The sequence below is a fragment of the Ahaetulla prasina genome, chromosome 7, assembly GCF_028640845.1.
Source record: "Ahaetulla prasina isolate Xishuangbanna chromosome 7, ASM2864084v1, whole genome shotgun sequence".
Classification (NCBI taxonomy): Eukaryota; Metazoa; Chordata; class Lepidosauria; order Squamata; family Colubridae; genus Ahaetulla; species Ahaetulla prasina.
In genome coordinates this window covers 68783723-68927901 of record NC_080545.1, presented here as the reverse complement: position 1 = coordinate 68927901, position 144179 = coordinate 68783723, and the positions used below count along the sequence as shown (strand labels likewise).

The 144179-nt window shown below is 40.1% G+C and overlaps 6 protein-coding genes across 8 annotated transcripts; 4 read left to right on the top strand and 2 right to left on the bottom strand.

Annotated features, from left to right (window-relative positions):
* The first annotated feature begins 22708 nt into the window (after nt 1-22708).
* On the top strand, nt 22709-34496 carry LGALS1 (galectin 1). The gene is made up of 4 exons (XM_058189914.1): nt 22709-22787; nt 28869-28948; nt 33008-33179; nt 34272-34496. Exons 1-4 carry the CDS (start codon nt 22782-22784, stop codon nt 34416-34418), a joined length of 405 nt encoding a protein of 134 aa, XP_058045897.1. The 5' UTR covers nt 22709-22781; the 3' UTR covers nt 34419-34496.
* Nucleotides 34497-40741: 6245 nt separating this feature from the next.
* Nucleotides 40742-43672, bottom strand: LOC131201745 (urotensin-2 receptor-like). The gene has a single exon (XM_058189911.1). It carries the CDS (start codon nt 42841-42843, stop codon nt 41737-41739), a length of 1107 nt encoding a protein of 368 aa, XP_058045894.1. The 5' UTR covers nt 42844-43672; the 3' UTR covers nt 40742-41736.
* A 183-nt stretch (nt 43673-43855) lies between these two features.
* Nucleotides 43856-63872, bottom strand: LOC131201744 (arf-GAP with dual PH domain-containing protein 1-like). 2 transcript variants are annotated; one of them, XM_058189909.1, is made up of 11 exons: nt 63539-63872; nt 61964-62094; nt 58447-58538; nt 58262-58344; nt 54979-55091; nt 54557-54703; nt 53611-53694; nt 53302-53364; nt 50944-51015; nt 47212-47443; nt 44803-45339 (listed from the first exon to the last, which is right to left on the bottom strand). In XM_058189909.1, exons 1-11 carry the CDS (start codon nt 63627-63629, stop codon nt 45311-45313), a joined length of 1137 nt encoding a protein of 378 aa, XP_058045892.1. In that variant the 5' UTR covers nt 63630-63872; the 3' UTR covers nt 44803-45310. The 2 variants fall into 2 exon arrangements, with proteins under 2 accessions (XP_058045893.1, XP_058045892.1); XM_058189910.1 differs by lacking the exon at nt 61964-62094 and having other exon boundaries at nt 43856-45339.
* A 1176-nt stretch (nt 63873-65048) lies between these two features.
* Nucleotides 65049-73302, top strand: NOL12 (nucleolar protein 12). 2 transcript variants are annotated; one of them, XM_058189912.1, is made up of 6 exons: nt 65049-65197; nt 67398-67503; nt 68132-68180; nt 69205-69341; nt 70991-71076; nt 72419-73301. In XM_058189912.1, exons 1-6 carry the CDS (start codon nt 65118-65120, stop codon nt 72588-72590), a joined length of 630 nt encoding a protein of 209 aa, XP_058045895.1. In that variant the 5' UTR covers nt 65049-65117; the 3' UTR covers nt 72591-73301. The 2 variants fall into 2 exon arrangements, with proteins under 2 accessions (XP_058045895.1, XP_058045896.1); XM_058189913.1 differs by lacking the exon at nt 65049-65197 and adding an exon at nt 65253-65275 and having other exon boundaries at nt 72419-73302.
* A 5369-nt stretch (nt 73303-78671) lies between these two features.
* On the top strand, nt 78672-103146 carry LOC131202564 (uncharacterized). The gene is made up of 9 exons (XM_058191669.1): nt 78672-78923; nt 86160-86305; nt 88064-88190; nt 89523-89697; nt 94068-94458; nt 97725-97857; nt 100122-101504; nt 102485-102571; nt 103090-103146. Exons 1-9 carry the CDS (start codon nt 78810-78812, stop codon nt 103144-103146), a joined length of 2613 nt encoding a protein of 870 aa, XP_058047652.1. The 5' UTR covers nt 78672-78809.
* A 4826-nt stretch (nt 103147-107972) lies between these two features.
* On the top strand, nt 107973-143669 carry TRIOBP (TRIO and F-actin binding protein). Its single transcript, XM_058189614.1, has 14 exons — nt 107973-108163; nt 124721-124777; nt 125259-125327; nt 125652-125741; nt 126868-126977; nt 128124-128670; nt 130016-130111; nt 135387-135534; nt 138142-138253; nt 139266-139425; nt 140088-140198; nt 140773-140859; nt 142279-142432; nt 142937-143669. The coding sequence occupies exons 1-14, from the start codon at nt 108158-108160 to the stop codon at nt 142939-142941; spliced, it is 1752 nt and encodes a 583-aa protein (XP_058045597.1). The 5' UTR covers nt 107973-108157; the 3' UTR covers nt 142942-143669.
* Nucleotides 143670-144179: the final 510 nt, after the last annotated feature.

Genomic DNA, 144179 nt, shown 5'->3' with positions numbered 1-144179 from the left:
TCTCTCCGCCCTAGGAAGGAGGCAATGATAAACCATTTCGGAAAAACCATGCCAAGAAAACTGCAGGGACTTACCGAGGTAGTCTTTGAGAGTCAGACATTATTGAAGGAAAGAAAAAAAAAGGTAACAGATAGTGAGTTCTATTAAATATTCAATCATTGTCATTTTTTTTTTTAAAAAAAAAAGCCAGACATCCAGTGACGCCATTGAAATAATGCAGGTGACAAGCAGTGATGCAATTCTTAGTTATCTTTTATTATTGCTACATTCAGACCACAATAATTCCTTGTTGGCAGATAGCTGCCAAACAAGCTTTCAAATACAGGTATCTTTTCCCTACTATCTGCCCAAAATGAGACTAGGTTTGTGTCTCACAATAAAGAGGTAAATATTTCCCACACTTTTCACACTTCCAGCAACTTTTCAGCCACAGTTCTAAAATCCTGCTCCAATGGAAGCCAACTTTGAGTAGAAGGAAAACTTTGTGATTCACAATACAGGTAGTTCTCGACTTACAACTATTCATTTAGTGACCATTTGAGGTTACAATGCACTGAAAAAAGTGACTTATAACAACTTTTCACACTTACGACTTTGAATTTTAGTGCACAGGGATGGATATATATTTGGAAGCCAAAGGCTACATCTAATGGGCCTTTAATGGGTCTAATGGGTGCACAACTTGGGCGTCCTCCTGGATGAACGGCTGTCTTTGGGAGGTCATTTGGCAGCCGTCTCCAGGAGAGCTTTTTACCAGGTTCGCCTGGGGCGCCAGTTGCGCCTTTCTGAACCGGGATGCCCTATGCACGGTCACTCACGCCCTCGTGACGTCTCGCCTGGATTACTGCAATGCTCTCTACATGGGGCTCCCCTTGAAGGGCATCCGGAGGCTGCAGTTAGTTCAGAATGCGGCTGCGCGGGTTATAGAGGAGCCCTCGTGGCTCCGTATGACACCTATCCTCGCAGACTGCACTGGCTACCTGTGGCCTTCGGGTGCGCTTCAAGGTGTTGGTAACCACCTTTAAAGCGCTCCATGGCATAGGGCCGGGTTATCTCTGGGACCGCCTACTGCTACGAATACCTCTCACCGACCTGTGCGCTCTCACAGAGAGGGACTCCTCAGGGTGCCGTCAGCTAGACAGTGTCGTCTGGCGGCGCCCAGGAAGGGCCTTCTCTGTGGGGCTCCCACCCTCTGGAGCGAACTCCCCAGGACTCCGTCAACTTCCGGACCTCCGAACCTTCCGTCATGAGCTTAAGACGCATTTATTCATCTGTGCAGGACTGGCTTAGATTTTAGATTTTAAATTTAGATTTTAAATTTATAGATTTTTAAATTTACAGGGGTTTAAATTTGGTTTTAAGATTTATATTTATATTTTTTAATATTTGGCATTAGAATAAGTTTTTTAATAGTTATTTTAATTGTATATAAATGTTTTATGTGCCTGTGAACCGCCCTGAGTCCTTCGGAGATAGGGCGGTATACAAATTTGAATAAATAATAATAATAATAATAATAATAATAATAATAAATAATGATTATTTCCAGTGTAGCCCACTCACATGAGTAACAGGCACAATTCAGCCAATTTCCTGTATGGCTTGCCCTGTGTGTGTGCCTTTTGGAATTCCAGTTGTGTGACACTGCCATAAGCTTGAGAAAAATCTGCTACTTGAGTTCCAGTGAAGATGGAATCAGGAGTGGTGTAGTGCAGCAGATGAAAGCCGATTTGGTGTAGCAGTTAAGCCATCAGGCTAGAAACCAGGAAATCAGGAATTCTAGTCCCACATTAGTCACAAAGCCAGCTGTGTGACCTTTAACTATTCACTTTCTCTCCGCCCTAGGAAGGAGGCAATGATAAACCATTTCGGAAAAACCATGCCAAGAAAACTGCAGGGACTTACCGAGGTAGTCTTTGAGAGTCAGACATTATTGAAGGAAAGAAAAAAAAAGGTAACAGATAGTGAGTTCTATTAAATATTCAATCATTGTCATTTTTTTTAAAAAAAAAAAGCCAGATATCCAGTGACGCCATTGAAATAATGCAGGTGACAAGCAGTGATGCAATTCTTAGTTATCTTTTATTATTGCTACATTCAGACCACAATAATTCCTTGTTGGCAGGTAGCTGCCAAACAAGCTTTCAAATACAGGTATCTTTTCCCTACTATCTGCCCAAAATGAGACTAGGTTTGTGTCTCACAATAAAGAGGTGTGGTAGTAAATATTTCCCACACTTTTCACACTTCCAGCAACTTTTCAGCCACAGTTCTAAAATCCTGCTCCAATGGAAGCCAACTTTGAGTAGAAGGAAAACTTTGTGATTCACAATACAGGTAGTTCTCGACTTACAACTATTCATTTAGTGACCATTTGAGGTTACAATGCACTGAAAAAAGTGACTTATAACAACTTTTCACACTTACGACTATTGCAACTTCCCCATGGTCACATGATCAAAAGTCGGGCATTTGGCAAATGCCCTGTGTTTACGTCAGTTGAACCATCCCAGGGTTACATTTTGACCATTTGTAAACTACCCAGCTGGCTTCCAACAAGCAAAGTCAATGGGGGAAGCCAGATTCATTTAACGACCACATGATTCACTTAACAACCGTGACAAAAAAGGTTTAAAATAGGGCGCAACTCACTTAACAACTGTCTTGCTTAGCAATGGATATTTCGGGCTCAGTTGTGGTTGTAAGTTGAGGATAGCCTATATTTAACTCCTTTAACTGAGAAGATAATGGATCTTTAGACCCAACCTTCAGTGTAGGGAGGTTAAAAGAAACATCCAGAAACCCAATCCTTTGCTCTTGAGTCTATAAAAGAGCAGGAAAATTTCACTTCCAGATTGCTTTTTCTCTGTATTTGTGTGTGTGTGTGTGTGTGTGTGTGTGTGTGTGTGTGTAAACCATATTAGCATGGATTGAATTGATTTATGATTTATTTTATAAAATTACAGTAAGTTAGAATGCAGCTCTGCAAGACTGTTAATCCCCAAGCTCTTTTCCAATGGCAGGATTTCACATGCTTCTCAACTAAACAACAAAGCCAGAATTCAGAGAGCTGTATCAGGTGCCTAAACATGTGGGAGTCTTCATGTATTTTGATCAGCAGATTCTTGGGTCAGAATCACAAGCTATTATGAGAAATCCCCTTGGTTTCAAAAACAGTTGCATTTCATAACAACCACATTGTGGGCAAGAAACTAAGTATGATTCCATTATAGATTTTGATAAAATGTTTATGATGATGGCAATTTAAATTTAGGAAGGAAGGAAGGAAGGAAGGAAGGAAGGAAGGAAGGAAGGAAGGAAGGAAGGAAATGTATATAGAATTATTTTCTGTATCATTATTTTTATTATTAGCTAACCCAACTTTTGGTGAGCCGGTTCAGCCTCTATGCATGTGAAATCAGATTCTTTTTATGGCCCAATGTGCACTGATTTTCATTTGATTCCATTGGACCATAATTGCTATTTAATGCATGTCCCTGCAGATCTTTTCAAACTTCTTAGTATCACTTTTTGTTTTAAATGCTACCTTAAATAAAGAAATGGCTTCAGTGTATATATATCTGCACTTTATTGCTCCAGATCATTTAGGAACAACCTAAAACATTGCCCATTACAAATTCTTTGTGGCATCTTGTTATTTATATCCATCTATTGTGACCTGAGAATAACTTATTCAATAAGTTATTAGGTCATTCAATTGGCATCCTCCAATACCTTTCTACCTCTGTGATGTCCTCTTCAAATGGAACAAAAACTGTGTATAATACAATGTTTCAGATTTTCTGTACGCATGTCCCTTGGTTGGTCACAGTTTATTTCCTAATATTTGGAAGCATTGAATTTTTTTTTACTGTTGCTTCATATTCTGAGTAACTAGGTATGGCTTTTTGTAGCAATTCTGCCCTTTTCAGAAAATGTCCTATTTATGTTCTTGTAGAACTAATGTTGCATTAAAAAAAATATTTCCAAATACATATGCACAACAACCCCAGCCTTAAGGTTTATCTCGAAAGGGAGCAGAGAAGCAAAAGAATTTCTCATACATAGCTAGCAGTTCTCATGTAGGTGGAAATATGTCTAGAGCAGGAGTGTCAAACTCAAGTCCCACAGGCCACATCCAGCTCACAAGGTGCTTAGATCTGGCCCATGGGGTCACCCTGGAAACAGTGAAGGACCACCCCACAGTGCCTCTGCCAGCAACAACGGGCTCATTTTTGCTGGCAGAGCACTCAGGCTGCCACAGGCACCCCTGATATGAGTGACATCAAGCAGGCCACACCCACTCTGGCCACACCCACCCTGCCCTCCCAGGTCAAACACAACCCTGATGCGGCCCTCAATGGAATCAAGTTTGACACCCCTGGTCCAGAGGAGGGATTCAAAATGTTTTACTACCAGTTCTGTGGGTGTGGCTTGGTGCACGTGGCATGGCTTGGTGGGTGTGGCAGGAGAAGGATACTGTAAAATCTCCATTCCCACCCCATTCCAGGGGAAGGTTACTGCAAAATTCCCATTTCCTCCCGATCAGCTGGGATTCAGGAGGCAGAGAATAGATATGGGTGGGGTGGTCAGTCAAAGGTGGTATCAAACAGTTCTCCGAACTACTCAGAATTTCCGCTACCAATTCTCCAGAACTGGTCAGAACCTGCTGAAACCCACCTCTGCCCTGGTCTAGAGAGTACAGATTATAGAGCAGGGTAAAGATTTAGGGTGCCCAGACTGAGTCCAATGATATTTTAAATAGAAGCAGGAGACACTGTTTTATGCCTGAGAAATCACCTTTACTCCTTCATTCATATTACTGGAGGATGAAGGGAGCTCAGCTGATTATTTGAAACACTGTGGTTTACCCACCATTTCTTCCATCTTTTGTCCTTACCACAAGAATGAGAAACACAGATGGAAGAGAGCTTTCCCACTGCAAGAATCCATGACAAACAATCTCTGACAAAAGGCCATCCAGCTGCCTCTGAAACAGATCCAGTGGCAGGAACAGATTAACAGAGTTGGAAACTCACTACATCACTGGGTAATTGGTTCCACTGTTGAAATGGAGGGAGAATGTGTATTTTAAAGAGGCACGAAAGGGGGAAGGACTGCTGAGCGGAGGGCTAGGAATGATTTGCCTGCTGCCACTCTGGAAGGCTGTTTTCAGAGGCCTCCTTATAAACTGTATAAAATGCTCAGCCTGATTATTGGTTCATGCATCCTTTTTTATGTTAAGATTCAAAGCAGTATTCAAGTAATAAACTAGAACCTTATTTTTTAGTATCTTCTCACCACAAAAAAGCCTGCATATGATAATCTCCTTTCACTTACTTCTTTCCTAGGAAAGAGTCTCTTTCTAAATTAAATGAAAATTATTTCCAAACACAATCAACCTTTGCTACAGAACATGCTCCAGGATTACACTGAAAGAATGCAATGTCTCAGTAGTGGTAATTATAAATGTTTCCTTACTCTAGGATACACTTTGTTGCATCGAACTGAATAAAAAAAATGTAAAGATCTTGTAAGAAAATACAAAAAACATTTAAATCCATTGCTATATCCTACTGGCTGTAGAAATACTGCTGCTTAATTATGGAATCCACTGCTACAAAGTGTAGTAGTGTCCTTTAATGTAGATGGCATTAAAGGAAATTAGAGGAATTATGGAGGATAGACTATAGTAACTGTAGTGGCTATACGGTAGCTTCATCGGAGGTGAGTACATTTTGGTCTTGTAGATATTGCTGAATTATCATTCTTAGAAGCACAGACAATGGTGAGGAATATTGAGAAAAGTCAATAGTTAGAGACAGTGGTGAAATTCAAATTTTTTTACTACGGGTTCTGTGGGCATGGCTTGGTGGGTGTGGCGTGGCGTGGCGTGGCGTGGCGTGGCGTGGCGTGGTGGGCATGGCGTGGTGGGCATGGCAGGGGAAGGATAATGCAAAATCTCCATTCCCACCACACTCCAGGGGAAAGATATTGCAAAATCTCCATTCCCACACCACTCTGGGGCCAGCCAGAGGTGGCATTTGCCAGTTCTTTGAACTACTCAAAATTTCCGCTACCAGTTCTCCAGAACCTGTCAGAACTTGCTGGATTTCACCCCTGGTTAGAGAGCTTGCTTATTCCTTCTGAACTCCTGTTTCTGAAGGACAGCAGCAAGTAAATACCTCCAGGTCCAGTCTTTGACAGACTGGTTGACAGACTGATAAGCTGCTTCAATATAAAATAATTTGGTAGGATACCTAGACTAGATACCTACACTAGAAGAATGCTTCTCTGTTTTAGTACAGACATGAATAAGAAATTGGAACAGGTGATGGAGAAGTTGCATCTCTTGTCCCTTATCATTGAACTTAGCACCAGACATGGCATCATGGTGGCCATTGTTGGTGAATAAACAAAAGCCATTAACATACGTGCATAGTAAAAGTACAAAGATGGCAGAGAGGGTAGTAGGTGTGCAGCATTTACATGCTTAGTATTTCTCTTGTATGCAAACTAGGGATGAAATGCTCCCGGTTCAGACTGGCTCTCTCAATCCGGTAGCAACGGCGGCTGGTGGTTCAGAGAACCAGTAGCAAAAATCCCTGGCCCCACCCCCTGCCCCAGCTGAGTTGCGCCATCATCAGAGGTTCCGGTTTTTTTACTTTTAAAAGCATCTTTTCTTCAGCTGAAAAAAGACTTTTAAAAGTAAAAAAAAAAGCCTTTGATGATCACGCAGCTCAGCTGGGATCATCAGAACCCTTAAAAAGTTTTTTTTAACAACCTCTTCAGCTGAAGAGATTGCAAAAACAAAAGGTTTTAAAAGGCTCCTCTGGCGATCCCAGCTGAGTTGCCTGATCACCAGAACCTTTAAAAAACCTCAGCCAAAGAGATTGTTAAAACAATCCTTTTAAGAGGCTCTGGGCTGCGATCAGGCAACTTCAGCTGGGAAAGTCAGAGGAGCTTTTAAAATCTTTTTTTTCCTCTGGCGATCCCAGATGAGTTGCCTGATAATCACAGGCTTTTAAAATCATTTTTAACAACCTCTTACAACAGCCCACCCCCCATGCCCACCCAATCACCCCATCCCTCACTTACCTAATTACTGCTCCTTGCTTTGCTTCGCTGCTGCAATCAGTTGCATCAGCTAGCAACTGAATCTGCCTGCCTGCAATTGGTTAAGTAAATGGGAGGAGCTTTAAAAAATATTTAATTGGGTTTTTTTAAGGAGTTGGGTTTTTTTAGACAGCAATTTAAAGTTAAGGAAGTTTTAAATTTAGCTGCTTTTATCTAAAACCGGGGTCTCCAACCTTAGTAACTTTAAAGCTTGTGGATTTCAACTCCCAGAACAAAGCTGGCTGAGGAACTCTGGGAGTTGAAGTCCACAAACCTTAAATTTACTAAGGTTGGAGACACCAATCTAAAAAATATAAATAAAATAAAATAATAAAATAAAATATTTGTGCAGCTTTCTGAGATTTGGTGTGTTTCTGTAGTGTTTCACTCTAACTACACAAACACACAATCTCTCACAAAGCTGTATGTGGCATTTTGTGTGTTTGAGTCTGCTGTGTTGTGTTGTGTGTGTGTAAAGTGTGAAAGTTGGTTTTTGGTACCTCTTATTGTTTTGTATACTTTGTTTATTATTTTTATTATTTATTGTTATTGGCCATGCCCACCCAGTCATCTGACCACCAAGTCAGGCCCACCAATTAAGCCATGCCCACAGAACCGGTAGGGAAAATTTTTAGATTTCACCCCTGATGCAAACAGGTTGGAAGGTAGGTCCAGTAGGATCTTCAGTGTGGAAGCTTGAGAATCTAGAGTCTGTGTGGATTTGCCAAATCATAGGCAAGACAATCACAAGCACATCAACTTGGGAGATGATGGGGCCTTCCATGTTACATTGGACTGATAGCATCAGTCATTACGTAGCAATAAAAAGCATAGCCTGTTACTCTGAGAATGTTTCACTGTTAAAGACAGAAATAGTACTTTTTATACATCAGCATGGATATGTGATGATGGATTCTCCTGGACAGAGCCATGGAGGCATTTTCCGGTTGAACCTTCTAGTGAATGCAACAAATAGAATAGAATAGAATAGAATTTTTTATTGGCCAAGTGTGATTGGACACACAAGGAATTTGTCTTGGTGCATATGCTCTCAGTGTACATAAAAAAAAAGATACGTTCATCAAGGTACAACATTTACAACACAATTGATGATCAATATATCAATATAAATCATAAGGATTGCCAGCAACAAGTTATAGTCATACAGTCATAAGTGGAAAGAGATTGGCGATGGGAACTATGAAACGATTAATAGTAGTGCAGATTTAGTAAATAGTCTGACAGTGTTGAGGGAATTATTTGTTTAGCAGAGTGATGGCCTTCGGGAAAAAACTGTTCTTGTGTCTAGTTGTTCTGGTGTGCAGTGCTCTATAGCGTCGTTTTGAGGGTAGGAGTTGAAACAGTTTATGTGCAAATATTTTCACGGCCCTCTTCTTGATTCGTGCAGTATACAGGTCCTCAATGGAAGGCAAGTTGGTAGCAATTATTTTTTCTGCAGTTCTAATTATCCTCTGAAGTCTGTGTTTTTCTTGTTGGGTTGCAGAACCGAACCAGTCAGTTATAGAGGTGCAAATGACAGACTCAATAATTCCTCTGTAGAACTGAATCACCTGACATCTCTTTCTGAGCTATTAGGCAGCAGAATTTCCTTACCCCGATTCCAGAATGACCTCACACTGTCATTTATTAACTTATTGTTAATACTGTACTTATTTCCCCAGTCTGGTACCCTCCCCATATGTTGGGATTTCAGCTTCACAATGCTCAGGCAGCACTGGCCAGCTAATCTATTTACCCACTCCTGTCCACATTTTTTCCCCCTTTTCTTACTTGGAGAGGTGTAACTTCCTGCTAGCTCTGATTGTTTTTTTTTACTAAAAATACAAACCTCCATGAACATTGATGTTTTTGAACATCTAGGAGAAAAAATAAGAAACATTTACTTGGTGTCAAAGGAGTCATAATATAGATAGTCCTCGGCTTACGACCACAGCTAAGCACCAAATTTCTGTTGCTAAGCAAAACAGTTGTTAAATTAGTTTTGCTCCATTTTACGACCTTTTTGCCACAGTTGTTAAATAAATCACTGAAGTTAAGTTAGTAACACGGTTGTTAAGTGAAGCTGGCTTCCTTATTGACTTTGCTTGCCAGAAGATTGCAAAAGGTGATCACATGACCCTGGGACACTGCAACCCTCATAAATATGAGTCAGTTACCAATCACCTATATAAAGGAAAGAGTTCAAACTAAGCTTCGGTAGTTTAGTAAATATATTGAGGTAGTTTGCCAATGCCTTCTCCTGGAATGATTTTTCAGCTTCCTAATTTAGTTTACAAACATATTTATCTGTAGACTTTCAATACAGTTAATAACTAGGCTGCCTACTCAACTTTAACAAAGTCAGGAATTGCCATCCATTGAGACTCATGTTAATATCACCACTTTGAATTGGGTCAGAAAACAAACTGGCAGCCAGATCAGATAATAGGGAGGAGTTAGCTGATGTAGTCCCTTTCTCACAATATCCTGCCTTACCTGGGAGTAGGGTTATCATACGGGGAGAGAACCACTTTTGGCAGAAGTTTAATTCTACAATTATTTTTTTACATTCAGAGCAGGAAGGGTTAACTTGTAGTTCTAAGTACATAGGCAGACTTCATTTTAATTTCCGAGATCCGTGCTCTTCAGTTCAAAAGCCCTATACTGTGCAAGTGATCGATTCAATATCTAATAAAAGTTATTTTTCTCTTCTCTGGCAGCCTTCACCCGGTAGCTGTTGGGGGGTGGTGGTGGAAAGTGATAGAAAAGCAAAGGAGAATTCTGGGTTTTGATTTCATCAGCAGTCTTTATGTAGCCCTCTGCAAATTCTCCTGACGGGGTAATTTGGTCATAGTCCACCAGAGCCAAAGTATTGATCTTGGGTTGCATTGAGGAAACCAAAATGCGGCTTTTTTGTATTTCTCATAATGGTGCCTTTGCCAATAATTCTGTCAACGTGCATGGCTACTACAAATTTATTGATAATTTCCATATATGAATGGTCTATACCAGGCCTGTTTGCACAGATAGCAGAGATTATTCAAGGTGCAGCTGGACTCATTTTATACTTTGTGGGATGGGGGTGGAGGGAAGTGGAGTAGTGCAGCTAGGTTCTGTGCAGTTGAGAATATGGGGTTTAATTAAAAAAAATGTGGAAATATGTGAGCAAAAATCAACAAAATGGAAATGTCATATTGTCAGACTTGCCAGCCTTAAATAGAAATGATCCTTGGATCCCTTTATAGAGAAAAGTATAATTTTATTTGAAATCAAGTATATTGCAGTAATGCATAACCAGAACTGAGAATTGCACATCAAAATCCCTAGGTTCAACTTTTCCCTCCCTTAACTTCCTCCCATCACTAATCTCTCATGACCAATCAGGTTCAAGCAAGATGTTTTCAGATCGGATACTTCAAAAGTAGATTGGTATGCAGTTGTCTTCTTCTCCCAGCAGGGTGACCTTGAAGCAGCATCCAGGTCCAGAAATTCTTTCACTTTTCCCCAAGCATCCCCCCTTCCATCCCCAGACTTCATGACAGGATATCACCACATGGTAACAAAGCACATATGCAAGTGTAAGGAGGCAGCTGACACATATTTTCTAATTCATTATCAGTTTAATATCTCATTGTTATGCATTTTTAATTAGAAAATATTTGGAAGGTGATTGTGGACTATACAGTGAATGGCAGTCAACTTTATTAACAGTATAGACTTGCTAATATATTCCTTTTTCAGAAAAGAGCCTGATATTGCCAGATGCTTTAGGACCAATTTATACAGATGAATCATCCAAGGAGTGGCAGCCTGCAGGCTAACTAGCACCAGATTCTAGTACATTTGCAATCTGATACAATTTCCACTATAGGCAAAATTTATTTATTTATTTTATTTATTTATTTATTGATCACATTTGTATACCGCCCTATCTCCCGAGGGACTCAGGGCGGTTAACAGGCATATAAAAAGGACATATAAATACAGATTAAAACACTAATAAAAAACTTATTCTAACCAGCCTGATTACCAAAACCAATTAAAATCAATATAAAATTTAAAATTTCAAAAATTTAAAAATCTAAAAAACCTAGTCCAGTCCTGCGCACCTAAATAAGTGTGTTTTAAGCTCACGACGGAAGGTTCTAAGGTCCGAGAGTTGGCGAAGTCCTGGGGAGCTCGTTCCAGAGGCGGGAGCCCCACAGAAGGCCCTTCCTGGGCGTCGCCAGGCAGCACTGCCTAGCTGACGGCACCCTGAGGAGTCCCTCTCTGTGAGGCGCGGGTCGGTGAGAGGTATTCGGTAGCAGAAGGCGGTCCGTAAATAGCCCGGCCCTATGCCATGGGCGCTTTAAAGGTGGTCACCAACACCTTGAAGCGCACCGGAAGGCCACAGGTAGCCAGTGCAGTCTGCGCAGGATAGGTGTCACCGGGAGCCACGAGGGCTCCTTCTATCACCAGCGCAGCCGCATTCTGGACTAACTGCAGTCTCGGATGCCCTTCAAGGGAGCCCCATGTAGAAACATTGCAGTAATCCAGGCGAGGCGTCACGGGCGTGGTGACCGTGCATAGGGCATCCCGGTCCAGAAAGGCGCAACTGGCGTACCAGGCGAACCTGGTAAAAGCTCTCCTGGAGCGGCCGCCAAATGATCTTCAAAGGACAGCCGTTCATCCAGGAGGGCGCCCAAGTTCGCACCCTCTCCGTCGGGGCCAATGACTCGCCCCAACAGTCAGCAGCGGTTGCAGCTGACTGTACCGGGATGCCGGCATCCACAGCCACTCTGTCTTGGAGGATTGAGCTTGAGCCTGTTTCTCCCCATCCAGACCCGTCGGCTTCCAGACACGGGACAGCACTTCAATAGCTTCATTGGGGTGGCCGGTGTGGAAAAGTACAGCTGGGTGTCATCAGCGTACAGCTGGTACCTCACACGAAGCCACTGATGATCTCACCCAGCGGCTTCATATAGATGTTGAACAAAGGCGAGAGAATCGGCCCTGCGGCACCCACAAGTGAGGCGCCTCGGGCCGACCTCTGCCCCCGTCAACACCGTCTGCGACCGATCGGAGAGATGGGAGGAGAACCACCGATAACGGTGCCTCCACTCCCAATCCCTCCAACCGGCGCAGCAGGATACCATGGTCGATGGTATCAAAAGCCGCTGAGAGGTCTAATAGGACCAGGGCAGAGGAACACCCCTATCCCTGGCCCTCAGAGATCATCCACCAACGCGACCAAAGCCGTCTCCGTGCTGTAACCGGGCGGAAACCGGACTGGAGCAGGTCTAGATAGACAGTTTCATCCAGGTGTAAGGAAACTGATATGCCACCATACTCTCTACAACCTTCGCGAGCGGGTTGGAGACCGACGATAATTACCTAAAACAGCTGGGTCCAAGGCAGGCTTCTTGAGGAGGGTCTCACCACCGCCTCTTTCAAGGCGGCCGGAAGACTCCCTCCACCAAGGCGCTCGTAATTGCCTGGAGCCAGCCTCGTGTCACCTCCTGGGTGGCCAGCACCAGCCAGGAGGGCACGGGTCCAATAAACATGTGGTGGCATTCAACCTACCCAACAACCTGTCCATGTCCTCGGAGCCACAGGGTCAAACTCATCCCATAAAATATCACCAAGACCACCCTCGGGCGCCTCCCTGGGCCACTGCAATTTTGGTCCAAACCGTCCCGAAGCTGAGCGATTTTATCGTATAGATAACGTTAAACTCCTCAGCACGTCCTGCAGCGGGTCATCCCGCTCCCCTGATGAAGGAGGGGCAGTCACCCGAAACAGGGCGGCTGGGCGGTTATCTGCCGACGCAATGAGGGAGGAGGCGTAGCAACGCCTCGCTTCCACTCAGTGCCACTAGGTAAGTCCTAGTATAGGACTTCACTAGTGTCCGATCAGCCTCGGAGCGGCTGGACCTCCAAGAACTCTCCAGGCGTCTTCTCCGGCGCTTCATCCCCCTCAGCTCCTCGGAGAACCAAGGAGCCGTTTGGGACCTGCGCCGGGTCAGAGGCCGCAAAGGCACGACACGATCTAAGGCCCCCGCCGCGGCCCGTTCCCAGGCCGCAACCAGTTCCTCAGCCGTGTCGTGAGCCAGACCCTCAGGAAATGGCCCAAGCTCCGTCCGGAACCTCTCAGGGTCCATCAGGCGCCTGGGACGGAACCAACGTACTGGCTCCGTCTCCCTGCGGTGTTGAGTGGCGGTCAGAAAGTCCAGGCGAAGAAGAGAGTGATCTGACAGAGGTTCAATAACTAGTTCCTTCAAATCCAGATCTCTCAGCCACTGACCAGAGATAAAAATCAGATCCAGAGTGCCACCCCCAATGTGAGTAGGGCCATCAACTACTTGAGTCAGGTCCAAGGCCGTCATGGAAGCCGTGAACTCCCGAGCAGCTGGCGATGGCGAGCGGAAGATGGCAAGTTAAAGTCCCCATGACTAAAAGTCTGGGGTCTCAACTACCACCCCAGCAAGCACCTCCAGGAGCTCAGGCAGGGCAGCTGTCACGCAGCAAGGAGCCAGGTACACGACCAGCAAGCCCATCTGACATCTATGACCCCATCTCACAAAAGGATTCACACCCGGCAATCTGAGGCACAGTGGTCTCCCTCGGCTCTAGACTCTCTCTAATCACAACCGCCACCCCACCACCCCTACCCTGGCCCCTCGGCTGATGGAATGCTCGGAAACCCGGCGGGCACATTTGAACAAGGGGCACGCCCCCTTCTGGGCCCAGCCAGGTCTCCGTAACGCCCATAAGGTCCGCGGCACCCCCCTGAATAAGATCGTGAATTAGGGGGGCCTTATTGGCCACGGACCGTGCGTTGGACAACATCAGCGAAGGCCAGGGCCCTGAGGGTCCTGACCATCCGGAAGCGGGAGAAGTTTGAGGGCTCGGGCGCGCGATCGCCTGCAGACATCGGCGCGCCCCCTAACACGATGTGAGCCCCCACTTCCGCCATATCTGCCCCTCCCCCTAACCCTGGAAATGTCACCACCCTCAACCAATGGAGCACCAACCCCCCCCATGACCCTCGGACCCACCAACCCCCCGCCACGAGCATGCGCAGGAACTGGACTCCCACCGGCGGGTTTCCCCAACACCCGCCCTTAAATCCCTCCCACCACCCCAACCCAAACCTATCGATTTCCCTCCCCTTAAAAACCCCTTTAACACCCTCCTTAAAAACCCGACAGGTTCTTCCCCTACCTGACACTACCCTCCCCTTTAAAAACCCTTATTAAAAACCTATCTACAAAACCCCACAGGTTCTTTTTTCGCATGCCACCTCTGTGGGTCCCAAAACCCGTCATAGAGGCCGGCCCTCGATAATGTGGAGGCCATTTCTGCGGCGGGGCACCTCGCAGCTGCAAGAGTTCATCAGAAGAATAGCGTCGTAATAGAAGATAAGATCGTGAAAGGGTCCAAACTCGAGGATAAAAAGATGGCAAAGATTAAAATGTTATCCAAATAGAGATTGAAATAGGCCTAAAATGATGATAAATGATGATAATACTAAACCAGCATGCTGGTAATCCCAATAAGGGCAGACCCAGAGTAAAACCACAAACAGTCCAGATGGTAGTCTGTCGAAGGTCTGAGACCAAACATCCTGGGATAGAAAAGGTGGAGAGGGGGTTACTCCAGTCATAGGCAATATCGGCTGCTGTTAAGTCTCCTGCATCTTCCAATAGGCCTAAAGGGCCAGCGACCGCCAAGGATACCAATAAGGCCAGAAAAGGCGTAGCAGATGTTAACCGTCCAACGAGGGTCTCCAGGCAGGCAAATCCATCGCACCTCCATCGCCTTCCCGCTATCCTCCAACCACCACCACCTCCAATCCAGGATAGAACACACAATCCAGGGGTCCCTTCAAATCCAGCACCCCCTAGTGCATCCTCACCCGGTGCAGAGGCCCGGACGCTCCAAACCTCTCCTACCGAGGGGCCCAACCTCTCCCACAGGTTGAGCCTCTCCGAGAGGCTGGAGGATAGGAGAGACGCCATGGTCACAATCTGGCGGCAGGGAAAAGGCACAGACGACTTGGGCGGAAACAGATGGAACTTCTCAGTCGCTGTTGCCATCGTCCAGGTCGGAACAAAGGTCCGAACCCGAACGGCACAGCGCCACCAAGCCGATGAGATGTAAAAGTCAGATGAAAATATAGAGGTCAGATGTGGAAAACGGGAGGCAGACTAGCTATGAAAAGCCAGGCCAAGCCAGCCAAGACCGACGCCAACCGCAGGAGCCAGCTGAAAAATTAAAAAATCGGCCGGAAAAAAAAACGGCCGAGGAAACGCCGAATCAACGTCCCCGCCCTCAGGCCCGAAAAAACATGGCCGCCGTAACTTCGCCGACTGCTTACCCGACCCCGTTCTCAGCAGCCGTGGGCTCAAAAGAGACCAAAAGCCTCTCTCCACGGCTGCCGCTCTGATGACAATCCAGGTCGGGGCAGCAGGCGGCTAGACCGGCGGTTTGGATAAAGCCATCCTCGGAGGGCCCCACAAACGCCGGAGCCGGATCTTCAATGCTGCGCCATCTTGCGCATGCGCAGAACCAGATAATTTCTTTGTGGAATGGAACTAATTACTATTTGTGCCAAGGAATAAGTTTTAATCTTAATTTTAGTTCTTGCTCAGTTTCTCCCTGTTTCTAACTAGGTGAATCCCACAATTTCTTGCCTGTTAAATCCAGCCTTGGTGGAACTGAGGACAAGAATAGTTTATAGCAATGTGCAACTCTAAGAGTGTCTCTTGGTCCCAAACAGTTATATATGCAGCTTCATTGTCAGAACAGATATCTGTTATTTATTTAGACTATGGCTAAATATAGTAGTATGATGTAGTTTGAGATTACCAACCAACAAATCAGTGCTTTGCTGTAGAGATCTGACTTTCTGTATCCTAGTTGTTTAACTAAATCAAAAGCCCTTTCTCTCCATTCCTAAATTATGGTGTCAAACTGGAAGAAAGCTTTGAATGAAAAACAGGAGTGCTTTTTATAAGTGCCTGAACTGTAAGTGAGTTCTGGTATGGGAATACAGTCTCATCTGAATGAGAGTTCAGAGGCATAGTCATTCCTCAGTGGTAAGGGCAAGATTTCTTTGTGTTTTCTCAAGCCAATATTTTGTACCTGATTTTTGTGGTTAAAGGGAAAAAAAACGGAATTATACCCTGCAGGTTTGGAGTCTCTGCATCCCAACCCCAAGTTTTTGCCTTACCTAGTCTCCCTACCTTTCCATCTACTGGGCTAATTGATTTAATAGTTCATAATTCTAGTTCTTTGGCAAGATATTTCTTGAGTCTTCTCATTTTAAACTAATTGGAGTTTCCAGCCTGGTTCTTCCATATATCCTAAGTCTGCAGCTCCCAGAATTCTCCATCCAGCGTGAGGGGACTTCAACTCCCAGAATTCTCCATCCAGCGTGAGGGGACTTCAACTCCCAGAATTCTCCATCCAGCGTGAGGGGACTTCAACTCCCAGAATTCTCCATCCAGCGTGAGGGGACTTCAACTCCCAGAATTCTCCATCCAGCGTGAGGGGACTTCAACTCCCAGAATTCTCCATCCAGCGTGAGGGGACTTCAACTCCCAGAATTCTCCATCCAGCGTGAGGGGACTTCAACTCCCAGAATTCTCCATCCAGCGTGAGGGGACTTCAACTCCCAGAATTCTCCATCCAGCGTGAGGGGACTTCAACTCCCAGAATTCTCCATCCAGCGTGAGGGACTTCAACTCCCAGAATTCTCCAGCCAGCGAGAGGGGACTTCAACTCCCAGAATTCTCCATCCAGCGTGAGGGGACCTCAACTCCCAGAATTCTCCATCCAGCGAGAGGGGACTTCAACTCCCAGAATTCTCCATCCAGCGTGAGGGGACCTCAACTCCCAGAATTCTCCAGCCAGCGAGAGGGGACTTCAACTCCCAGAATTCTCCATCCAGCGTGAGGGGACCTCAACTCCCAGAATTCTCCATCCAGCGTGAGGGGACTTCAACTCCCAGAATTCTCCATCCAGCGTGAGGGGACTTCAACTCCCAGAATTCTCCATCCAGCGTGAGGGGACTTCAACTCCCAGAATTCTCCATCCAGCGTGAGGGGACTTCAACTCCCAGAATTCTCCATCCAGCGTGAGGGACTTCAACTCCCAGAATTCTCCATCCAGCGTGAGGGGACTTCAACTCCCAGAATTCTCCATCCAGCGTGAGGGGACTTCAACTCCCAGAATTCTCCATCCAGCGTGAGGGGACTTCAACTCCCAAAATTCTCCATCCAGCGTGAGGGGACTTCAACTCCCAGAATTCTCCATCCAGCGTGAGGGACTTCAACTCCCAGAATTCTCCATCCAGCGTGAGGGGACTTCAACTCCCAGAATTCTCCATCCAGCGTGAGGGGACTTCAACTCCCAGAATTCTCCATCCAGCGTGAGGGGACTTCAACTCCCAGAATTCTCCATCCAGCGTGAGGGGACTTCAACTCCCAGAATTCTCCATCCAGCGTGAGGGGACTTCAACTCCCAGAATTCTCCATCCAGCGTGAGGGACTTCAACTCCCAGAATTCTCCATCCAGCGTGAGGGGACTTCAACTCCCAGAATTCTCCATCCAGCGTGAGGGGACTTCAACTCCCAGAATTCTCCATTCAGCGAGACGGAACTTCAACTCCCAGAATTCTCCATCCAGCGTGAGGGGACTTCAACTCCCAAAATTCTCCATCCAGCGTGAGGGGACTTCAACTCCCAGAATACTCCATTCAGCGTGAGGGGACCAACTCCCAGAATTCTCCAGCCAGTGCGAGGGGACTTCAACTCCCAGTATTCTCCATTCAGCGTGAGGGGACCAACTCCCAGAATTCTCCATCCAGCGTGAGGGACTTCAACTCCCAGAATTCTCCATCCAGCGTGAGGGGACTTCAACTCCCAAAATTCTCCATCCAGCGTGAGGGGACTTCAACTCCCAGAATACTCCATTCAGCGTGAGGGGACTTCAACTCCCAGAATTCTCCATCCAGCGTGAGGGGACTTCAACTCCCAGAATCCTCCAGCCAGCGTGAGGGGACTTCAACTCCCAGAATTCTCCATCCAGCGTGAGGGGACTTCAACTCCCAGAATTCTCCATTCAGCGTGAGGGGACCAACTCCCAGAATTCTCCAGCCAGTGCGAGGGGACTTCAACTCCCAGTATTCTCCATTCAGCGTGAGGGGACCAACTCCCAGAATTCTCCATTCAGCGTGAGGGGACTTCAACTCCCAGAATTCTCCATCCAGCGTGAGGGGACTTCAACTCCCAGAATTCTCCATCCAGCGTGAGGGGACTTCAACTCCCAGAATTCTCCATTCAGCGTGAGGGGACTTCAACTCCCAGAATTCTCCATTCAGCGTGAGGGGACTTCAACTCCCAGAATTCTCCATCCAGCGTGAGGGGACTTCAACTCCCAGAATTCTCCAGCATAGATGTTCCTGTGGGTATTCCAGAACAGATAAGGGAAATAACACAAAATTGCTGCTCATGCTTGGCTATGACCTACTGATCCCTCCAAAATATTTATATCATCTTTCTACCACTATAAATGGTGTGTAGGAGAGAAAAGTTGGTTAAATCAGGAAACTTTTACTTTCCTTCGCTTAATTCATGGGTAGGCATAGTTTTTGCCTGGGGAACTGTGTTGATTGATGGTAGCATTGCTAGAGGGCATCCAGACTCAATTTTCAAGTCTGAGAGATAGGAATTAGGATTGCTTAAAAAGAAACAAAAAACTAAAACAAGTTTATTGAAAAGTTAACGCCCCTCTTTTCCTGTACGTTTGCACCCGAGGGGAGAAGGGGAAAAAGGGAGAACATTAAAATTATGTCTGGTGAGTTTGAAGGACTACAGAAAAGCATGTTGATTCTTCTCTGAAGATGGGGTAATTACTACTGGAGTAATTAAACATCTGCAAGGAAACAACCAAGTTTAGAGAGCACTAAGGATGCCACAGGACTACAGAAAAGTAGCTATCCGAGCTCTAAAGTATAGGAAACAAAGACCAGCAGCTATCTACCTTTCCATCGTACATTATATTTATAAGGCTAGGTCAGGATTAATACCCTGGAAATGGATAAGTGTTTTTGTTGCTGAAAAGTGCTTGAGAGAGAAGATATCCCCCTAGTTCCAGCATTTACCCTCTGCAACTGTCTCTTATGCACTTATTATATCATTAATGCATTAAATTCCGGAGTTCCATGCGAATACTAATATGGGATCCATTAATACTATAATAAGCAAGCATAAGCTAGTACAGTAGAACAAAGGAGAACCGTTTGTTCTGAAACTCTTGGAAGGACTTCAGCTGCCTTGAGATGAAAATACAAGCAAAACCACAAACCACAGAAGTAGACGTTGTGCCTCTGGCTTTCTTTTTTCTTTACTCTGCAGATTTAATTCTTCAGAGAACTTATTCTCCCCACCCCATATCCTCCACTTGAAAAAGTTCTTTTTCAGTGCCATGACTCACAATTGGCATGATACACCAAAACTTGGTTGTTCTCAAGTTCTGCAGAAATTGCTGAAAAGTCTTTGCCTCTGTACTAAATTCTTCTCTTAACTCCATCTGAAACCAGTTCAATTATCATCAAGCCACACCCACCTAAGGGATTAGATTGGATCTGAAAGTTGGCCACTTGCCTAAACAATTCAAGGCATCTCAATTTAATGAGCTTCCCACCTGGCCTTTGGGCAGCATTGGACCAAACCTGAGCTCTTATCAGGTGACTTTACAGTGGAACAATTTTTTTTTTTAAAGTTGTAGGAACCAGGATGATCTACTAAAGCCAACACAATGATTTTACTCACTGCTGGATAATATGGCTTGTTTGAAAAGAAGAGAATATTTGTAGCTCAGGATTAAACTATAGAGAGCTTGTTGTTCTCTTAGATGGGTTATTTGTTTGCAGGCTTTTTATTACCAAACTACGTTACAGCCTTAGTGTGAATGAGTGTGGGTTTACTGCTTGTTTTAATTTGTTTTTTATGCTACATAATATATCCTCCTTCTTTTTTTGTGGGCTGTATGTTATATTGTACCTCTTTCAATGTGAACATCCATTCATGGCTCCCTCGCCCTCTGGCTTTCATAAACCATTAGCCACGGTGGTGTAGTGGTTAGAATGCAGTACTGCAGGCTACTTCTGCTGACTGCCGGCTGCCTGTAATTTGGCAGTTCGAATCTCACCAGGTTCAAGGTTGAACTCAGCCTTCCATCCTTCTGAGGTGGGTAAAATGAGGATCCAAATTGTTGGGGGCAATAGGCTGACTCTGTAAATCGCTTAGAGAGGGCTGTGAAGCATTGTGAAGCGATATATCAGTCTAAGTGCTATTAAGTGTTGATGAAAAGTTTCAATGCTCATTTTGTCACGGTGATGCCTAGAACATCCTTACAGCTTGCAAAGATGGGAGCGATGTTATGAAGTGCTGGCAGTTAATGTCCTGGAGAAAGAAAAATAGAGGTCTAAATAAAGGAGTCTAGGTACAGTACTTAATTCTAACCCAGGAATGTCAAACTCAAGGCCCCCGGGCTGCATCCGGCCCATGATGTAGACAGATCTGGCCCATAGAGCCATCCTGGAAAATGTAAGGGGCCGTCCTTCATTGCTTTGGCCCAGTCTACCCAGTAGAAGAGGAAACATGCCAGCAGTTTGGGGAGTGGTGTCAAGCTGGCCATGTCCACCCAGTTGGCTACTCCCACCCACTCGGCCATGCCCCCCCGCCCCTCCTGAGGTCAACCACAGCTCTGCTGCAGCCCTCAATGAAATTGAGTTTGACACCCCTGCTCTAACCTGATGTTCTTCAAAAATAATGAATTTGCAACTTTCAGAATTTTCAACTAGCATGTTGCAGTTTCACAGCCTCAGTCTGTGAACCTCCTTTTGATCCTTCCCAATGTTAGAGTTTCTGGTATAACAAAGATGTGGTTTTGAAATTTTGCAGAAGGATTTTTCAGTACCCAATTCCCCATTCTTCCTCCAGCCTCAGAGGGAAAATGCAAAATATCTTATGATCCCTGGTAAGCCCTCCCACAGATCATAAGATTGCAGGCTAGTCATATTAACTGTTGATGGTTATGTTCTCTTTTCATGGGAAGAATGACCTGAAGGACCCAGAAAATAACCCCAAAATATTCTAAAATAGAATCATTCTGGTTAAGGAAAAACACACCGCAATCCTTTCTGAGGTCAAAATCAACTATATTTGAATATGAATGAATGAATATTTTAATTTGTACACCGCCCTTCTCCCGAAGGACTCAGGGCGGTGAACAGGCAGATAAAATACAGATATACACAATAGTTAAAACATCCCTTAAAAAACTAATTTAAATGTGCCCAAATATTAAAATAACATACACCCCCATAGGATTACAAAACTTTAAAAACCCATCAAATTCAATTAAAATTTAAAGGTAAAAATCAAGCTAGTCCAGCCATACGAAATAAATAAGTTTTAAGTTCGCGGCGAAAGGTCCTAAGGTCAGGTAGTTGTCGAAGTCCGAGGGGAAGTTCGTTCCACAGGATCGGAGCCCCCACAGAGAAGGCCCTCCCCCTGGGGGCCGCCAGTCGACATTGTTTGGCTGACGGCACCCTGAGGAGTCCCTCTCTGTGAGAACGCACCGGACGATGGGAGATAGAGGCCGGCAGTAGACGGTCCCGTAGATAAGCCATGGAGCGCTTTAAAGGTGGTAACCAATACCTTGAAGCGCACCCGGAAAACAACAGGTAGCCAGTGCAGTCTGCGCAGGATATTTCTCTCTCACCCTGGAGATATGACAGGTAAGAGTAAAACATTGCCCTGTTTCCCCAAAAATAAGACATCTCTTGATTATAAGCACAATCGGGCTTTTGAGTACATATGCTAAAATACCACCACCCCTGAAAATAAGCCCTCCCCCAAAATATTTAAATGCATGCCATTTCCTCTGGTTAGGGTTAGGGAGACAGAGCTGGAAATCAGGTAAGACGGCAAGAGGAGCCCCATCTTGCTCCACACACCCCAAAATAATAAGACCTCCCCAAAATAAGGCCAAGCGCTTATTTTTGGGTTCAAAAAATATAAGACAGGGTCTTATTTTCGGGGAAACACGGTAGGATAAAATCTCTGTTTGGAAGGAAGTCAGATAACAAAACAATCTAATATGTGGCCATCGCTGTTCTTGGACGCAAATTAGATATCTTCAGTTAGATATAAGAGTCATGCCTTAACAATAGATTAATTCAGCACTTCTCATTTAAGCTTCCCCCGCTTCTTTTTTTAAATCAAACCGTTTATTCAAATATCTCTGAATCTTTTGGCTTCGGTCTCTATAAGCTTTTACAATAAGCAGGCCTAGAAAGTGCCTGCCAAGTACTCAATTTAAATTGGGGAGGGAGAGATCTTGGACTATAATAAAACCCTCTCATTATAAAAGTATTTTCCATTGGCCTCAATGCATAATGAAAAAAAAAGAACTATGCCACATTGCCACATCCCCCACAAACAACTGCCTTGATAATCCTTCCAGCCATCATTCACTGCTGCTTTTCTATTGGTTGGTAGCATCTGTAATTCCTCAGCTGCAGAGTATTTAAAAGCAAGGGAGTGGCATCATAGTTCCCTTCATCTCTGTGTAGGATCTTCTCCGTGAGCTGCAGGAACAAGGAACAGAGCCATGGCTGTGAGTTTATGGGACATTGATGTATGATGCTTAAGGATGCTAGCTATTGCTGAAGCCAGGCATTCACATTAGATTAGAGTATCTTGCCTTCTTGCTATTGCAAACAGAGGTGAGATACTCTAATCTACCCTGATCTTCCTGGAGAGGGGACCTTGATTTTGAGCTGGCCGATTAATTTTTCCTAAAAGTTATCACTGTAGTAATACCAGAGTGAAAGGTGAAATTGGCTACTACAAATGTTAAATAGAATGGGTGGTCTCTTAACAGGCTTCTACCTAGCACTGGGTTTCTGAAGTATTGAATAGCTATGAGATTATTGTCATTTTCTCATTTGTTTGGGAAACGTATGTGGAAGTATATCTGGGGAAGAGAAGTTTGGCTTACATTTGCTTCAGCTTAACAATTTTTTTGTCCCTATTCTCACCCTATCCGCTTTCGTCCAATTTTGCAGTAGCTGCAGAAAACTGCTAGAAAAACTGCTGATGGAAGCCCAGTTTGGCAGACTCTGTAATCTCATTATTATAATATAAGTCTTGCATGATTTTAAATCCACAGTTTTGAAGGAATTGGAAACATCTGTTGGGGAGGAATAAATAACAGGAATGTTCAAAGTCTTGGGGCAACTTGGTGTGGCTCAGGCTGGCATAGACTTGCAGGTTGCCCTATTAGGCCTTTCCTCACCTTATCTATCATTTTCTCTCTTTTGTGGGGAACTTAACTTTTACAACAGAAAAAAAATTAAATGAATCTTTTCTCATTTTTTTTTTAGCTTAATGGCAGGAAGGAATATTGCTTGCTTGAGTTCTGTTTTCGCTGCTTTATTAAAAAAACAAACTGTAGGCATCAGAAAAACTAGGATTTCTTTTGCCTCTTTATAAAACATACTTTGCCAGTTTTAATCTCTTAAACATACCACAAAGGCTTTGTAACCATTTCTCTGAGAAGATGGGGATTGAAAATGAAGAAAATCACATCAGGCATTCAAGAGCAATATGATAGGAGTTGAACTTAGCCTTCTTCCCATAAAGGAAAGGACTGGAAACTTTCATGTTGCCATCTTTTACTTCTGAGATTTTCCACAAGCTTCCAGTTATGAATTAGTGTGGAGAAGTTAACTATCAGATGGTGATGTCAGAACACCTCTTCCCCTCTCCCATATCCCTGGCATAGACAGTCAAATGGGCAGGAGCTGCCCCTCCCTTGCAGAAGATGGCTATATGGGTTTGAGGCATTTCTCTGCTACTCTCACCCAGCCTTTCCAATAGTGAAACTCAGCATGCAGCAAGAGAAAGGGCGGCTGGCATCATCATGACTCAGCCCAGTTCTTGTCTCTCTCCTCTTAGGTCTGTTAGGTTTTGCAGGATAGAAAAAAACAGGATGAGGCTGCAGTAGTCACGGTCTGGGGGGCAAAAGAATGCCAGCTCAAAGAGAGCAGGATAAAAATGCCAGATGAGGTTCTTTCTGTTGTTTCATGGTTGCCTTAATGCAGCAGTCTAGAACCACACAGTGACAAATGCTGGAGCATTTGGTCACCAAGTTATGGCCACTCTTATGTTTAACATAAAGGGAAGGAGGAGGATTTTTGTTTTGCCTGTCAATAGCAACAAATAATCTAACTGCATGATTATCATTTCATTCTCAGCAGAACTGCCTACTTAAAAGATAACATCTTAATGTGCTAATACGGAATAATTTCCTGGGGTTTTCTGTAAACACAATGCACATTATAAGTCTGCCATCTAATAATATAAAATGTTGTGAGAAATAACCAAGTATGCTATCCCTTCTGATTTATGCAGAAATATCATTCCTATTTTTTTTCTGGCCAAACATTATTTGGATTAGCAGAGAAGTATCAAATATAAATTTGTGTTTGGATAGTGGACCACTTTGCTATGTGACAGTATCCTAACCTGGGAACAAAACAGATATCCAGATGCATTATGGAGGCAATTCATGAACATACTTTATTTCTGCTAATCCAATTAATTTTGGACCAGTTTTATTTGCTTAGACACCTTTTCTCAACCCAGTTAACCTCTAGAGATATTACAGGTTTGATTCCATTGTTGTTGGCTGAGGTGATATATTGCAATCATTTCTAGAATGATTCTTTGAACTGGGTAAAATCTACTTGGATTTTTTTAAAATTTGTACATTTGATTTTTTTTTTAAATAATCCAAACAAAAGAACATGGTAGCGAGAGACGACTTCCGGTATCCAGTGGCAACGGACGTCTGGAAGGTTTCTCCTGCCTCCAGCGCCCGAATCCGGCCGCCGCCGAGGCCCTCAGGGGCCAGGTGTTCCGAAAAGGACACCTGCCGTACGGACGGCTCGCCAGGGGTCTCCCAGCCGACATACAGGACTGTGGGGACCGATGCTGGCGCGTCCTAGGCTTGGCGGGGTTCGGAGGCCACAGGCGCGGCCATTATTTTGGTCGTCGCCTGGGCGCTGTGCCCGTGACACGGGGCATTGGATTTATAACTGCAGCAGCCTGGTGGTGAACAGGGCACGGAGAAGAATTGAGGAGGAGAAGGGAAGGAATATTGCTTGCTTGAGTTCTGTTTTCGCTGCTTTATTAAAAAAACAAACTGTAGGCATCAGAAAAACTAGGATTTCTTTTGCCTCTTTATAAAACATACTTTGCCAGTTTTAATCTCTTAAACATACCACAAAGGCTTTGTAACCATTTCTCTGAGAAGATGGGGATTGAAAATGGTTTTCCTGAAGAAAATCACATCAGGCATTCAAGAGCAATATGATAGGAGTTGAACTTAGCCTTCTTCCCATAAAGGAAAGGACTGGAAACTTTCATGTTGCCATCTTTTACTTCTGAGATTTTCCACAAGCTTCCAGTTATGAATTAGTGTGGAGAAGTTAACTATCAGATGGTGATGTCAGAACACCTCTTCCCCTCTCCCATATCCCTGGCATAGACAGTCAAATGGGCAGGAGCTGCCCCTCCCTTGCAGAAGATGGCTATATGGGTTTGAAGCATTTCTCTGCTACTCTCACCCAGCCTTTCCAATAGTGAAACTCAGCATGCAGCAAGAGAAAGGGCGGCTGGCATCATCATGACTCAGCCCAGTTCTTGTCTCTCTCCTCTTAGGTCTGTTAGGTTTTGCAGGATAGAAAAAAACAGGATGAGGCTGCAGTAGTCACGGTCTGGGGGGCAAAAGAATGCCAGCTCAAAGAGAGTAGGATAAAAATGCCAGATGAGGTTCTTTCTGTTGTTTCATGGTTGCCTTAATGCAGCAGTCTAGAACCACACAGTGACAAATGCTGGAGCATTTGGTCACCAAGTTATGGCCACTCTTATGTTTAACATAAAGGGAAGGAGGAGGATTTTTGTTTTGCCTGTCAATAGCAACAAATAATCTAACTGCATGATTATCATTTCATTCTCAGCAGAACTGCCTACTTAAAAGATAACATCTTAATGTGCTAATACGGAATAATTTCCTGGGGTTTTTTAAAATTTGTACATTTGATTTTTTTTTTTTAAATAATCCAAACACAAGAACATGGTAGCAACTTCAATGCAGGCTAAAAAAAATGAATTACTCCATATTTAAGAGGACTTTAGTTTAGGAAAGGATAGAATCTTTCTTGCCAATCCCTTCCTGTGATAAAATAATTAGACTTTAAAAGGTTTTGAATTAATTTGAATATTTATCGGTTTTGAAGTTAAAGGACCCCAAATACTACATGATCATATTTCCCTGCCACCTGGTACAATATACGTTTTATCAATGCAGCATGTTGTTGGCTGAGGTGATATATTGCAATCATTTCTAGAATGATTCTTTGAACTGGGAAAAATCTACTTGGATTTTTTTAAAATTTGTACATTTGATTTTTTTTTTTTAAATAATCCAAACAAAAGAACATGGTAGCAACTTCAATGCAGGCTAAAAAAAATGAATTACTCCATATTTAAGAGGACTTTAGTTTAGGAAAGGATAGAATCTTTCTTGCCAATCCCTTCCTGTGATAAAATAATTAGACTTTAAAAGGTTTTGAATTAATTTGAATATTTATCGGTTTTGAAGTTAAAGGACCCCAAATACTACATGATCATATTTCCTGCCACCTGGTACAATATACGTTTTATCAATGCAGCATGTTGTTGGCTGAGGTGATATATTGCAATCATTTCTAGAATGATTCTTTGAACTGGGTAAAATCTACTTGGATTTTTTAAAATTTGTACATTTGATTTTTTTTTAAATAATCCAAACAAAAGAACATGGTAGCAACTTCAATGCAGGCTAAGAAAAATGAATTACTCCATATTTAAGAGGACTTTAGTTTAGGAAAGGATAGAATCTTTCTTGCCAATCCCTTGCTGTGATAAAATAATTAGACTTTAAAAGGTTTTGAATTAATTTGAATATTTATCGGTTTTGAAGTTAAAGGACCCCAAATACTACATGATCATATTTCCCTGCCACCTGGTACAATATACGTTTTATCAATGCAGCATGTTGTTGGCTGAGGTGATATATTGCAATCATTTCTAGAATGATTCTTTGAACTGGGTAAAATCTACTTGGATTTTTTTAAAATTTGTACATTTGATTTTTTTTTTTTAAATAATCCAAACAAAAGAACATGGTAGCAACTTCAATGCAGGCTAAAAAAAATGAATTACTCCATATTTAAGAGGACTTTAGTTTAGGAAAGGATAGAATCTTTCTTGCCAATCCCTTCCTGTGATAAAATAATTAGACTTTAAAAGGTTTTGAATTAATTTGAATATTTATCGGTTTTGAAGTTAAAGGACCCCAAATACTACATGATCATATTTCCTGCCACCTGGTACAATATACGTTTTATCAATGCAGCATGTTGTTGGCTGAGGTGATATATTGCAATCATTTCTAGAATGATTCTTTGAACTGGGTAAAATCTACTTGGATTTTTTAAAATTTGTACATTTGATTTTTTTTTAAATAATCCAAACAAAAGAACATGGTAGCAACTTCAATGCAGGCTAAAAAAAATGAATTACTCCATATTTAAGAGGACTTTAGTTTAGGAAAGGATAGAATCTTTCTTGCCAATCCCTTCCTGTGATAAAATAATTAGACTTTAAAAGGTTTTGAATTAATTTGAATATTTATCGGTTTTGAAGTTAAAGGACCCCAAATACTACATGATCATATTTCCTGCCACCTGGTACAATATACGTTTTATCAATGCAGCATGTTGTTGGCTGAGGTGATATATTGCAATCATTTCTAGAATGATTCTTTGAACTGGGTAAAATCTACTTGGATTTTTTTAAAATTTGTACATTTGATTTTTTTTTTTTAAATAATCCAAACAAAAGAACATGGTAGCAACTTCAATGCAGGCTAAAAAAAAATGAATTCCTCCATATTTAAGAGGACTTTAGTTTAGGAAAGGATAGAATCTTTCTTGCCAATCCCTTCCTGTGATAAAATAATTAGACTTTAAAAGGTTTTGAATTAATTTGAATATTTATCGGTTTTGAAGTTAAAGGACCCCAAATACTACATGATCATATTTCCCTGCCACCTGGTACAATATACGTTTTATCAATGCAGCATGTTGTTGGCTGAGGTGATATATTGCAATCATTTCTAGAATGATTCTTTGAACTGGGTAAAATCTACTTGGATTTTTTTAAAATTTGTACATTTGATTTTTTTTTTTTAAATAATCCAAACAAAAGAACATGGTAGCAACTTCAATGCAGGCTAAAAAAAAATGAATTCCTCCATATTTAAGAGGACTTTAGTTTAGGAAAGGATAGAATCTTTCTTGCCAATCCCTTCCTGTGATAAAATAATTAGACTTTAAAAGGTTTTGAATTAATTTGAATATTTATCGGTTTTGAAGTTAAAGGACCCCAAATACTACATGATCATATTTCCCTGCCACCTGGTACAATATACGTTTTATCAATGCAGCATGTTGTTGGCTTCAAATAACCCAACAGCAGTTGTTCATAATAGATATAGATCCCAATTTACAGGGGTTTTTTTCCCCTGCAAGGGGTGGGGGGGGCTACAGGAGGAATTCACTAAATGCTTTTGGAATTCCTTTTCTAGGGAATTGTTTGTACTAAACTGAACGTTAAACCTGGCCAGAAGATAACAGTGAAAGGTGATATTCTACCAGGATGTAAGAGGTAAGTTGGCATCACTAATAAAATAATTTGGAACGTACTGAGAATCATGTATAGTGGAATCTTGTATTGGTTCATAGAAGCTTTCCCCACTAGGTGATGACCAGATGTACACAGTAAGAGTTGATATCTAACACATCTGGAAGATGCCAGATTGTTAAAATTAATCATAATGGTTTCCCCCAAAATGCATGGGAACTATTGTTAAGTAACATAAAGAAATTTCTTTTTACCTGTCCAATTGACAATTCGATCAGGAGGCCAGACCAGAAAATCAACTCCACATTAAATTAGAACTGTACTTTATTGAAATAGGATATAATACCAGAATATTGAGCACCTGGTGTGATTTACTTCCTTCCTTCCTTCTTGTATCCCAGTGAATCAGGGATGAGATTGCCTGAGTTACTTCCGGATACTACCTTGCTTTCTGAGACTTAAAATAGTTTTTCAGCCCTCTTTGTTTATATAATGATTCTTGCATATTTCTATCAAGATCTTGACTCTCTACACTGATATATTCTCCAGTGAAATACAGTACAATATAGTCTGGGCCTATGCAAGTAGGACAGTGGTTCTTAACCTTTAATAATAATAATAATAATAATAATAATAATAATAATAATAATAATAATAATAATAATAATAATAATAATAATAATAATAATAATAATAATAATAATAATAATAATTTTTATACCGCCCTTCTCCCGAAGGACTCAGGGCGGTGAACAGGCAGATAAAATAATACAATATATTACAATAAAAACACTCTAAAAAACTTATTCAATATGGCCTAAAATTTAAAATACAATACAAAATATAAAATAAACCCCAATAAAATCCATATTTAAAAACCCTATTTTAAGCCAGTCCTGCTCGGAAGAATAGATACGTCTTCAGCTCGCGGCGAAAGGTCTGGAGGTCAGGAAGTTGTCAAAGTCCTGGGGGAAGCTCATTCCAGAGGGTAGGTGCCCCCACAGAGAAGGCTCTCCCCCTGGGGGTCGCCAGCCTACACTGTTTGGCTGACGGCACCCTGAGAAGACCCTCTCTATGGGAGCGTACCGGCCGGTGGGAGGCATGTGGTAACAGAAGGCGGTCCCGAAGATAGTGCTGCGACCCCTTTAATACAATTCCCCACGATGTGGCAACTCCAACCGTAAAATTATTTTCGTTCATATTGATTTCATCGTGGTGATAGGCAGCGATCTCAGCACGCCTCAGCAGCCACAGAAGGGGGGAAAAAGCGGCAAACTGTTTTTTTGGATTTATCGCGCCTGAAGCCGTATTGGCTAGCGATCTGAACTGCTTGCGATTGCCTTGAGGACGGAGGCATTAAAACGGAGACTCCTCCCCTATTAAGTTTATCGCGCCTGAAGCCAGTTTAGGCTAGCGATTGGAAGTGATTGCAGCTGGCTTGAGAGGGAGACACCAGAGCAAAGATTTCTCTCTTTTTTAATTCATCGCACCTGAAGCCGAATTCGGCTAGCGATTTGAAGAGCCTGCAGCTGGCTTGTGGAGTCAACCATTGGAGCGCGATTCTTCAACTCACAAGTATACTTCCCATATTTCCGATGGTCTTAGGCGACCCCTAGCAAATCGTCATTCGACCCCCAATGGGGTCGCGACCCACAGGTTGAGAACCGCTGAAGTAGGAGATAGAACTTTGTAGTTCTCACTAACGAAACGTAAGAATCCTGTTGCTTCTTCCCTCCTCTTACTCTAAAAGATCCCAAAGTTGTTGTTTTTTTCCAAAAGGCAAAACATCTTTTGGGGGAAAACATCGATGGGACAACCATATCCTGGATGATTGAGAATCTCCATGGACAATTTGCTAGAAAAGGGTTAATGCCACTGTAACATTTTCCAGTGACTCATATCTGAACACATCCCCCCTGCTCTCTGCTACTCCTGCCAAGAAACTAAATAAAACCAGCTGTTGGGCAGCGGCTTCCTTCTCTCTCCTTTTGGAACATGTCTCTATTCACTGTACACAGTGACCTGCATTTGGTGGTCTTCTAGAAAGAATGAGCATGAGGATTTGAAAACTGTACATAAGTTCTTCTGACTGTGGTTTCCAATTTGAGTCTCCATTTTTAGAGACACACGTTTTTCCACTTGTTGACTCACACTGTGGCGTTCCTCAACCAAGTGTCCTCCAAATGTGTTGGATCACAGCTCAACAGCTCAAGCCAGCAAGTTCAAATGTCATTCAGGCTAGGAATTGTGGGAGATGCCTAAAGACTTTTCTCATAAAGTTTAGAAAAATGATTTTTTTCAAAGCCTGGCATTTGACTCTTGGTGATTTTTTTTTTTTTGCAGAAATGGATATTTGTCTACTACATATGACTCATTTTTTCCCCTCTTCTATTAAATCATGTCTGATTCTCAGAGACTGTCTGAACCAGTCTCTGCAGTTTTCTTGACAAGGTTTTTTAGAAGTGGTTTGCTATTGCTTCCTTCCTAGGGCTGAGAAAAAATGACTAACACAAGGATACTTAGCTGGCTTTGTGCCCAAGATGGAATTAGAACTCACAACCTTCCAGTTGCTAGCCTGATGCTTTAGCCACATCAGCAACAGCTCTCACCTGTGATTCTAAACAGTTTTAAAACTGTATGCGTGCTCTTCCAGTTCTCATCAATATCAGGAAAGGAACTGGAGACTTTTTTCTTAGAAAAAGCTGCACAATCAGCACCATTTAGTGCTTTAATCAGTCCTTAATATTTGGCTTGGCATGAAAGCAAAAGTGATTGATGGATCTATAGAGGAGGAACAGGTCTGGGCAAGAAAATATTTTAGAAATCACTCCAAATGGATAAACAGTGAAGCATTCCCCCTTAAAATATATTGAAGTACCAATTATAGCAGTAAAATCTACATTGAAGGTTATTTAAGAAACAAAGGAATTCACATGGCACAAAGATACAATTTGAAAGAGAAAAGTTGCAGGATATTATGAAAATGATGCTATTCTGTCTACACAATGGATTTACCCAAGCGGGTGACTTTCACATGTTCTGCTTTTAAGCACCCATCACTCCTAGTTAAAGGGAATTGTAACACTTTCTAACACGCACCAATGATGTTGGTTGGGAGTGTATTAGGCATCTGTACAAAGTTTTGAGGGAGTCTATTTTGTCATTGAGACAGATATTCTGAGGATCAACATGCCCCAACTCTTCCCTTACTGGTAATAAAATCATCCCCATTATTTGGCTTAGACATCTCCCACTTGCACCCCAAAGGCAGGGAAGAGCCTTGGAAGAGACAGATGATACTAATACTAATGAAAGCCAAGAGAACTGAGCTTCTTGAGCAAGAACATTGTTGTGTGACTGCTTCAGCTTGCCTTAGGGGAAGGTGAGGCAGCTGCCAGGCTGTAAATTGGGATGGGAGAAGCTTGGAATTGGCAGTGGATGCCTTTTCCCCATTACCATGTTGCAGAGCTGCCACCCCACCCTGAAGTTGGTGCAAAATTACCAGCATGAAATTTTCCATTCCCATTGATGATCCCCATCCTGCCTCGTGCATGATTATTCTTCTCTTCATTCATTGCTCTTTATCAGAGTAGAAAAGTGGGAAGTGGGAAACATTTGTATGAGTGAGAGAGAACACCTGAACTTGCTCCAGATGACAATGTGAAAGGGGGAAGCTACCACAATAATTCTCAGTGGCTGCATTTGTGGAGCGTACTGCAAACCAGCCAAGCACACTTCAGCCTATTTCATTGTGTCTTGTTGAGCCAAAACAATTAGGTTAATAAAGTATGAATAAATAAGGGTGCCGGGCAAATACTTCATGTACATATTGCCACTATTTTTCACATCACATTAAAATGCTGCTTGCTAATCTAAACTGATAAATTCATAAAGCTTAAATGCAGGACACTGTATTAAATACTGCTGGGAGTAATTTGTTTTATGCTCTAGTAAATTGCCCTGGAAATATTTTGGTTTCAGTAATTTCGGAATTAATTTTGGATATAAATGCCACAAATCAATCTATTGCTGTTGTTCTTCCTGCACAAGGATCTTACCATATTTTTTCTCCACCCTTCACAGTTTTACTTTAAATCTTGGCAAAGATGTAGATAATCTTCTAATACACTTGAATGCACGTTTCGATGCTCATGGAGACGCAAGAACCATCGTGTGCAATTCCAAGAACAAAGGGCAATGGGGGAAAGAACTCCGGGAGACCAACTTTCCTTTCCAGGAGGGTGGAAGTACTGAGGTGAGAATTGAAAGGACACAAGAAGAGACAAAATGTGTGTGTGCATGCTTGGCAATTAAGGAGCAGCTTTCCTCAACATTTATTCTGCACATGTTTGATAAAAATGGCCATTCTCCCAGCCAGTAGTTTATCAGCATTCTATTCCAATACACCTAGAGAATAATTTAGACATTATTCATCTAGTAGTCCTTTGTTATTGTTAGTCGCGAAGTCATGTCCGACTCATTGCGACCCCATGGACAATGTTCCTCCAGGCCTTCCTGTCCTCTACCCTCCCCCAAAATCCATTTAAACTCACACCAACTGCTTCAGTGACTCCATCCAGCCACCTCATTCTCTGTCGTCCCCTTCTTCTTTTGCCCTCAATCTTTCCCAGCATTAGGCTCTTCTCCATTGAGTCCTTCCTTCTCATTAGGTGCCCAAAGTATTTGAGTTTCATCTTCAGGATCTGGCCTTCTAAAGAGCAGTCAGGGTTGATCTCCTCTGGGACTGACTGATTTGATTGTCTTGCAGTCCAAGGGACTCGCAAGAGTCTTCTCCAGCACCAGAGTTCAAAGGCCTCAATTCTTTGGTCCAACTTTCACACTCCTCTACTAGTCCCTTTAATTACTCCTCTGAAAGTTTCAACTGATGCTCTTGAAGGTTTTGTGATGGGTAGCTCTTGTTCAACTTGTCATTGGAGAGTTCCTAGCTCTTTCTAGTGACAATATTTTTTTTAAGAATGATGGAAAGTCTTTCACATATGAATATCTCAAATTATGTAAGTCTGTTGTAGATAACAAAAAGGAAATTAAGAACATGTGCCCTTTCCAGCATTCTTGATCACTAGCTATATTGGGTGAGATTAATGGGAACTGGATTCTGTAACATTTGGAAGACTATATATTCTCCAACCTTGTACATTTATCCACCACATAATTAAAGGCTCAAAAGCTTTATGAAATTACCAATGTCAGATGTTCTTTGGCAAGGTGAAAGAATTGCCAACTTACGATTATTATTAGTCTAATTAAATGGATCCTGACTCTTCTGTTGAACTCTACTTTATATTTCACTCCATTGTGTGTGTGTGTGTGTGTTTTTACTTTTTAGCTGTCCTTCATACATGACAAAAAAGAAGTGACTATTACATTGCCTGGAAATTATCAGTTCAAGTTTCCCAATGAGACTGGTTTGGAAACCATTGAATTTATCTGCACAGAAGGGGAGCTGAATTTCAAAACCATCTCACTAGTTTAAACAACCTCCTGGCCTGTTTATCTTTTTTCTTTTTTTTTTTGCTTAATAAGGCAACAAAATAAATGCAACTGAATTCTGGTCTTCTGTTGATGTGTCTTTTCAATTCTTGCCTTTGCAGTTCAGGATTTCTCAAACCAAGCATCTCTATATACCTCGAGGGTGGCTGACTGGGCATATGGCTGCTTGGTTGAGGGATAAAAGCTGTATACATAAAAAATGTAAAAATAATCACGATTCACTTAACAACTGAAGTGATTTGCTTAGCTGTGGCAGAAAAGGTTGTAAAATCCAATGCAACTCACTTACCAGCCACCTTGTTTAGCAATGGAAATTCTGGTCCTAATTGTGATCAGAAGTCAAGGAATACCTGTATACCTGAACCAGTTTAGCATCCTGAGTAAAGGCACTGAGCAATGCCTGTGGATTGCCAATTTTATAAAAGACAAGCTTTAGGGTTAATCTGCTCTTCACTATGCTGCCTGTTATCCACCAGGGGTGCTGTGGGGGCTCAGCTTCAAAATGGGCTCAGCATGTGAAATGGGCTCAGCATGTGAAATTGATATATGCCACAAGGAACCACTTTCCTGATTATCCCATTTTATCTAATTTGCTTTGAATGTTACAAAGAAGGCAGTCTGCCATCTGGTGGTGAAGAAAGAGTCATGCAGACTACAACCTTCTAAGTGGCATGCAGACTTCCACTTGGCTGAAGATGGAAGTGGTAAAACCAAAACTCTATCAATGTCCAATTCCTTTTAACATTTTTGTTTGGATCTTGCCCTTCCCATTCATGGAAGCTGGCTGGCCCCTTTGTAGGCAAGTCCACCAGATTTACCTTCTGCTTCTAGGGATTATACTATTTAACTCTCAGGGACTTTTCGCAGGCAATCCCACAAAAAAAGCAGCATTAATTGGCATATTTGCATTTTGCTGTTTTGAAATGTATGACCATATCTTCCTGACAGGTAGCTGCCTGATTTGCTTTATATTATGCATGTCTAATTTTCTATGCCAAGGTTCAACACAGTTGCTCCCTTTACCTTGCTTTGATAGCTTCACAACCCCAGCAGTTTTGCTGTTGTTATCAGAACTCTCTAAGGCAGGGGTGCCAAATTCACGATTACGTTGTCATCATGTGACGTATTGTGACTTCCCCCCTTCATTAAAATGGGGGTGAGCATGGCCAGCGTGCGACGCATCCAGCCCGCAGGCCATGAGTTTGACACCCCTGCTCTAAGGAATCCATTCTGAAAAGTCCAGACTCTAATGTTTTTCTTTTAAACAATAGGGGCTCACCCTCTGTTTTTTACAGCCTCCCCAATCCCTTGAAAACTTATTTGCCTTCATTTGCTACAAGTAGGGATGGGCTGCTGGGGGTTCGCAGGGATATGGGAGACCTCTAGCTAAGATTCTGTGCAGTTCGAAGAACCCCCAAATCCCAAACCTGGGTGGCCCCGCCCACCCCACCCTGCACCTCCCAGGAGTCTGCACACGACCGGCTTTGGATGCAGGTAAGTGCAGGGTGTGCGTGGCCGCTCAGGGTGAGCGAAAAAGGGCCTACTGGAACTTCGGGAAGGCTAGAAACGGGCCCGTTTCCAGCCTTCAGGGCCTGCAAAGACCATTTTTGCTTTCCCGGAGGGTCAAGGAAAGCCTCCGGAGCCTGGGGAGGGCAAAAATGTCCCCCCTGCTGTGGTGCAAGAGGCCAACTAGGCCATGGCAACCATGGCCATGCTCACCCAGCAACCAGATAGAGAACCAGTGGTGGGTTGCCCCCGGTTCAGACCAGTTCGCAAGAACTGGTAGTAAAACCAGTGGGAGGCTCCACCCACTGACCTGGACGTCATCAGGAAGCTTCTGCGCAAAAGCCTGCGTGCACGCATGACTCCATTGCGAACCGGTAGTAAAGGTAAGTAGAACCCACCAATTGGTGGGTTTCAAAATTTTTTACTACCGTTCCGTGGGTGTGGCTTGGTGGGCGTGGCAGGGGAAGGATACTGTAAAATCTCCATTCCCTCCCCAATCCAGGGGAAGGTTACTGCAAAATCCCCATTTCCTCCCGATCAGCTGGACTTGGGAGGCAGAGAATAGATGGGGGTGGGGCCAATCACAATTTTTACTACCGATTCTCTGAACTAATCAAAATTTCCACTACCAGTTCTCCAGAACTGGTCAGAACCTGCTGAAACCCACCTCTGAACCCACCCCTGCAGAGAAACCCTTGCTAAAAAATTTTGAAGCCCACCCCTGGCTATAAGGATATGTTCTTTATAAGTTCAGGGTCAAGAAATCATCAATATCCACACAGATTCAAAGAACAAGGTTAAAAACGCAGCAAGAATTGTTCAGTTAGTCAGAAAAGATGCTATGAGAGCTTTTTCTGTCATCTAAACACAGAGATTCACTTAACTAACCATAGACAAGCTGCAAAATAGGCCCAAGGGCAGCATGTGTTATTATTTATCTTTCTCCATTTGCCCTAGTAATCAAAACTAATGCATAGCCAAGAGATGATGCAGTTTTCAACAGCAGTTACAACCCCACCATAGGATACGGAAGCTTTGCCCCATGGGGAGAGTAACAATCAGTTCAAAATGACTCCATCACTCTGAAATGAGTTTTACTTATCTCCCACCTTTCAAATATGCTGGGCTCCCATCAGTCACAATCAGGGTGGCCAATGTCTGGAAAGGCTGGTATTGTAATAAAAGGTATAAGCACCTTTTATGCAGAGGTGGGTTTGACCAGTTCTGAGAACCGGTAGCGGACATTTTAAGTAGTTCGGAGAACCGGTAGTAAAAATTCTGACTGGCCCCACCCCCATCTATTCTCTGCCTCCCAATTCCCAGCTGATCGGGAGGAAATGGGGATCTTACAATAATCTTCCCCTGGAGTGGGGAGGGAATGGAGATTTTACAGTATCCTTCCCCTGCCATGCCCACCAAGCCATGCCCACCAAGCCATGCCCACCAAGCCATGCCATACTCACCAAGCCATGCCCACAGAACCGGTAGTAAAAAAATTTGAAACCCACCACTGCTTTTATGTGCTGGGGTGGTCTACAACAGAGGGTCTTCCCACCTACAGTGCCCCTTTGCTCTCGTCTCAACACCTTCTAGGGAAGACTTGATAGACTCATTTATCCTCTCTGCTTGGGTGGTCAACGTTGCTCTGGCCAGGGTTTTCAATTGCTGTTATTTGTTGCTTTAAATATCTGTTGCAAGAAATGGCATGGTTTAAATGGAACATTTATGTTATGTTTTGTTTAAAAAGCAAAATAGGTTCACTAAGTCCACTAGAGATTTAACAGGCATTTTAAAACAGAAATCAGCCGAAAATTTATAATACTGAATTTGCTATTGAATTTTGGGTGGGGTTCAGACTGGTTTGTAGCTGGGAGATTAAGGGATGATTTGCATAACTGACTAATTCCAGCATGAAGCTGGCTGCCAATCACTTTTTGAGGTCATGAGCACCAGAGGTGGGATTTACATAATTTACCTACGGTTCACCCAGCACTGAAAATGTGAGTGCGTGCGGCTTGCACATATGCGCGCGGCTTTAAAACGTCGAGGCAGATAGGCAGGTCCACCCTACTCGCACATATGCAGGCGGCTTTAAAGCGCCGAGGCAGATAGGCAGGTCCACCCCACTCGCAAGTTGCTACTACCAGTTCACCTGAACCAGTCCAAACTGGCTGAATGCCACCTTTGATGAGCACACAAGATCATCCTCTACCAGATTCTAGTCCACAAGGAAGACAACTTCCCTTTTCTTTTTTTTACTACACATTGAAAGTGCTGTTTTTGTTCATTTAGCTATTCAACCCATCTGCTATGCTTCATTTCTCTGTAGGCAAATCCCTTCCCTCCAGGTGATCCCAGTGCATTGCCTTCCATGGTTATTTTACCAATAGAAAAAGATGGACTTCTTTTTTCTGTAAAGTCAGAAGAAGTAGAACAATGGAATATGGACCGTTCCCCCTCCCCCCAATAAAATTACTAAGATTTGTGCTGCTCTTCCCTTTAGGTCCAGGTGACATTTAAAAAATAGTAAATCTATGGTGTGTTCTTTTTCCTTTTTACTCTCCTGGAGTGCTAAAGAAGCAGAGGGATACACTAATTAGAGGCTGTGGTAAATACATTTAGGACAGTATATCAGATTATGCAATTCTGTTCTCCTTTGTATTTGGTCTGTTCCATTTGCCTTTCCATTTTTCAATTTCAAAGTAGCTTCCAAAGTTACGGCAAGCTGTTGTAGAGTTGTAGAATAATATTGCAGACAGAGTTTTCCAGCAATTGCAGAAGTAGGATGAGCTAAGATCATGGTATTCGATGTGATTAAAAATATTAACCAATGCACAATTCATGAATGCACAAATGACTTAACTGTCATGGGTGAAACTTTGGCAGGCTATAAATCAGCCTTTGTCTTTGGGTAGGGCGTGTCTTTTTCACTCAAAGAGAAAATGTCTCATGTGGCTGTAACATACCACATAGTGGCAACATTTAAGAAGGAGATGAGAAGCCAGATTGCCTTCTCTGTTAACTAGAGACTTAACTGGAATATCCATACCTTAAACTTCTTCTATAATTCCGTCATCATTGGTCAAGTGATAGCTTTCTACTGCATGTGCAAATAATCTGTTAATATACCCATTCTTAATCCTAATACAGAACAGAGTAAATGCGCCTGTTTTCTCTGATAGTTTATATTGCCTTATTGGATTGTACCAGATCATAAAACCAAGAGAAGCAAAAGACAGGCTTAAAGCTCAACGTGTGCGAATGAAACAGCTTACCAGATGATTGTATTGATGCCATAGTAATGGACTACATCCCAAATGGTCTTCTCTACATATTTTTGGACGCTTTTTTCAACTCAATGTCTTTTGGATGTGCTAGATTATAATTCTTAGCATTTCTGCGTATCATAGATATAGATAAATTGAGAACGTATGTAGACAACAATTTGTCATTTATTTCAATACATGCCTTGTTAAAGTTGTCATTTTTATCATCTTGGTTTTGATAAGAAGTTTATTACATATCTACCATGGATGAAAAATCTGAGAACTGAGGGGATAATAGAATTTCTTTCTAGGACATTACAGCCATCCAGGCCTTATATCAGGCTGACATAATTAATGGGAGGAATAGAGCCAATTGTGTGGTGCTGTTGATATATGCAATAATGCATGGATGCAAACTACACCATTGGAAGATCTGAAAGACCAGGTTAGGGTCAGTTCATCATGGAGAAAACCTATCTATGTTGTCACTAAGAGTCAGCAACAACTTAATGGGACATAATCAACATGCATATATCAAGTACAGGCAACTTAAAAACAATAGGCTAGAGCCAATAATAAACTTGATTGCAGTATATCAATATGGCTTAACTAAAATTAATATTAATGTAATGACTCTAAGGATATTTCCACACTACTATTCTTCCACTCCCTGATTTTGCAAAACATCTGTCATCCTCTACAAACCAGCCAATTTCAAAATGCCGAAAATGAGAAGCAAAGATCACTGACCCACCCCGCGCTGCCAGAAGTTCTCCACTAACAAAAATCCCCTCACCCCCATTCCACCTTAAGAAGAAATAAATTGCCTCATACATATCTATATTCTTGTTATCTGCTCGTCTGGTGGTTTGTAATATAAAAACCAGATGAAGCCCAAATTCTGGGCACGGTGAGGCCAGGAGTTCTGACAAAGGAGAAATAATCATCCACAGGGTCAAATGAGCCAAGGTGTTTTCAAAGAAAAAAGTCATTTCAAATGCACCACAGCTGAGCCAGAAATAAATTAATTCAGCTTCTAAACAAGGCAATATAATGAGCTCAGAGGTCCAGAGATATTCTTAAATTAATGCAGAGCTCTCACTTAGAAATAGCATCCATGCCAGGAATACAATATTACTGCAGAAAGCTAAGGAGCAGCTATTTATTTATTCTTAAACGCCTTTGAGATCAGGTGATTTTAACTGAACGTTTGACTTTCAACATCCAACTTTTTGTCTTCTCAAGAAAAGAATATAAGCATTACCATGGAGGAGACATTGCGCCTTTTCCCATCATGCATTTAAAATGCTACCCACCCTGGAATCAGAAGACAACGTACTGCTGTCAGCACTTTGAGGTAAATAGACAGGAAAGAGGCCAGTAGAGTTTTCAGAAATGCTTTTTTTTAATTGTTCTAGGACAGGGGTCTGCAAACTTGGCTCTTTTAAGACTTGTGGACTTCAATTCCCAGAGTTCCTCAGCCAGCTGGCTGAGGAACTCTGGGAGTTGAAGTCCACAAGTCTTAAAAGAGCCAAGTTTGCAGACCCCTGTTCTAGGATATAATAGCAGTATCTTGAAACTACACCTGTCTATTATTGTTTACTGTATCTTATGCCAAACAAAATCAAGGCAGGGTTATTTTGAGTTTCTTTCTCAAGAGTGAGTATTCTTTTCTAAGCCTTCTCCTCCCAATGGTTCAGCTACCCTTTTCTCAATGTGCAGGTGCAGGTATAGAGTTTTGAAAAAGCATCCAATTTGCAGATAAAGCCACCCTTAAAAATCATAAAACCTCCCCAAGTTCAGCAGGATAATTTTTCATAAGTGTGGCATCTTGAGCCTGCCCAGGAAGTGATCTGCAATTTCTGCCAGGTGGCAGGAAAGCCTGATTTGAAAAAAAGGTAGATTCTCTGTGTCCCTGAAAGAAAATGATCCTGGAAGGAGATGCCCAGAGACCAGAAGGGAAGATTGTGTCCACATCAGCCTAAAATGATCAATAGGTGCCAGGACGATTCATCCCCTTTGGCTACCTGACTGAATCATTGACAGCAAAACATATTATATTTTGCACATCTTTATCTAGCATCTGCAGCAAGATGCCTTCTGTTACCCATTTATCATGGATATATCCTTTAATACTGATTACCTTTCCCAATTGGTTCTGAAGAATAATCAAATCATAATTTGCTAGGCCTCAAAGTAATATCCCACTCTTTAGCACTATTTTTCCTTCTGAATAATACCTCTAAGCCTTCATAATCTCCACCAGCAATCCTAGAAAATAAAAATGTGAAGTGGCTGCAGCTATGCTTCATTTGGAAGTCTGCTTGACAGCTCAGAGTAAGGAAAATGTAGACTGAGAGGATCTTAAGGTTGAGAGACGTCAGCAGGAATATTCTCACTAGTTTGCATAAGATCCTATCATGTGCTACCAAAATTCTCAGTGTGCCCATGGAGCCCAAAAAGTTGAAGTTCTTGGATTAAGGGAGTAGGATGAACCTTCAGGAACAATGACATCTTTGACATTAATTATTAATGGATATCTTCTGTTTCTTCAATCTGGTCAACTCCCTGTGCTGCAGATACAAGTTCTGCTTGAGGTTTTGCATTTCTCTGGCTTCTGAAGAAGGCATACTGTCTGCCTTGTCTTTCTTCACACTGAGTTGACATGTACTCACGGTAATTTTTTGTTAGCAGAGTATAAAGGAATGGGTTGATGCAACTGTTGCTATAGGTCAAGCAGGTAACACCAAAGTTGAGGTAAGCCTGAGCAGTAGGGCCAATCTCCAAGTCCATTGACCAGTACAATTTGGCTAACTGCCAGGCCCAGAATGGTACAAAGCAAGCCCAATAAGCCACAATGATGCTGAAGATCCTGGTGAACAGCTTCTGTTTCAACATTCTGCCCATCACCTGTGGCTGCATAGTTTTTGTAGAAATCCAATAGCTCCATGCAAGATGTGAGTACAATATGGCTAGGACAAGGCCAGGTGTTAGGATGCTAGTGCCAAAGAGAACTGTGAGGTAAACTCGGAAGGCATCAGGTGTCCATGTGGGAAAGCAAATATGTTTATGGCTTCCACCTTCCCGCTGCTGGATCATGACCATCATTGGTATTGTAAGCAACAATGACAGAAGCCACACGGCAAGGCTGGCAACCTTATGATAACTGTTCCCAACAATCCTAACCTTTAGTGGTCTGGTCACTGCCCAATAACGCTCCAAGCTCATGGCTGTCAGCAGAAAGATGCTAGCGTGCATTGTGAGCAAGTCCAAGCTAAGCAAAAATCTGCATCCTGCATCTCCAAAGAACCAATCCTGGGCAAAATAGGTACAAACCACAAAGGGGATGGTGGAAAGGTAGAGTAAGTCTGCCAAGGCCAGGTTAATAACATACACACACAAACAGCTTGCTGAACGAATTGCCATGCTGCCAAACACCACCACCAGTGTATAGATATTTCCTGTCATCCCAATGAAGCACATCAGGAGGAGGATTGCTCCTAAAACTCCCGTGAGAGAATTCTGTTCCTCAAAGTCAATTTCTTCATCTGAGAAATTGCCCCAGAATGGTTCTTCAATGAGTTCCGCCATCACTGAATAGCCAAAATTCACTCCAATTCTACAGAAAACTATCATAGGCACATTCTGTGCCTCCCAAGTCTGGCAATTAAGATCAATAAGGAGGGCTGGGAAAGGATGGGGAAGAAACCAAAATAGGTTGGATATGAGAAAAGAAACCTATTCTTCATAAGAAATGATGGCAACTGTCTTCTTCATATGTCATGCTCAGCGATGCTTCTTACCATTCCTTAGAGAAAGGCGATGACTCAAAGAAGTACATCCGTTGCATTTTATGAATGAAAGAGCATGGTTTCTTCTGTTTTCAACTTCCAAAGATTGGGTCTCTGTGCATCTGTGAATCTTCAACTTCTTTCTATTCCAGTATTCATCTGCTAGCCCATTAATGCAAATCACTCCTCAGAGCAATCCAACAGATTTCTTCCTCATCTCTTCTGCTGCCCAACTGTCCCCTATTCAAAAATAGCATTCCCCTTTATGATGGAGGAATGTGTCTGACTCACTGCTTCACACTCAAATGCTAATATTCTCAGCAAGAACTACTGGACTGTTAGCTAATGAAGAATGACACTGTGTACTTAAACCATCCTGTCTTCCACCCATCTAACTCCCATGCTCTTTCTTCAGCTTTCTATCAGTTTCTCTATTGCTTTCTCTCACAAAAAGCTTCTCCCTTTTTGTGCATTGCTGTAATAGAGAAGGAAGGTCCTTAACTGGCTCAGAATAAAAATAGAAAATTAAGAGCCGTGTTAAGAAAGAAGAGAGCTAGGATGGAATAAGACAAACTAGTTAGTGGAATCAACACTAATTTCTATGGTATAACACAGGGGTCAGCAACCTGCGGCTCTGGAGCCACATGTGGCTCTTTCATCCCTCTGCTGCGGCTCCTTGTTGCCAATCAGCTCCACAATTGATAGGGCTTTTGGTTACGACAGGTAGAGGAAAAAGGACACCATGCTAGGAGGAGACTCTATGGTGGGGGAAACCAGACTTCTGGTCGGCATAGGAAAAAGGACGCCGCACTAGGAGGAGACTCTATGGTGGGGGGAACCAGACTTCTGGTCGGCTCCAGAATTGAACGGGGGGCTTCAGGTTAGGACCTTTGTGGCTCTTTGAGTGTTTAAGGTTGCCGACCCTTGGTATAACAGAAAAGGTTGGCTGGCACTGAAAAGAATTTCCCTTTTGATAAATTTAAGTGTTAAAAAATGGGACACATGGAATTGTTTGTGGAGCATTGTAATTTTAGGATATTTTAAATATATTTGGAATAAAATATGTTTGTTTTAGTCAAATCATACCCGATATCTGTCTTGATCTAATCAGGATGCTCATCATCTTATGCAGTGGTCTATGACAGATGTGATGTGGTTTGGAGAACCACAGATTTAAAAGAAGCTTTTAGACAATTAAAAACAGCTCCTAATCAATGCAAGAACTCATATTACAGCAAGCCTTATATTTCTATGATTCTGCCTCTACTTTAATTCAGCCAGGATTTCATCACCAATCTCAGAAATCGGCAGTTTTCATATTCCCCATCTACCACCCTAGTGGTGAAATTCATTTTTTTTTACTACCGGTTCTGTGGGCGTGGCTTGGTGGGCATGGTGTAGCTTGGTGGGTGTGGCAGGGGAAGGATACTGCAAAATCTCCAGTCCCACCCCCTCTGGGGCCAGCCAGAGGTGATATTTGCTGGTTCTCTGAACTATTCAGAATTTCCGCTACCGGTTCTCCAGAACCTGCCAGAACCTGCTGGATTTCACCCCTATACCACCCTCATTTTCAAGGCTAAACATATCCAGTTTCTGCAATCTCTTCTTTTAGGACATAGCTTCCAGGACAGAAATTTTGAAAATGTTTTGAAAGAAATGTGCTATGAATCTTCCATCTCATTTTCCTACTGTTTAGTAAAGCTTCCTGCTATTCTTGTGTGTGCGTATCTGAGGGGGAAAAAAGATTCAGCTGCTTTAAAAGTCACAACTGAACAATTAAAACAGACATATCTTTTTTCAGGGTTGCATGGAAGCCTAAAAAAGACAGATAATTCCAAACCATTTTTCAAGTGTGCAAAGTTTACTTTCCAGGCTAATGATCCTTCTTCTGGTTCCAAAATTTGCTTTGCTTCTATCATAACACCAAGCAAGGAGAACAAATAGTGGCCAATCGGCAGCAAGCAGTGGTAGCACCAAGGTGGGAATATGCACGTTTTGGTCAATGCAAAACAAAACGTTCAATTTATTGTAGGGCACTGCAGTAGCATCCATCAGCTGCTTTACATCAGTCTTCGTGCTGCTTATTTCTATACCAAGTGTAGTTCAGGGTCAAAATGACAGAGGATTTTGAGGGCCAGGCGTCCAGCAGTATTTTGGCAGAGGGCTGTCTAAGAGGATTTTATTTCTTTCAACACTTCTTTCTGCTCTGAGAGAATGCATAGGCTGCTTTGACTCCAGAATATCTTTTCTTCTGTGTTATCCAAAAACTGTAGACCAAGAAACTAGCAGTGACTCACTCTTCCCCAGAGATGTTAATGTTTGATCCTGAAATTAGCTTCAACTGTAAAAAAGAAAAGAAAATATATTATATTATAAATCCACTATGGCAAACATGAATAGCCATAGGCAAAGGTGGGGAGGGGGATAATTCTGCAACTCTACAATTACACTTATTTTATTGCTGAGCATATGAAATAATTTATTTTAAAATTACTTTTCTAGTCCTGTTGGCTGAAGAGACAAGGTAGAAGGGTTGTGGGCCTAGTGGCAGCATGAGGTAACAGCTGCATTTTATCCCAAAATTCCCAAAATGCTTTTCAGGAGGCAACTGGCCTTTCTTATTTTTGTCTTTTGAGGACGTTTCACTTCTCATCCAAGAAGCTTCTTCAGTTCTGGCAGGACAGTGCGGAATGTCCTGTCAGAGCTGAAGAAATTTCTTGGATGAGAAGCGAAACGTCCTCAAAAGAAAAAAACAAGAAAGCCCAGTTGCCTCCTGAAAAAGCACCTTTGGGACAACCATGACCTGGATGACTGAGAATCTCTACAGACTTTCAGCTGCATTTTACTACCCAACAGCTGTCTATGCACCTCGACGTACAGTCATGCTGGTCACATGACCGGAGAAGCTTCTTCAGACAACGCTAGCTCCCTTGGCTAAGAAATGAAGATGAACACCACCCCTTAAAGTTGGACACAACTGGACAGGGGAAACATCTATCTTCCCCTTAGAGATCCTCTTGCTTTGTGACTAGTGAAAGCAGAATCATTTCAGCAGTGTAAGTAATGTGACCTGCTTGTGTTATATGGGTGGAGAAAATCCTGGATATGGATCAGGACATCTCTTGTTCAACTCTCATATCTGCCCAATCTACCTAGATGACCTTCCTGTTCTTATGGGTCAGTGCAGAGTTTCTCAACCTCAGCAACTATTTAGGATGCATGAAATTCAACTCACAAAATTCCGCAAACAACATGCTGGCTAGGAAATTCTGGGAACTGAATTCCCTACATTTTAAAGTTGCTGAGATTGAGAAACGCTGGGTTGGTAGCAGGGGTGAAATCTACTTACCTTCCATACCAGTTTGGAAGTGCATGCACCATGTGTGTGTGTCACATGCGCACGCAGACCTTCTGCGCATGCACAAAACTTGTGCATGTGCAGAAGGTAAAAAACACATTAATTCCTGGTTAAAACCAGGAAGTAATGACACTTGGGTGGGTGCTCTGCCATTGCTACTGGATCGCCGAACCAGCGGCCACGACCGCTACCAGATCGCGCGATCAGGTCCGAACCAGGAGCATTTCACCCTTGGTTGGTAGGTATATTTGGAGTGTTCAGAACACATAATGGGCAATCTTGCAATAGTCACAAAATAGCCTCCATAGGGGGCAGAACCTGTTACAAAACTTTAGTTTGACAAAATGCTAATTCTCCCTACTGCCATTGCTTCCCTTGGTCCTTTTTCTGGGTACATTGGCATTCTCACAAACAAGCCACTGAGCTGTAGTCTCCCATTAAGCTTACAGGATCCATTTGAGCCCTAAAATATTATTAGAGGTTGCCACTTTACCATACAGCCAGTTTGGTGTAGTAGATAGGGCATCAGGCTAAAAATGGAGAGATTGTGAGTTCTAGTTCTGTCTTAAGTAAAAAGCTACCTGGGTGACCTTGGGCCAGACTCTCTTAATCCTAGGAAGAAGGCAATGGCACTTCCAAAATCTCGCCAAGAAAACTGCATGGATTTGTCAACGCTGTCAACAGACGTCAACCTTAACTTAAAAGGCATCTGGACACACACACGGACAAAGATACAGTTTTCAATGTAGCTTGTCACTCCTTACTTCTTAATTCATTTTTTAAAATTTACCAAGTCAGGAGGGGAGGAACACAAAGCAAAAAAACAGCAACCACCTTAGAGTGATTAGAACTTACTTGCATACTCCTGGGGTGTCATGGGCTGCTCCATCACATGGCTGAAGACAGCTTTCCATTCTTCCTGCTCTTTCTCCGTTTTACAGGTGAAGATGTACTTGCGGTCAGGAGTTACAATAATGATGCCATGTTTCCAGGTGAACCTACCCTGCATGGCATGTGGCAATCCTTTTATGACATTATATCCTTGCTCCCCATTGCCAAGGAAAACCTCACCTTTAGCAAAAGCATCCTGCATGGGATAAGAAAAATAAAATACATCTGCCTTAAAGTCATTTTGGGACTCTAGACAATAGCTATAACTTATAACAAAATAATTTCAAGGTACTCTGGTTGTTCTCCTAGGACACCACTGAGAAGGGAGAAATGTGCCAATACTTTAGCTACAACACTCTAACCTCAGGAAGAGAAGCAGCAGCTGGAAGAACTGAAACAATAGCAGAACCATTTCTTCATACATTTTTGTAGTTAAAAAAGATTGAACCACAGCCCTCCTTAAACATTCATGGAGAGGTCAATTAAACACAAATAAGAAACTTTTGATGAATTGCTTCCATGTTAAGACCATTATATTATTGTTAATATAATTTGGAAAAGATAAATACGATTTAAATATATTAATGTAAAGCTAAACTATAAACCAAAAAATTAGAGTTTATTGATTTTTTAAACAATTTTGAACTCTCAAGCTTGGGGTGTAGCTAGGCCATGATATATTATTTTAGCAGTGAACAGTTACAATTTTATATAAAGCTATCTAATGCAATCATTCAAGTACATATATGTTTGTTTATTTATTTATTTATTTATTTATTTATTTATTTAATCAAATTTTTATACCGCCCTATCTCCCGAAGGACTCAGGGCGGTTTACAGCCTGATAAAAACACAAGAATAAATACAAGATAAAACACTATTAAAAAACTTATTACATTAGGCCAGATTTAAAATTATAATTAAAATAATAAAAACCCCATTAAAAACTAAATTTAAAATAAAATTCTAATCCAGTTTCTAGTATATTTATATAACTGTCACCTTTTTTCAAACCTATCTTATTTTACAATGTGTACTTTTTTCTTTGACAATGTATATATTTTTATTTTTATGTTGTGTTTTCCTTTTTGTCATTATTTTAAAGGCAATAAAATAATGCATTGATTTTTTAAAAGCTTTGGATGTATCAGAAAAGAAACTATTAATCTGGATCTAAAATCCTGGACTGAAGAAATTTGTTCATTTTTAGTCTTTGAAATGGCTCTCTGATGAACTAATGAAAAGATTGACCAATATGATTCCTTTGGCGCAAAGTTTAAATTGTTATTTAAAAACTGAGTCACTTTTACATCTCACTGTACTGGTAATAGTAACACGTGTATTTTACTTCCTTGGGTTGTTTTTAATTTTTGTTCTTTGGTGCCCAAAATGAAGTAAACGAAATGTTAAAATGTTATGATATTTATGTTGTTATTTACCAAGCACATCTAAATTATATTAAAGTAACCAAAATACCTTTACAATCCACAAGGCATGTCACAACTTTTGAGCACCCCAATGTTTGGAAATTGAAAGGTGAAAAATTTGACATGCCCTATAAATTTGTTTTAAATATACATGTATAGTATTTATATTTTTCTTTTCTTTTTCTATTATAGACTTGCTTTGAAGATTACATGTTACATTGAGGGATTAAAGATGGAAATTTCTTAGCCCTGGGTGGGAAGGACATTTCAAACTCCTGAGCTATTTCTAAACCCTCAGGATCCCAGCAATATCACAATCACAATCTTCCTTGATTGTTAAAAGAATGGGAATTGGAAATGTCAAAGTTGGGTTCTTGACAAGCTCTCCTCAATCTTTGGGACTAATAATGGAATATATAAGGAACATATAAAAATAAAAAAATGAATGAACTTCAATATCCTGGTAGGAAATTCAGGGAGATGCAATTCAAACACATCTTGAAGGCATTGAATTGGGAAAGGCTGCTCCAACTTTACAAACTGAGGAGATAATTCTTCTCTCTAATTTAGAGTACGCAACCAATCAAAGGAGAAACAGTCTGGTCTGCTTTTAATAGAGGTTTAATATGGAAAATATCAAATGGAAAAAATATGAAATTATTATAGATGTTTTTGGGTAGCTATAGGATTGAGTTAAAAAACTAATAACCCAATTATTTCAAGCAATAAAACAGCCATGTTTCTGCTGGCTTAATATACAGGGGTGAAATCTAATTTTTTTTGCTACCGGTTCTGTGGGCGTGGCTTGGTGGAAGTCATGTGACTGGATGGGCATGGCTATATGACTGGAGGATCAAAAGACAGAAACTCACTAGCAATGTCCTGCTGGAGCAAGGTTGGACTAGATGACCTCCAGGTCCCTTCCAGCCCTGGATTATCCTCTGAAGCTGTGTCTAGTACCAGCTTTGTACTCCTTCCTTCCTCTCTTCCTTCCTTCCTTCCTTCCCTGCCTCCTTTCTTTCCCTCTCTCTCTCTCCCTCCCTCTCTCTCTCTCAGAAATGAACCCCTCACACACACACACCATTTTTCCTCCCAGCAGGCTTCCCTGATAGCCAAACCAAAAAATGTGGGCGGAGTCCATTTTTCCTCCCAGCAGGCATAAGGGAAGCTTCAGGGAAGCCTGTTGGAAGGAAAAACGGACTCCCCCACCCCGTTTTTTGGTTTGGCTAGGCTGAAGAAAAAAATGCTTTTAAAAGTTAAAAAAAAACCCTCTGATGATCTCACGGCTCAGCTGGGCATTGGGGGGAGGGCAGGGATTTTTGCTACTGGTTCTCCAAACTACCTGCCTCCATCACTACCAGATCAGACGATCTGGTCCGAACTGGGAGCATTTCACCCCAGAGCAAATCCCTCTGTTTTCAAAGACCTCATAACCGTGTATGGGATGTTTTAAAAGGGAGCAAATTCCTCCATTTTAAAGGCCCCATTTGCACACAGATGAAGTGTCCAGTCTCCATCAGGTCTCCGTCTGGACAAAAAGTGTCCCAGTGGTGGTGTAAAGGAGTCGGGGGAGGAGGGAAGGAGTAGGAGACAGGCACCACAAACACTTTTCACGCCCAGGAGGTTCCATTGACTCTTCTCTACAGTGGTGAAATCCAAATTTTTTTACTATCGGTCCTGTGGGTGTGGCTTGGTGGGCGTGACAGGGGAAGGATACTGCAAAAGTATGGCTCAGGCTGTAAGATAGCCTGTTATTAAAACACAGCAACCTGCAATTACTGCAGGCTCGAATCCCACCAGGCCCAAGGTTGACTCAGCCTTCCATCCTTTATAAGGTAGGTAAAATGAAGACCCAGATTGTTGGGGGAGCAATAAGTTGACTTTGTAAATATACAAATAGAATGAGACTATTGCCTTACACACTGTAAGCCGCCCTGAGTCTTCAGAGAAGGGCGGGATATAAATGTAAATTTAAAAAAAAAATCTCCATTCCCACCCCACTTCAGGGGAAGGATACTGCAAAATCTCCATTTCCATCCCACTCCAGGGAAAGGATACTGCAAAATCCCCATTCCCACTCTACTCTGGGGCCAGCCAGTTCTCTGAACTACTCAAAATTTCCACTACCAATTTTCAAAACTAAAAATTTCAGCTACTGGATCTTCAGAGCCTGTCAGAACTTGCTGGATTTCACCCTTGCTAATATATATTTAAATACCTGAGTAAATCAGGAAGATGAGAGGAAAGGCAAAATCAATTACTGGCTTACCAAAGGATCTTTGAAGTACATCAGCCTTCGGTGATCTAAACTGAACCAGCGCTTCTTGAAACATTCCTTCTGCTGTGAAAACCAACCACAGACATTTATAAGAGGAGAGAGCCCTCACCTGGTCATTCCTTGGAAGCAGCATTATTTCATTTCATTTCATTTATTTATTTGTCAAGCATAGATAAGATAACAGATAAAAGTATAAACATGATTTGAATACATGAAAAGAATATGAGTAAAAAGGAACATAAGAACGGGACAGTAGGCACTTTGGTATGCTTATGCATGCCCCTTACAGATCTCTTAGGAAGGGGTGAGGTCAGTGGTGGGATTCAGCCAGTTCGCACCACTTCAGGAGAACCGGTTGTTAACTTTCTGAGCAGTTTGATGAACTGGTTGTTGGAAGAAATCATTAGGGCAGAGAACCGGTTGTTAAATTATTTGAATCCCACCACTGGGTGAGGTCAACAGTAGACAGTTTAAGGTTAACGTTTTGGGGGTTTTGGGAAGAAACCACAGAGTCAGGTAGTGCATTCCAGGCATTGACAACTCTGTTGCTGAAGTCATATTTTCTGCAATCAAGTTTGAAGCGGTTTACCTTGAGTTTGTATCTATTGTTTGCTCGTGTTTTGTTGTGGTTGAAACTGAAGTAGTCATTGACAAGTAGGACATTGTGGCAGATAATTTTATGTACTACACTTAGGTCAGACCAAAGTCGGCCTAGTTCTAAGTTATCTAAGCCCAAAATTTCAAGTCTGGTGGCATAAGGTATTCTGCTAAAGTCAATTTCTAGAGTGGATATCTTAAGTTTACTCCTTTGTTGCTGTTTATTACACTTGCCAGTCAATCTTTCCAAGTACATTACAATAAAAGTTTCACATATAATACTAAACCAGAATGGACTTTGTGATTTAAATTTACCATGGTGTATGGCTTAGTGTGTATTATGTCAACACAGGAAGTTGAATTTAGTTAATAAATCAAATTCATTTTTAGTCCTGGACCAGACATTTTTGGAGTCTGGGTCTTGTAATACTTTTGAATTTGGATGTTGGAGAAGACCCCAGAGAATATTTTCAATACTTCTTGGCTGACCAGCAAACAAACAAATGATTTATTGAACAAATCAACTCAAGAGTTCTCATTCGTGGAAGAAAAGGTGAAGCTCAAATTATCCTACTTGGACACCTATGCAAAGATGTAATGCTCTGCAGAAGGTACATATGCTGAGAAAAGTAGAAAGAAGAGGATGACCAGCAGCAAAATGGATAGATTCAGTTACAGTAGCAATAAATGCACCATTGGAAGAGCTGAAGGTCCAGGTTGGGGTCAGATCATGAAGGAAAAAATCTAATTATATAGTTATTAAGAGTTGACAACAACTTGATGGTATAAAATCATCATCATCATCATCATCCTGCTCAAAGATAATGTGCAGCTTTTCACTTCAAAAACATCACACTTTCTGGAGTGAAAAAAATAGTCAATTTTATAAAAATCTGGAAATGCGCATCATTAAACACTCTTGTCTTTCATGGTCCCTTTCTTTTCATATATCAACAAACTTTCAGCCAGTAACAGACACATAGAAATAAGCCACATTTATACACCATTCAAAAGAAACAATAAAAAGAAAAGAAGGAAACAAAAAGACTAGAACACATCCTCTCCAGCAACCAATACTCAGATAAACAGGGATTAACCCTAGACAAGAAAACAATACCTTAATCAAGGAACTACCAAGGGCAAAACTACACACACCTCAATATTGGCAGGGCAAGCTACTATAAAGGACCGTGGTTAGCTCAGGCTGGTAAGAAGCCTGTTATTAGAACACAGCAGCCTGCAATTACTGCAGGTTCGAGCCCGGCCCAAGGTTGACTCAGCCTTCCATCCTTTATAAGGTAGGTAAAATGAGGACCCAGATTGTTGGGGGGGCAATAAGTTGACTTTGTAAATATATACAAATAGAATGAGACTATTGCCTTATACACTGTAAGCCGCCCTGAGTCTTCGGAGAAGGGCGGGGTATAAATGTAAATAATAATAATAAATAATAATAAATAAGCAGGAAGCAAATCTCATATTCACTAGTACTGATGATATTATCTAGTTGAGTAATGAAATGTCTGCAAGCAAATAACCAAGATCAGACACATCAAGGACTTCAGATTTTAATCCTGAGCTACAGATATTCCCTTCTGTAGGAGCTTCTTTTGGGTAAATGGTAACAAAAAAACAACAAAGGAATAAATGTTTATATATTATATAATCTTTTTGTATGATACCTACATATATTGTTATGACAAAATAAATAAATAAAATAAAAATAAATAAGTAGCAATAAGTAGTTTGTACCTTGGGTCCAGTTTTTTCCATATAACCTTCTCTTAGGAAATTCCTTGTCAATCGGGTTTTTAGCTGCAGGAAAAAAAAATTTGAGGATTATCTGTGAAAATGCCTTAGCTACTTTGAACAATTAAAGATGAATTGTTATTTTATCCAGCTGTTCATGCTGGACAGAAAGAAAACATGCATGAGTCCAGAGGCACATGATTATCCCATTTCACAGAGCTTAGCCAAAAATCTGAAAATATTTAGATTGGAAATCATGTCATCTGTAATATAGTTTAGTTAATAAGCTATCCAGTTCTGCAAGATTCTTACCTCCTGATCACTAGCTCCAGGAAAAGCAACTTTAAGGTGGTGGAATTTTACAGCACGGATTGTATTGAACCAGTCCACAATTTCCTAGGAAGAGAAAAAGCACAATAAATATTATAATACGCCTGGCAACTTGATCTTAAGGTGATCTACTCAAAAACAATTCTCAGTTTACTTCTATGGAATTTATTTGATTGGTATAAAGAAATTCCAGAGGGTCCCAAAGGTGCTGTTTTCAAGAGGCAACTGGACTTTCTGGTTTTCCTTTGAAGATGTTTTCTTTGAAAACAATTCACTTTTCATCCAAGAAGCTTCTTCAGCTCTCCATCCAGTCAGAGCTGAACAAGCTTCTTGGATGAGAAGCGAAATGTCTTCAAAGAAAAACCAGAAAGTCCAGTTGCTCTTGAAAAAACATCTTTGGGACAACCATGACCTGGATGACTGAGAATCTCCATAGAAACTTCCAGAGGGAATTCATAGAATACATTAGAATACAGATTTATTGTAATACATATGCACCAAACTGTACTTCCTTTTTCTTAAATTAATTATGGGCACAAAGAAAAGGCTTTGAAAGAAGAATTAAAAGAAAAAAAGAAAAAACACTCTTTAAATATATTAGGTATAGAACTCTGCAAGAATTTTAACTATGCTCTGGAGAAGCTTGCAGAAGATTCATCTAAAGAGACTTTCTTTATAAGGAGTCCAATTATGCACGTATTTACTGGCAATAAAAAAGGTCATGACGAATAGAGAGTTCTTGCATTGCAAGTAGGTCTTTTCTAGGGAAGAATTGAAGACAGGAAAAAAAATCCCAAGAAGTAGGAATGATGTGGTCCTGCTCTAGTGAGGGTCTTAAATGTACCGTTTTAAGATTGCAGCAACATTTCAGACTGTTTCCATAATTTCCTATAGCTGTGCAATAAACATATACACCAGATCCTCATACCTTCCCATCTTCATGATAAACAAAGATGTTGCGAGTCTTGTTATGTTTAAGATAAGTGATCTGCAAGCCATTGGAATGCCTCATCTTTTCTGTCTGGAACATGGCATTGACAGTGTCAATTTTAACTTCTATTTTGGGTTCTTTTGCCTGAGAAGAAAGTGGTTTTGCTATTATTTGTACACTATTAACGGATAAACATATATGGTGTTACAAAGTTCCACCTCTGCCCTCACCCATTTAAAAAAAGGAAAGGTCCTTTTGTCCCCAGTGAATCTTTAAAAAATTAGTTCCTGCAGAAAGCTGAGTTGATAGTGAGAAAGAAAAGGAACTGTGGAGACATCTAGAGAATCAAATGATTTTCTGACCCTAAATAAGACTCTACTCTGTGTATAAGAATCACTTAAAAGCTGGTTGTTACGCACATCCTGTTTGACGAAATATCTCAGACATCTCTCTTTCTCAGACAGAAGAAATCTGCGTGGCTGATATAGTTCATTATCACGGCCTCGTTTCCACAGGATCCCTTCCTTCAGGCCTAGGAGAAGAAATGCAAGCTGTAGTGTTGGCTGTGTTAAATCTTTTTAATTCTCATATATTATGACCCACAATGGCTGTGTCGAACATTATAGCTTTAACTTATGGCTATAATTAAGCCCAGAATTACATTCCTAAATTCTTCTTATCATTAAGCGAGCCTTCACATGACCAATCCAATTTTACAACTTTTTTTTTTTGAGTACCTGTTAAGCAAAACAGCGGTTGTGAAGCAAGGCCATTATACCCAATGGCTGCTTTTTGCCAGCAACCAAAATTAAAAACTGGTTTCCAGCAAAAAAAATGTGTATTGCAGTCATATTCAAATTTATGGCTTCAAACAGCCATAAATGCAGGCTGGTTGCCAAGTACTCAAAATGTGATCACATGACCAAGAAACAAACATTTGAAGTTCCAAACATTGGAACTTCAAATCCAGGTTGTAAATACCTTTTCTGGGGTCTATCAACTGGTTATTGAGAACTACCTGTATATCAAATTATCAATATCAGATTAAATCCTAAAGCCTAGGTTATAAACTACAACTGGCTTCTGACAATATGCTTAACCACATTCAAAGGAACCACATTAAGGCTAAATTCATTACTGCAAATGTTATTGCCTGTATATACATTGGCAGAAGGGTGATATCAAGTCAAAATCACCCAATTGGCCTAAACTTTCCCTGCTTGGTACTTCCAGACATTTTGAGTTATAATAGCAATATCAATAATACTTGGACTTATATACCGCTTCACAATGTTTTACAGCCCTCTCTAAGCGGTTTACAGAGCATATTCCCCCACAATCTGAGTCCTCATTTTATCGATCTTGGAAGGTTGGAAGGCTGAGTCAATCTTGAGCCTGGTGAGATTTGATCTGCCAAACTGCTGGCAGCTGGTGATCAGCAGAAGTAGGCTGCAGTACTGCATTCTAACCTCTGCGCCCCTGTGGCTCTATATATTCCTATAACTTCTTATAATCCTATAATTTCCAATTAGAGGCCATATTGCCCAAGCTCATAGGAACTATAACTAGGCCTAACATATTTCAGCTACAAAAATTCAAGCAACCAGTATTTCATTCTGCCCATTTAATTTTTGGTAGTCCAGATACGGTAATTCTAAATGGTTGTGTACCTAGAACTCTTTCTCATCAGGCTACTTCATCTTTTGATTCAGGGACAAAACTGATTCAACTTCAACAAGGCCAAATCCTCTATTTCTCCATGCTAAACTCGACTCCTTCCTATTCCTTAGTTATAGTTATTTAGGAGCCTCCACAAGTGGTAATACTTGAGATGGAACATCCTTTTGTTCATTAGGAGATATATATGTATGTGTGTGTGTGTATGTATATATGTGTGTATGCATGAATATGTGTATGTGTATATGTCTTCTGACTTCAAAGAAGCTATAAATATACACAACTGAGAAAGTCTTCAAACCCTCTGATGTATAATTTCACATCTTCTAACATGCACAGACCACAAATATTGAGCTAGAATTCTTCCTGTTACATTTTTGCAGGCTGTCACACTATGACACTTCCTATGCTGGATAACAGTGAAGTGTTTATTACCGGTAGCACTGACAATACCATTTTAGGAACAGTCTGTGGGCCTGTTAAAAGAGGTCTGAAGAGCAAACTGTATGCCTGATAGTGGCTATTTGGTTAAGCATCTGCCTTCTGCCATGGAAAGTAACTTGGCCTTCTGGGTCATTTTGGTTAAACGAGAAACTTAATGACATTCTGCAATGTGTTATTCAAACCCAGACCCAAACCCTGATAAACTGATGTCTGAGCTGATATTAATTCTTCCCGAAAGCAATGTGGGAACAGCTTTAACCACATCTGTACCACCATCTCTGGGATTCTGCAATTGCCTTCTCCTTTCAGGTGTATGAAACTCTTTTTTTGAAAACAAAGGAGCTTTTACAGAGGCACTAAGCCAAACTGGGTACTATCTGCTTTCTGTTTTTTGCTTTCGAACAGTAACAAAACAATGGTATTATATGTACAGTGGCAATCAGTCATAGCACTGAACCACCTGGCCTAGTATTTTAGACATAGATGGACAGCCATTTCCAAAGTTTCAATTTAATCAGGCTACAAGAAGGTACCAGGAATGGAAACTGGCAACTTCTCAAACCACATATTTTGCCATCAAATTCTAATCTTTCTCTTGAATTACAATCTCTCAGCCTGCTGATACTTGCTACCCAGGCTATATTGTAAGCTCACAGAGCAGCATCCTGTCTTCTCTGACAGCTCCTACAGTCAGTTTTGAAAGTTAGTCCTAAGGGTGCATTTCACACATAAGTTGAAGTTGTAATTTATTTGCTTGCTTGCTTTGGAGATAGCATTTTATGCAGGGGTGAAATGGTCCCAGTTCGGACTGGATTGCCCGATCCTGTAGTGATGGCGGCGGGTGGTTCGGAGAACTGGTAGCAAAAATACCTCCCTCCCCCATGCCCAGCTGAGCCGCGTGATCATCAGGTATTTTTTTTTACTTTTAAAAGCATTTTTTCTTCAGCCAAAAAAATGCTTTTAAAAGTAAAAAAAAAAGCTTCTGATGATCACGTGGCTCAGCTGGGATCAGAGCCTTTTAAAAGCATTTTTTCTACAACCTTTTTGGCTGAAGAGATTGTAAAAAAATGCTTTTAAAAGTTAAAAAAAAAAGTTGGCCACACCTACCTAGTCACATTACGCCCCTATCAAGCCACGCCCACAGAACCAGTAGTAACAAATTTTACATTTCACCACTGATTTTATGTGAACCTGATAGCATCCATTATCTCATCTTGACTGTGATCCAGAACAGTTTGGCTTGTCCAACAAACCAATGTTAAAAAAAACATACTTTAGCAATATATGTGAACAATACTAATATAGTTCAGGAGTCTGTATAAAAGCAAAATCGACAACTCAGCCTTATTTTCCATTTGGTCAGAGGTATATATATTCAGAGATAGATTTCTATCAGTATCAAATTAAGTATCTGGATCCAATTATTTTTAAGCAGCTCTCACTGGGCTTTGCCTCAGGGCTTCCAATGTGCTGTTTGAAAAGATTATTTCCCAAATTTTAATTTGCTTAAGACAAAAGGCATATACATTTTGCACAAATAAAAGATAACTAAAGATAGAAATTCCACCATAGAATTGTTACCGTTGGAATCAAGAACTTGTTTCTTTGGCTCCAGGAATTCCTTCCGTTCATACTTTGCTCGTATCCATTGTTCTCTCAGGACTCTGTGAGACATCACCACAAGTGATAAAGTAGGTAAGAGAAGTCCAAGAATGCCTGCCACCCAATCTCCTATATTTTCTCTAGTCAAGAGTTACAGCACTTACTGACAGTCACTGTAAGATGGGCGGTAATAATAAACAGGTACATGAGCCTCATACGTTGCTTTAGCCAGTGCATTCCCGTGCTGGGCCAGAAACTGTAAAGCAAGAAAAGGCAATTGCTCGCAGTCATCTCCCTTTGCACAGAAATGATCTTCATTAGTAGCACTTCTATCTCTCAGTTACCAAAGCTCCAACAATCCTCAATCCTCATATTCTGTAGAAAACTTTCCCTCTGCCAATTAGCGCCTGTAAAGGAATGCAGAGCTGACCTTCTGGAAGGAAGAAGCAAGCCATTAAAGAGGAGGCTTGGAGAAATGATTACAGTCTTGAAAAAGAACGGAGTTTAGCCTAGTAGTTAAGGCATCAGGCTAGAGTCCACGATACTGTGAATTCTAATCCTGCCTTGGTGATCTTGGGACAGTCACTCTGTCTCAGTTCTAGGAAGGAGGCAATGGCAAAACACTTCAAGAAACTTTGCCAAGAAAACTGCAGGACACATCCAGGCTGTTGCCAGGAATCAAGAAGGCACACACACCAAAAAAAAGGAAAGACAAAAACCGCTCAAAGTAACCGTGCCTTTAATTTTGTTTAGGAAAAGGTGGGACAGAGAGAAACATGGACAGGCTTTCAAGATACTGTTATTCTACCTTATTACAATAAAATAGACTCCTAAAATCTTTGCTGCACCTGTTTCTTGACCTGTCCTACATCAAAGACCTAACAGCAGGGGTGAAATGCTCCCAGTTCGGACCGGATCAGCCACTCCGGTAGCGATGGCAGCGGGTGGTTCGGAGAACCGTTATCAAAAATTCCTGGCCCCCCCGCCCATGCCCAGCTGAGTCACGCAATCGTCAGAGCCTTTTTTTTTTACTTTTAAAAGCATTTTTTACAACCCCTTCGACCGAATAGGTTGTAAAAAAAATGCTTTTAAAAGTAAAAGAAAGATTGCGCGCCACAGCTGATTATCCCCACGCGCAGTTCTACTTACCGCATGCCTCCTTTTGGCGTACACTGCATGTACACACCTCACATTTGGTGCATGGTGTGTATTGTGCATGCGCGCGCAGCCAATGAGCCGGTAGTAAACCGGTTCAGATTTCACCACTGCCTAACAGCATCTGAGATTAAGAGGGGTTTTTCTTGAACCCTTTTCTGAATTCTTACACTGCTACATCCTTTTGCTTAGTACAATGCTCAAAGACACAAGTGATCTGCAGCAACAGGATTACATATGGCCCTCAATAGTCTTTCAAGTTAGTCAGTTAATTTTCTGAAAACAACCTTGCCTGACTTGCCAGTCTGTCCAGATTACTATCTCTTTCTATTAACTATAGGAAACCAAAATCAGCCAGCAAAGCAATATCCCTGATCTTGTAGGAATAGTATTGTCCTAGCAAACAGACACATCTGAGAAGGATCTGACTTGTGGATAAAAGGACTTCAGATGCTGCAGTTAAAGCTGAACTGGGAATTTATAGAGTTTGTTCTTTATCTAAAATCAGGGCATATAATTCCTTCCCTGCTGCTGCAATTTAAGAAAAAAAATTAATTTTCCCTCTCTTGCCATCTGCTTCTCTCAATGCATCTGAGAGAAAAGATGGCCCGAGCCTGTAAAGATGAAGTGAGGAAAGCTAAGGCTCACAATGAACAAAGGCTAGCGACAAAAGTAAAAAATAACAAAAAAAGCTTCTTCCAACATGTTAAAAACAAGAAAAAAGTCAAGGAAACAATTGGCCCATTGCTGGGAGAAAGTGGCAAGAAGATGACAAACAACAGCGAGAAAGCAGATCTACTTAACTCATATTTTGCATCTGTCTTTACACAAAGGGAAAAACAATCCAACCTATCAAAAACAGCACTACAAAAAACAGATTAGAAACACAAGTTAAAATAAGGAAGAAAATGGTAAGTGAACACCTGTCTACCCTAGACGAGTTTAAATCACCAGGACTGGATGGATTACACCCCAAGGTTCTGAAGGAACTGGCAGACGTGATCTCAGAACCACTGAACTATATCTTTCAAAGATCCTGGAGCACAGGGGAGCTGCCAGAGGACTGGAAAAGAGCTGATGTAGTTCCCATCTTCAAAAAAGGGAAAAAAACAGATCCAGGAAACTACAGACCTATCAGTCTGACCTCAATACCGGGGAAGATTCTGGAAAAGATAATCAAGCAACGAATCACCGAACACCTAGAAGCAAACAAAGTAATAACCAAAAGCCAACATGGGTTTGTCAAAAACAGATCATGCCAGACTAATCTTATCGCATTCTTTGACAAAATGACAAAATTAGTAGACCAGAGGAATGCTGTCGATATAATTTACTTGGACTTCAGTAAAGCATTTGATAAAGTAGACCATAACCTACTACTAGATAAAGTAGAAAAATGTGGGTTAGACAGCACCACCACCAGATGGATTTGTAATTGGCTGACCAACCGCACTCAACGTGTAGTCCTCAACGGAACTACATCCACATGGAGGGAAGTATGCAGTGGAGTACCCCAAGGCTCTGTTTTAGGCCCAGTACTCTTCAACATCTTCATCAATGACTTGGACGAGGGGATAGATGGGGAACTCATCAAATTTGCAGATGACACCAAGCTGGCAGGAATAGCCAACACTCCAGAAGATAGGCTCAAGTTACAGAAAGATCTTGACAGACTTGAACATTGGGCGCTATCTAACAAAATGAAATTCAACAGTGAAAAAAGTAAGGTTCTACATTTAGGCCAAAAAACAAAATGCACCAGTACCGTATATGTGGTACCTTGCTCAATAGTAGTACCTGTGAGAGGGATCTTGGAGTCCTAGTGGATAACCATTTAGATATGAGCCAGCAGTGTGCAGCAGCTGTTAAAAAGCCAACACAGTTCTGGGCTGCATAAACAGAGGATAGAATCAAGATCACGTGAAGTGTTAGTACCACTTTATAATGCCTTGGTAAGGCCACACTTGGAATATTGCATCCAGTTTTGGTGCCACGATGTAAAAAGATGTTGAGACTCTAGAAAGAGTGCAGAGAAGAGCAACAAAGATGATTAGGGACTGGAGGATAAAACATATGAAGAACGGTTGCAGGAACTGGGTATGTCTAGTTTAACAAAAGAAGGACTAGGGAGACATGATAGCTGTGTTCCAATATCTTAGGGCTGCCACAAAGAAGAGGGAGTCAGGCTGTTCACCAAAGCACCTGAGGGTAGAACAAGAAGCAATGGGTGGAAACTGGTCAAAGAAAGAAGCAACTTAGAACTAAGGAGAAATTTCCTGACAGTTAGAACAATTAATAAGTGGAACGACTTGCCTTCAGAAGTTGTGAATGCTCCAACACTGGAAATTTTTAAGAAAATGTTGGATAACCATCTGACTGAGATGGTATAGGGTTTCCTGCCTGGGCAGGGGGTTGGACTAGAAGGCCTCCAAGGTCCCTTCCAACTCTGATGTTATGTTATGTTATGTTATGGTTACATGACCAAAACAAATACCAGGCCAAGAAACTTCTCAGGATAGTACTCACCTGTATCTGGCTTTCTTTCCAGCAATTCTTCTTTATTGATTTAATTTCACTTATGTTAGGGATCTTGTAGTGTATTTCTGAGCACTCACAGCAGATGAAAGTACCCAAAGTACAGGAGACCCAGCAAGGATCTGAACAGAATCAAACAACATAAATGGCTATGGACTGACTGTTGTGAGGTTTAGCACAATAAATTGAAGGGAGCCGAAGTCCAAATAACCATCAGTTAATTATCGTTGCTGCTGCTGCTTCATAAATGGCAACCTAATGTCTCAAGGTTATTTATCAGTGACATGGACCCTCCTTGGGGCCTGTTGCAGAGTCCTGCTTGGGAGTGTATATGCCACGCAATACTGTGATGTCATGAAATGAGTAGGGCAGATTTTTTTAAAGTCCTTTTTTGTTCAATTTTGGGGTAGTTTTAAGGGTGGAGTCGGTGCCATCCAAAATAAAAATATAAATCCCCTAAACCAATTTTTTTTCCTTAGGAGGCAAGCCTCTGCAAATATTTTTAAAATAAATCAAAATCTCAGATCAACTTGCTGCATTTTGTGGGAACTCCCGTAAGGGCCTGGCAAAAATATGGTAATATCAGAGAATTGGGAAACTCCATGTCCTATCAAAGGCATGATCTGTTACATGTCTGTTCTTTCTAGATTACCCAGACTGTAAACAATGCAAACAAGATTAAAAAGGTGCGTGCTGCTGTTTCTGTTTTTAATATCAAAGGCCAAAGAACACCTTATGCAAAAGATTTTATTAGATAATATTCTATTGTTTTATTATGTGTGCTTCTCAGTGGCCTGCATCAGTTCTAAGTCAAAAGTCCACCCAGCCCTGCAACCCAAGTCGTTTGTTAAACCTCAAATGTACATGCCATCTGCAGGATGCACCCCCTCCCCAATCAATGCTTAAGGGTTTTTTTATTACATCCATTTCCTGAGAAACTAATCTTTTTCTCCAATACCTCAAAAAACTGGATACTTTCACATATTTGTCTCTACCTGGATTATAGTCCTTCTCTTAAATAAAGTCCAGCGAGTTCACGCTTTCCTGGTCCTTCCACAATCTCCACACAGTAGTGCTACAATTCTTCATTTCTATCTTCCAAGGAATTCACACTTATTCTTTGGTGGTGGAAGCAATCTTTCTTCCTACCTACTCCCAGATGCTGAACTTCAAATCCCACCACCCGTCAGAAGCATGGCCAATCATGACAGCCATTTGGAATCGTAGTTCAACAACGTCTGGATTGACTATAGATTTCCATCTCTGAATAGAAAGTCACAGAGGCAACAGTAAGCATGTTCTGGAGTTAAATGGCTACTATTGTCTGCAGAGTTACAGAATTCTTAATCTTTAGAACAAAATATTTAACATACAATATATAGCATACATAGCATTCCATGACATATTTAAGAAATCATATAATATTAACTATCCCTTCCTTGTCCTAAATGCCAGGCATAATTCCTCCAGCTGAATTTCTTCCAAGTTACTGCAGTTGCTTTTTTCAAGAGCTATCTTTGCTAGTTATTCATTTCTCCTACCACCACCATTTTCCCCTTTATTTACCAGGTTGCCCGCAATCTGCACACATGGCATTTTCTTTTCTCTTCCAAACTTCCTGGAGGAGGTTTGTATTCTTCTCATCTTCTGCAGCCATTTTTCTCAGTTGCTTTTTAACCCTCCAGGGCCTTTTCTCTCTCTCCTCCACATGTATAGGAGACCGGACTTATGTAGAGAGGTAGGTTTTCCTTTCTTTTTTTTTTCTTTTTTTGCAAGGGAAGAGTGACAGGAAAACAACAGTCAAATTCCCTGCACTGCAACTTGAATGATAGACTGATTTTGTAATCCAAACCAAGTTCAGGGTGAAGGGTGTTCGGTAGGCTAAAATGACAGGAGAATGCTGTAGTTCAGAAGACCAACCCTGTGGGTGTAAACCTAAAGGGAAGTACAGCTATTAACCACAGAAACCGGATTTTCCATCTCAGAAGGGACTAAAGGACAAGCTCATAAGTTTAAGCACTTTGCAGACTGCTCTGTGATTAACAATACTGTGTGTAACTTCCCCACCAGTTTGATAAGTTCAGAGTACTTGTAATCAGTCACCTATTGGCATGAATTGTATTTGGAGATTTAAAAAAAAGGGGATAAGTGAACTTCAAGATGAATCAAACACATTCAAGTTGTTCTGAATTTTTCTACACGACAAACAGATCCCCTTAAAAGAGCCTCCAATTCCACTTTGCCTACTCCTTCCATAAAATAAAGTCTCCATAAAAGTGCTACAAAAATCCTGATGAGCACTAAAAGCGGCAGCAATCAAATACACAAAATTCTAATTTTGCTGTTATCTAGAGACAGTCTGGATTTTTGCCGTCCAGAACTGGTAGCCTTATTGAAGACTTGAAAAAAAAGCAAAATGACCAATTCAATGCCTTGAGTCTATCCAGTAGGGGCTATCAGAACTAGGTTGTAGCTCCAGGGTGTTCAGGATGAAGATAAAATTTACATTTTCAAGCAATGTCCATCTATTTGTGACCATTGAAGTAAGAGACCGAGGCACTGAATCTGTAATTTTCCACCGCAGTTGAACAAGCATCAAGGATTTTACTTTTTTTTTTTTTACCAAAAGTGAAACAACCAGAACTAATTTGTTTTATATGCAAATTAGAGGTTGGATTTAGCTGGAAACAAATTGTGGTTCAGAAGATAGATCAGACTATTACATCCCAAGGTTGTACAATGCAACGATCAATAGTGTCTGACAGCTTAATTTAGAAAAGGATCGGTTTTTATAGCTTTATCTATTTATTTAAATGTATTATAGTTCTGATGGATTCTGAGCATTTCTGCTCATTTTTGGCTAACCAGAAGGGCAGCCGCATTTAGGTTCCGCCCCCCCCCGCCCCGCCCCCCGATATTTCGACTGTGGATACTGCAGGGCAGTCTCAAAAGTTGTGTAACGATTGCATGACTTTAAAAAAAAGGCGCTTGGTAAATCATATAACAAGCCTAACAATGATTAATTAAAGTGAGAGCAGAGGCGGAGCTTTCTGCAGAGACGCATGGAGGAGGCGACGGCGGGACGGAAGAGGCGGTGCATTGGTTTGCGCTTCTGCCGGCGGAATCGGAAGAAGTCACCGCCGGCATGGGTCGCAAGAAGAAGGGCCGGCGCGATGGAACTGCGACGCTCCGGAGGGTCGTGTCTTTCGATGAGAAGAGTCGGCAGTGAGTGCGGGAGAGGAGGAAGAAGCAGGCCGAGTAGATCTACCTCTAGTCCCTCGCTGGGCGATGTATAATGTTTCGGTGTGCAAAACCCTCCCGTGGGAAGCCCCTTGCGTGGAGAGGAGGTTTACCGGGAGGCTCTTTGCACAGCGAGAGAAGAATTAAAGCTGAACAGGGATTCTTGCTGCAAGGTTCAGACGCGTGTTGCTTTAGTACAGGGGTCTCCAACTTTGGTAACTTTAAGACTTGTGGACTTCAACTCCCAGAGTTCCTCAGCCAGCAAAGCTGGCAGAGGAACTCTGGGAGTTGAAGTCCACAAGTCTTAAAGTTGCTTAGATTAGAGACCCCTGCTTTAGTATAATGTTTTTCAACTTGGTCACTTTAAGATGAGTGGACTTCAACTCCCAGAATTTCTAGCCAGTGACCAAGTTTGAAAAACACAGCTTTACCTGATTAGGTTTTAGTACACACGTGCAACAGAATGTGTGGCCTAATGAATTTATTTACAAAAGGGGCAACTTGCTAGAATTTCAATTCTCTTCAAAGTAGATTTTCCCCAGTGTTCTACCTTCCAGTTGTTTTGGATTACAGAACCTATTCAGGGGCTGGTTAATGCCGATTGAGAGTAATGAGCAGTGCTGAAATCCAAATGTTTTTACTACCGGTTCTGTGGGTGAGGTGTGCCTTGGTGGGCGTAGCAGGGGAAGGATACTGCAAAATCTCCAGTCCCACCCCACTCCAGCTGAAGGATATTGCAAAATCCCCATTCCCTCCCCACTCTGGGGTCAGCCAGAGGTGGCATTTGCCGGTTCTCCGCGAACTACTCAAATTTTCCGCTACCAGTTCTCCAGAACCTGCTGGATTTCAACCCTGGTGATGAGAGGTACTCTCCTCTTCATCTGGGTGAAATCAAGTAAATGAAGGATGTCATGGTTTAGAAACAATCCACAAAATAGGATTTTCAAAGAGTAAAATCCAATTTTCGTTCTTGAGGTTGACATTCAGTTACTTCTTTATTCTCTTGGCCTTTGCCTCTTCATCCTTCTTGCTTAGGGCTGTATCTGAGCATATATATACAGCTGTATCTGTATCCAGACATGCTTCAGATAGTAGCTGGGTTAATGTTTTCTTTGTGCTGCCAAGTTGAACAGATACGGATTTTTTTTTTTAGCTTAAGGGGGAAATAAAGAAGTGAAATGTGGAGCAAGAAAGTCTGTTTATTGTTCTGTTTGTTCTGCCTATTGTATAGATAAACTAAGATAAAATGGCAAGTAACGGGCAACAGTTACATTGCCAAGAAAACTAGCCCACTTAGGGGAACAGAATCACATAAGGCTACCTAGACATTCAGAAGTATAAATAGTTCTCAGTTTAACAATTGCTCAATTTAATGATTGCTCAGTTATAAAACTGCTGAAAAAGTAGTTTTATGACTGGTCTTCATACAACTGTTGGAGCATCCCACAGTCATGTGATCACCATTTGTGAATTTCACAGTTGGCTTCAATCAATCAAAATAGAACTGGAAGGGACCTTGGGGGTCTTCTAGTCCAACCCCCTGATCAAACAGGAGACTCTATACCATTTCAGACAAGTGACTGTCCAGGCTCTTCTTAAAAACCAAACACTTGCTTCCAACAAGCAGAATCAATGGAGAAGCCACCAGGAAGTCGGTCATATGGTGTCATGCTTAACCTTGGATGATTCACTTTATGCCTGCAGTGGAACCGACATAAGTCTGACCGTTCATTTAAAAGCCATATCCCTTAGCAAAGGAGTTGTTGGTCCCAATTGCAATTGCATTACTCCCTGAGAGGTTTAAAAAAATCATAACTTCCATACTTTATGATTATGATAAATCTGAGTCCTTCGGGAGAAGGGCAGTATAGAAATTAAATTATAAATAAATAAAATAAATAAATATCCAATCTGTTCTGTCATTTTTCCTGTACAAATGAATTAGACTCTTAAGGAAGGTATTGCAGGAGCCAGCCAGTACTTCTAAGTTAGTCTGCATCATGACCACATCATGGGATGTCTATATGGAAGTTTAATATGGGCAAATTTTTGTATGCTTTTGCCTGTAGGTAAAAGTTTTGTATGCATTTGCCTACTGATCGTGCAGGATAAGTTATTTGTAAAATACTGATTCCATAGGCAGAAGGATAATCCTAACTTATTGCTTCCTACTTATTCTTTCCAGGGAGTTCTTGACAGGGTTTCACAAACGTAAGGTTGAGAGGAGGAAAGTAGCTTTGGAGGAAATAAAGCGCAAACTGAAGGAGGAAGAAAAGAAAATGAAGGAAGAGGTATGATTTCATCTGATATCTGTCTGGGAAATGGAAGGCTGCAAAAGTAAGGCATAACTGTTTCCTTCCGAAAATTACTTTCTTCAAACATTTTGGATAGCTGCCTTCATTTTTGCCTTTTATTATTGATATTCCAAAAATGTAAATTGCATTTATTTGACATTTTAGCAAGCTTACCCTCACCATTTTGACTCCACTCTTAACTATGTTATACCAGAGTATTACCAAATTAAACTGACTTTACTTTTGACTAAACAACAGAGACATATGTGCTTGGAAATAAAATGGAGCATCTCCGAGTATGGCTTATATTTTGAGGTAAAGATTTTATGGGGGGGAAAGAGAGAGCTTTGCTTAGGGCACCATGGTTTATACTGGCGTGTTTTAAGGGAGATTCCAGATCTTGTAGGCTTTGATAGTGTAAGATAGAGTAAATTGATTTTGGTAAGCTGATATAGAAATACCACACAGTGCCACAGTTCTACCAAATACTATATTACCACAGTATAGTAGGAAGAAATAGTGACTGACTTCTCATTGACAGGATTTTAACTAGCAACTTGAATGAGGCAATTTAGGAGATGATCTGAAAACTCTTGGAATATCTATTTGTTGGCTTCTCTTGTAGAGACATAAAGAATACATGAAGATGTTGAAGGAGAGAGAAGAAGCCTTAAGTAAGTGTCCTATTTGAAGATGTAACCTAGCCTGGAATCCCAAAATGTATAAGATGACAACTTAAACAACAGAAGGTTGATCAATACAACTACTGTAAAATAAGGTTAAATGAATATCATTCATGATTCAAACTATATCTTCATTTGTACTGTTAATGAATTAGTTTTGCTAATCTATACTTTTACTAGGTGTTGTTTTCTATATTGCTCAGTATGACTTTGTTTAGGCCACTGCTGTTAATCACAAACAGTTGGAAGGAGACAGCAATTCAATGCTGATTTTTTTTGTTGCACTGTTTAAGCTTTCTGTCTTTAGAAGAATGATTACTGTATGGACTTTCTGCTGACCCCAGGACTGAAAAGATAGTGTTTTGTGGATTTATTTATAGATAAGCAATGGGATTATGAGATGAAGAAATAAGTGTAAGGGATGAAGAGTCACTAAATTTGTAGTGAAGATTGGAAGGCATTTTTTTTTTATATTCCTACTTTTCTCTTTTTTTCCTTATTCATTACACTATTAACTCGTTCCCTTCTCTTTATGTATATTTTTATTAGGTTTTACTGTTATAATAAACATTTGTAGAAAATATACATATAAAAAATGAAAGAAAATTTTCATATGTACAGTAAATGATGCAAATGAAAAGGTAAAGAAGGTTGTCAGGATATGGCTAAAGAGACGTGTGTAATTCTTTTTATGATAGCTTGAAGAAGCTTGTCCATCATTGGTGGAATTATGTAGTGTAGTAAATAATGATAATTATGTGAAAAATACAGATAACAAAAGAACCTGTTTCAAGGATTATCAGCTCTTAAAATATTCCAGTTTAAAGGCATCAATTGTCATTAAACCCACATATATAAAGGAATAATAGAATGTAGCAGGGCTGAAAGGTCTAAGCTTAAAGAATTCCTTCAATAAGGTTTTCATTTAGAACATAGATGCCATTCTTTAACAGAGTGATTGAAGAAACTGCCTTTGCACACAAAAATTGTGACTGTACTTATTTCATCTTCCCAGAGGAAGCTGATGAGTTGGAACATTTAGTGACATCTCAAACAGAATCGGTGAGCTATGATCACCCAAACCATACGGTCACTGTTACTACCATCAGTGACTTGGACCTTTCTGGTGCTCGTGTGCTGGGGCTAACTGAGGTAATATATCTGTTTTTATTAACTTGTTTATTAATTTGTTAATTTAACAAAAATGTGTAATTTTATATGGCTGCCCAGCCCACACATGCAACTCTAGTTGGCTAACCTAGATGTAAAAGGCAGACAAATGAACAATAATTGTAGGACCACACCATGCAATATAAAATGGCACAAAAACGTAACATCTCAACATCCTAAACCATCCTAAACCATCCTAAACCAGGCTCATCCACCATCTAACTTTGTGCGTGTGTGGGTGTGTGTATGTGTGGTTTTTAAAGTCATACAGAAATTCAGAGCTGTCCAGATCTCGGGATATACTGTACCAAAGCGTAGGAATGTATGCCTCCATAATTTTAAAAGGTCTTCCTCATACATTCTTTAAGTAGTATTATTTCTTTGAAGACACTCAAAGCCCACCTTTTCCATTTTGTGGAATGGGCAACTATCCATAATAGCTGGTTCATTAATTAACCCAGCCCTATGCCATAAAGGGCTTTTATCAGTGAAAGCCAGGATTTTGAATTGCACCTAGAAACTGATAAGCGAGTGCTACTTGCAAAGCAGTGATTATGTTGTAACCATGATCATAGTACATCTATAAATACCAAAGTGTGTACAAGATTAGTCCATTGGGGAAGTGCCATGGGTCCAAGAGGATTCCCAAATTGTGTAGCAATTCTGCCTAGGGAGTGCTATCCCATCCAAAGTGAAGGAGAGTGAACAAGCCCACAGCTACTCAGTTTTGTTTGGGTTAAGCCAAAGCTTCTACCTCCCCATCTAAACCCCCAAGGCCTCCAGACACAGAGAATCTGAAGGCATTGTTTGGTCAGCCCAGGATAGAGATGGAAACCTACGTACTATTAGCATACTGACTAATGATATTTAACCCCATGCCAATGGATAACTTTACCCAGAGATGTGTTGGGAAATAACTTGATCTTAAATTTCTAGTCCAGACCGTCATCGGGAATCAACATTGACTGGGAGGCACAAAAATAAAATATGACTGGCCAACATCCCATAGTGAGGAGTATGGCTCAATGGGTGTTAATCTGTGATCTCCACAGCCATAGTTTAACACTTTAATCACTACGCAAGAGCCAATGCAGTATTTCAGGCTAATTCTGCTGACAGCCAGCAATTCTCATCTGCTCAAGGTTGACTCAACTTTTCATCCTTCCAAGGTCGGTAAAATGAGGACCCAGATTGTTGGAGGCAATATGCTGACTGTGTAAACCATTTTAAAGAGGGCTGTAAAGCAATGTGAAGCAGTATATAAGTCTTAAGTGCTATTGCTATACTACACATTTCTCACATACATGTATTTGTGCATCCAAATATGCAAGATCCTAGTACTGTGTTTGAATATAATATCTTTTGAGCTGTTATTCCCAAAGTTTATGGAAGGGAATAGCTTGCCTGAATCCAGCTAGAAGCCAAATTCCAAACGATAATTAATGGATTACATTGTGCTAAATGATTGATGCCAAGTTTTGGTTCTACATGTTTAGTCTTGGTGTAGATTGCTACTATTCTTTAATCAAATGTTAACATTGAATCTGAAATGTTAATATTTTGCTTAGAAAATCAAATTATGTTTCTAGTTGCATGTCTAGGCTTTATTAGCTCACATGTCTTCTTTTTAGAATGAAAATACTGACCCGGAAGGAGAAGATACCTTGAATACATCTACATTGCCTAAGAAAGCTAGAGATCCTCTTCTGTCTGAGAGGTATTACAATTGTATGACTTTCAATTATCAAACAATTCAGAATGTCCCAACTGTTCTCTGAAGATTTGCTTAGAGATTATTCTAATATTGAGTGGAGAGTAAACTCCATTGAATTTAAAGGGTTTTTGTTCTGAGTAGACAGGGATGTGCTGTCAAGTGATGTTAAAAATAAAAAGTAGAGATAAGTATGATACAGTCGGGTGGAAGAGGGCATAGAGGATTATGTGAAAGTGTTATTTATGTAAAGATATTACTGGCTGAGTTAGGAAGAAATGTGACCGAATCTTCTCACTGCTGGTTCGTTCTTATGTATACCTTTCTTAGAAAGTATACAAATGTTCCTACACCTATCCCTTTGTCAGTGTAAATAGATTTCTCCCACCAGGCAAATGGGTTAGTTTTTTAGTCCTTTTAAATATATTGGGAGATTTTTATTTTATTTTACAGTTCTTGTTCTAAATTTATTGCTGCAGCGTTTATTTGCTCAATATGGATTTATTTGTTAGCTCTTAATAGTGGTGCAGTTTGTACTGTTTTAATTTTTATAATTGCCCAGAGAATTTCAGATGTACAGGTTTTTTTTAATGTATTTAAAAATAAAATAGAAGAGGATTGTCAATTCTATAGATAACAGGAACATTCAAATCAGAATTAGTCCAAGGAGACTATTTTTTTTTCTTATCTGTTTACTGTCTCTCTTTAGAGCTCAGAATTGTCTTTAAATATTTAAAGATCCTAAAACTGGATAGTTTATAGCTCCGAGCTGTGTTTATAATCATGATTTCTTGAATAAACCACTATAATGCCGTTGAATAAACCACTATAATACCCTTGACTAATGAACTTTTCATTTTATGTATGTTCAAAGACACAATGGCTTCGGAAAAAAGTTATAACCTGTACTTGCACATATGACACTCTCCAGGGTCGCATAATCACAATTCAGGAGCTTGGCAATCGATTCATATTTATGACCATTGCATCATCCTGTGGGACATTAATTATGAATTGCAACCTTTTTTGACAATTTCCAGCAAAAAATGCCCATTGGGAAAGCTGGATTTGCCTAACTATTGCAGTGATTTGTTTAACAACTGCTTAAATATTATTGTAAAATAATATTATTGTAAAATCAGGTCCAATTTGACTCACGGCCTCAACAACATAACAAAAATTCCAGTTCCAATTGTGGTTGTAAGTCAAGGACTATTGGTAGTTTGAAAATCACAGCAGCTATGTTTACAAGGAACATAGGTGAGGGTGAATAAACCTGAGAATTAAAAGCTAGCTTTTATTTTTTGAAACTAAGAAAGAATCATTAATTTCTTCTCATTATCTACAGAATTTCTTCCCTCACCGCTTCTCTGCATTCCCGTACTCAGAAAAAGGGAAAAAGGAAAAAGATCAACCACAAACAAGGAACAAAGAACAGAGCCCAAAACACAAGAACAGGACGAACGAGCAAGTCCCAGCGCCGGAAAATGACAGGCAGGAGGAGGCATGTCCAAGATTGAATGGCTGACACATGGACTATTAAACTCTACTAATTGGCTTGGAGGAAGATCAGTGTTATGTGAACCCAATCTGCTCAGGATTGCAAAGGAGAGGTGATACTTGGTGTTCCAGGAGCTAAGAAACGTTGAATCCATACAAGTTAAGCAAATCTAATCTTGGTTTGTGTAGGTCTCCTGCTGGGAAAGGCCTCTCTCATTCAACTTCCCCTTATTTGGGTGGACAAAGGCCCTTTTTCCCAGAGAGAGATTAGATCCCTGATTAATATCATGTTTCCCAAGATTGGTGGAGACCACATTCATAATTGCATTCAAGTTCTTATCTCCATGCAGTAACATTTCATGTGTTGGGTTCAGAAAAAGAAACAAGTATAAAAGAGTAGCCATGGTCAACAAGGTGTTCTCCGCTTGTTGGGACAAACACCCAAATATTGTGCAACACATCCGTCAAGTATCAAGTTGGGTAAGGTTGTCACAGATAATAGCAATATTTTCTTCTTGCACATTTTTTTACTATTATTCATATTAATTTTCATCTCTTGATGAGAAAACATGTTTCTCATAAATCCTTGTGACACATGCCAATGATTACATCACTAATAAACAAGCATTGAAGATAAAAGTAGTTGTTAACTTTTTGAATTGTTTTTGCTCTCGTGGCAAAACATAGAAGCTGCCCCCATTCCCAGTAGGTCCCAAGGAGTAATTTGCTGATGCCCGCATGAATCTATGGAAGCAATGGGAATGAATCCATAGCTACACTTAAAACCACATACTTGATCTATTAGCTGTCAGACTTTTTAAAACAACTAGGAGCCAAACGTTTCTTTAGGTGGATCCATAACTTTGCGTTTTGCTTTGTTTTTTGTTCTGAAGAAGCCCTCTCTCAAAGTGTTGGCTCTGTGTCTGAGCATCATTTAATTATAGTACATTGAAATGTCAAGGCATCTGCCATTTTTAATTCCTGAATTAGATTTCCAGATCAAAAAGAGTTATTGGATGTACTGTTTTGCCCATCCAGCAAAAGAACAGGAGGCAGGAAGAGGATTTTCTGTGTTATGTTCTAACAGCAGCCTGGAAAGCTGGGGAAAAAGCCAATGCAAATGTTGTTGCTTGTGCCCTGGCAGTAATCACACCAAACCAAAATATTTCGGAACTATTTGTAATTAGTTACAGAGCCCAAAGAAAGAATGCATTATGATGGGGAAAACAAAGAAGGGGAAAGGGGGAGAGGTGAGATCTGGAGGTCAAGCTGTATATGTATCTCGTGGCCTCAGGCATATGAGGACTTTGAAAGGCAGCACGCTGGATAAAGTATTTTTTCTCCTTGTCTTTAAAGACTAAATGGCAGAAACATTAGATTCATGGCATTGGGTGGTTTCCTGTTTTGGGGAGGGGTGAGGGAGGAGAGTATGTTTTCTGATTTTTCAGCTATTGGAAAGCCACAAACAAAAAATGGGACGGTACAATCTTTTAAAGAAGATACTTGCATGCCCACATCCAACTTTGACAAATGTGCCAACTACTATCTTACATAGACCGGATAGCCTAATGTCAATGCTCCACGCCCAAGGAACTTTTGGATTGGATTGCTGCAATTAATTCTTCATGAAGGTATCTTGAATTCAGCCTAAAAGCTGTAACTGCCTAATTGTTGAGAGGGGTGTATATAGAGCCCATATCACACTAGTCTTGAAAGTGTCACACTGATTGTGATTATTGAACTGTACTTTGAGTGTTGAGATTAATTTGTAAAGTTGTAAGGATCCAAGTATTTAAAGAATATTTCCTTCAACACTGTCCCAAATTTGCGTTACAATCAGGAGGGGAGGCCTTGTGGGAGTCCTATTAGTGGGTTTAGTTAATAGTATGATGGCTATATTTTTGCAAATTTTTGGAAAATCATGACTGCAATCTTTGCTCATCTCACTTTATGCTAGCAAGCTGCTTTTCCTGACCATTCATGGGAGTTGGTGATGAATTTGCAATGAGTGTGTCTCCCTCCAATGTCATATTGGAACAGAGAATCTAACCATGCACCGAATACAGTTCATCACCAGGAACACAGGTGTATCGCCTATATTGGATACATAGCATAAAATGATTAGCTAGCACCTTGAGTGGACTTTGGTCATGCAAAATACTCCAGCATTAAACATAGTAGAAACAAGCATAAGAAATGAATTGTTAGCAGGAATATCATCTTGGAATTATTCCCTCAACATATTCCTTAAAACATATAGGCAGCTCACTGTCTCCAGCGAATATGGTTAATGGGAGTTAGTCCAAACATTTGGAGACCAGGTTGCTAACTTTGCTCTGAAGTACAAACAACTGCTAGATAGCTCAGCCCCACTTATATAAGAGGGGGATTACAGGAAAACACCAGACAAATGGGAGGGGGGAATTTAGAGACCCTGCTGGATCAGACCAATTTCAGTATCGGTATTCCATTAGAGGTTCAGTAATTAAGACATGAGGTTTATTATTAATATTCTCACTGTTCTCCAGTGGACAGCAATGAAAGGGAGGTTGCCTTTGATCCTAATTTCCAGAGAACATATGTACCTTGAAGTAGAATTTTTGCATTTCTTCCCTGCCTCCTTTGAAGATTCCCCTCCTCCCCATTAAATGAATGTATATAGACCATTCCCTATCCTGATGCCATCCAGATGCGTTTGGATTCTGGCTTCAGAATTTTCAGCCAGTATGGCCAAGATGAAGGAGGATGCCAGACTGGAGATGGCTGCTACAATGGTTGGTGTTCTTAAATGAGATTAAGTTCTAATATGGGTTATCTGATCTTGACTGTGTGTTGTATGAGCATATAATGGTGGATTTGATTGCAATGCTTTATGAATAGATATTTTTCTATCTGCTACTATAGCATAGGATGGCAGGGTTTATCATCATTTGGCTTGCTACATCTGGGGCCCATCCATAATTACTGTGTATGTACTTAAATGTGCAACAGATTAGTTTTTCCTACTAATATGCAGAAGACTAAACTTGGGTGGTCTAGAAAGAGATGCTTAAGCTTTGTTTTAATCAAAATTCCTCTTGTGTAGAAAGAAGAGAAACATAATCTTGATTAATGACAATCCAACTACAGAGTGTTAAAAGAAAGGTTTTCAAGGGGGAAGAGACAGATTGAGACAAAAGGGAGAAGACGTTGCTACAATGATAAATAGTATATGAGAGATGAAAAAAAAACCACAGATAATTACAATAGAATCTACCGTGTCAGTCAACATATTGGGAATTGATTTATATCCTGATTCAATGAAGATGGTCTCATTTGTCCAGAACTCATGTGGGAACACATTAGTGCTTCCTCCTATCATTTTTCATCATAACCATCCTAGAGATGTATTATATTTGAAGTTTATACAGAGGGGCTTGGGGAGGTTAAGGTTAGTTGAGATCGCTGTTTTATATTTATGATTTCTATATTAGACACCACCCAGGTTGTTTTAGAGAGGACATTTTGTGGAACAAAATCTAAGCAAGCACACAATAAACAGTACTCTACCGTGCCTAAAAGGCTACAGTGCTAGATCAGTAGCAACAACATCCTTGCCAAAAATATAATCTTGTGGTAGACTTGATCTTGAGCAGGGGTCCAGGAAAGCTGGCACATACTGTCATGGAAAGGACCGATTCCAAAGACGCTATAACCGCGGCAAAAATCAAGATGATCCACTCCACGCGGTGTCAAAGCGTGCGTCATGGTTTATGTATGTTATGTCCTCATGGTGAAAAAAGACCGAAAGCGTGAAAGCAAATAATGGCTTGCACGAAAGGAAGCTTGCTAACTCTGACAGAAAGCACGAAGGGGAGAAATCAGTCCCACGCCCAACGACTCCGCAACGCGGGTTGTAAAAAAAAAAAATGCTGGGGGAGAGGAGGCGTCGATTTAATTGCAAAAACCCCGCAGCCAAAAAAGGTCCAACTCAAAAAACTTTTAATATCGCTAGCAATGTTATTCGTTGCTGATTGGCCCACCCCTCTGAGACAATCAATTGAGATATTACATTCAAATGAGTGTGGGCCATTCAACCAATGGAAAGGAGGCTAGTGGGTGGAGTCCTGATCTACTTCCTCGGAGGAAAGTTTGTATTCATAAAAAAGTCAGCGGTGGAAGAGTTCCAGTTGTAACTAAGTGTAGGCGTGCGTAGTAGGAGTTGCATTTTCAAGGTGCGTTCTTTTTTCCCCCTCCTATACGCTGTAATGATAATGTATGAGCTTGGTATTTTCTAGTCCCAAGCTACTTATAGAGTAGTATTAAAAACTAGCCAATTCTTAATAAGATGGTACTATTTTATTTAAATTTTCAGTAGGAAAGAATTTACATTTTCCAATTGTTAGATAATTGGAAAATCTATTTTATTTTCTTCAGTTGCAGGCAGAAATGAATTCTTTAGAGGCTTTGAATTTCTCGCGGGTACAATAAGATTTTCTTCTATAATTTAAGTTCCAGAATAGTTTCAAGTGACTGTGCTTGATATTTATGTGTTTCTAAATGTACTACATGATAATTTAAAACAGTGGCAGGAAAGGGGGAGAAATCACGTAAGGAAGCATATAAAAATAAAGATGTGCAGCAGACATGGATTGTGAAATTTGAGTCTTTGTATAGCATGTATTGTAAAAACCATTTCTAATTTTCTTTCTAAAATTACTGTTAACTGCTAAGTTGTGCTGAATCCTTAAGTCGGGTTTTTAATGAATGAGCAGAAGCTACATTTTGTGTGAGAGGAAGAGAAGCTACACAAGATGCTTGTATAGTAAAGCTTATGCTGTGGAGTGTTTTTTTATGTTATCCCAAGAAACAGTTGATATATAACTGCATGGTAGCATGAGTTATAGCCATTCCTTGCATGTTGCATTCTGATAGGATTTTTTCCCCCCTATTCAATCATGTCTGATTCTCTGAGACTGCCTAGACGAGTCAATACAGTTTACCTGGCAAGGTTTTTCAGAAGTAGTTTGCCATTACCTCCTTCCAAGGGCTGAGGGAAAGTGACTGGGCCATAGTCACCTAGCTGGCTTTGTGTCTAATGCCTTAACTACTACACCACACTGGCACTAAAAAGCACAGTATGGTTCATAAATTAATCACACAAGAAATAGAATATATAAAAAAAAGATACAGAAGAAACTGAGATGGGAAATTAAGGATATAAAACCAATGTTAAGTTTGAAATATTAAACGGCAAGGGCAATTGCATTTAATTAGTTCAGTCAAAGTCATTGGACTTATTTGGATTTATATCCTCATGACCATAAATAATTAAAAGTACAGAAAAGTACCCACTGGCATTAAGTTGGTTCTTACATTGATGGAATCGTGCAATAATTGCTATCTTGTTAAAAGTACAGAGTTATGATTTGCTCTCATTTTCCTTTTCCAAAGTCTTAAGCTTCATGTTGACCGACACCATTTCCACTATCTGTTAGAAAGTAAGAACAAGCCTGTCAAACACTTCACAGAGAGATGCATGTGGTAAACTTGGGCATCTGAAAACATTATATAAAAAGGAAGCATCAAGATGTGTACAAGTATTTTAGTATGCAACACTCTTATATGTAGCTGAAAGTTAGAAGCAATATTTCCCAGCTGGGATGATGGAATAGAGGATATTTAGGTAGACAATTCTTTTCCAACTGCCTTTTATCATACTTGCACCAATGATAGCTTCTTAGTATTAGAAAAGCTTTTGCTGAACTATGTGCATCCAGGTAAGAACTGTGAAAATGTATTCCCTTTGTAAACCAGAGTTACCTGAAGAATAAACCTTGCTGGAGGGTCCAAGTAAGCTTTTTTTTTTATTTTGGATAAATTGCAGTTGCGTTGGAGACAGCAGATTGAGAAAACCTCTTTAAGGTGATTTTCTCAACTGAGAAAATGCACATAGCAGGTCTACCTAAACAGGATATACTTGGGGGAGGGTAAGTATTTGATTCCCATGTAACTCTAGGCATCTCTCTAGCTTTGATATTCCCATCTGAAGATTCTTTTCCAGGTGATGAGAGAGCAACCTTACAATTGCTAGTAGATACCAGGCTGTACAAAATGTTTTCTCTTTGATAACTTTGGAGGAAACAAGGGGTATTGTTGTGTCTTGTCTCCTGATCTTCACAGCTGCTCTTCCCTCCTTGTTCTCTCCATCTCTCCACAAAACTACTTGCCTAAGGCATCTTTCCTTCCTTGCATAGACTATGTCCGAACCAGCTGATTATGCTCTCTGTGAGAAATTTGAGGCCAATATGTTTGCCAAGAACCGATGCCAGAACTGTTTGCGAACAATCACTGCTCATCAACATGGTAACCAGGTGAGCTTAATTCTGACATGGAGGAAAAATTAATTCATGAGGAATACTTAGTGTTGGGAAGGGTAGCATCATAAATGTTATAAGAGGAGCTTTACTACAGCAGTAAGGTGTTAAAACAGAAGCAATATTTCTGGTCATTAAGATTTAAGGCAATGGCATCCAATCCCCTTTTTAAAAAAATGAACCTGTTAGCACCTTTTCCTGCTATCAGACTTTATTAAAAAAGATAGGCTTTCATCTGCTGCAGCTTCATTCTCCCTTTTAAACATTACCAACATACTAATTCTTAATGTAAAAGAGGATAAAAGATAAAGGTAGTAATCCTGTTCAGTGAACCCACTTCTTCTCTTTTACATTTTTTAATATTTTTAAAAGCACTTTTGTGCTAGAGTTGGTACAGATATTTGGGTTGTGGATGTTGCAGGTGTGGAATGGAGGTGGAAGCAAGAAGTTTGGCAATTTATTGTGAGCCCCCCCACCTTCAACAGATGTCATCAGAGGGCAAAAGGTGTTTTTAATATTGTACTTGGATGGGACACAACTATGAATTCCTCTGGCTGTAGGCTAAATTAGAAAGTTGAAAGAAAAAAATACCTCAGAAGAAGGTAATGGCAAATCATTTCCATGTTGTAAATCCTCCAGAAAAGCTTGAGTGGATCTATTTATGTAGTTGCCAGGAGCTGACCTGAACTCAAGGGAATCTTTATCTTTGTTGTGATATACTTATCATACTGTAGATTGCAATTTTAAAACATCAAAAGGAAAAAAATGTATAAATAAAATCAGTTAAATTAAATATAAATCTGCTGTATACTGAACCAACCTAGAATAAATATTTATAATTTTCATGAAGAATAGCACATGACTAAAGTAATCTCAAAATAAGTTTCAGTAGTTAACTTAATCAATTTTAGTACATGAAATGGGGTATGTTGATTTTGCCAAGCCAAATTTCTTGTGCAGTTCTGAATACAGAATATAACATAAATTGCTGGAACGTTCTACAGCAGGGGTCTCCAGCCTTGGTCCCTTTAAGACTTGTGGACTTTAACTCCCTGAGTCCCTCAGCCAGCAAAGCTGACTGAGGAACTCTGGGAGTTGAAGTCCACAAGTCTTAAAGGGACCAAGGTTGGAGACCCCTGGTCTACAGGCACTGTGATAATAGTGGATCTTAAAAGAGTGGGCTATCAAGGGATGCAATATAGTGATGTCTTGCCAGATCTGAAAGAATCAACATGTATCTATGGAATTCTTCATTTGAAACACAGGAAGCTTCAAACTCTGGATATTTAGTAGAGTGATTATAAGACAGGTGGTACATTTGAAGCAGGTGTGTGCTTCAGTAGACATGACACAGAAGGAAAATTATATGCATGCTGTAATAGTGACAGAATGGCTACATGATTTATCTTAGAAATAAACAGATAATTGTGGAATAAGCCCTTAGTGTCCTCCACATATATTGACGCCAACTCTATCATTCTCAGCCAATACGAAAAATGGCAAGTGACTTCAGATTCAAAACTTTTGAGAGGCCTTCTCCAAAGTTATTTACCTATTTTTCAGAACTGCAAAGAAGCCAGGATGACTTTGAATATTTGCTGTCTCTCCTCTCCCTCAAGAATATTCTAGGTGTGCTGGTCCATGATCCTATGCTAAGTTTGGGATAGTGGAGGTTGTTGTGGTCGAAATATCTAGGGAGAAAATTGCCTCATCCTCTTTCCATTGCTCCCACCAGGAGAATAAGATGACGGGCCATTTTCTTCATAAGATGTTCTCAAACCCTTAGTTGGGATTGTTGTCTGTTCTTTATTTGGGATTTATTCTATTTCCTTTTGTTCTCTCTGGATTCCTTTGACTTCTGTTTAGATAGATGCTTTCACCAGGATTCTTTGGCCATCGAACCAGCAAGCCATGCTCCTTCCTCTACCTTCAAAAATGTGAAGTGGGAATATTGAAAATAATGTCCTTATAATTATTCTTACAGCACTACATCTACTGAAATTCAGCTTTCTGTAACTGCTTGTTATACCAGAAGGGTGATTATTCAGGCTGTAAGCTAACCTTCCTCCACCTGGTGTTCTTAGAGGGCTTAGATTTCTCCCCCCTCCCCACTTCCAATTCTCAGGTAGCATGCTGAAGACTGCTAAGTGGGTGGGGAGAGGCTGCTGAAAGTATCAGAAGTGATTATCCTCTATTTTCCTATTTTGGAGCATCCTGACAAAGGCAGAGAAGTTACTCTTGTCACAGCCCCAGCACTTCCTAAAACAATGGTGGCTTGCCAAAAGAAAGGAAAGAACACTCCTTGCCCATAGCTTGCTTGCTTGCTTGCTTGCTTTAGTGCTGTTTGCAAATGTGGAATATCTATATAAATTAAGGTTTGTATTAGGAGTATGTGTGTATGTATATATATATAAATGATAAATTAAGGATTGTGTTAGGAGTGTCAGTGGCTGAAAATGACAGCTCAGAGTCTTACTGTGGAGATCCCGATAGGTTTCTTTTCTTAAAGGGCTAGGAATTCTGTGTCTTTAATTGCTGTGTGGCAGGCAGCCATTCAGCAGGTGAAACCTGCCCTGTTTATTTTCTGCAATGCTGTAGGGTGCTTTCTGGCCTGGTGTAGACTGACTGGTTGAACGCCAGCACCGTCCCTCCTTATAGAGTGCCAACTTGTATACTGTAAACAATGGGGTTTATATTGTGTCTTGTTCACTGGGCTGCATCAGCCCAGGATTATGAAATAGTAATGAGGTTTCTTCTCTCCAGTCCTGGCCCTCTAGAATTTCCTCCTGGCTCAGCTATGAGCTGCCCAGAGCCAGTCCTCCTGAGCTTCAGCAGGACAATGGAAGGGAAATGGAGGTGCTGACAGCCAGTCTGCTAGGGACCCTCCCTTTGCTGATCAAAATCTGTTAAGGTAACCTGATTGGGATGAGGTGGTGGATGGCTCTCTAGCTGAGTAAGGCAATAGGATGCTCTTAAAGGGACAGGCACATTTGAAATTCAGCTTAGGATCTGAGTAGAAGAGGATGATTTACCTACACCCCTGCTGCTAGCCACTCCATTTTTCTGGAGCTGAGCGGGAAATGTTTCTCATTAGACAGTTCATCCTTGGTAGACCATGGGCTTGATCAAAAACCATATGCTAAGCCATAATATGATTGATTTTCACTTCTAAATAGTGGTTTATGGCTCTGAGTCATGTGAATCCTGCCTATGAGTCAGGTAATTTCCACCTAAGGCCCAAGCTACAATTAGCAAATCTGTGGTTTAACAGTGTCTGCAGAATTGGAACTGGGGTGGCCAATTGTAACTTTCAGTATTCAATTATTCCATTAGCCTGACATAAGCTAGAATTTTTTTTAAAAAGTACCCTCTAATTGGGTTTGTATATTACATGAAGCTGTATTGGTTGATTTGGTTTTGACTTTGGAGTTGTGTGAACCCAACTAATGGCTTATTCAGCAACCTTGGCTTTGCACAGTATGTGAGCTCAACCTGAGCGGGAGCTTAAAAATATTGCCAGACAAAGATGTGTCCATAAAGAGGTATAGCTGTGATACGAGTAGCTAGTGAATGGCCTCTCTCCAGATATTTTGGACTATAGATCTTGTATCTCTTCTATGTCAGCTGGGCTGGGGAAAGTTGTATTGCAAATGTGTTGTAGTTACTAGATTACTATCTTTTTTTTAATTTTATTGAAAGAGTTTTAAAAAACAAAAACATTTTCCCCCTTTTTCCCCCCCTCCCTTCCAAAAAAACCCCCTTCCCCCCTCCCTCCCCCCCCCCGGCTTCCCGGGTCAATCACAAGGTATTGTTATACATAAACCAAACATAGAATAAAATTTTCCCTTCCAATCCAAATAACCACATCCAAAGCTTTTCATCTCCCAACCCCCTCCCCATTACATAAAATAACTTTCTAATTATTCAAAGGCAATCTGATATTTCTTAATCTGATATCTGTTTTGTAGATAATCAATCCATTTTTCCATTCAATTAAATATCTTTCCTGCGTATTGTCTTTTAAAACGCTGAGATTTTAGCCATCTCAGCCAAATTAATAACTTTCAATATCCATTCTTCTATTGTAGGTATCTCTTCTTTCTTCCAGTATTGTCCAATCAACAGTCTTGCTGCTGTTATTAAATTCAGAATCAATTTAGTCTCAATCCCTGTACAATCCGTTATAATTCCCAAAAGGAAAAATTGTGGCAGGAACTTTATCTTCTTCTTCAGTACATTTTGAATAATCCACCAAATTCTTATCCAAAAGACCTTAATTTTCTTGCAAGTCCACCAAATATGAAAATATGTAGCATCATCACAATCACACCTCCAACATTTCGCTTGGATATTAGGATACATACATGATAATTTTTTGGGATCTAAATGCCATCTATAAAACATCTTATAAAAATTTTCCTTAAATTCTGTGCTTGTGTAAACTTAACATTTCTAACCCAAATTTTCTCCCATGTTTCCAACATTATTGGTTCCTGAATATTCTGTGCCCATTTTATCATACAATCCTTTACCAAATCCTTTTCCGAATCTATTTCAAGCAACACATTATACAATCTCTTTATATGCTCCTGGGTCTGATTTCTAATTTGCTTTATTAAATTTTCCTCCCTTTGCATTATACCAATTTTTTGATCTTCTTTCCATCTAGCACTTATTTGCCCATATTGAAACCAAGTATAATTCCTCCCTTCTTCATTTAATACCTGTAATGATTTTAATTGCAATCTACCTCCTTCAGCATACAAAAGTTCTTTATAAGTAATCATTTCCTGTTTCTGTTCTATATTTATATTCTCTATTGCATGTCTAGGGCTCGCCCATATAGGAATCTTGTATTCTAATTTATAGGAATATTTTTCCAGACCCAAAAGAGCACTTCTCAACACATGATTCTTAAAAGCCCTATCCACTTTTTTTTCATAAAATAAGTACGCATGCCATCCATATAACAAGTCATAACCTTCTATATTCAAAATTCTTTCCTCTGTTAAGTTAAACCAGTCACTTATTACTGAAAGGGCTACTGCTTCATAATATAATTTAAAGTTAGGCATTCTTAAACCACCTCTTTCCCGTGAGTCCTGTATTATTTTCATTTTAACCTCGCCTTTTACCCTGCCATATAAATTTATTAATCCCAATCTGCCAATCTTCCAAATTTTTATCCTTTTTAATTATTGGTATCATCTGGAACAGAAACAAAATCTAGGTAACACATTCATTTTAATAGCCGCAATCCTTCCCAATAGGGATAACTGCAATTTCTTCCAGCCACTCATATCATTCTGAACTTTTTGCCATAGCAAGTCATAATTATTCTTATAAAGTTTCTTGTTCGATGAGCTAATATAAACCCCTAAGTATTTAACCTTTTTTACTACCTCAAATCCTGTCATTTCCTCTAGTTTTTGTTTCTGTTGTATAGACATATTTTTAATTATCACTTTTGTTTTATTCTGATTTATTTTAAATCCTGATACCTTTCCATATTTATCAATTACTTCCAAAAATCTACTTGAATTTATAGGATTTGTTAACGTAACCACTACATCATCTGCAAAAGCTCTAACTTTGTACTCATATTGTCTAATCTTAATTCCCTCTATTTTCATTAATTCTCGTATTTTATCTAATAATGGTTCCAGAGTCAAAACAAACAATAATGGTGATAAGGGACATCCCTGTCTCGTTCCTTTCGCAATCTTAATAACTTCTGTCAAACTACCATTTACTATAATCTGTGCTGTTTGCTCTCCATAAATCGCTTTAATTATTCTAATAAAACAGTCTCCAAATTGCATTTTCTCTATTAATTTAAATAAAAAATCCCAATGCAATCGATCAAAGGCTTTCTCTGCATCCAAAAAAATAAGTGCTGCTGAAGTATTCTTCTTTTCCAAATATTCCAATATATTAATAATCTGTCTAACATTATTCCTCATCTGCCTCCCTTTTATAAAACCAGATTGATCAGTATGAATTCTTTGTTGTAAAACTAACATTAATCTATTTGCTATTATTTTTACAAAAATCTTATAATCATTATTTAAAAGTGAAATCGGCCTGTAGTTACCAGGTTTAGAGCAATCTTGCTCCTCTTTTGGTATCAGTGAAATAAAAGATGTTTTCCATGACGGGGGTATTCCCACTCCTAATTGTATCTGATTAAATAATTCTTTAAGTGGGCCTAATATTTCATCCTGTGTTTTTTTATAATAAGTTGCTGTAAGACCATCTGTACCAGGGGTTTTCCCCATTTTTAATTGTTTAAGATTACTATCTTAAATATTAAGATGAGTTTTCCCCTGTGAAGAAAGATAGGAACCAATGGCCAGAGGAAGTTGACTGAGGTGCTGGAGACTAGTGTTGGTAATGGTAATGGGAAGTTAACATGAGGATTCTAACAACTAACCCAACTGATTGGTTGGTCTAAGAGCATGACTGGCCCAGATTGCCCAGGTATTATTGCCATGACTGAAGGTGAACTTAAATCTTGTAAAATGAACAAAATGCTTGAGATATTTTTTGTTGAGGTGCTGCTTAAAAAAAATGAATCCAAGTACAGTCTGAGTCCTTGACTTAGAACAGTTCATTTAGTGACCATGCAAAGTTACAACAGCATTCAAAAAAGTGACCTAAGACCACTTTTTACACTTAATGACATTACAGCATCCCCTTAGACACGTGATCAAAATTCAGATGCTAGACAACTAACTCACATTTATGAGCATTGCAGTGTCCCAGGGTCATATGATTACCTTTTGAGGCCTTCTGACAAACCAAGTCAATAGGAAAACCAGATTCTAAATTTAACAGCTGCAGTGATTCACTTAACTGTGGCAAGAAAGGTTGTAAAGTGGGGCAAAATTCACTTAACAAATGTCTCAGTGACAAAAATGTTGGGCTCAGTTATGGTCATAAATCAAGGACTGTCTGCATTGAAGGATTCTGCGCAATGCACCACAACACATCAAAACAAAAGTTGTAAAACTCAACAAACTGAATTAAAATAAAACCAAATAACTAAATAATCTGATCAAAATGCTAATGGGCACCTGTAATCAAACCAAAAGAGGCCAAAGGCTCATTGGAATAATGGGTGATTTTAATTGTTTACAGAAGGTAACCCCTGTCTTTCCTCTGAGAGCTGCTGAAGAAGCAATAAAGTACCTCTCTGCCCATGTTTTATAGCTGCTCCATTCTTTCTGACAGGCATTCAAAAAAGATGTCATAAACCTTCCTAACTGTATTGCTAGTACCAAAGACTCTGATCCTGGTGATCCATGGGACCCCTTGTGCATTCTAGCATCCCAGTGTAAGGTCTACCTATATGTGGGCTCTGAAGAAAGAAGAGAAAGGTAAGTACTGCGTTTTCTGAGACAAAAGATGGTTTATTTTTGAAACTTACAGCTTCAGTAGCCAGACAGAGTTTCCTGGTCAAGCTTCAAAAGGAATGAACAAATTTTTTACATGATAGACAACGTGTGATTTTGCATAATGTCCACAGGCCTTATGTATAAAGTGTTATTAATACACACGAAAGCCAGTTTGATGTAGTGGTTAAAGCAGCGGGCTAGAAACTGGGAGACTAATCCCACCATAGGCATGAAGCCAGCTGCGTGACCCTGGGCCAGTCACTCTGTCTCAGTCATAGGAAGAAGACAATAAACCATTTCCGAAATAATATTAAGAATTGGAGAAGATCCCAAAGTATTAAGATCTGAAAATAGAAGTAGAAAGATAATGGCATAAATTGACTGGGTGCCATACCCAAAAAAATTGGACAACGCTTAGAAATTCTGTATATTGTTAAAATTTTCATCTGTCAATTACAAAAGGCCACACTGTTTGGATCCACAAATATACCATGCTAATACATTACAATAACTTAGGTTTTTGGGAAGAATTTTATGTACATGAAGGTCAACACCAACTAAAGTACTGGCAGCTGTGACTTCACAGTGTTGAGAACATTTTAAAACTATTTTTTAAGTTGGCAATATAGTATTTTTTTTCCTTTTTGGAAAAAAAATCAAAATGTAATTAATTTTCTGCTGAGATACAAGTGAACAGAAGAATCCGCTATTTTTATCTCATATTCTGTGATGTCACTGGTTATTCTCAGCCACTCTTTTCATGTTAACCATAAGGAAAAAAATTAATGTTGGAAGCAGTTCTTTTAATGTGTGAGATGTTAATTTCAAGTGTTTTTTATTAGTAAAAATACGTAATTTACATGCAGTTGAACTGGAATATTTGATAAAGAGAAGATGTTCAGTATATGGTCCATTTAATTGGCTGTTCATATTGTATACAAACATTCTTTTCAATGTTATTTTTATTGAGAGACTGGTAAATATTTTTAAGAGATGACTATTTGTTGATGTATAGTTCCCTTACATCATCCAAATTTCCAGGAAGCTAAAACATTTCATAAGTCTCTTCTTTCAGTCCAACTCACCTCTGATGGTGGTTGTTGTGGGGAAAATAGGAGGAAGAAGATGTGTTTGGATATGTTTATTGCCTTGAGTAATTTGTAAAAATAAAGATGGGATATAAACAAAGATAACATAAAACCTAATATTTTAGTTTTAGCATGAATAGAGAATGGTGCTAGGAATTATTTGCATGCAAGAAGTAAAATCCATTGCTGGTTGGATTCTATATAGCGTTTCTCCACATAAACTGCAACCTTACATCTTTCTTGGCTGATAAGATACATCCATCCTACTTACTTCAGACAACTATGAGTAGAGCAGTGAAATTAATACATTCATTTTTGGCTCTTATAGTAGACCAATGATGATAGAGGAGCAGAACATCAGGGCAAAAATATAGAATTTCACTTGGCAGAATGAGTAGAACAACTTCCAAATGCATCAGCCTTGTGTGACACATGTCACACGAGTAAAGTCATCACCAAATAAAAACAATTAAATCTGGAGATCCACATTAACTAATTGGTATAACAGTTGATTTTGAGCACCTTTACAAGATTTTTTAAAACAAGGCTGAGCCTTCTAAGCAAGTTTCTATTATAGGCATAGCTCTTAACATTACAACTGTATATGAAACGCTGCTGGTTCTCACTTGTTTCACTTCTGCTTGCCCCACAGCCAGCAAGAAAATGTGGAGTACACCCAGCTCAACTGCAGCAATGAAGAATCTGAAGCAGAAAATATATGCCCTGATGCCAGCAGTACGCCCAGTACTGATGCAGATGGCAATGCCATGCTTAGTGATGTGAGATATCAATTTTCATATCTGCTTTAACAATCTAATAGTCCATATGCATGCAAAACATTCTATACTTAACATTATTCTTTTTACCATGCTTTCTCTAAATCAAGAAATATACAATGAACTTTTTTTTCCATTGATACATTTTTCAGTGACCTGAAGGGCAGAGTCTGCACATTCTCTCCTGGTACAGAGCTATATGGCGCTTTCCAAAATTTGCTCATGGACCCTTCTGGAAACCTTCTATTCAGAATTTTGCAAAAATATTTTTTTCAGGCAGAGTTAACAAACCAGACCCTGGTAGATGTTGCATTCACTCTTAAAAACTTTCTCTTTCTTCAGAATAATAATATTAACAACAACAACAACAACATTATTCTAATTGTCAGGTCCTGAGGCAGTCTTCACACAAACATTAAACAAGCTGTAAATCCATTCCACAAGCAAAAGATCAGTATTTTGATAGTCCTTCGTATACCTGCAACCTCACTATTTTTCAACGTTCTCGCCTTATGAAGCATAAGTACACGAATAAATCTGATTCTTGGTAGGGACTTTTTTTTTTCATTTTTAGACCCCCTCTTTCACGTATATCTTGCATTATCTTTAATTTATTCTTGTTTTTTTACCCATCCAACTAAAATTACTAATCCCTTTTTGCCATTCCTGCAAATTTGCATCCTCCTTAAGTACTGGTATCATCTGAAACAAAAATAAAAACCTAGGCAGAACATTCATTTTTATTACTGCTATTCTTCCCAGTAAGGATAATTGTAAGTTCTTCCAATGTTCCATTTCCTTCTGTACATTCTGCCAAAATACTTCATAATTATTTTTATATCATTTCACATTCGATGCTGTGATATATACTCCTAGATATTTAACCTTATTAACTATTTCATATCCAGTTACTCTTTCCAATTCGTCTTTTTGTTTAATATTCATATTTTTAGTTATTATCTTAGTCTTCTGTTCATTCACTTTAAATCCAGATACCTTACCATATTGATCAATTATCTCTTTCAAATATATAGCAGAATGAATAGGTTGAGATAAAGTAACAACCAGGTCGTCTGCAAATGCTCTTAATCGATAGTCTTGATGTTTAATGTTTATTCCCTTTATTTGGCTTGCACCACATAATCTATTCAATAAAATTTCTAAAGTTAAAATAAACAATAATGGAGACAAAGAACATCCCTGTCTTGTCCCTGTCTCAATTCTAAAAGACTCTGTTAAACTATTATTAATTATTATTTGTGCTGTCTGCTTCTGGTATATTGCTTTAATCTTGGTAGGGACTTTTTAGTGACATGCTAATTCTTTTTCTCTTAGGACCAGGAAATGACTAGTCTGCTCAGCAACATTTTGGAATCTGAAAAAGAAAACTCACTACCCATCGCAAGTCTGAAGAAAAAGGTACAGTCTGAAAACTTGCACTCTGATAGGCACAGATGGGCTGAGGCAACATCCTGTAGAAGAACAGTATCCTGGAGTTGTCTAAAACCAGGTATGTTTTCTTATCACCAACAACTTTCTGTTGACCTTATTTTTTAGGAAATACTCAACTCACAAAAAGAGTCCTGTCCTAGTGCTCCACAAAGAAAACAAATCTGTATTCAAATAAAATTAATGTTTTTTATTTATTTTATAAGTAAAATAAAATTTATTTTCTCTCTCAACTCACTTAATTTTGCTCCATCATTTATATCAATCTTCCCTAATATGGTGCCTTCCAGATGTATTAAGTCTTCAATTCACATAACTTTCTGTTACACTGGATTTCGAATACTAGTCAGGAAATACTGTATGGTTGTTTGGAAAGCCCTGTCTAGGTTTCAAAGAACTTGAAGGTTTTAGACAGGTTAGAGGTGGATTGAATGGGACGCAGTGGCTTAGTGGCTAAGACACTGAGCTTGTCGTTTGAAAGGTAAGCAGTTCAGCGGTTCGAATCCCTAGTGCCACGTAATGGGGTGAGCTCCTGTTACTTGTCCCAGCTTCTGCCAACTTAGCAGTTTGAAAGCACGTAAAAAATGCAAGTAGAAAAATAGGGACCCAGGGATTGAGACTAAATTGATTCTGAATTTAATAGCAGCAGCAAGACTGTTGATTGGACAATACTGGAAGAAAGAAGAGGTACCTACAATAGAAGAATGGATACTGAAAGTCACTAATTTGGCTGAAATGGCTAAAATCTCAGCTTTTTTGAAAGACAATACGCAGGAAAGATATTTAATTGAATGGAAAAAATGGATTGATTATTTACAAAACAGATATCAGATTAAGAAATATCAGATTGCCTTTGAATAATTAGGAAGTATTATTTTATGTAATGGGGGGGGATTGGGAGATGAAAAGATTTGGATGAGGATAATTGGATTAGAAGGGAAAATTTTACTCTATGTTTGGTTTATGTATAACAATACCTTGTGATTGACCCGGGGGGGGGGGTTTGTGGGGAGGAGGGGGGGAAAAGGGGGAAAAATGTTTTGTTTCTTAAAACTTTTTCAATTAAAAAAAAAAGAAAAATAGGGACCACCTTTGGTGGGAAGGTAACAGCGTTCCATGCGCCTTTGGCTAGTCATGCTGGTCACATGACCACGGAGACGTTGGCTCTTCAGCTTTGAAACGGAGATGAGCACTGTCCCCTAGAGTCAGGAAGGACTAGCTCAGTTAGTCCAGAATGCGGCTGCGCGGGTGATAGAGGGAGCCCCTCGTGGCTCCCGTGTGACACCTATCCTGCGCAGACTGCACTGGCTACCTGTGGCCTTCCGGGTGCGCTTCAAGGTTTTGGTGACAATCTTTAAAGCGCTCCATGGCATAGGGCCGGGTTACTTACGGGACCGCCTGCTGTTACCGAGTACCTCTCACCGACCCGTCCGCTCTCACAGAGAGGGACTCCTCAGGGTGCCGTCGGCTAGGCAGTGCCGTCTGGCGACACCCAGGGGAAGGGCCTTCTCTGTGGGGGCTCCCACCCTCTGGAACGAACTCCCTCCAGGACTTCGTCAACTTCCGGACCTCCGAACCTTTCGTCGCGAGCTCAAAACACACCTATTTATTTGCGCGGGGCTGGGTTAGTTTTTAAATTTATTGGTTTTATGGGGTTTTTTAGTATTTATATTGTTTTTATCAATCTGGCTATTGAATAAGTTTTTTATGTCTGATTTTAAATTGTATTTATATGTCTGTTTTTTAATTGCCTGTGAACCGCCCTGAGTCCCTAGGGAGATAGGGCGGTATATAAATTTGAGCAAATAAATATGTGCGAGGGCAACCTTTTCCTTTTACTTTTAGAGGTGGTTGAAGGGCAAAAGGAAATAATACTTTTTAAAATAGTTTTTATTAAAAGAGTTTAATACGTATACAAGTACTTTTAAAAGAAAAATATAATTAATATAAGGAAAAAGATGGGAAAAAGAAAAGAACAGAACAGAAAACATGAAAAGGCTTCTGATCATCCTCTTGGCAGTCATACATACAATTCTAATCAAACTTCTCTGTAAAATTACATCATAATCTTCTTTCTATAACCTTGTGATGCTATGTTGGCATCTTTCCATCTGTCAGGAATCTTTCCATTATGTAGAATAATATTCATTGTTTGTTGTAAATGTTGTAAACATTCATCCTCAAAACATTTATAATAAGAGGCCAGCAGACCATTTGGGCCAGCTGCTTTTCTTGTTTTAGTATATTTTTCTTGCCCTTTATACAGAGTAGAACAATGCTGGAGAAACATTCTGCATATTTGCATTATCTGTTATTACAGTATTTCCTTCTTGTAACTTTAGTATTACTTTTTCTTTTCACAAAATATGCCAGGGATTTCTCTGATTTTCTTGCATATTCAACTTTTTTTGTTTTGCATAATTCACCTTTATTTCCATGTCTCTCATTGTTAACATAGACAACTACCTCTGTAGAAGCTTAATTTGGTGAGTAATAGTTGTCCACCCTGGGGACTTTTCCTGTTTTTCTCTCTGTGTCTTTAACACTTTAGTCCTAATTAGCTCTCCATAGTTACAGTAACACAATCTGACTCATATCATACTTATCGTCTTATTTTGTAAAATACAGCAAGTATCTAATTTCCTTAACAAATAATCAATATTCCCATGAAGTTTCAATCTGGTTGTCTAATTAATTTTACTATTTTTAAAGAGACGTCAAAGAGAATTCTTATATTTTCTAAAATTATTGTCCCCTTTATCTGTTTAAAATTTAAATCACAATCTTAAATTGTTTGCTTTTAAATTGGGGTTTTTTCTCTTCTTAATTCCAAAAAGAAGGCAAATGTCTGAGTGTTTTTATTCTTTCTTGTTGCTTAGAAAATCTCTCTTAAGACATAAATTTATTATATCCGAAAGTGTTTTTTTAAAAATGAGGCTATGGCAAGTCTAGTGTCCATAAGGGATGCACCAGAGGTGGGTTTGAGCAGGTTCTGACCAGTTCTGGAGAACCGGTAGCGGAAATTTTGAGTAGTATGGAGAGCCGATAAATACCACCTCTGACTGGCCCCGCCCCCACCTATTCTCTGCCTCCTGAATCCCAGCTGATCGGGAGGGAATGGAGATTTTACAGTATCCTTCCCCTGCCATGCCCACCAAGCCACACCCACCAAGCCATGCCACGCCCACCAAGCCATGCCCACAGAAACCCACCACTGGAGTACACAGTTTTTTTGAGCGCAGTAGTAATCCCTCAACTTCCAAACCATTCAACCTATGATAGATCTCAAGAAGCTTAATTCCTGTGGCCTCTTTCTCTACTTTAGAATTCAAGTGGATGATCCCTTGATCTCTTCTCCGGGGAAAATTTTGTAGATCAGAACTTGCAACCTGGCTGCCAATCTTTGCCCCTGTGTTGTCCCCCAATGTCTAACCCAATGGTGAAATGTAAAATTTGTTACTACCGGTTCTGTGGGCATGGCTTGGTGGTGGTGGTGGGGATAATGTGACTGGGTGGGTGTGGCCAAGGTTTTTTTTAACTTTTAAAAGCATTTTTTGTACAACCTCTTCGGCTGAAGAAAAAATGCTTTTAAAAGTAAAAAAAACAATTGATGATCGTGCAACTCAGCTGGGCATGGGGGGTGGGCAGGGATTTTTTGCTACCGGTTCTCCGAACCACCCATCGCCATCACTACCGGATCGGGCAATCCGGTCTGAACCGGGAGCATTTCACTCCTGGTCTAACCCATCATAGATCCTCACCCAGAAGCTGAAAAAGAAAGTAATATTAGGAAGCAGATTAAAAACTTGAAATAACCTCCCAGAGAAGACAGAAGAAAAAAAAAAAAGAAAATTTTGGAGGAAGAGGAAGTGAATCAGTATTGGGCACTAAAGTCTCTCCTTTTGACCAGTGAAAGCCCAGCCCTGTCTTCATATGGATTTCTAATCAGCCTTTGTATCACTACTGTGAATACTAATATGTATTTATTCAGTAATATTTCCATACAGTGTGTTAACAAATTTGGACCAGGGACTTAGATATACTTCTTCCCTCCCTTCTTTGAAAACTAGCATTCTGCAGATCATATCTCAGAGTTAGAAACTGGAATCTATTCATGGAATGGCCTCATGGAGAAATGGATTCATGTTTTCACTAGCCAACATAGCCAAGGAGCTGGCAGGCTGAGGTTTAGAAACTGATAATTCGACATGTCTGGAGGACAGTTGGTCTGGAATAACACTACTCCATCATTGTATAAGAAGATTCTGATAAAGAATAAGCCATAATGTTTTCTGTTAGTCCTTTGGGGTCTGTGTTTCCCAATTCTGTCTTAAAAGCAACTCTATTCAGAGATGTTTTTGAACTGTATTCTTCTTAGGGATGTGCACCTTTTTTTGAACAATTTGTCATGTCATTTTTTCTTCCGTCTAGAATCCAGGGCTTTGAGCCAGGATTGTGGGGACAGCAAGGTGAAGCATCAAGCTGAGAGTGGCTATTTCTCTTTGAAGTGTTGTAAATCAGAGTCAAATTGGATCTCTTCCGCTTCCTGTCCTAATCATAGCATGTTGCCTGCCCCTAGCAATGCCACAATAGCAAGCAGGTGGACTCCTTCCTCCCTCAGCTTGGCAGATTCCGAGCTCAACTGGCACAAGAGTGGCAGCGGTGAGGGCCGGTGTGGGCTGATAAAGCAGAACTATACAATCTTGGCTGATTTACCCAAGGCAAAACGGCTCCATCACCAGGAGGCTTTTGAAAAAGAGCACAGACGTGCTCGAAGTCCAGGCCGAGCAGAGGTGGAACGGATTTTTGGGCAGGAACGCAGGTAAGAGATGCTGCATCCTTTCTCAGTCACAGGCATAGGAACTAGATATGTCTTTGTGCCAACAATATTACTGCCAGTAGTTTGGCAGTTCGGGTCTCACCAGGATCAAGGTTGACACAGCCTTCCATCCTCCCGAGGTCAGTAAAATTTATTTTATTTATTTATTTATTTTGTCACACAGTATTTATAAGCATAAGCATGAAATAATTATACAATATATAAGCATATATATGAATATGAGTATGTAATAACTGTATTAATTGGATATAACGAAAGGAAACAATAGGTCAGGAACGGTAGGCACGTTTGTGCTCTTATGCAGGCCCCTTACAGACCTCTTAGGAATGGGGTGAGGTCAGTGGTAGATAGTTTTTGGTTGAAGCTTTGGGAATTTTGGGAAGAGACCACAGAGTCAGGTAGTGCATTCCAGGCATTAACAACTCTGTTTCTGAAGTCATATTTTCTGCAATCAAGATTGGAGCGGTTCACATTAAGCTTAAATCTATTGTGTGCTCGTGTATTGTTGCAATTGAAGCTGAAGGAGTCTTCGACAGGAAGGACATTGTAATAAATGATTCTATGAGTTAAACTCAGGTCATGTTGAAGGCAGCGTAGTTCTAAATTTTCTAAACCCAGGATTTCAAGTCTGGTGGCATAAGGTATTTTGTTGTATTCGGAGGAGTGGAGTACTCTTCTTGTAAAATATTTCTGGACACGTTCAATTGTACTGATATCAGAAATGTGGTATGGGTTCCAAACAGTCGAGCTGTATTCAAGAATTGGTCTAGCAAATGTTTTATATGCTCTGGTTAGTAGTGTAGTGTTTTTGGAGAAGAAACTACGCAAGATTAGGTTTACAACTTTTAAGGCCTTTTTTGCGATGTAGTTACAGTGGGCTTTGGCACTTAGATCATTTGATATGAAAACTCCAAGATCTTTAACTGGGTGGGGGTCATCAGTAAGGTAATGTCCATCAAGCTTGTACTTAGTGTTTAGGTTATTTTTTCCAATATGTAAGATTGAGCATTTGCTGGTTGAGATTTGGAGTTGCCAAGTTTTAGACCATTCAGATAAAAAGTCAAGGTCTTTTTGAAGGGTAGCTGTATTGTTGGTGGTGTTAAATAGTTTGACATCATCAACAAAGAGAACACAATTACTTGTAATATGGTCACAGAGATCATTAATGTATAATATGAAGAGTATTGGTCCAAGAACACTGCCTTGGGGAACGCCACTTTTAACAGGAACAGGATTTGATAGAGCATTGCCAATTTTGACTACTTGTTGTCTGTTTGATAGAAAAGCTGTTATCCAATTGTGGAGGGGTCCTGAGATGCCGTACGATTTTAGTTTTAGGAGAAGTTTATCATGTACTACTGAATCGAAAGCTTTACAGAAGTCTATGTAGATTGCATCTATTGCTTTGCCCTGATCAAGATTTGTAGTCCATATGTTTTTGCAGTGAAGAAGTTGTAAATTACATGATAATTTTTTTCTGAAACCAAATTGTTTATTAGAGAGTAGGTTGTTTGTTTCTAGATGGAGGGTAATGGATTGGTTGATGATAGATTCCATTACTTTGCAGGTGACACAGCAAAGAGAGATAGGTCTGTAATTTTCAACTAGGCTGGGGTCTCCTTTTTTGAAGATAGGGATAACCATGGCAAGTGACCAAAGTTTGGGAAGGGAACTGGTCGTGAAAGCTTTTTCAAAAATTATGCTTAGGGGTTCTGCTATATTAGTGGAAATCTTTTTTAAGAAGTATGCACATAGTCCATCAGGTCCAATAGATAGGGATGGTTTCAGTTTGCGAAGAGCTTTTTCAACATTATCTTCTGTGAAATCTATGTGTGTTAGGTCGTTGCACTCATTGGTACGATTGGGGAATGACGGGTATAAGTCATTACTGTTAACAAAGACTATACCAAAGAATGTGTTGAAGAGATTTGCTTTAACTGTTTCATCATTATATTCTTTGTTGTTAGAATCTTTTAGTGGTGGGATGGATCTTGAGTCTTTAAGTTGTTCACAAAATTATAAAAAGCATGATTGGAATTTGTGCGCAAGAGGTCTTCTTCTTGCTTGGTGTGGTAATTGGTGCATTCAGTTTTTATTTGATTGCATATATTTCTGTAGCGATTTTTGAAATTTGCTACAAAGCCCTTTTTGTTTCTTCTCCAGAGGGATTTTTTTTTGGATTGAAGCTTTTTTATTGATACGGATAATTTGTTTTTTTCTGGTTTTGGTGGTGGTTTGTGGTATGTAAAGATTAATGACTCTATTGATTTCAAGTAGGAAAACTTTATAGTGGTGTTCTGCAGTGATGCAGGTTGAGAACAGATTTTGCCAGACAAGAAATGAAAGGTAGTTTATAAGGTCCTAGTTGGCTTTTTTGAAATTGTAGTTTGGAATACCATTATTATGACGATTTATGTAAGGGCGTATATTGAGACAAAAGTCTATCATGCTGTGGTCGCTGTTGGAAAAGGGTTCTTTCATTTGTAGTCCATAAATTGAGTTTGTGTTGTTGCAAAAGATGAGGTTAGGGTTAGGGTTAGATCACTCAGATCTTTGGGGGCAATAGGTTGACTCTATAAATCGCTTAGAGAGGGCTGTAAAGCATTGTGAAGTGGTATATGAGTCTAAGTGCTATTGCTATTAATACAAAGATTCATCTATGACAATATGGAGAACATTCCTTTTGGTCTCTTTATAGCAGGGATCCCCGAGCCCTTGGCTGCAGCCTATTCAGATTTAGGCCACGGAAGCTGTGGGCGAGTACACACGTAGCTCCTCTTGCGGATGCAGCAGGCAGCTGAGCATGCATGCACAGCTCCCCTTGTGCGAGTGGGGGGGCACAAATGGAGCTCCACATGCGCACCTGCCATTCACACGGACCCATCCCCTCTCCTGACTGTAGTGATTCGCTTGACAATCTTCATAAAAATAGTCGTAAAATCAAGTGTACTCATGTGGTGACTTGACTTCTGACCAAAATTCTGGGCTCAATTGTGGTCATAAGTGAAGGACTGCCTATATTACCTATTATATCAACATGAACTTGACTTTGGGAGAATAATGGATTTCATGATCAAACATGGCTTAAGGCTATCAGACAGGGAAAAGTTTTTACAGGTATTAGAAATAATATTAAAAATATACCCTGGAGTGTAAATGCTCATATTATCCCTGTATTTGAATGTGGAGATCCTTTGCAGGTTATTTCAATTGTTTCTGAATACTGTCTTTTTGTTTTTGGTTGTTAGGAAGTCAGAGACACTGGAAGTATTCCAGGCACTGGAAGAAGGCCTCCTGGAACGTTTGGACAGTAAGTCCTTGAAGCTGGCCAAGGAAGGGCGATTAGTCAGAAGGCTGTCGAGCCCCACCCTGTGCCGAGAAGTGAGTGGCTGATCCACAACAGAATTTCAGTTTCATTTAACAGCTGGATATTGAAGGGGAAAAGAAAATTATATTTTCAGTGTTGCATTCCATAATTTGTCTTGCTTTTTGTGATGGTCAACTTTGAAGAATGAAACTTGCTTTTTCAGCTTTGTTTTTCAACTATGGGGCAGAATACTGAGGGACACACCAGTCCATGACAGCTGAAGATTGTTCCACGTCTAAGCACATAAGAGTTTTTTACCTTGAAAATGGCTTGGTAACAAACTTTTCCTGGTTGCCCAAAATTCACGGTGGTGCAAGGGACAAGCAAACCAATTTAAGCCTCCCTTTGACGTGCTAACTTTGCAAGGATATCACATTTCTCCTTTATATATCTTTGCAATGTGGTGTTGGGAAGAAACTGCTTTGCCATTTCATTTGCCAAAGGATGGCAGAACACTTTTTCATGTGTGGGTATGGCAACTAAAAATAGCTGAAACCTATATTTTAATTTCCTCAACTGCTAGTGGTGCCTGCCAGTGGCCCAGTCCCAGGGCATGCCTGTTCTTGTAATAATAGATGTGAACACGAGGTCTGAAAAATAGCCACTATGTATGAACCAACATGATATAGGCAACTACTTTATCTGTACAAATAATCTTTTGTTGTTTGTTTTAAATAAACTGATAGTAATCACTGGGGGCAGCAAGGACATGGGATGGTCAGAGGCAGAAGCTCAGAATAACCTGCTTGACCTGTTAATCTGATACTGGTTTTTTGATTGCACTATGTGAACTTTTGAGAATGTTCTATATATTTTGCAAATTCCTTTACTAGAACAGAATTTAGCCTCTTCAATATTTTGGATTTATTTTTTTAGAACTCCTTGCCATATACATAGAACATAGTTTTTAGCATCCTGGACTACAAAGCAGACTTGTAAACATGTGGAAAAGGTCAAAGAAAATCTCAGAAGACTTAGAAAAGTGTCCGATGAGTAATCATTGCTTTTCCTAACTCCACCAAATTAATGCTTAACCATTTTGCTTGACCTACATTATTGGTTTCCAGATGTGCTGAAATTGTAGTCCCCAGAATTCCTAATCGGTATGCATGGGGAATTATGGGAACTGCAATCCCAACCAATCTGGAGGATGTTAGCTTGGGAAAGACTGGTCTTGAGCTATTGAGCTTTAGAATAGAATGTTTTTCTGCATATGCAGTACCCATCTACTTAGCCCTAGAACTCCACCATCTGTTTTTGTAATACCTGAAAAATAATTGCTTGATGGTTGCTTATCTCCAAATCCCAACACTTCCAATTACAGGCATCAATGATATTTGTAGTTCTATACAATATCTAGAGAATCTTCAATTTCCTGTGCTAAAAGCAATGGCAGCACTTCTTTTGCAACATAAAATATACATTTCCTTTAAAAATGTTGCCTTAATTAAACATTTCTGCTTGGGACTGTAAGGCAGTGGAGGATATGGAGTCTTAATTCAGTGTCAGCAAAGGCATCTTGGTAAATTCAATCAGGTCTGATAGAATAAGGATGGCTTTACCATTAAGTGGGATGAAGCAGTTATTTTGGCCCCTGCTAATGAGAACAGATTTCATAGGATTTCTATTTTATTTAATAAACTATGTTGGCTTATATTGAGCATTCAACAGTGAGAGAGATACTTTACTACTGAAAATTAAAAAGGAATGCGAGGGAACCAGCCACTGTAGAAAATTGAATTTTCAAGTTAAAATTTCAGCATGAGAAATGCTTTTCTAATGGATTTCTAATTTCCAAGGTAGTTTGTTAAGTTTAACTGTTTGCAATGGATACCTTGCGTCAGAAGTGAAATGCTCCCGGTTTGGACCAGATTGCCTGATCCGGTATCGATGGCAGCAGCTGGTTTAGAGAAATGGTAGCAAAAATCCCTCTCCCCGCCCCCCTGCATGCCCAGCTGAGTCGTGCCATCATCAGAGGCTTTTTTTTTACTTTTAAAAGCATTTTTTCTTCTGCTGAAAAAATGCTTTTAAAAGTTAAAAAAAGCCTCTGATGATTGTGCGGCTCAGCTGGGATCATCAGAGCCTTTTAACAGCATTTTTCCTACAACCTCTTTCGCCAAAGAGATTGTAGAAAAAAATGTTTTTAAAAGTTAAAAAAAAAAGTTGCCCACGCCCACCCAGTCATATTACCCCCCCCAAGCCACGCCCACAGAACCGGTAGTAACAAATTTTACATTTCATCCCTGCCTTGCATGATTTGTTCTCTTCCCTGCTACAGGTAAAGAACAGATTTCCACAGGAGCCAGAACAACCCAGGAAAAGAGAATCTCTTTGCATAGGAAGAGCAGAACAGCAACTCAAGATAAGTAGCCAGAGCCATGGTGAATCCTTGCATTTAAGGAGCCCAAATCAGCAATTGGAGAGAGAAATTCAAAGTAGAGGGATGCCTCTGTACTCAGCAACTTCAACCTCTCAGAAGATGGAGAGAGAAGGAAGGAAATTGGAGGCGCTTGTGTCCCGTCTGAGTTCCAGTGCAGAGAGGGTTGCCCTTTGTCCTACGAGTCATGGGAGGCAAGTGGATAATGATAAAAGGAGGCGAGCGGAGATCTTGCATCACAAGAGCCCTGGGAAGAATGGCACCGATACTAAATGGAAAAGCAGTCCAAGTACCTTGCATACTGCTAATCCTTCAAAGACTTTGGACAAGAATCAAGCAAGGCTCACAAGGCAACTAGATAGGTATAAAGAAAGTGACCGGAAGGCACGAGGAAAACCTTTGCTCCTTATAGGTACAGTGGACCAGCCAAGAAAGGACATTAGAGACTCCCAAGAAGTTACTTGTGCTGTTGACTCAAGAAGTGAAATTGCAGCTAGAGAGAAAGGAGGACAGCCATTGGTTTGTTCAAGGCTTGGGCATGATCAGTGCGGAGTCCAAGAAGTGAAAAAGTATTCTTTTAATCCTACGAAACAAATGGGAATCTGTTTGAAATGTCCTAGTGCAGCTGTGAATAGTTCTGGTCCTGGAATATCTGCTAGTAGAAGCAAAAGAGATATCCGAAACCCAGGGAGATGCAAGGAAAACAATTGGAACAGCATGAGAGAGCTCAGACATTCTCCAAAACCTGGGAGTTTGATGGAAAGTAGCCAAACATGCCTTGAGCAGGCAAGATGCTGTGCTGCTTCACCGCAGCACCTAGAGAACAACTGGAAAAGTCGAGGGGAAGCCAGGAGTGTAAAGGCCAGTGCCAGTAGTGATGGGCTGAGCAAAAGAGACTATTCAGTTGCTTTCACTCCTAAGAAGGAGAATGACTGGAAGGGTTGTTGCACGTCCTTTAGCTCCACAGACCCTAAAGTTTTTGGACAGAAAGGGATGGTCCAAGAAGCTCTTGCACACTCCATCAAACCAGAGACTGTCCCAAGAATCCAAGAAAGCTCCCAGAGCCCTGTACATCCAATGCCATCCTTGGGGAAAGAGTGGGTAAGCCAAGGGGAGTGCTTCCATTCTGCCATGCCAAGGCAGCAACAGTTGGAGGAAAACAGGAAAAACCAAGACACTCCAGTAAAATGGGCAGAGGATGAATGGATAAAGTGGCAGAGGTGTACCAGTCCCTCAACAGCAGAGAAGCATTTAGGAAATAATAAGGAAAAACTTTTCTATCTGGTAAGGAAGAGATAAAAACACTGCCTGAAATTGCTTTCATGTTGTCCCATATTTTCTTTTTGTTTCTGTTTTCTGCCTGGTCCACAAAATTCAGTATGGACAAGCAGGCATGCTTCAGAGAAGAATCCTGTTTTCTGTCTCCTGAAGCAACATTGCTATGTCTCATTTTTAAGTATGTATGTGCAATGTGTGTGTGTATCTGTGTAAAATATGTCATTTGCAATATTGTATGAGTCGGAGTAGAATTATATAAAATTGAAAAATTCAGCTAGTGCTTCAGAATAGAATAGAATTAAATTGAATTGAATTGAATTGAATTTTGTATTAGCCAAGTGTGATTGGACACACAAGGAATTTGTCTTGGTGCATATGCTCTCAGTGTAAATAAAAGAAAAGATATGTTCATCAAGAATTCTAAAGTACAACACTTAGTGATAGTCATAGGGTACAAATAAGCAACCAGGAAACAATCAATATCAATTTAAATTGTAAGGCTATAAGCAATAAAGTGGGAAGATTCCATGGGCCCAGTGTCAGTTCTCAGGATTCTAAAAACCATGGTTTATTTAACTAGCCAAATTTCCACAAATGGTTGCTGCATATGCAGTGTTAATAATATAGATGATAGTAGATAATATCTACTCATTCAATAGAACAAATCTGAACTATTGGAAAGTCATTAAAAAAGGGCTATTGTAAGCAATCAGAACTACATAAAATATACTAGTTTTCAGTGTGTTGTGAAATAACATATGGTATTTACACTGGTATTGTGTAAAGCACTAAAATAGCTTAGAATTGCTGTTTTATAAAGAGACATGGCTATGGTTATTTAATTTAAAAATCCTTGACAAAGACATGCATTTGCTTTTGAACAGAAGTAATGTTTGCTTTTTGATGCATTTTTTTCATTCTCCCGTTAATGGGGAAAATGGAGATTCTCCTAAAATATTCTTTTCTTTCCGCACTTTTCTTTGTAGAAGCAGCAAGGCGAAGAGCATATTGCAACAAGTGCTTGTTCCTCTAGATGTCGAATCCTTTATCTGGACTCCACTAAGAAACATAAGGTACAGTACAACTTTATCCTTTGGCTCAAGTATATGCAACTTGATGTCCTTCTAAGTTTTGGATTTCTTTAATCCCAGTCAACATGGTCAAAAGGAAGGGACTATTGGAAATGAAGTACTGAATATTTGCATGGTTGCCTATTCTTGATTTAGTTGTTCAGCATTGCCTACTATTGGTTCCTCGAAAAAGCCTTATACTTTTCTTTGGAAAGAATAATTAACAATTCTTCTGGGCATACTTAGTGCAAATGCAATCATTAGCATCTTCAGATGCCTGTTAATATATCATGGACAACTACTGTAATTATAAGAATCTGAATAGCAGATCTGTGTGTTCTCATAGGAATATAGGCAACTGCCTTATATCTGATCAGTTTGCTGATCTATTTAGTTAAATATTATTCTGATGAGAACTGTTCTTCAGAGGAGGTTTTTTTTTGCAGGAGGTGCCAATGGCTGTGTGCCTTATTACTTTTAAAACTGGTACTCTGTCCCTAAGCAACTCTTCCTCTTCTTAGGGAGCTGATGGTACTGAGATCAGGCAGGCTTGCCTGCCTGAAACCAAGCGGAATTAGAGACCACCAGGTAGATCAGAAGCTAAACTGACTAGCTTTGAAAGTTTGTAAAAATGCATTGGCAAGCCATTTCTGGATTGTGATAAAAAAACCACAGAAACACCTATGAAATCATCAGGAGTTGGAGCTTGACATGAAGAATACTTATTGTATCTCACGTGGGAAATACATTACTAATACAAGTCCACAGAAAATTGTAATGTTTTCAAATAAATGGTCATAGGCTGCAAGTAAATGAAATGCACAGAACTAAAAAATACTAGATCATCCTGTAAGATTAAAGAATTCCAGTCGCACTAATATTTGGGTGTAAGACGGAGAAGGGTGCCAATTGGCCTGAATTTATGGGTCCAGGAACAGTGCCATGTTGAATCTGAACTTGGAAAACCTGATTTAAAAAGTACTGCATGAATAGCGGGGCATGTAGACAACATTGGGGACTATTATTTATTGTTCAGGTGGAGATGACTGGCCAGCTGGCCTCTTCTGTAGACATTGCAACAATGCCTGCCCCCCCCCCCAAAAAAAACATGTAAAGCAAGCCTCTGCTCGAATTGCAGCTGCAAGTGATTGATATGAATCTGCCTTCCTTCTTTAGGCCAGCTTAGCACCTGTATATCTGCTCTTCCAGACACTGCCTCTACTGTTAAGCATGTTACACCCTTAAGAGAGGCAGCAGCAAAGTAAATAGCCTGAAAGAACCATTAATCCCTATTTAGACGTGATGACACTGAAATGACCTAAGGCTATATGCAAATATTTCTGGAGTGGGAAGAGATTATATTCTGTAATACAAGAGACATACATATTTGAGGAGAGTTTGCAAATATACAATCTTTTTAATTTTTAAAAGACAAAATCCATTACCAGTTACTTTTTTTGGCTGTAAAAATAGGCCTCTTTACATGTTTATATACCAACTATGAAGATTTTCTACATCTAAGTATTCTGAATTGCATGATTTCTGAGAGGGGAGGAGGTGGAGGGAGGGATTGGTATAACTGGAAGAGAGCTGCCCTGGATGTCAGGCTCCACGGCTATCCATGAACTCTTGGTTTTTCAGGTTCCACTGACATATTTTAATAAATAATACATACTTACAAATGAGTTGGGTAGTATAAAGTAGTAGACTCATTTCTTTTGCTCAGAAAGCAATTCATCCCTGTATTATTGCATTTCAATCTGAATGTTCAAAATGAAGAATTTGTATTTTTTGAATAGAAAATGTTGAAGTACCTTTGCCAATAATTTCTGTTCCTTCTAGGAAATAAATGGTCTTGTATTAGACAACCTACAAATATCTAATAGGGAAAGCTGGCAATTTCTTAATTAGAGCCATGTAATTTTAACTGGCAATTTCTTAAGTACAGCCATGTAATTTTAACTGAAGATGGAAGCAATTTAGTGATTTGCTACAACAGATGTAAGACTGAGCAAGGTTGACAGGAGGGAGACAGAAGCAGCTGCTTAGCACCCTGCTTAGGAGATGGCATACTGGGGTTGTTTTCTCTATATGGGTATCATTGTCATAGGGTTCTCTTCCCATCACCCTCCATTTTTCTTGCTGGCAGCTAACCTTCTCATCAAACAGTTTGTTTTTTCCAGCCGGCACCAATAGATTTTCTCAAATGAAACAAGTGTTTTCCACTGCTGGGCTGTACAGTAAGCAAGTACTTTTGTTTTGAACTGTGCCTGCTTGAAAATGATTGATTTTTCTTTACTTTATATATTTAAGAGGTTTTTAAGTTGCAGTCATTTGAGTTCCGGGAAAGCAGAGTTAGGGCCTATTGTGTCTTGTTGAATGAAGCATTGATAGTAATGCTACATATTTCTTAGGGCTTTTCCAGAGGTCATGTCATTACAAGTTCAGCTAGTGCTAGTAAAATGTGAAGGGAAGTGCGCATTTTTTGAAGCAGTAAGCTTTTCATTTGGTGCCTGACAGAACTCCATTTAAGAAAAAAACAATGAGCAGTACAGGTAGTTCTCAACTTACAACAGTTCACTTAGTGACTGTATAAAGTTACAATGCCACTGAAAAAAGTGACTTATGACTATTTTTCATGGTTCATGCCGTTGCAGCATCCCCATGTTCACGTGATTTATGTTCAGATGCTTGACAACTGATGCACAATGATGACGGTTGCAGTGTCCTGGGGTCATGTGACCATCTTTTGCCATATTCTGATGAGCAAAGTCAATGGGGAAGCCAGATTCCCTTAACAATTGGGTTACTAATTTAACAACTGCAGTGACTTAACAAATGCGGCAAGAAAAGTTGTACAATGGGGCAAAGCTCGCTTAACAAATGTCTCACTTAGCAACATAAATTTTGGGTTCAATTGTGGTTGTAAGTTGAGGACTACCTGTAATTCAGATTTCTCTGTGGAATGTGTTTATATTATTAACCAGAAAATTCTTTATTTTTAATGATAAAAGAGAAAGATTATTTGAAAAAAAAGTGTGTTCAGTGTTTATTGAGTTTTCTGTGGTGGTTTCATGCTTTTTATTCAGTGTATTGATCATTGGAGCTTTTCTACCCTTAGCATCTATGCACTGCCCAAACATAGCATTGCCTTCATCTTGTCCTCAGTCCATGCATGACTCCTAAGTTTTCCTTAATTACTATTAACCACAGGCAGCCTCAAGATATCTGAAATCTCTCAGTGTTTCCAGGCAAATGAAGAGACTACTATGCTCTGAAATAGAATCAGGATAGGGAACAGCAGCAGGGAGAGCAAATTTATGCTAGCCTAATTCCCCTGACTCAAAGCTGGGTAGATTGCAGTTCAGCTCTTTGAAGCAGCCTCCTCCCTAAGGAAATTCAAGGTGGAACTACAGTATGTGTCCACAGTCTTTGTGAAACTTGAATACAGATAGCCCTTGACTTAGAGCCATTTCTTTAGCAATGGTTCTAAGTTACTACTGTATGGCACTAAAAAGAAAAAATGACTTATTACTGGTCCTCACATTTACCTCACATGTTGCAATATCCTGGGGGCGTGTGATTGCCTTTTTGAGACCTTCCCAGCTGGCTTCTGACAAAAAAAGAAAATGGGGGAAGCCAGATTTGCTTAACCATGTGATTCACTTAATTCCTTTGCCACCATGGCAAAAAAGATCATAAAATTGGGTGCAATTCCCTTAAAAACCATCTTGCTTAGCAATGAAAATTCTGATCCCAATTTTGGTCATACATTGAAAGCTACTTGTATTTTCATCAGTCACGTTAAGGGCCAAAATGCATACAAGAACTATGCAAAATAGGCTCCTGGTGCAGGGAGAGAGGAAACCTTAGAATGTTGTATTTATTCCTTATTTGTAAACAATTTCATGGTTTTGTCAACTCAATTATTTCTCTTATCTTTAGATATTGGGAAGTTTGTAAGTTGCCAGCAAACGTTTTAACCTTTATTGGGTTAGAACAGAGCTGTTAAACTTGCGGCCCATGGGTCGGATGCATCATGCACTGGCCACATCCACTTTCGCAAATGGGGGGAGGGGGGGAGTCACATTACATGATGATGCAAGTTTGAAACCCCTGGGTTAGAAGAGATGGATAATGGCTGTTTATATTTCCAGAGACGTAGTCATCTCAATTTGCTGATGTACCATAAGCAGCTATCATTACCTTGGCATTTTAAAGATAACATTTGATTTTTTGGTCCCAAGCTTTTGTGAATGGAAACAGCCCACTTGATTATAAAGAGGTATTCTAATCTGAGACTAGTGGTTTAAATAGGGAGTTGAGAATTACGAAGGTAAAAGAAGTGAAATGCCGTGAGATTGTTTTTAAAAGATTGACACTTAAAACTGTTTTTGGTCTTGAAGCTGTCATTCCCTGTTTTGATTTAAGAAATGCAATTGGCACAATGCTTGCTGTAATTGGGTTTCCTTCAATTAAAAGTATTAGGGTTCTTCATACCTCTTGGATTGCATGATAGAAACTGTGAGTAACTTTTTCTGGTTGAGGCAAAGGCAGAAATGTAGATACTCATTTTTACAGCATTGCATACTTCAGAGCTAATGCATTGTCTGATCTTGTCGGCCTTTGTGTAGAAATAAGAGCCATAGATTCCCCTCTCCCCCCACCTCCAGTCAACATAAAGGCTGAAGCTATCAGGTTATTGCAAGCCATTTGTGCAAGTCAAAGTTTGTATGTAAACCATCATCATGAATTCCACAAAGCACCCTTTTTATCCTACTTAGGTTTCCCCTCCCAGGCTTCTTTACACAAAACCAAATTAAAAATAATGCCATCAGAGAAGGTAAGAGTGGGTCCCCCCCCCCTTAAATTACAACCAGCCTGCTTCCTTCCCGACAATTCCCAGAAAGGCAGGGGAGGAAGTACGCGCGGGAATCTGGAGGGGTGGTAAAAAGGAGGAAGCCCCTTGTATTCTAATCTTCTGATCTGCAAGCCTCTTAGTCGGGTTGTAGTTCGGCATTCGCGCCTCAAGGCTTTCCGTAAGATGATGGGCTCTTTTTTATTTGGGCTCTTCTTTATTTGGCTTTCCGTAAGATGATGGGCTTTTTTTCATCAGCCAACCGCTCCTTTGCTGGGGTTGACAGGCGCTGCCCGGCGCTCACAGTCCGTGTCTGGGAAGGGACCGCGCGGCGCCTCTAGCCGAACTCTGCCCGCTCTCCCTCGCTGCTTTAGTCTCTCGCGCCCGCCTCCACCATTGGTTGCTCTTGCCTCGGGGCAGTTGGGCTCCGCCCCATCTCCGTTCTCGCTTCCTCATTGGCCGCTTGGCGATAGTGCGTCACGAGCGTTGCAATTCGATACGTTCCTATTGGCGGGGAAGAGCCTCCCAGGAAGTTTTGAGGAAAAAAGGAAAAAAAAAAGTTTCTCCTGGGCGGATCAGAGAAGCGAGGCGAGTTCGGAGCGGAGCGAGGGGAAGGCGAGAAATGGCCATTGATGCCGCTGCGGTCGGCGGTGACTTTAGCGTCGCTTGCGGGGACTGATACCAAAACGTCCCCGGGGGAGGCTTGACAGCCGCTCGCTTTAGACGGCAGCATGACGGTAAAGCGTCGGTCCTGGAAGGTTTTTGTGGCCGCGGATTCCGGTCGCGTAGAGTTGTCTATGGAGGGAGGGCGTGCCCGGTCAAGTGGAGCGGTCGGGCAATCCGCTACTTTCGGCTTCGAGAGGTCGATTCTCGCGGGGCTTTTCCGTCCGCTTTTCCTCCTCTAAAGGTGGTCTGATACCTGGACTTCCCCGCTTTTTAGGCCTCCCTCCTCCTCCTCCTCCACGGGCTCTCTTTTGGGGGGAGAGGTCAGGCGTTTGCACACACGAGCGCGCGCGCCGGGATGACTTGGGTAGATTTTGTGCCGGCGGCTTTCGGAAGGGAAGAACGGAGCCGAGAGATCCCTCCGATCCCGCTTTTCTTGAAAGCGGCGGATGCCGGTTCACTCCTTTCCCTTCCCGCAGGGAAAAAAAAAACGTGGGCAAAAACAAGCCACTGGTTTGATAAGTTTCTGGTTTTTACTGAAAAAGACCCGTTCAAACTTTGTTGGTAAAACAGAATTCTTTCGTTGGATAACGAATTCTGTAGAAAAAGTTTTCGTTTTAAAAAATGTCGAAGGGCAGAAAAGGTATTCCCATGAAAGTATTGTGTTCATGAAATATCTATATCCGTAGAGCGGATACGTTTATAACTAGGAAGAGCCGCTGCTCCTGTTTGAGAAAATACTTTTTTGCCTGTCCCAGAATCTACCATCCTTCCTAGGCAGGCCTAAAATTTGGCTTTGTGCAATCTCTTGTCTTCAACTTTTTCTCTTTCCCATTTTGACCTCCTGGGAGTGGGTGTGTTGTAATCAGAGCATGGAGCCGTTTTGAGATGAACCTCATGTTGATTTGGAAAGTACGGTTGTTGTTTTAATAGCTGTTGCATATGAGCTGTTAGGCTTACTTTGTGGAAAACTCTGGTGCGGGTGGGGAAACTTAGCCAAGCAGATATATTCTCTGGATCTGTTTCTTCTCCTTTGCCAGTGATTTGGACATTATAAAATATATTGCAATATAAATAAACAAAGTGTGGCTTCTTGTTTAGTGAAAAATTTTCAACATTTCATTCCGCATCTTTACACAGAAGAGTAATATCCAACATTTTATGGAATTTCTGAAATAGTTGGCAATAATGGTGTTTTTTATCATGCTTAAGAAAATAAGAAACCGGAAGAGGAGATTGTTCTTGAAAGGGTGATGGTCTGGTTGTGGAAAGGGATATGGGCAGTGGTGGGATTCAGCCAGTTCGCACCACTTTGGGAGAACCGGTTGTTAACTTTCTGAACTGGTTATTGGAAGAAATCATTAGGGCAGAGAACCAGTTGTTAAATTATTTGAATCCCACCGCTGGATATGAGGTACAGGAGAACTAATGCTGAAACAATTGAAAGCTTTGTCCGTTTTTTGTTGTAAGTCTGCATTATGGACCTTTCTCCAATGCTTTAGAACCCTGGAGCAGAATTACCTAGCATGAGATTGAACAAACTGAATGCAGCAACAAGTTGATGCCCCTGGCAAAAATCTTACCTTCCCAGGCCGGAAACAGACTTGCCAGTCGATCATGGTGGCTGATATGAGGCCTCCTGCTTGTCAGATTGTGAGGTGAAAGAGCCTGTTATGGAAGAGGTGAAAATAAATGGGGAATCTCAGCTCTTTGATCTTTTAGTTTAGCAGCCATGAAATGCCTCTGCATAGATGTTTGAGGGCAGAGCAGTGATCTAGGGATATTTGTAATGTCCTGAAGTCTGTGAGAGAGGGCTGGCATAATGAGGGAGTACGTGTGTGTTGATAGCATTTGGTTATTTATGTTGGCTGCATGAAGAATGAAGGCTTCAAGTGATTTCACAACCATATTAGGGGAAAGCCATGACCCTGAGTTTTGCTCCGTGCTTCCTACTGCCTCATTAACATCCTGCAGCCCTTCCTATCCTTCCTGGAGACACCACTCCTTTTCCCCTTCTCTTACCCTTCTGACCACCCTCCCCACTCCTGGCTCAGAATAATTATTTAGGGAGGAGGAGGAGGAGGAAATGGGCACGTGAAAATGATTTTCCGTCTTGAGGTCTGTGTGGAGTCCCAGTTCCGTAAGAATGGCATAATTCCTGGTTAGATTTTTCCTCTTTTTGGTTTTCCATTCTCCCTGTTTTTATTGTGGGTAGAGTTGATTGTCAAACCTTGGTTACAGTGCAGAGGGAGAGATGGTTTATTTTTTTAAAAAAATCTTTAATAGTGTTGAATTCTACCTCACTAGCTAGAGTAGGCAATGCATATCTCTTGATATTGCTGACATTTCTTTCTTCCTTTTGACAGTCTCGTTTTTATTAATTCAGTTTTAGTGAATTCTCGCTCAGTGCTTACACAGGAACATTCTTCTACTGATTCTTGTATGCAAAACAGTCAGGTGATCTTTCTTTACCCTTAAACAAACCTGTGCTTTGGTGGTATCTGTTGGAGGCAAAACGTCCTCTACAGTAAATGCCTGTGTTACAGGCATGCATTCCTCACCATTTAACCCAAAGGAGTTAAAGATAAAGGTTCCCCTCGCACATATGTGCTAGTCATTCCCGACTCTAGGGGACGGTGTTCATCTCTGTTTCAAAGCCAAAGAGCCAGCACTGTCCGAAGACGTCTCTGTGATCATGTGGCCGGCATGACTCAATGCCAAAGGCGCACGGAACGCTGTTACCTTCCCACCAAAGATGGTCCCTATTTTTCTACTTGCATTTTTTACGTGCTTTTCAAACTGCTAGGTTGGCAGAAGCTGGGACAAGTAACGGGAGCTCACCCCGTTACGCGGCACTAGGAATTCGAATCACTGAACTGCCGACCTTTTGATCAATAAGCTCAGTGTCTTAGCCACTGAACCACTAAGTCCCAAAGGAATTAGTAGTTAATAAATGGCAGCAAACAATAGTTTGCATAGAAGTATATGGAAATGTCACCCATGGTGGCTTCCTATAGTGATATTCAAATATAATGCTAAATAATACGTTAATGATGTTTGAGTCTCAGTGTCTCTCCCAAGGCATGGTAGTTGAAGAAAGGGCAGGTCAGTGCTTCCAACTCCGTTCCAAAAAGTGGCTGTGGATTACACATGATAGAAATGTTACACATTTCTCCAAGAATTTAAAGCAGCTGCATTTTTCTTGAGAATGAGTGCTAATACGCTGCAGTTATGGTGGTTAGGTGCTAGAATTAAGTGCCGGAATAGCAGTGGGGAAACCAAGGTTCTGGTTCTCCCTTAGGCAGAGAAGATAGCTGGGTGACCTTGGCCCAGTCTCTATTTCTCAGCTCCCAAACAGCATCAAGTTCGCTGATTAGCCTGCTGAAGGACTAACCTCTCCTTGCGTCATGCTTTGATGCCTTTGCTCTATGAAGTAGGCAAGTACAGAGCATTCCAGAAGACTCCTCAACAAATAGGAAAAATGCTAAAAGAAAAGAAAAGAAAAACCTTGGCAATTATGGCAGCTGAACTTTTGTGAAATAAACACAAAACTCTGCATAGCTCTGCTTGATCCTCGTGTTGAAACAAAGCCTTTGAGTTTCATCCAAAGAGGCAATGATCTGTGATAACTTAGAAACAAGGATTAGTTTTAAGTTTTTGATTTTAAGTTATGTAAGCCTTGGACGACTGCTTGTTAAGATGCAGTACCGACTCTGCTATAAGATACTATAATTTGTCCTACTTGTTTTTGATTTAGCATGTTAAAAACTAGGCATTATAGTTTGTGAAACATTGTTTGATTTATGTTCCATCTTTCTACCCCAACAATATTCAAAACATCTATCATTTTTTAACAATTCCAAAAAAGCAAAATATGAATCACCATTAATATTAACATGAAAAAACTAGTAAAAGATATACCTACATAGATTTTTAAGATCAGTGTTTCTCAAATCAACCTTGGCAGCTTTAATGTGTGGATTTCCAACTCCCAGAATTCCCCAGCCAGATGGAAACCTCTGATAGCAAGGGCATCTTCAAAAGGGACTCCCACTTTTCTATCCATTTTAACAAATTCATGCAAAGAAAAGTAGTTCCTTATATAAGTAGAACCATATATGACTAAACCATATAAAATGACTAAAACATTTTATACTATAGTAGTTGTATTGTAGTTGCTAGACACTTAAGAGTAGCCTATGTACTAGTTGCAATAGTCAGATGTAATCAGCATAGTCATTCTCATTAAATTCTGCTAGCTTAGAATAATTAGTGCATTGGCATTACCCACAATTGTGCAAATACACTTCTTGGCGTAGTTGCCCTCTTTGAATTGAGTAAATCTGAGGATTCAGGAACACTCAACAAACTTCTCTTTCTGGAGGAGTACAACCCTGTACAAAACAGTCTGGACCTCAGTCACTGAGTTGAGTTACCTATTTATCAGTAACACATTAATATTACATAGGTTTCATCTTGTTCTCTTTCATCCAATCCATTATCGGACTTAAGTGAGACTTAAAGTTATCTAAAATATCTGAATGTTAATAAACACTAGAACTGGGTTCATCAGTTCATCAGCCGTACGGGTCTGGATGGGGAGAAACAGACTCAAGCTCAATCCCTCCAAGACGGAGTGGCTGTGGATGCCGGCACTGTGGATGCCGGCACAGTCAGTTGCACCCGCAGCTGACTGTTGGGGGCGAGTTAGTGGCCCCAAAGGAGGTGGTTCGCAACTTGGGCGTCCTCTTGGATGGACGGCTGTCCTTTGATGAACATCTGGCGGCCGTCTCCAGGAGGGCCTTTTACCAAGTTCGCTTGGTCCGCCAGTTGCATCCCTTCCTTGACCGGGATGCCTTATGCACAGTCACTCACGCTCTGGTTACGTCTCGGTTGGATTATTGCAATGCTCTCTACATGGGGCTGCCCTTGAGGTGCACCCGGAGGCTACAGTTAGTCCAGAATGCGGCTGCGCGAGTAGTAACGGGAGCCGCTCGTGGCTCCCATGTAACATCGCTGCTCCGCAGTCTGCACTGGCTTCCTGTGGTCTTTCGGGTGCGCTTCAAGATTTTGGTTACCACCTTTAAAGCGCTCCATGGCTTAGGACCCGGGTACTTACGAGACCGCCTGCTGTTACCTTATGCCTCCCACCGACCGGTACGCTCTCACAGAGAAGGTCTCCTCAGGGTGCCGTCCGCCAAACAATGTCGGCTGGCGGCCCCCAGGAGTAGGGCCTTCTCTGTGGGAGCAGCGACGCTCTGGAATGAACTTCCCCCTGGCCTACGCCAAGTGCCTGATCTTCGGACCTTTCGCCGTGAGCTAAAAACATACTTATTTATTCAAGCTGGACTGGCATAATGGTTTTTTAATATTTTAATTGGGTTTTATTGTTGTGGGGTTTTAAATTTTTTAAAATTTAAATTTTTAAACATTGGCCTTTTTGTAATATGTTTTATTTTAAATTTTGATTTTAATTGTATATATATTGTGTTTTATTTAGGCTGTACACCGCCCTGAGTCCTTCGGGAGAAGGGCGGTATAAAAATTTGATAAATAAATAAAAAATAAAATAAATAAAAATCAGTGTGGATAACATCCTGTTACTGTGCTCCCCTGCAATTTTATGTAGATGTTACACTGCAGGGAGAACACAAGGGAATCTATGGGATACTTTAGATCAAAGCTTTAATATTAAATAGAAATTCCCAGCCACCACGTTCTGGGGGTATTGCTTTATATGAAAGGCTGGAACTACAGTAAAAGCTAGCCTATAAGGCTCAGTTCCATCAGATAATCTAGAATAGAATAGAATAGAATAGAATAGAATAGAATAGAATAGAATAGAATAGAATAGAATAGAATAGAATAGAATAGAATAGAATTTTTATTGGCCAAGTGTGATTGGACACACAAGGAATTTGTCTTGGTGCATATGCTCTCAGTGTACATAAAAGAAAAGATACGTTCATCAAGGTACAACATTTACAACACAATTGATGATCAATATATCAATATAAATCATAAGGATTGCCAGCAACAAGTTATAGTCATACAGTCATAAGTGGAAAGAGATTGGTGATGGGAACTATGAAACGATTAATAGTAGTGCAGATTCAGTAAATAGTCTGACAGTGTTGAGGGAATTATTTGTTTAGCAGAGTGATGGCCTTCGGGAAAAAACTGTTCTTGTGTCTAGTTGTTCTGGTGTGCAGTGCTCTATAGCGTCGTTTTGAGGGTAGGAGTTGAAACAGTTTATGTCCAGGATGCGAGGGATCTGCAAATATTTTCACGGCCCTCTTCTTGATTCGTGCAGTATACAGGTCCTCAATGGAAGGCAGGTTGGTAGCAATTATTTTTTCTGCAGTTCTAATTATTCTCTGAAGTCTGTGTTTTTCTTGTTGGGTTGCAGAACCGAACCAGACAGTTATAGAGGTGCAAATGACAGACTCAATAATTCCTCTGTAGAATTGGATCAGCAGCTCCTTGGGCAGTTTGAGCTTACTGAGTTGGCGCAGAAAGAACAGTCTTTGTTGTCCTTTTGTCCTTTGTTGTCTAGAAGGGTATCTTGTTGATCATTCTGAAAACAACTGTGAGGTCCAAAAGCTCCAGCAGAACTGCATTCACTATTTTCTAGTCTCACTGCAGATCATCACCAAATTGGCCAAAAACTGTAATTGAAATGTGTCCAGAACGTCAACCATATGTTTGGATTCCTTTTCCCAGAAATTGAGTTTTTAAGAGTGATACAATTGTACAGAGCTCTCGCACAATATACAACTTTTAACGCACTCTCTTTTGGTTGGAAGGGGATATTCCTCTGAAAGGAGGCAAGTATGGACCCAATAATAGTATGGGCCCATTAAGCAACTATAGTTTTCATCTCTGTAGACATCTTCTGCACATGTTCAAGATCTACAAATACTCTAAAATAATATATAAGTAGTCAAAATACATCTTTTCAACTTTATCCACAAAAAATAATGCAAATGAGTTAATGATGGCTCAGTGATTGCCAACCTTTGGCTTAGTATGATATAATTTTAAGACTTGGCATATATAAGAATTGGGAGTTCTGATTACTGTGAACTTAGAAATACAGGAGTTTGAGGCTATTTATTCTTTTAATAGAAAACTCATGCTTTAGCAATATGGCAAGAGCCTTGTCCTCAATCTATTCTTGTCTTCTCCATTAACTATTTCTATGAAAACGATCTAGGCATTAGAGTTGGTCTGCATTTATTTTAACCAAAAGAGTTGCATGGATATGATTTATGCAAGTAACTTGAGTAAGGAACTGTATTTTGGTCAAGAATAGTTATACAAAAAACTCAACCAATGAAATTAAATTTTAAAAAGGGATGATTAAAGTAAACAATTATTATGAAATATGGGGGGATTTTATAAAACCAATGTTGGTGGAAGGCAAAGGGAATAAACCTACTCAAGAATATATGTTGTTTTGGAGGGGATAAGGGCACAATTGGAATATATTGTATATCTTTTAGTTGTTATATAAGAAGAAATATAAGTAATAAAATGGTCTCCAGGGAGGCGGTGCACTGTAATATTTGTTTTTCTTTTCTTTTCTTTGGATTTGGATTTATATGTATTATGTTTGTATAATTTGTATTCAAAATTTAAAAAAAATTATTAAAAAAACCCCTCAACCAATGTTGGCAGAATCTTAATACGTTTGCCTGTTTGCCTGATCTATTCCTAATTTCTGTACAGTTATGCTTTAAAAAGAATTAAGACAAGTTTAATGAATGATGTCTAAGGTATATCATTACATTAGAATCTCTTCGGTTACATGTTGCTGCTGGTCAGAAAAGATTTTCTCTAGTGTTTTATATTCCCCACAGTAGAAGGGTTTTCTTGCTGCTTCTCAAAGTGCCAACAACAAAACCTAAGTCGGAATCGAGCTGAACATTGTTCCTTTTAGGTTTTTTTTACATACAACTCTTTTATAAATGCACTCAAAATCCCTAACAGTTCAAGTCGATTTAGTATCCTTGAATGATAATATCTCATGTATAGAGTTTCTTCCAAGTTTAAACCACAAGTAGTTTTGAAAAATGTGCTAAGTCTTGCAGGAGAGAGCAAAATAACTAGTTTGTATAGATGAAGCTCTGAAGCTGGAAATTTGAATCCCACGTCAGGGGAGCCAGATGCACCAAACCTCTAAAGTTGCTTGCAGTCCTCAGGTATCCTTTTTCAGGTTGCTTGATGTTCCTTAATGTTCCTGTGGGTATGAAACACTGGATAAATAGATTTATTTATTACTTATGTATCACTAAATTAAGGGTGAAATGTTCCAAAACTCAGCCCTACCCTTTTATTGCTGCCTAGAAACCCTTATAGATGTAAATCAGAAAAAAAGAACTGTGGTTTTGATGATTTAAAAAAATAGCTAATAGAAAAAAGAGATCTTTCCTTTTTGTAGCCATAGAATATGAGAGAAATTTGTAAATGTACTTGTATTTGCTGCAAAGAAAATCAGACGTTTCTTCTATTTCTTTTTATCTTTTTGCCCTTTTGTCTATTTTTCTTCTATTTCTTTATATTAGTTTTTGGTTAATTTGTATGTCCTTTTTAAAATCTTTTAATGAAATTATATGTACAGGTAGTCTTCTCTTAATGATCTAACAGACCTTCCAAAAACTACTTACGATCCAGTTCCAGAATTCTGACAGGTGTGCTTCCCCCACAATTGAGTCATATGACCACATTTTGGACGCTTGGCAATCAGCTTGCATTTAGGGCAGTGGTAGCTTTCAAATATTTTTGCCACCAGTTCGGTGGGCGTGGCTAGGTGGGCATGTGACAGAGTGGGCGTGGCAAACTTGATATCACTCACGCCTACTCAGTCACATGACCCCACCTCCCCAACCTAGCCATGCCCACAGGAAAAGGTAGGAAAATTTTTGGAATTTCTACCTATCTACCCCTGCTCTCCCTTCGCCAGTCGCCCCTGTTTCCCCTCCTTTAGCAGTCCCAGCCCTAGCCCTGCTTCCTCCCCCACCACCACCTCTTTGTTTGGGCTGCTTACTTTCCACGGCAGCTAATCCAGAGTCCGGAAGGCAAGTTGACTGGAGTTTTCAGCGGCCCCCAGCCAGCTGCCGCTGCTGGAAGGTGGCTGGCAAAGAAGCCTCCCAGCCACCGCCTTTTTGAGAGCCACGCGGCTGTCAAAAAGTATGGGAGGTCGCAGAAAAAGCTGCTGCCGTCGCCACCATATTCTTCACACATGCACATCCAATTGGACTTGCAAGGCAATGGGATGTGCGCGTGCGAAGAACATAGTGGCGATGAACATGGTGGGTGGGGTGATCGGGGGACCGGTTCAGGCGTGGCCAGACGGCCATCGCTACCGGTTCGGTGAACTTCGCCAAATTTCCACCAATAGTTCATGTGAACTGGTGCGAACCACCTGAATACCACCTCTGATTCAGGGCCATTTGAGCATTCCACATTCATGTGACCACAATCTTCTGTGGGTTTTTTGCCAATTTTCGCATTTAGTTCTGGGTTTTGGCAAAGAAAAAAAAACACCCATTGAGTAAAACAGGTGTGTTTAATGACCACTGCAAAAAAGCTTGTAAAATCAATTACAGTCACGCAGTGACCCTTTTAATGACTGCCGCGACTTATAACCATAATTCCAGGTTCATGTATGGCTGTAATTCAAGGACTACATATATATAAAAATAAAACTCAGCCCCAACCACTTAAGCACTCCCACTTCCCCTTCAAATGTTATGTGTGACCTTTGTTCACCCAAAGATCGTACACTGCCAGAGTAATTCAGTGCTACTCTAAAGAAAATTTTAAATCTTGGTCAGACCTTTTATAGATGTTCTTAGCTTGGTATCTTCGAGATACCAATAAAAGCCATGGTGGCACAGTATAGCAGGTTAACTCCTTGCTCACTCCAGGAATTCAATCCTGACCAGCTCAAGGTTGACTCAGCCTTCCATCCTTCTGAGGTCGGTAAAATGAGGACCTAAATTTTGGGGGACAAGATGCTGTCTCTGTAAACTGCTTAGAGAGGGCAGTAAAGCACTGTGAAGTGCTATATAAGTCTAAGTGCTATTGCTATATATTGAACTGCGGGTTTTGATTATGATAGTCCCAGTACATTGTTAGTAAGGTGCCAGGTAGAGAAAGCCGGATTTATGTTTGAAGAATAGAAGTTGTTGTAGTTAAGGTGGAGAACAGAGTGCCATGTTTGGCTTTCTCTGTAACTGAACTAGTGCTGTGTCCAGAACATTTCTCATTCTCTGTCATGCAACCTTTTTATTAAAGGGCTTGTTTGCTTGCTTTTTCTCTGCCCTTCGTAACTGCCCTAGTTACGAAGTCCTGTTTGCTTTTGGGTGGGTACAGTATTTAATTGTGATGAACCATTCTGATTTGATGGATTTTGTGAAATACTTTCAATTGGGTTCTCATTTCTGAAAAAAACAGGGGCAGGTCACTGTTTTTCAATTTCTGGTATATTGAGGATGTGGCACAGTTGAGAGAGATGGTAGATAACAGCAGCCTTTTATGTCTGATTATGAAGTTTGGTTAGAATTAGATAATTGCTGCAGATGGCTCAGTTTCGTTTCAGCATAACTTGCACAGTGACCAAGAATGCTTTAATGTGTTCATTGAGTAATCCCTTAATTAACTAATTCATCATTATAGACTTCCTGAACCTCCAGTGTGTGGACTACACAGAGCTATGCTGGCTAACAATAGGACGCCTTGTGTTATCTGAAAGACTTAAGTTGAGGAAGGGTAGATTGCACACCCACTGACAACAGTGAAATTCAAACCTCCTTTTCATCAAGTTTATTTCATTATTTGGTCAGCTCTTACAACCAAACCTCTAGGTAACAGGGAATTAGTGCGCTAACTTTTGTCTATTTAAATTTACTAATTGGTTTTGGCAGTATATGTTTATGACTTGCATGTGAAAAAGATTATGCGTTTCCCCCGTCAAGATAAGCCACTGTAAATCAAAAGTAGGAATGGAATTGGAGGGATGTCCTAACGTCCATGCTACAGATTGCTTTATACTTTCTCTTGACTTGGTGCCCAAAGTTTGCATGGACTTTGTGCCATTTTAATCCTCTCCACAATCCTGAGAAATAGCCATAGGCAAAGAAACCGATTTGGCTAGAAAACCAGTCTGCTTAAACTGGTCAACAATTTCATTGAGCTAGGTTTTTTTTATTATTATTATTATTGCTATTGTGCTCCAAAGATTCCTGAATTACTTAGCCTCCTTTTTTTTTCCACGTGGCTTCTGTTTTTGACTTGGAGGAAACTGTTCAGAACATTATGGCTTTATTATTTAGTTTTTATCCTTAAGAGCATGAGAGGTGGCCCCAAACATCTGAGACATACAAGGTATTTGTCATCCTCTCAGGGACTGTTGACTCCCTTGTTATGCAATCTTGCTATAAACTGTTAAACCTCACACTTGGTTGATGTCTTATGAACATTCCTTTCTTGTTCTTCTCCCTTTTTGCCATTCTAAGCAATTGCTCTCCTTCTTTGGTATTTACATTCTTGGCGTACTTGCACGCTATTATCATATTCCCCATCAACTTCATTTTAGCAGGGTAAGCATTTTTTAAAATTCTTTTTAATCTCATGCAGCATAGGCCTCTTCAGACCTGCAGGAGGATTTGTGAAATACACATGCATACGTGTGTGTGTGTGCGCGCACAAACACACACGTTTTGCTATATCTTGGAGCATTTTGTTTTAAGCCAAAATGTAACACTTAATGATGTTATTTAATTTACTGCTGGTTGTTTTCTTGCATGACGTGGTGGCCAGTGGTTAGAATGCAGTACTGCAGACTACTTCTGCTAACTGCCGGCTGCCAGCAGTTTGGCAGTTCGAGTCTCACTGGCTCAAGGTTGACTCAGCCTTCGATCCTTCCAAGGTCAGTACAATGAGGACCCAGATTGTTGAGGGAAATATGCTGACTCTGTGAACTGCTTAGAGAGGGCTGTAAAGCACTCTGGAACGGTATATAAGTCTTAAGTGCTATTGCTATGACATATCTTTTCTACTATTCTTGTTAATTTATAGAATACCTATATATGTAGAAGGTGCCAAGGTCAACTATTCAATAAAATTCATATTACAAAAAAGGAATGGACAACTTAGAGACATTGGTTCTATCTTTGCTTTCTTTTGTCACAATTGCTCTACTTCCTTTTGCAAGTTTTTGTATTTTGTAATTTTCTCTAGTTTTTTCGTTTCTATTCTCCTGTCTCCAGGTACTGCCAGACCACTATCCAGACTTTTTTTTGGTCTCTCTTATCAATAATTGTTACATCTGGGGTATTATGTGGCAGGTGCTTGTCAGTTTGAATAGTAGAACCTTATAGCACTTTTGCTTCATTATTTGCTATTTACTATGTCTATTTTGTGGTTACACCAGTTTTTTGCTTGCAGGCAAATGGTATTTCTTGCAGATATTCTAATGCGCCATTGTTGTGATGGAATCTGGTGCTGGTTGCAGAAGGGAGGGGCTCTTTCGGCATACCAAGGATTCAAAGCTGATTCGTCTTTTAGCTTCTTGAGAAAGAGTTTCTCCCTCCCCCAAACCATTACAATTGTAGCTAGTTTGTCATGCCATTTGTAGTCAGTCTGTGCAGTCCCCTTTAGCAACTAACTAAGTGTCCACCATTTCTCCCATTTTTTTGTAGAGATGGCATTTGCTGTCTGTTGCTGTCTTCTCAATTTTTGAATGGGCTAGTTCTGTGATGGCGAACCTATGGCACGGATGCCAGAGGTGGCACACAGCGCCCTCTCTGATACACGCAAGCCGTTGCCCCTATTCAGCTCTGCCACACATGCGCGTGTGCCTCCAGGTCTCTGCCATGCATGCGCAGGGGGCACGCAGGGGCGCGCGCATGCACCCTGGGACACTGCAATCGTCAAAAGCAAGAGTCAGTTGCCAATTGTCTAAATTTTGATCACATGACTATGGAGAGACTGTGACAGTCATAAGTATGAAAAAAGGTCATAAGTCACTTTTTTCAGTGCCTTTGTAACTTCAAACAGTTACTAAATGAACTGTTGTAAGTCAAGAACTATCTGTACTTGTGGAGCTAATTGGCAGTTGAAAGTAAAAACGATGTCATTAGCTGATGCTTTTTTTAAAATTAAAAGTTTCTTTTTAAAAATCTTCCAAGTCAGGGGTGGCAGAAATCTTGCTGGGCAGGAATGCTATGCTAAGAAACCCAAGAAACTACCATATATTAAATGCCAATGGACAGAGGATATACATAGATAAGATCCTAATTTCCCTGCTGTCTTCACACATTCATGTGGACACTTCGCCATCTCTCACTTTCTAGTGGCTAGAAACATAGAGATGAGAAAACCTTGCTTTCCTGGCTCTAGTTTCCATGTAGTATTTTTTTCTTTGTGTTTTCCTATTGATATCAAGTTCCTGCATCTCAGCAAACTAGTCATATTCGTGTTGGAAGCATCTACAGTACAAAGCTAACCAAAATGATAGGCTGGGATTCATAGTTGTAGCAACAGGTGGCCTTCCCCCATATCAAATCAAATTGTACAATCTGGGATGGGCCTAGCACACATGCTTCGGTACGCCTGCCCATCAGCTTGGGTGTAACCAAACTCAGTCCTTTGATATGAAAGCAGAGAAAGTTTCCTTCAAGCTGGATTGGCAGACTCGATCCTTTCTTAGAAGTATTGGAACCCCTCAGCAAGATCTGAGTATCCATCCAAGAACTGCTTCTAAATTCTGTATCCCTGAGTGGAAAATGTGGAAGATGAGGCCATTGGATGGTTTCTCTATAAATGCTTTTCTTGCTGCAGACAGCTCTCTGGTATGGATATATTATTTCATATATTCTATAGGGTTTGAAGCCTAGGCTCATTTTGCTTGTGTAAACAGAGCTTTAAGACAACTGATTTAAATATTTCTGTTGGCATCTTATTTTTCTTTATTGTTATATTAAAACTACATAGTGCATCCAAATACTATTGTGTTTTGTGCTTGAAGTGGGTTAGTGTCCTTTTTGTTTGTCTGAAACCAGAGAGATCTTCCTATGGCAGCTATCCTGAACTAGGAAGCCAAACTGGTTGGGGTGCAGCAACAGCTGGCATGTGTGGTGTTTCAAATTTGGTTTGAATGGCATCCACCCTACCTATATTTATAAGGTGTCAGAGTTTGCTAGCAGAAACAAGAGGGGAATGGCAAAGGTGGAAAGTTTCTGGCTCACCTGAGAAGTTTCTACTATCCGTGTCTCAAATCTGACTTGTGCCATAGCTTTGAGTGGGTGATTTTAATATTTATACATTGTACCTCCTATGTTAAGCAAAGCTGAACTATGATTTGTTTGCTCCATGTCTTGTACGAGGAAAAAGGAAAATGTATTTTTAAAGATGTGATTCATAGTGCAGGATGATAGCCATTTAAAAGAAAGATCAATTTGTTTTGCAAATACACAAAAAGATGCTGTCCATAAGGAATAATTCATGTAAATGGTGAAAAAATATGTCGGGTTTTTTTCTGAAAAAAAAATGTAGGTAGTTGATTGATTTCAAGTCTAATTATTTATATAGGTAAATTTAAACGTGTTTATTATTCAATCACTATGGACTAAGTACCTCTAAAAATGTTTCAGAGAAAGGAACTTCTAAGCTAGTCCTGGTTGGGGAATCCCATGGAATGCAAGGGCTGTAGGCAAGATCATGAAGTCAAGAAAACAACCCAAAAGAAGGCAGTGGCAAACAATTTCTGTATCATTGTTGTGTTATTTCTATCTAATTATCAGATATTTGATTACTAATTTATTTGAGATTTAATGTAGTTGCAAACAAATTTCATAAGTGTGAGCTAATAAAAGTATTGTACAAACAACATTAATGTTAAATAACACCAGTACACGAAACTGTTAAAACAATACAGCTCACTTTTTACATGTTGTTTCTGCCTTACCAGTTACCAGAATGATGAGCAGCTTCTTGCTTGCTACCTATCCTAAACCAACCATGATTAGGAAAGTTTATTTTTTTGTTAAAATCTCTAGATTTTGTCTGCCAAGAGCAAGTGGGGGATGGAGCCAAGCATAGAATAAGTAGCATATTGTGTATGTACTAGATCATAGCAGCTTACCTGGTAGTAAGTGCTTATCTACCCTGAGGAAAGTCAGGGTATTAAGTAATAAATAAAATTATGTTTTAATTCTTTGAAAATGGAATGTAACAGAAATCTGACCAAATGCAGTCAGCTAGTCCAGAAGATCGCTACATATAACGTACACATATATTCACGCACACTATATTAAGAACAAAACCTTCCTCTATTTTTAGAGAGACAATCAATTCACTTGCCTTGGGGTTTAGTACCGCTTTTACTATAGATCTAATAACTGAATTTGGGCCAAAAAAATGTTTCTTTTTAGTTCTACAACTGTAATACAGGAAAAGCAGTAATCCTTATTATTCCCCTAAAGGCATTCATGTAGTGATACAGTGAGAAAGACTTGTTTGCGTGCCTGTTGTTTTTAAGTAAGCTTATAAGCCGCCTAGATATTCTGGGAGCTGTAAGTGTAGATGCTTGCTATTTTTTGTGTAGACGAGCTTTAATGTACATTCTTGTGACTCAGGGAAATGGGGGGATGTAGGTGTTTTGAATACATAAAAGAGCTTCGGTTGATTGTGTAGATAGGATGGGAAGATATACTGTAGAGGACTTGGTCTCTCATCTTCTCCCTGCACAGAAATCAAGTAAGAGCTTTAAGGAAGGAAACCTTTTCATCTGAATCCCTTTCTTATTATTACAACTCCCAGCAGGCTAAAAAAAAACCCCAGAAATTAATCCTGGAGAATTACTGTAGTTATAAAGCAGGGTTAATTAGCCGTATGCAGGGGGAAAATGCAGCAGTGGATCTATGTGTGACTTCTTTTTCATGTTTTCAGATGTAAGGCAGTGGTGAAATCCATTTTTTTTTACTACTCGTTCTGTGGGTGTGGCTTGGTGGGCGTGGTGTGGCTTGGTGGGTATGGCAGGGGAAGGATACTGCAAAATCCCCATTCCCTCCCCACTCCTGGGGGGAGGATATTGCAAAATCTCCATTCCCACCCCACTTTGGGGCCAGCCAGAGGTGGTATTTGCCAGTTCTCCGTACTACTCAAAATTTCTGCTACTGGTTCTCCAGAACCTGTCAGAACCTGCTGGATTTCACCCCAATGTAAGGGTTTATTGTATATTTCCCCAATGTATGCTACATTGTAGGCTTTTCCATCTACTAGGGGGGTCCCCAAACGCTGGTCTGTGGACCAGCAGTGGGTTGTGGCATGCCAGAAACTGGGCCATGCAAAAAAGCGAAGCCCCATCCATGGAATGCAGGCAGCATGCAAAACCGCGCCCCCTCCAGGCCATGGAAAAACCTCTCTTCTCAGAACCGGTCCCTGGTGCCCAAAAGGTTGGGGGTCACTGATCTAGAATGCACTGCAATGTCCTATTGTGCCACCTTCTTTGTCAAAAGTTATGAATGATAATCATTGGATACTGGAAAGTACAAGGACAGGGAATGGTCAGTTTAATCTTGTGCTCTGTATTAATTCTGTTCTGTCCTCAACTCTCTTTCCAGCCAGATCTTCTGAATTTCAAGAAGGGATGGATGTCCATATTGGATGAGCCAGGAGAGGTAAGGTGGAAGAATTATTAGAGCCCAATCATCCCCACTTCTCTGTTTGAAGGATTATTAGGACTCTACTTCTTACTCTTAACTATTTTTTTTCTTCCATTCCCACTGAAATAATGGTTTTACACCAACCCATTTTTAAAAATGTGGAAACCAAATATGCTTTTGATTTTTCTTCATAGTTAAATGTATTTCTTTACAGAAGTTTTTGCTGTGTAACATAAATGGATTATATGTATCAGTAAAATACCAATATGGATCCTCTGCCTAACATGTCTTCTGTGATTCACAATTCTGTTGCATGTTCCTTGTCAAAAATGGCTGACAAATAAATTGGGAGATGCCTTTTTCATAATTAAGTGGCTACGCATGAGGCCGAGTGCTTTTTGAGCAGTAAAGGTGTTGAATGGTCTGTGTTTTTGAGAACAAACAAATCTTATATTTTGTCTTCCTGTTCTCCTTCGTTTGATGGTTTGGCCAACAGTGGACAAAGCACTGGTTTGTGCTGACAGACTCAAGTCTGAAGTACTACAGGGACTCCAATGCTGAAGAGGTAAGAAAGTGACCTAGCCTCATGGGATCTTTTGGATGTGATAGTCAGATATTCAACGGAAGAGTACTGTATAATGATTATATGTATTTCCTTGGGGGGAAAGTAGAAGTAATGTGCTTATTTAAAAGTGACAAAGAAGTGTCATGTACTTTTCTATACACTGAAAAGATAACTTGGGATTGCTTAGCTTGAAAATAATTATTTAACTGAAGTAGATAAGAGGAAGAAGGAGGCTCCAGTAGGCTGGAAAGGTTGTATATTGGAGATAGGAAATTCCTGGACTACATGATTTGTGTAACACTTATGATCTGGAGGTCTTTTCAGGCAGATGAGCTAGATGGAGAAATTGACCTACGTACTTGCACCGATGTTACAGAATATGCAGTGCAGAGGAATTACGGCTTCCAGATACATGTAAGTGCTCAGAAATGAAAAAAAAAGTGTTTGGAAATGAAATAAAAGGCCATATAGTTTACTGAGTCCAGCAAGGAATTCTTTAAAGTTCTTTAATTCTGTTGTGGAGAAAATGCTTCTGTTTTGCCACCATAATGAAGTAAACGCAAAGAATGCCAATTTCGCTTGTGAATTGAAATTATTTTCTAAACCACAGTCCTAAAATTATAACAGAAAGGAACCCCAGTGCTTACTTTTCTGTTTGCCAAGAGACAGAGTAGAATTGACCAAGCTGAAGTTTTCCAAATGGACTAGGCTGCAGTTTGCATAAATACTGTTGAACAGAGGGTTAAACTACGTGGGATTCAGCTTCAGTTACAGCTAGTTGACTTAGAACTTCAGTGGAGGCCATAACTTCAATTGTGAATCATTGCAATCTTAAGGCATCACATGACTGGACCTGTGTTTTTTTGGCATTTTTTGCAGCGGTCATTAATCAAAGACCATGATAATGGTTGTTAAAGGGAACTGGAAGTAAATGCTGAAAACCAGCAAAAAAAAATGCCATAAGTGCAATCATATAACATGTGCAAATGACTGTAAAGGTGAGCTGGTTGCCAAGCACCTAATCAGTGCATGACCATGGGGGGATGTGGCCATTGTAAATTCAAAATTGGGTTGTAAGTAGCTTTGGGGGAAGGGATCCATCATTACTTTGAACAGTTGGTAAGTAACTAATCATAAGTTGAGGAATTCTTGTAATACTTAGTTTGTAAGGAAGTTCCTACATAATTTTATCCTCATTGAGATCTGACTGGTTCCTGTTTAATCAAAACCCAAACCTGAAGTCAGATGTACTCGTAGGACTTGCTAGCATGTGGAGTTCTCAGTGCTCTCTGAGCTCGGTTGTTTGCTTACGGATGTTTCATTTCCCGACTTCTCAGGCAAGTAAAACATTGCAAGCAAACAACAAAGCTCAGAGAGCACTGAGGACTCCACAGTTCAATCCTGAGCCACATATATTCTCTTCTGTTGCCGGTATTCGCTGCCTTCCATTTGGCGCATTACCTTTCCTACATTGAAGGTGAACCATAGGGATACTTGAGGTGTATAATCAAGCCGAATTTTGTGTGTTTCTTTTTTCCAGACTAAAGATGGTGTTTTTACATTATCTGCAATGACATCAGGAATCCGCCGGAATTGGATTGAGGCTCTAAAGAAGAGTATTCGACCAGCCAGTGTGCCTGATGTCACAAAGTATGTGGTGCATCAAGCTTACTAATAACCAAATTATTAAATTCAATCTATAGGAATATTTGAGCAGCTGCGTTTTCCAGCATTCAGCCAAATATAAGTTTCTTGCACATAAGTCTCCATGGTGTTAGAACGGGGATGCCAGAGCAATCGTCTTAAATCTGGTGCTCTTTAACAGACGTGGTTGAGAATTGCAAGCAAAGCAAACATGGAGGACTGTGCTGAAGGTTTTGGTGAAAAACAGGTTTCCTATGGAGTTGAGTGGAGAAAACTGTTGCCCTTCATTGGTCAATTGTTGTTCTCTAGGTTTCAGAAATCCTTTTTCCCCAGCCCTGATGACATTGGATGTAGAAGTGATGGCTAATCTTTTTGCCATCGCGTGCCAGAAGGGGGGGTGTCGCGTGTGCACTTGCCCACACCTATAATTCTATGCGTCCCGCCCCTGCACATGTGCACGTGACACCCACCCACCCACCCCTCCTGGCACACGATGGCCCGGTAGGCCCGTTTTTCTCTCACCTGGCTCCAGAGCCTCTCTATGAGTCTTGGGAGGGCGAAAATGGCCTTCCCCACCCCCCCGGAGGCCAGAAACAGCCCGTTTTCCAACTTCCAGTTGGATAGGAAGTGACGTTTTTTTGCCTCCAGAGACTCCTAGAGAGGCCTTCTCCACCACCCTTCAGCCTGCTTCCCTACTTCTGGTGGGCCCAGAAGGCCCGAAAATCAGCTAGGAGCTAAGCTTGCATGCCATAGGTTTGCCATCATGGGGATATAGCATCCTTTAAATGCTGATTAAGAGTTAGATTGCTGTGCTGGGCCTCCTTCCGTGTCCCAGAGGTTGTCTAGTCTGATCCAATGCTATCAGTCTGGAATGCCTACTCTTCTTTGCAACTGAGCCAGGTGAAAATATTTACTAGTATGATTCATCACAAATGCTTTGTTATATTTCCAACAATCCAGTTATTGTAACTTCTTGAGAACTTGTTCCTCTTGAATTACTATGTGGGGTAATAGGGCTGACTGTACTTGGGTGGCTTCCAGATCTGGGTGTCATCTTCACTGAGATTGGAGATCCATTGTAGGCAGTTTCTGCAAACAGTTCCTGAATGATTTCTACTTCTAAGTTTTGCATGACTTTCCTCCTGGTTCCAGGCTATCTGACCACAACAAGGAAAACTCATTCTGCAACAATAAATCCCCCAAGAGTTCCTTTCGAACCGAGCTGCAGCCCAACACTGGAAGTGAGGTGATATCCAGAGCTGGCAGCAGGAAGGCTGAAGGGCAGCAACAGGCTTTTGACTATGTTGAGTTATCCCCCTTACAACAGCGGTCAGCTTTAAATCAGGGGTCCCCTCAGCGGTTAAGAGGGAGCACAAGAAGTTCAGATGGAGCAGTCAAGCGGGAAGAGTTGGAGCGGGACCTGGCCCTCCGCTCGGAAGAGAGGCGCAAGTGGTTTGAGTCTTCCGCTGTCAGTGGGGGCCTGCAAACAGATGGCCCAGCAGAGAGTCCATGTCCTAAGAAACCTCAGGGGACTCCTCTTACTGAAGCTCAGAGGAGTCGGCTAAGTGAAGACATTGAGAAGAAGTGGCAGGAGCTGGAACGTCTGCCTCTAAAAGAGTCCAAACGAGCCCCGCTGATGGTGCTGCTGAACCAGGGCAAAGGGAACCCTGAGGATGCAAATGAGGCACTGGAGAAAGAGGTAGAGAAAAAGGGAGATGGATGCTTTTTTTTTTTTTTAATTTGCATTCATATCCCGCCCTTCTCTGAAGACTCAGGGCGGCTTACATTGTGTTAAGCAATAGTCTTCATCCATTTGTATATTATATACAAAGTCAACTTATTGCCCCCAACAATCTGGGTCCTCATTTAAAATTTGATAAATCAATAAAATAAATAGAAGTAGCCGCTGGTGATGTCCTGAGTCATCATGTGCGGGAGGAAATACCTCTGTCCTTTTCACAAGCCTGAACAATGCAAATGTACATATTCTCTGAATTGTTTTTGCTGTTGATGATGACTCTTTGAAACATGTTGAAATAAGAAGGACGGAGAAACATAAGCTTCTCTGTAGAGGTAGCACTTAGTAATAGCATTTAGACTTATATACTGCTCCACAGTGCTTTACAGCAGTCTCTGAGTAGTTTACAATGTCAGCATATTGCCCCCAACAATCTGGACCCTCATTTTACCAACCTTGGAAGGCTGAATCAGTCTTGATCCGGTCAGGATTGAACTCCATGCTGTGGGCAGAGTTAGCCTGCAATACTGCATTCTAACCACTGAACCACATGGCATGCCATCAGTCTGGTATACTGAGAACACTACAATATTGAATAGAAAAAGATTCCCTTCCATGCTTTTAACATTGTGCAAAGATGTCCCAGGCCAGGTTCATTTTAGTGTGACATATCAACCAATGAAATTTCGATCGCTTGGCCATTTCACACACATAAGTCTGGCTCAGCTACAGTTTTTTGAATAAACCATAAACTATGGTTCACAAACCACAGTGGCTAGATTTTCCTGACACACTAAAGCAAAATGTAACAAACCCTTAGTTTAATACAGGATATGAAACATCCATAAAGCTATTGTGCAACTTTTGTGGTTTGTTCATAACACTAAACAATAATGTGACACAAACCAGCACACACAGATCACTGGAACGGTTCTGTTTCATTACTTGCAGAAACAGTATATTACTTTGAAGCTGTCGGAGTATGGTGGCCAGAGCATAGAGTCATCTGGATAGAAAAATGACTTTTGAATGTTGCCAGCAGCTTCTAAAATCCACTGTCACATAGAAGTTGACTTTCATGCAGCAGTGATTATGATGTTTTGGAGCAACAGAAAGGGGCTTAAAATGGATGTACTGAATTGATGTATCAGCATGCCAGCATGTTCCTATGTCCTATAATATCATGGGTGGGTGGATGGATTAGGGAGTAAGTCCATTTGCCTTTCCTGGTGACCTGAGACTCAGGTTAACAAAAAATTATTCTTTGTTGGTGATTTGTTATTCTGCTAAATCATTTTTCTAACAGGTCCGAGTCCTAAGGTCACAGCTGGAATCCTTGCGTTCCCACAATGAGGCAAACCTCCATAAAAATGGGCATGTGCCCCAAGGATACATTTCTCAGGTAATGGTAATAGCCCAACATAATCTTTACCTTCTCCGGCTTTTCCTTTCTCCACTCCACTCGCTAACCACCCAGTGTGGATAGAGAAATGAAGAGAGCTGGGACCATGTCCATCATTTTCCTATCAGTGCTATCTATGATTAAGGGGGAGGGCCTTCTCTGTGGGGGCACCTACCCTCTGGAACGAGCTTCCCCCAGGACTTTGACAACTTCCTGACCTCCGGACCTTTCGCCGCGAGCTGAAGACATATCTATTCTTTCGAGCAGGACTGGCTTAAATAGGGTTTTTAAATATGGATTTTATTGGGGTTTATTTTTTATATTTTGTATGGTATTTTAAATTTAGGCTATTTTGAATAAGTTTTTTAAAATGTGTTTTATTGTAATATATTGTATTATTTTATTTGCCTGTTCACCGCCCTGAGTCCTTCGGGAGAAGGGCGGTATAAAAATTAAATTATTATTATTATTATTATTATTATTATTATTATTATTATTATTATTATTATTATTATTATTATTATTATTATTATCATCATCATCATCAATCATCATCATCATTATGATTGTTGTTGTTGTTGTTGTTGTTGTTGTTATTATTATTATTATTATTATTATTATTATTATTATTATTATTATTATTATTATTATTATTATTATTATTATTAATGTACCTGCAGTGGGACAATGCCTTTAACATATGGCAAATGTTGGAAAGGAAAGGACTTTTTTTTTTTTTTTTTAGTAAAAAACTTTTATTTTTACAATCATGTCAAACAACTCATTCAATGTACAGTTATATACATTTAGTCGGGCCTGCCCAGTCACCACCACCCTTTTTAACCCTCCCCTCTTCTACCTTCTTTTACTATCCAAACCTTCCTCTCCTTCTCTTATCTACATCCTCTCCTCCCTCCACCCTACACCTTCCTAGAAAGGAAAGGACTTTTAATGCAAGCTCTTTCCTATTGCACTGCTCTTTAAAGTAGGAATGGGAAGCCTGTGGAGCTCCAGAAGCTGCTAACTTTGATTTGCAGAACCTCTTGATGTTACCATATTGGCTAAGGTATGCTGGTAGTTTAACAATAACTGAGGGGCTGTAGGGATTGAAACTGCTACCAATTTGGCTAAAGTGTGTGTGTGTGTGATTTCATCCTATGCCATTTCAGTCTCAACCAATCATAATAATTGTAAATGCCTGCTTGTATTGACTCAAGACAGTATTTTCAATAGAAGGCACTCTGCTGTGGAATTTCCCCTGCACACAGTAAAACAGTTTCTATCAAATCTTGGGAACTTTTAGCACCAACTTGAGTTTATTAAAATAGTGGGTTTTGTTTGTTTGTTTGTTTAAAAAAATCCTTCCCCCTTTTGGATTTCTTTTAGCAATGATTACAGACTTAAAAATTGAATGAACGGATGGATAAAGTAACTATGACTTGTTGAAAAAACCAGTTTCAAACAGTAATGTAGGTTGTTTTAACTTTAACTAAGGCTATTTGGAGTGCTTTTGAGGCCAGGCAAAACTGTAACTCTAACCAGTCTGAATTGTCAAGTTTGCTCGGTGGTTGCACAACCAACAGAGAAGGTTGAAACCAAGGATCATTATGTCTTGTTTTTATAATGTTAAATTACAGTATAGCGTTTCCAAATAATAAGATGGTTGAAGATACATATGGTTAAGAGTATTTGCCTTTGAGGCGTAGGAGTATCTACAGTTTATAGCGCAAAATAGGATGCAGTTAGTATCAACTAAAATATTTAATAAGTAATTGGACAGGCTGAACTTGTTAACTGAAACTGTAAATTGGAGACCTCTACTTTTTAAAACTCCTTTTGTTAACTTTATTTTTATTAAAATATTTCAGTGTTCTTATTATATAATACTCTAAAGCTTTTTAGATCAATTATAAAATCATTCTAAAATATAGCAAGATTGATGATTATGGATAGTTTTAATTGATTGTCTATTGTAACTTGAAGCTGCTGTGCCTCTCCCCACATACTGTATTTTTCGGAGTATAAGACACACTTTCCCCCCCCCCAAAAAAAAATAGGGTGAAAATTTGGGTGCATCTTATACACCAAATGTAGCCCTGCCCACCCGCCAGCATTCACCCTTTGGCCTCTGCCTCGCAGCAATTTGCCTCCTTGCAGCAGCCTATTTCAGCTTCAGCAAAACCTGATTAGCCCAAGCAGCTGATTGTCGTTTGGATCACCCTCCTGACCATCAGCTGTTTCAGCCTGCAGGGATTGCCACCTCTGTACACCCCATTTTCGGCCTTTGCTGTTTGCTGCAAGGAGCAAATTGTTGGGAAGCAGATTTTTTTTTCTTGTTTTCCTCCCCAAAAAAGATAGGTGAGTCTTATAGTCTGGAGTGTCTTACACTCCGAAAAATACGGTACTCCTATTGATACTAAGACATAGCATGTACTATGACTCATTTCTGAGTTACTTAGATTAAATTTAAATTTTACATTTACATGTACATTTACAAACTAAAATGTAAAATGTTAATATCTAACTTCATTACTTGCTTTCCCTATGACTTTGTTCATGAGGTTTATTTATTTATATTATAGCCAGCTTGCTTCAATAAACACCAGGTGACTTTTAATAAAACTTAAATATTTTAAAACCTTTATCAATTAACAGTTATAATTAAAAAATTGAAAATGACTCTGCAATGCACATAGCTCAAACTCCAAATCCTCACCAGAAAAGCCAGTTCTGGTGGAAAGTTTTCACAGCTTTCCAGAATGCTTTGGAGCAGGGGTCTCCTACCTTGCCAACTTTAAGACTTGTGGACTTCAATTCCCAGAGTTCCTCAGCCAGCTTTGGGAATTGAAGTCCACAAGTCTACAGTTTTGCTGGGAATTGAAATCCACAAGTCTACAGCTTTGCTGGCTGAGGAACTCTGGGAATTGAAGTCCACAAGTCTTAAAGTTGCCAAGGTTGGAGACCCCTGCTTTGGAGAGATGGAACCACCACCACAAAGCCTGATTGCAGACTCCCACTCTAATCTCAGAGAAATAGGATTACATCACCCCTTCCTGGCTAATTAACAGGAAGACCAGATTCTATTTTGGGTCCCATAGATAGGTTGGACCCAAACTATATAGTATATACAGGACAATAACAGCACCTTGAATTGTATTAAAAACATATTGATAATAAATACAGCACCCTTATTTTCTAGACTACTGAAGTGTAGTCACCCACCAGCATGCAGTTTCCAGGTGGTCTTTATGGGTGGGCTAAGTAGAATGTATTGCAACAATGCAGTCTCAAGGTAATAAGGTTATGAGTCATTGTTGCTGAGGCCTCCCAAAAAGAGTCACAGACTAGCTGAAGTTGAGCAAAGCTTCCCTTGGAGACAGATCCCATCTGTTGCTCCAGTGGAATCACCAAGTTGTAGACTTGCTCCTTTAAAGGAAATGTAATTCTTATCCAGAGTGAGCACAGAGGCAACAGCAAATCCAATGATTTCTACATAAATAGTTCCATCTGGCTGAAGTGTGGTTTCTACAGACCCCTCACATCCTGGACATAAATTGTTTCAACTTCTACCCTCAAAAAGACGCTTTAGGGCACTGCACACCAAAACAACTAGACACAAGGACAGTTTCCCCCCGAATGCCATCACTCTGCTTACCAACTAATTCCCACAACACTTTCAAATAATTTACTGTATTACTATTATTCTTATCTTCCTTACTAGTATCTATCTCTTCCCACTTATTACTATAACCACATTGCTTGTATGTTTCACTTATATTGTTTTTGTTTCCTAGTATGATTTGATACCTTATTAGTAACCTTGACTATCACTAAGTTTTGTATCTTTTTATTCTTGATGAATGTATTTTATTCTCCTTATGTACATGACAGCATAAATACCTAAGGCAAATTCCTTGTGGGTCCAATCACACTTGGCCAATAAAGAATTCTATTCTATTCTATTCTATTCTATTCTATTCTATTCTATTCTATTCTATTCTATTCTATTCTATTCTATTCTATTCTATTCTATTCTACTCACTTAATTCCATTCAAAGCCTTATTGCTGCCAGTCATCGGGTAAGGATATCCCCTGCATCTCCTACCTGGCCAGAGATGGAGGTATATAATTGTCAGCATATTGATAATACCCAATGATGAATAAACAGACTTCTCCCAGATTCATATAGATATTAAATAATATGACTCAAATATCAAAGCCTATATATATGAACAGCCAAGAATTTGATTGCTCCTCTCTATACTATTGAGTGGAAGTGCCTATGTAGCCAAGAGCAAAATCATGGTAAAATAAAAACCCCAGTTCCCAATTCTCATGGGAATCGAGGTCCCAAAAATTAAATACCACTGAGAGATCTAACAGGATCAGAAGGACCGTATTTTCTCACCCTCCACGTCCCAAACAGCATAATGCAATTGTCTCTGTCCCATATCCAGGTCTGAACTATGACCCAAAGTATTGAGATAATCCATACGATGCTCTCTAAAATCATAATTCTTTAGAACTTTCAAAGCAAGAACTTTGGGTCCAGTAGAAGTTGTATATCTTTAAGATCAAGAAATGACCATTTGAAACAGAAGGTACTTGTCACCCCCATCCCTCAAAGTCCTTAACTACCTCCTTAGGCCAACTGTTAATTCCCTGAACTGCCTGAGGAAAACTGATGGCAGATTTTATGCCTTCTAGCATGCTGCCCATACCCTCAGAGTCCACAAGATCAAAAGAATCACAGGAAAACTTGCAATTATCTAATTGGATTCTGCTGATGGGGAGACAAGATCTGAGTAAATGGAAGCAATTTTATCTGCACAAGGTTTTGCTGTCATGGGAGTCTGACAGAAAACCGTCAAACCTGTCCTTTTCCAGTAGGGGTTACCTTAAAGAGTGGTATTGGGAGATCTTCTGCCAAAACAGTGTGAGCAGACATACTGATGCTTTCCATGTCAGGCCTACTTCATGGTTTGTAATGTCCTCAGAATTATATATGCCTTGATTGCTCAATTAAAACTGCATTTTAACATAGCCTTTCCATTGGAAATGTCTTAACATATTAACCTGATATCTGTCTTAACCTGATAGAGCTACCTGGTGCAGATGCTTTTGTGTCTCTCTCTTTCATATGTTTAAGTCCCTGTTAACTTTTTTGCGGTTATCTGTTCTCAGTGCTCCCCTGTGGCAAACAGAGATGCATTTCTTGTTGATTCATCACATAAAATGTGCTTTTCTGTTCTTCTCTCCCCCATCCTCCTCTAGGAGGCATGTGAGCGCAGTTTAGCAGAGATGGAAAATTCCCATCAACAGGTCATGACAGAAGTACAGCGGCATCACCAGTGGGAGGTGGAGCGGTTGCGGCAGGAAAAAGAGCGTCTTTTGTCTGAAGAGGCGGCTGCAACGGCTGCAGGTAGAACCTATAAGACGCACACACAAAACTAAGCTGTAATGTTTATTTTTCTTCCTATATATAATATAAAGAAGAAGAAAATACAGATGCATATTCTAGCCATCGATTCTTTAAATGTTAAAAACCTTGTCCAATCATGTTGATAAAAGGTTTCCATGTACGTAAAAAGAAAAGACACATTCTTCAAGAATCATTCGGTACGACACGGAATGATAGCCATAGGGTACAAATAATCAAATCATATTAGGAAATAATATAAATCATAAAGATACAAGCAACAAAGTTACAGTCATACAGTCATAAGTGGGAGGGGATGGGTGATAGAAAGGATGAGAAGATTAATAGTAATAGTCATGCAGACTTAGTGAATAGTTTGACAATAGCTAGCCAGTTCAAAAGCAGAAAGTACTTACCATCAATCCAAGAAAGTAGATTCAGAATATAGTCTTTTCACTATAACAAAGTAATTTTTTTAATGACCCAGGCATAATACTTGGTACATACTTGTTTTGTTAGCAAATTCCATTTTTTCTCCTAAATGGTTAAAATCATGTAGTGCTGCCCTCTCTTGATGAGGAGAGGCAAAGCATGTACTTTGGCAGAAGTCAAGCAAGTATCAGAAACAATTGTAATCCGCAGGCTGTAAATGCCAAGGACAGAGCATGTAAAATTTTAGGAAGATATGGTGGTCAACTACAGCAATATTTTCAAACAAGCAGAAGATAAATCTTGACAATACGAATGAGAACAAAAGAGAATAAAAGGGGAGGAGAAACCAAAGGATGGGAAATTTAAAGGGAATTTACATTAGATATCTTATAATTGACAACGCTATAAAATTCTTGATAGAGATCTTACTAGAGAATTTGGGGGAGCTGTTACTTCATTTTTCATCGGTCCTTGTTAGGGAGCTTCAAATGGTATGGATTCTTGCTACCTCTATTGCCCTGACTTCTGGAAATAGCAGGACTGAATTCATTGAACTGGATTCCTCCCTTTCTTCTAGCTCATGCTTTTTAATAGCTTGAACTTCAGCTGTTGATTTATTAGCATTGGGCGTGCCGATGTCCATCTTAAAAATATTTTTTAGTTATTTGTAATCTAAAATGCATTTCAGTGTTGATAATCTTTAAGAGCTATAGATCTGCTGATGGATCCAAATTAAACTGTAAAATCAGCAGATGTTTTAGTTAGATATATACTGCATTCCAGCATTTTTAGACAATTCAAATTCCTTTTGTAATAAATCATTATTTTTAAATACATTTTATTCAATACCATAAGATAAAAATACAAAAAGAAACAAAAGTTAGAAAACTGACAGAAAGAAAGAGAAGTGCAAAGAAAGAAGAAAAGAGTAGTGACACCTACTTACTCAGTGCAGTAAGATACAAAAAAAATTATAACCACAACCTTTTGCTTTACATTTCAGAACCTTCCAGGCTATTCCTATAATAAGAAATTAATTCTAATAATCAAAACCTAAAATTAAAGTATCATTTTTTCCAGTTTCGAGTGAAAAGTTCAGAAGCAGTTCCCAAGTAGAACTAAAACTAGATAAATTCTTCTCTTTAATTAAAACAGTTTTGCCAACTCCCCTAACTCTATCATTTTTATCATCTGCTCTTTCATTGTGGAAATTAGTGTGTCTATCCATCTTTCTGCATATAAGGCTCTTGCCGCTGTAAACATATATAATTGTAAGGTTCCAAATTTTCTTTCAAGTTCTTTGTCCATCAAACCTGAAAGGAAGACTCCTAGTTCCAATTTTATATTTAAGAATCTTCTGAATAAAGATAAACTCCCCTAATGAAGACTTCATATTTCTGGTTTCAAAGTCTTTAATAGCTTTAAGATGGTCAATAGGCAATTTGTCAAAGTGATTAGAAAGAGAAGTTTACAAACTTACGGTAGTGTCCTTTAAAAGGCTCCACCATGGTTGCAGGCAAGATGGTTGATCTTGTAATCTCCTGGAGCTCCAACCCGGAAACCTGTTGTCCTGCAATCTCCTCATGAGGAGCAGCTGTCCAGAGCACATGTGGCCAATCTCCCAATCTCTCTTTGTCCAGAGAGGTTCCAAAGAACTGGTCTATTCACCGGTTCCTTGCTCTGGGCTGTAAGCACCGCTTTTGTGGAACTGTCTTTAATTCGCCATGCCATTGCCAATAGTCCAATAGGCAAGTGAATTTCTCTTCAAATAATTGCTTTGAGAAACCTAAGAAAAACCTCAAAGTAAAAACCTCAGTGGTTAGCAATTATAAGTGGGAATACATGAGATTTCTCCATTTAATTGAATAAACTGATAATTCAGTGTCATTTTAATACTATGGCAGTACCTTTTGGTAAAGAATATTCACAATGTTCAATCAAACAAAATGTATCATTCAAATATAATGTGTTTAGCTCTAGCCACTGAGATTTCCATTATTTAAACATCAGTGAACAAATGTTCTCTTTGTCACCTGATACAATGTATGAGTGAATTCTTCCGCTGGATTTTTCTCCTTTCCAAGACAATTTAGTTCGGTAATACATAGGATATATACATTACAAGTTTAGCAGATTTTACTGATCCTCTCTCTGCTCCTACCCTTTCCTTTGCTCTAGCAATTGAAGCTCTGAAGAAGGCACACAGGGAAGAAATGAACAAGGAGTTGGGCAGAACACGTAACTTTCAGAAAGGGTTTTCAGATCCAAATGCGCTCCAGCAACAGCATCGGTACGCAACGATTGAAAAACGATTGAGGGAATCTTGACTTGTGAATTGAGATGAGAGATATAATTGTATCTATCAAAATGTTGATTGCTGTAGCATTTGATAAAAATCTTTGGGTGTGTTTTGGGAGCAAATTGACTTTGCTATCGATTTTAAGTGTAATATAGAAAAGAAAAATATAAAGTAGCTGGAGAGTAGTCCTATTAATGTGTATGTTCATTTAAATTCATTTGGATCAAATTCAATTTTTGTCCTGCCTTTACAGTATGTCATCCTTTGACCCAGCCCCCATGTGCATTTGGGGTGCATCCCCTCTAGCTCATTTAGTTAAAAGCAACCTTTTTACAGGAAAAACTATTGATCTTGCGCTTTCAGTTTTTACTAGAAGCCATTGCTTGTTTTCTTTCACCAGACAGAAAGATAGGTCAGAAAGATAGATTAAATAGGACCATAAAGGCCCTTTTGTACCATAGTTAGGCAACTCAAAAAGATGCCTAACCATATCAGACCTGGAAATGGGGATGATAGTAGTAGGCTGCATTTATATAGATACAAACTCAAGGCCTGTGGGCCAGATCCGGCCTGTGGGGTATTTAAATCTGGCCTGCGGGGCCAGCCCTGGCAATATCAAAAGACCTGCCTGCAGTGCCTCTGTTGGCCAAAATGGGCTACGGGTGTGTGTGTGTGCAGCCCCCGTGCAGGCCGTTTTCAGCCTCCCCGGCCTCCAGCAGCACTCTGTCAGCCAAAAACTGGCCGTGCGGAGGCCTCATAAGGTTCCCGCGTGGCTCATTTTGGCTGGCAAGGTGCTGCAGGAGGCATCCATCCCATCTCCCCATGGAGGAGGACTAAATGCTGATCCGGCTCTCGAAGAAATCCAATATGACACCCCTGGTATAGATTATCCTCTCAACCGGCTTCTGTGTCATGACGGTCGTATTTTGTTATTTTGGAGGGGACAGACTAGCAGAGAAAACTTCAGGTGGTGTTGATGGTGAAATCCTGGTGTCTGCTGCAGGTCTGATGTGGAGTCTCTGAAGCGGGAGTTGCAAGTGCTTTCAGAACAATATTCCCAGAAGTGCCTGGAGATCGGGGGCCTGGTGCAGAAGGCAGAAGAACAGGAACAAATGCTGCAGCGTTGTCAACAAGAGGGGAAAGAGCTGCTTCGGCAAAACCAGGCAAGGGCTGGTGGTGCTGCCAAGAGCAGGAATTCTGAGGGAAGGAACAATGACAGAGCAAAGCAACGTTCATGAAAGGAGGACAGTTGCAATCTCCTTAATTTAAAATTCAAATTAAATTTAAATACCAGTGAGCTTGCCATTCTTCTTACCTGGTGGTCCTTGTCTTAGCAGCTAATTCTGGGAGATTTAGCAACAATTTTTGTGATGTCACCCATAGACCTGTTTGGAATCCCTAGAATGCTGAGTCAAGTTGAGCAACAGAATAGCACACACTATTGAGCTCTGGAAAGACAAGCTTTGTAGAGAGCCCAGGCAACATGCAGCCTAAGAAGTTTCTTCTCAAGGCTGCACAATTGAAAATGGTAGCCAGCCATTGTGTAAAAATGGTGCAATTGTCCAGGATCTTTTGTCAATATAAGAAGTTAGACAGCCACGGTTTTGCTATATGCAACTATCTTTTAATAACTTTAAAAGTTAAGAAATCAAAGTGGCAAAGCCAGAAACAATCTGTCTCCCTTGAGGACGTTATCAAGTGTATTCCCTCCATGGCCCTCAATTATTGGAAAAAAAATGTTTAAATGGCTACCAGCTTCAAAAAGGCTTCCTCCACCTGTTATATTTGATGAATATGTTAAACTATTTCATCCTCATTCTTCCAGGAGTTGCAGAAGCGTCTGTCAGAAGAGATTGGCCAGTTACGAGACTTCATTGTTGCTCGGGGCTCACGTGACAGTGCATCACACAATGAGAAGAGTTCCTGTGAGCTAGAGGTAAGGAGGGAAGGTTGCTTGTCACCTATACTTTTTGCCTGTCGAATTTTGCAGTTTCTTTGTTTCAGGTATAATTTGGCTATGTAGCATTGTGAATGAAAATAAATGTCTGCTGAATCCAGAAGCAGATGCACACAGCTTTTGCGGCAACAAATAGCTCTTTTAAAATGGGGATTGGGAAAATTATAGATTGGCCAGCTTAATGTTTCTTCAAGACAATTGATAGAAATGGTAATCAAGAACATAAAGAAAATAAAAAAAGGATAATCAATTTGGATTTTGTCAAACTTCTAAGTTTTTTTTAAAAAAAAATCTACCAAGCAATAAGGTATGGTTGAACAAACATGATTGATCAGCTTAGGTGAACTAAGCCATAGAAAATCAGTTTGTTCCTGAACACTATCAATTTTCTGCTTTGTGTCAGACATCATTTTTATTCTAAGGGGAATACTTGGGCAACCTAATTTTTGCCCTCTTCTGAGGCAGTATCTCACCCATTTTACCACACTGAAAGTGATTTCGATAGTAGAAAACTGTGTCCCTAACCCTAACCCTTTCCATCTTTCTTCTGAAGGTACTTCTTCGAGTAAAGGAGAATGAACTCCAGTATCAGAAACAAGAAGTCCAGTGTCTGAGGGATGAACTCCAAATGATGCAGAAGGTAGATTTCTAAAAGCAAATCAGAGTTCCTGGTTTGCAAGAAGTGCATACACGCATAGGCGGAAACTGATCACTCCATTCCCTCTAAAAGTATGCATTGTTATCCAAAGAACAGAAAAGTTGAAGGCTAAAGAAATTAAAGGCATCGGGTAGAAAAGGAAACCCAGCTAAAGCCGTTTTGCACCAAATCAAATTCTCTGTATTGCCCCATAGCTTTTTGTCCTGGCAAATCGCCTTTGCTTCCATCATATCCATGGCTCGCTTTATACTCTGCTTTTTATTATTTAAATTGTTAGGCTCTCTTTTTTGAGGATGTTGTCAAATCTTTATAAATTTTCAGTCATTCTTTTCAACTTATTTCTTTTTCTTTTTTGTAATTTGATTCTCTTTGTTTATGATTGACTAATACATTTATTTCATACTAGTCACTTAATTTTCAGCCCACATTCATTCGTAATTCACCTTGATCTCATTTTATCATTACATTGCATTCAACTTTATATTTCTCTTGTGATATACCTAACATTAAAAAAATGGGCAAAAGCATGCTAAATATACAGCTATTGTCTTCTGATGAACATTCACTTCTTGCAATAGACCTATCTACTATTTTTCTAGAAGCATTTGCACATCTTAAAATTTTTCTATCCAGGTTCCCATCTTTAACTAATATTCTACAATATTGGTGTACAGATCATTTATTTGCCTTACTTTTTGCCATTTATGTACTACTTGCAAACATTTAGTCCATTTTCCCTGTTATTTTCCCTGTTATCCACAGCTACCTTTGTGTTAGATTGTGTATCTAACATTTGCTTCATATCTAACATTCACTTCAAATCATTCAGCTTCTCAGCCAACACAATATCATCTGCATATTCTAGTTCATATCCAGTATACTTCTAACACAGGGGTGTCAAACTTGCTGCATCACATTATCATGTGATGTATTGCGACTTTTCCCCCTTCACTAAAATGTTGGTGGGCGTGGCCAGTGTGTGATGTATTGGCCCGCAACCCACAAGTTTGACACCCCTGTTCTAACATCTTTATAAGTCCATAAATACATTAAACCAGGGGTCTCCAATTCTGAATTCTGGGAGTTGAAGTCCTCCAGGCTTAAAGTTGCCAAGGTTGGAGACCCCTGCATTAAACAACCAGGAAAACATCCAAAATCCCTGTTTTATGTTCCATTCAATACCGAGCTATCTGCTCAGCATTTATTCTTATATATGCTTTGTTGCAATTATATGCCACTGTTATTATATTCAGCAACAAACCTCCAGCACAAAAGTGTTCAATAATTTGAGCCTATTGTATAATTAATAACATGCACTTCATCTCAGAAGATGCCAATGTCTTTCATTTGTATCCTTGGTTTCTATTATTTCTGGACAATGGTACTTCCTTCCCCATGCAGGACAAGAAGTTTGCCTCAGGGAAGTACCATGATATCTACCTGGAGCTGAATCACATCAAGCAACGGTCAGAACGAGAGATTGAACATTTGAAAGAGCATCTGCGTCTGGCCATGGCAGCCCTAGAAGAGAAAGAGATGCTGCACAACAATATTGGTATAAAAGACCCGTTTGCATTAAAGACACATGTTGTGTAAAGTGGAACTAGCCAAGCTGCAAAGGCAGAAGGCGTTGGGGCCCCTTTTATCTCTCAACAGCAGAGATGCACCTTGTATTGGCTATCTTGCTGATTGCTTCACAGTGTTCGAAATCTTTCTCCTTGCCTTCTCTTCTCTCTCCTCCCCTCTTCTGTATGCCAGAGGACAAATGCATAAACAAACTGCTTGTAGAAGGCTCTATGAAATCAGGTTGAAAGCCATAGGTTGATCACTGCTACTGTATTGGTCTAGTCCAGGCCACTTTCATTCTGCATCTAAAATAAGTTAACAAGCCAAGGATGTTACAGCTCCAATATATAAATTGTCATCATCAAGACACTTTAAATGTTTTACACTTCCATCTTTCATTACTATTAGCATGGCCACAAGTTCTACTATGTAGCAAAGATACACTTTTTGAACATAATTTAATGTTCTTAATTCTACTTTCTTGGTTCCATAGGTTAGTTACTTTTTGGTGTACCACTTCGGAGAAGAAAGCAGCATTCCTCTCCAGGAGCACTGGGCGAGACTTTACCAAATAGCCATCACATGCATCTGCATCACTTGGGCATGTTTTGGGCTGGATCCTACTACTAGCACCTTTTTGGGACTCTATACGTGAAAATAATTTTTATATTTTGGGGGTTGGTCTTGGGGATATGTTTTAAAATCTTATACTTAAGTTTCCCAGCAGTTAACCACAAAGACGGATCAGATATTTCTCCCTAAAGTTCCTTTAGATCTAATTGTTCCTTCTCCCAAATATTTAGCTGTATTTACATTAAAAGTATTTATCTGCTTTCAGTTTTCTTCCAAATGGAGAAACAAAATCACACAACCCTCAACTTCAGGTTGTACAGTGTTGCTTCACAGCAATCCATGTTGGAGATATGCTGTGCCGAAAGAATGTTGTATTAGTTACATTGTCATTGGTTTGTCCAAAGACCATGCAGAGTTTATGTTTAGGACCTATGAGTAGCAATTGTTTTCAGAACAACGGAAGATTTTTTTTAAAATGTAGATTAAATGTCTATGCATCCCATTGAGTCTTCCTCCCCGAAAGTTGGATTCAACTAATAAGTTCTTATGGGGAGAAATTTTACTGCTGATGTTGCCAGAGCCAAACAATGAAGGCGGCTGATTTTCTTTTATTTCTGCAGAGTTAACTTAATAAAATCATTGTCTACAGAAAAGTGTGGTTTTTGCTTGGCAGCAGAAGATATAAATGTTGAACCATTTTGCATTCCCAAAAGGTGGGCGCTTCCTCTTCTTATATTATCATTCTTGGCACTTAATGCCCTTTGGAGGTTCAAAGTACTTTCCCTGTTTTCTCTCTAATCTTAGAAATCTTTAAGGCAGAAATGGGGGGGAAGGCTATATTTACGTTTTGGATGACTTGCAATAGATCATCAAATACTTGACTCTGAATTGTTTGGGAATAGTAACAAGAAAAACATTCCACTCCTAAATTCGTCTGTTTTATTCTGTTCTGCAAATATAGTTTTTCATTATTTAAAGAAAGAAAGAAAGAGTAACAATAAAATCTATCCATGCTTGTTGCATGATTAGATAAACTACTAATGTTCTTGTTACTTAGGACTATTTTAATAAATTGGTGGCATCAAGTTGAACTTGGCTGGCTCAGAAGACATGGCCTATTTAATAATTGAATGGGACATTATCGGGAAATCCCAGAATGGCAG

What these genes read in the sequence shown, in the direction of transcription:
- LGALS1 (XM_058189914.1), top strand. An exon ending in ATTCTACCAGGATGTAAGAG is followed by an intron (nt 28,949 to 33,007) that starts GTAAGTTGGCAT and finishes CACCCTTCACAG; the next exon opens with TTTTACTTTAAATCTTGGCA. An exon ending in AGGAGGGTGGAAGTACTGAG is followed by an intron (nt 33,180 to 34,271) that starts GTGAGAATTGAA and finishes TTTACTTTTTAG; the next exon opens with CTGTCCTTCATACATGACAA.
- LOC131202564 (XM_058191669.1), top strand. Translation starts at nt 78,810, where the DNA reads ATGTCCGAACCAGCTGATTATGCTCTCTGTGAGAAATTTGAGGCCAAT. An exon ending in GCCCCACCCTGTGCCGAGAA is followed by an intron (nt 97,858 to 100,121) that starts GTGAGTGGCTGA and finishes TCCCTGCTACAG; the next exon opens with GTAAAGAACAGATTTCCACA. An exon ending in AGGAAAAACTTTTCTATCTG is followed by an intron (nt 101,505 to 102,484) that starts GTAAGGAAGAGA and finishes TTTTCTTTGTAG; the next exon opens with AAGCAGCAAGGCGAAGAGCA.
- LOC131201745 (XM_058189911.1), bottom strand. Translation starts at nt 42,843, where the DNA reads ATGATAGTTTTCTGTAGAATTGGAGTGAATTTTGGCTATTCAGTGATG.
- NOL12 (XM_058189912.1), top strand. Translation starts at nt 65,118, where the DNA reads ATGGGTCGCAAGAAGAAGGGCCGGCGCGATGGAACTGCGACGCTCCGG. An exon ending in TTCGATGAGAAGAGTCGGCA is followed by an intron (nt 65,198 to 67,397) that starts GTGAGTGCGGGA and finishes TATTCTTTCCAG; the next exon opens with GGAGTTCTTGACAGGGTTTC. An exon ending in GATCCTCTTCTGTCTGAGAG is followed by an intron (nt 71,077 to 72,418) that starts GTATTACAATTG and finishes CATTATCTACAG; the next exon opens with AATTTCTTCCCTCACCGCTT.
- LOC131201744 (XM_058189909.1), bottom strand. Translation starts at nt 63,629, where the DNA reads ATGGCTGCAGAAGATGAGAAGAATACAAACCTCCTCCAGGAAGTTTGG. An exon ending in TGCAGATTGCGGGCAACCTG is followed by an intron (nt 62,095 to 63,538) that starts GTAAATAAAGGG and finishes GATTCTGTTCAG; the next exon opens with ATCCTTGCTGGGTCTCCTGT. An exon ending in GATATTTCGTCAAACAGGAT is followed by an intron (nt 54,704 to 54,978) that starts GTGCGTAACAAC and finishes CTTTCTTCTCAG; the next exon opens with GCAAAAGAACCCAAAATAGA.
- TRIOBP (XM_058189614.1), top strand. An exon ending in CCCAAGGATACATTTCTCAG is followed by an intron (nt 130,112 to 135,386) that starts GTAATGGTAATA and finishes ATCCTCCTCTAG; the next exon opens with GAGGCATGTGAGCGCAGTTT. An exon ending in GGCGGCTGCAACGGCTGCAG is followed by an intron (nt 135,535 to 138,141) that starts GTAGAACCTATA and finishes CCTTTGCTCTAG; the next exon opens with CAATTGAAGCTCTGAAGAAG.